This window comes from Cibotium barometz, chromosome 3, assembly GCF_041138505.1.
Source record: "Cibotium barometz isolate CiBa-2024 chromosome 3, ASM4113850v1, whole genome shotgun sequence".
Classification (NCBI taxonomy): Eukaryota; Viridiplantae; Streptophyta; class Polypodiopsida; order Cyatheales; family Cibotiaceae; genus Cibotium; species Cibotium barometz.
Window position 1 is genome coordinate 26880287 of NC_141048.1, and position 144179 is coordinate 27024465.

The following is a 144179-nucleotide window of genomic DNA, read 5'->3' on the forward strand; positions in this document are numbered from 1 at the left end:
GGTATCTAAATCCCCCTTCTTCTTTCCAATAAACTTTGGATGCTTTGAGAAAAACCCGCCGATAAGAGCGGGTTGTTGGGGTAGTGCTACAATATTGAGGCCAAGAGGAACTCAAGGTCTAACATTCATACTAAGGCTGGCAAAAAGAAGGCCAAAAATCAATAAATTTTGCACCCGTGCAACCTAAGATTGACTACTAGAATCCTCCTCAGTGAAGGTCTCCTCCCACATGTCCTCTGTATCCCCCTGTCGCTTACTTTTATCTTCGGCTTGCTTGCTTGAGGATGCATAGTTTTACTATTACAACTTCCCACTTTTGATGTCACTCTAATTTTTACAGGAACCATTTTCTATATGAAGTGGTTTACCATAATAATAGCACTCTATGCTATATCTCTTTGATTTATTTGCCATTCACCTCGGCCTCTCTGGCTCCCCTGCATCTAGAGTGGCCTCTTCCACCTATTCATGCATTAGATTCCTCTTGTTTATTGACTAAAGTTTGGGAATTTTTCTTGAGTTTAGATAGATGTCTAAAACTGATCATACTCTTTGCTAAGTCTATTCAATGTGATTGACACCAAGTCTACTATTGACATAAGTAACCTACTTTGTTTACAGAAAGAAGAAGATATCGAGATAAGAAAAGCACACAATATTCCAAATGGTAAGGTAGTATGGATGCAAGTGAGATTGACAAGATGTTGAGTTTTATTATATTTTTAGTTTTCCCTGAAACCTTTGCTCTTTGTTGAAACACATGTATGCATTACTTCGGAAATTCTTGAAGGAGGAATTATGATGTCCAGATATTGAGCATGGTACCACATTAATCAAGTTTTAGAAGCAAACATTGAGGTTTCCCCCACTACCACGTTTTTAATAGTGACTCTTAAAGCACTTTGCAAGTTGGTAGGGGCCAAGTATGCACTCCATTTGGACAAATAGGTTGGTTAAAGCAAGCAGCAAAGCGTTTTATTTACAAGTGGTTAACAACCACTAGTGGTTTATTTTACATAGCTTTCACTAGTGGTTTATTTTACATAGCTTTCGCTATACTAAAGGTGGTATTTTATTTCTCAATAAATGGTTTCTCTCATTCATGGAGAGAAACAAATTAGAGGTAATGCCACCGCAAGTTGAGCAATGGATAGACCGTAACTTCGAGGACACAATTTACACACCAAGTTTTAGGCTGGAGATTTTGGGACTTTGAAGTATTTAAAATGTGCCCTTGGTGGCATTGGATTTTCCACGTGATAAATATCTAGTAGAGGAGAAGAAGGAGTTCATAGAGCATGCAAAGAAAAGGCAGGCTAACAAGGCGAGAAAGGTATTTTAAATACTTAGGTATATCTCCACTTACATAATTTGCTTTTAGGGTAAGAAGCTCTAAAGTCAAAAGCTTGAGAGAGTGGTTGAAGACAGCAAGTGGAAGCAGAGGAGAGACTTGGTGCAGCCACCAGCAATGGTCCAACACTTGAGAGAGTGGTTGAAGACAGCAAGTGGAAGCAGAGGAGAGACTTGGTGCAGCCACCAGCAATGGTCCAACACTTGAGCAAAAATGATGTATGAATTAAATGGCAAAAAACCCGTTCTTATATACAACATGGAGTGCCAAGTGTGGAGAACTAATGATGGCCACAATACCTTTCTGTGAACAAGAGTTGTGGAACGCTTTGGAGATGAATTCTCCTCCATTGTTGGAATGAACTTGTCGAACCTTCTATGTGGTTGCATTCTTGACCAAAGCCACACACTCTTACAAGCAGGAGAAAGCTTGAGATTTTTCTACCAAGAAATACACCCAAACTTTATGTGAGAAATCATCAATAATAAGCATGAATTACTTGGTAGGTAACAAGGGTAATTTCTCATGTCTAATTGCAAAGGATCAAGCCCTCCTAGTTTCTTGGTGGGAGAAATTTGGAGATTTTAATCCCACTCTCCAGGCTTTGGCTATGCAAGTTCTCTCATAAGAGGTAAGCTCCTTTTGTAAAGAGATTGTGGAGTATTATGGGTGACATACATACAAAGGATCACAATAGGTAAGTTTTATGATTTACTTGTTCGTGAGTGAGGAGTCTTTTGAAAGATTTCATGATGAGTGAGTGGTGGGCGACGACTAATAAAGCTTGTTGTTTTAAATGTTTTTAGGCTCAAAAACTCCTAGCTAGACAAGTTGGCATATGTCAATGCCAACCTTCAAGTCTTGGAGAAGGTTGGAGGATTGGATGGTGCAGGCATAGTGAGCTGGACAGTGAAGCAAGTAGATCATAAAAATATTGTTGTTAAACCTGTAGACATCTCAAAGCTTCAACCACGCACAGTAGAGGATGATGTATATGATTTTATTCAAGAGGACATGATGAGGTTCACATGCTATACTCGCTCTACTACATGACATCATTATGTTGAGACATCTTCTGTTTTGCTGATAGAGACATGTACTGCTAGAGGTTGTGAATCACAAGGCCACTCTAGATAGAGAGTTGTGGAGTCTTCTTCTAGATTTAATCCCACTCCCTCAAAGTGTGAGAGTGATTTAGAGTGTAGTGATTTTGCTGACTTCACTGATTTGCAGGCTTGTAGTGATTTTGCTGACTTCACTGATTTGCATGCTTGTAGTCATGGCTGCAACCTGTAGTAGCAGCTATAGTAGCCAACCACATGATTTATCATTTTGGATTTTGCCATTTTGATGACTAATGAGACTATAGTAGCCGAGCACATGAGTTATCATTTTGGATTTTGTCATTTTGATGACTAGTGAGACTAGTCACCAATCTTGACTCTTGACTATTCTACATAGATGATACCACGATAGTACACTATAGTTTGATATTCCGTATTTACAATTTATGTAAACAGTTTGTCATGTTCATGAGTCATGACATATTATGAGTTAATGACAAATTCTCTATGACATATGCTAAATCCTAATGGAATATGGAATCTAGATTATGGAGCTCGAATGCCATTTTTTATTTTCTTATCATCAACTCCAAGTCTTGACTCTTGACTCCATGCCAAAATTGCAAGTTGAAACTTTGAGGTTTGAAGTTTAGAGATGTCTTTTGTACTTATTTTCTGGACCCTAGTCTTTGTTTATAAATTATGATGTGAATCGCTGTAAGAATGTAATGTGAGTCATTTTGACATTTGTATACTTATTACTAACAAATAGTAGACCTAGCTAGTGCCTATCTCTCTTATTGATATATATATATATATATATATATATATATATATATATATATATATATATATATATATATATATATATATATAGGCATTTCGGTTTGGCGTTTCAATCCGTACTTATCTTGAGGTAAAATGTCTCGAATTGAAAATCTATGTTCTAGGTGAAACATTTCGAGGCTGAAATGTTTCGGGGTGATGCTAGACTCATTCAAAAAGCTACCACAGTCCTTCGACCTATAAAGATCACCTTCTTGCACACCTTTGGCAACAATTTGCAAGGTGTTAGTCAATGATCTCAGGAAACTGAAGTGTCAAAGTAGACACCATAGCCTTTCTTTGCAATCTGAAACATTGAGATCAGATTGCTAGAGAGCTTAGGAACATAAAACACATCCCAAATAGTAAAAGGCTAGCTAGGAGAAGAGTTAAGTTGCATGTTACCCACCCACACAAGAGGCCTCAAGGTTGGAAGCATCACCAATGGACACTTTAGAAGAGCTACACCGAATATCATGGAGGATGGACCTATCATGAGTCATGTGAGTAGTGCACCCACTATCAACCACCTAATCCGTAAGACGTGAGGTGGCATGAACATGTGAGTCCGTGGGAAGCTCCTCAATGTCGATCAAGACAGTCTCCTTGGTGGAAGAGGAACTCTGGGATTGATTGGTAGACGGAGAGGTTTGATTGGTGGGCTTGTTTGCAAAACCATCTTCTCTCTTCTTATTGGGAGATAGTCAGGTTGAATGTGACCTTTGTGTGACCTTACAGTAAACTTTATTGCTGGTGGAACCCTTAGACTGCCATTTACCTTTGCCCTTGACCTGAAGAAAGGTCTTGAAATCACTTAGCTTGTTTTCTTCCTTGTAGCTCTATTCTGAAGCATGCCAACAACAATATGCAAATTGGGAGTAGAGGGAAGAAGTGAAATAGTATCATAGAAAGATGAGAAAGTTTTGGGCAACTTGGTGAGGAGCTGAACAAAGTCTTCATCAGTAGCCTTGCTCCCCAAAGAGACCAACTATTTTTGGACGGTAACAAACTCCATGATGGAATCCATGATGTTGGTAGTATCAGAGATCTTTAGGTTGGCAAACTGATTCTCCAAGGTAATCTTCTGAGTAGAGTTCTCTCTATGATACCTCCTATGGATGGCATCCCACAATTCTTTTGTGATCTCATTATTGTTGCCATCAAATTGACAAGCAACAATTGGTTTTATGTTAACGATGATGAACGTATGTGCCTGAGCATCTTTATTAAGCAAGGCAGCAATCTCAGCTTGAGGAGAAGTTGCAGGTGGCTAGGAGTTGACCTCGGTAACAATACCCCATAGCCGATGATACCAGAGTAAAGCCTTCATCTGTAAAGACCAATTAAGGTAGTTGGTCCTATCTAGAATAGATGCCTTGGGAAGTTGGGGAATAGATGAAGAGATAAGAGTCAGTGTAGAAACCATGGAGCACTCCTCTTAAATGTACAATGGAAAGGCTGCGGGGGTTGCCCATTCCTCCCTAGACACTAGGTGAGCTTACAACTGTACTCCTTCCAGAGATCAAGCTGACCTAATGTGCGATGAAGTAAGGGAGGGAGAGGCTAATGGAGCAAGTGCACGGTGCTACCACTAGTCCAAGGTAGGACAAAATACAAAAATTAGGAATGTTGCAAAAACTTTGCATTAAACCACAGGGAGGGCTAGGAAAAAATAAAAATAAAACGCTGTCTAATAGTCTTTCTGTAGAGTGTAGAAGCAAGAGCCTGAGAACGTCAACGCTCTGATACCATGAGAGAATGGTTGAAGGCAGCAAGCAGAAGCAGAGGAGAGTCTTGGAGCAGCAAGCAATGATCCAACAACACTTGAGCAAAAATGATGAATGAATTAAATAACAAAAGGCATGTTCTTATATACATCATGAAGGGGGTGGTCGGCCAACATAAAAACCCATGAGATGACTGAGGACAAAGTCTACAAATAGGAAAAATGCCTGGTGGGAAAAATACCTAAAAATATCAAATAAATATGTTGAATAAAAGGGGGCATAAAAGGGATCAAACGGTGCTGGAGATGATCATTCCAACAAAGCCATCTTGTTCACCTTCGTGAGACAACAAAAGATAATGTGGAAGACTTTGAAGGAGAGGAGCTTGAAAATATATATTGACGAGACGATGGATTTGATGATACGTTGCATGGTGATCGATCATCCATGTCAAACATCAATGAGCCCCTCCCACAAATCACCCAACAATCTAAAGTGTGGTAGTGTATGGTAGTAGTGATATTTAGTTGTAATAATCTACATGCAAACTCTAAATTTATATATAACATTGGGAAGAAGCAACAACTCGAAGAAAGTCAGGCTCCTCCTAAGCAATGGTGGGGGAAAACTCAAGCTACACCTAAGCAACAAGTAGAATCTCAAGATCCACCAATGAAATAAGGAGAAATTTGGGCTCTAGCAAGGAAAAACTTGCCCTCCACCTAATCAACAAGCAGGATCTCATGCTCCACTTGCTGAGCAACAAGCAGAAACTCATGCTTCACTTGAGTAACAAGCAGAAACTCAGGCTCTCCCATCCAAAAGTTAGGATTCATCGAAGTAGAGGCATGCAAAAGCTCCAAGTTAAGCTCGTAATAAAAGGCAAGAGAAAGAATTTAACGACTAGAATAAGTAATGAATTTTGTTTCCTATCTTATGAAAGTTGTAGTTTGGGAAAGATTGAGGTTGTGGTTGGCGATCCTTTAGAAATTGGCTTGTGCTGAGGGGAGGGGAGACACCCAAGCTTTTGGTTACTTACACAATGCTTTAGGGAGGTTGATTCCTTTGGGTTGGTCGTATGGAGAGAGAGCAGGTCGCTTAGCTCAAGTGGTTAAGCCATACCCTAATGTATACCAGGGATATGCTATATTATTTATTTGGAGCCCATTAGTTTTAGTTACATTATGGATTAATTAGATGTATATTCGTAACTTTTTGTAGGTGTATTAATTATTGACGTGGTATGGCATTTAATTAATACAACCTTAGTACATGAGTCCCCCCCCTCCCTCTCCTCCTCTCCCGCACTGTACTTGAATGAGCCCTTTGAGGCCTTTTATAGAGAATTGAGAGACCTTAAATAGAAAGGATATGGATGAATGCATTTCATTTACTTTTTCAAGCATTAATCATTACATACTAAAATGAAACCTTAGAAAAACACTCTTATTCTTGAAAAACTCACAGAATATGGGTGCCAAATTTTCCTTCGCATTAATTAATTACTTGAGAGAAGAGAACCTTAGAAAAACTACGTGAATATGAGAGCCAAAACCTTGGAAATTAGAGTGAATATGGGTTTGACGTGCGGAAGTGAGGGGACCCTTGAATTTTCTAGAATGGGTGCCGTGCAAAACGTGTAAGAGGGAGAAAGCGCGACGAAAGAGAGATGCCGGCCGACCTTCAGAGAGCAGAGATGAGCACGCGGAGGGAGAGATGGTGTGTGAGCATGAGAGAGAGCTCAATGGAGAGATGCTGGGAGAGATGCTGGGAGAGAGCACGCAAACGAAGAGATACTGCGCGAACTTGAGAGAGGGGTAGTCGCGAGAGAGAGAGAGAGAGAGAGAGAGAGAGAGAGAGAGAGAGAGAGAGAGAGAGAGAGAGAGAGAGAGAGAGAGAGAGAGAGAGAGAGAGAGAGAGGTATTAATGTCGATAGAATGCAACACGAGGGCATATACGACCAACGATGATGGGACTTGAACTCGGGTGGATCATGGCCTTTATAAGGGCCCTCGCACTAGCCAATCTGCCCCACTTGTGGGTGACAGAAAGGTAGTACGAGGGTCCTCTTTTATTACACACACACACACACTATAGGAGAGAGCGGTTTTAACGTCGGTAGAATGCAACATGAGGGCATATACGACCAACGATGGGACTTGAACTCGGGTGGATCATGGCTTAAATTTATAAGGGCCCTTGGACTAGCCAATCTGCCCCACTTGTGGGTGAGTACGAGAGCGAGAGAGAGCATGGAGAGAGGGCAGACGGGTGCGCCTGAGAGAGAGGGGGAGAGACGGTGGCTGTAGAGAGAGAAGAGAGAGAAGAGAAGCTTTTGACCTTCCCTTGATTAATTAATCAGGCCCGATAATTAATAGATGTATAGACTGAATATATTTTATTGTATATAGATCTCTGAATACAACGACATTTTGGTGCCCTATTTTGAGGTGCCCGATTATTTATTAAAAGGCCAAACCGTTGTGAGTAGCCTGAGAGTTCGAGCAGGAACAATGGGGAAGAGCAAGACGACTGGCAAGCACCGGCTGGATCGCTTCTACCATCTCGCCAAGGAGCAGGGCTACCGGTCGCGGGCGGCCTTTAAGCTGGTGCAGCTGGACTCCAAGTACCGCTTTCTGTCTTCTTCCCGCGCGCTGCTGGACCTGTGCGCGGCCCCGGGCGGATGGATGCAGGTGGCCTATAAGCACATGCCCGTGGGAAGCCTCATCGCGGGCGTGGACCTGGTGCCCATCCGCCCCATCCGAGGGGCTCTCACCCTCCAGGAGGACATCACCACCCCCAAATGCAAGGCCGCCGTCCGCAAGCTTCTCAAGGAGCGTGGCCACACCATGTTCGATGTCATCCTGCACGATGGTTCCCCCAACGTTGGGGGCGCCTGGTCTAAAGAGGCCACCTCTCAGGCCGCCCTTGTGCTAGACTCTCTCAAGCTTGCCACAGAGTTCCTGGCCCCTAAAGGCACCTTTGTCACCAAGGTCAGTGCCTCTTTACCTTTCACACCTTCAAAGGTTGCCATTCTTAATGTGCATTTTTGAGACTTTGGTTTGAGGGGCATTTTTGTATGGTGAGCAATTTGTACAGGGTAGTCCCAAAACAGGAGAGGCCATGCATGATGTATGAAAAATGAGTCAAGAAAGAGGCCAAAATGGCCTATGAGATTGAAATGGTATGGAGTGTGTACAATTTGTAAAAAATCAAAGATGCATTTGGCATCCAGTACAGCCATCATGAGTCATGACAAAACATGAACAGCACGGATCTTTTAAGAAGATGTCAACCTTAATGTACGAACGGCAGCTGCAAGTCCTTTTTTTTTGGGGTAAAACTTTTTAAAGGGCATAAATGATAGAGAAAAGTGTCATGAATAAGGGAAACTAGAGAGGGTAGCTTAACCTTTACCAAGCGTATTTGAAGAGCCCATGAGAGTCAATACCAAGGACCATGACGAGATTCGTAGTGCTCACCGTAGCTCCATGAAGAACACCTCCAAGCCCAAGGCTAGATCATCACCGAGCGTGCCGTTTGGCATCCCATACAACCAGATATCACCATCCAATTGTTAGGAGTTGCTAGCATAAGGCTTGACGGTTCTTAGCAAAAGAAGGTTAGAGTTTGTCTTGGTGGTTCTTCTTGTGTTCTCTTTGTGAAGCTAATGCAATCAACTCACTCATGTAGATCTTACACTACTCATTAAAGAATCGTCTTAATTGTAAGCCTTGAAAGGCTAGATGTCTAAGTCCTTGTGAGGTTCCTCACCTATGGTACACGTGGACAGCCTGTAGGAGTCATACAGTAGGTGCTGGAGACATCAGATGTGTGCGTAGTAGACAGTTGGGCAGGCTCCTCGGCAAGGCAGCTGCCACATGGCATTCGGCCAGAGGACAGCCAGTCAGCCAAGGCCGTACAGCTTGTGGGCAGTCCTCTGAACAGGCCAATGGTATATCAGCAGGCTAACCTGCTCCTGTTGGTGCTATATATGTGCATATTGGAAAATTGCCATTGTCATCTGCAAACTCCAGCGAGTAGAGCCTACAGAGCGTCTCTCTGCGGCAGCAGAGGCTGGTCAAGGAGATTCATGGATGTCTGGACTGAGAACTGTTGGAATATATCATCTCCAGAGGCTCTACATGTACCATTTCATGCTTGTACTGGTCATTTTCATGAGGCCCTGCATTGGCATATTTAACAGATATTATTTAGGATTTTTCTACCATTTTTAACACTTTTTATAGCATTTTTATGCTACATGACAGCTGTCGGCTTGCTATAGCTGGCCAACCAGCTCAAAGGAGGGATATATAAGGGTCCAACTCCACACCCTATCAGAATATGCAGCGGAGATGATGACCAAATCTGGGAACACAAGAGCAAAAACGCAGGCAGAAAAAAACAGCACAAAAAGAGAGAGATGTAGGCGTGTAACTCTGCTCTGATATACACAAGAAGATCCCGAACATGATACAATCAGTGGTATGGGTGTGGGGGCCTATTTATATGCCCCCACAAGTGCAGTCGGCCTGCTGAAAAAAGGGCTCCACGACTGCATATGCAGTCGGCCAGCAGCATGCACCCAGTCGGCCAGCTCTGAGGAGTCCACGACTGATCAAATACAGTCGGCCAGCTCCAATACACATCAGATGTAGTCGGCCAGCATATAGATCCTCCTGCCAACTCAGGGATGCATCCCAAGCCACAGAAAAATGGGAAAAAATGGGGGAAAAATACGGAGAGTGGGGAAAAATGGGAAAACACCTCATAAGGGCGGGCACACCCACAACAAAGGCCCTGGTGTATAAAACTGGACAGGAGATGACTTTTAACACCCCCTCTCAGCTCCTGGCTGTGTGACCAACCACTGGGAGCTGGGGTGCCGCCTGAGCAAATCCTGAGAGCGACTTCGTGAAGAGGTCCACCGTACTGTCCTCCGTCGAACAGAACTCCAGCAAGATGTCATCAGCAACAATCTGTTCACGAACAAAGTGCCTCTGGATGACCATGGGTTCCTCCAGTGGAAGCCCAAACCTGCAATGTAACCTCCTCCTGCTCCGTAAAACTGCTCCTGGGGCATAAGTAGATCTCCTCGTGTCCGGATCTCCTCCCCAAACCGAGTCACTCCAACCGTGGAGTCGGACTCCATCCAACAATCCCCCTCCTGTGTACAAGAGTCCATGATCCTTCGCATGCCGCAGAAACCACAGGAAACGCAATCCTGCCTCACAAAGAGACATTTGCAACCAAGAGCTCAACCGCCTCATCAGGAAGCTCCCGTCCAATCCGGTGTCCATCAACCAGATCAATGAACCATACAGCTTCTGAGTCACCGAGACATCACACTGCTCACAAGGATCAACACCTGTTACGGTGCACAAACAAGTCCTGGAAGCCTGATGAAACCTGTCAACCACCCCCTCTGAATCCAGAACCACAAAGCCTGGAGAAACCACCTCCTTCTGCAAGTAATCACCTGTCACCTGCCTGGCTTTCCGAAAGGTCCCCGTGGAAAGAACATCCTCAACTACTGGAAGTTCTATGTCTCGAACACTACGAGACATCAGAGCATAAGTGACCTGTTCAGCTTCCTCTGACTCACGAGCACAAGAACTACCAACCTCAGTACTGGAAAGTTCCTGCCAACTGCTGCCATCTACTGGCAAGCTATCCACCATCTGGTCCCGGAAAGCCCGCACCTGCAGCGTATCCACACCTGAGTAGCTATTACCATACTGCCACTCATCACAATCTTGAGGACCTGGGAGAGAGAGTGCTGAAAGCCTGTAGACTCCATTCTCCACTCCACCTTCCCAAACCACTTGGCCTGTTACTTTGTCCCGGAGAGCAACAAAATGCTCATCAAACTCCACCCGTACGCCAGTCTTGCAAATCTGATGCACTGACAACAGATGAAAAACTAGTGCCGGAACATACAACACCTGGGAGGAATGCTTCCCCCCTCTGCCATCGGGAACTATCTCTATCCTGTCCTCACTGTGAACTGGGATAGTGGACGTATCCCCAGTAAGAATCTGACCAGAACACCTGCAGAGATCCTGTAAACCGGAACGGGAAGGAGTCATGTGCCTGGAAGCACCACTATCGAGAATCCACTCCCGAGTATCCGCTGCGGAGAGTCCTCCAATCTCCTCCCTGCCTGAAGAAAATAAAGCAACGGTGTCCATCACCTCCAGGTGCACAAAAGCCGGAGTCTTCATGATTGCTGAGGAGTCTTCACCCTTCTTGGTCTTCCGCTTGGGACACTGCCTCCAGTAGTGGCCTTTCTCGCCACAATCATTACAGGTCCTCTCTGCCTTTAGTTTCTCGTGGTCAGCGTCGGACATCTTCTCAGAAGACTTCTCCGATGAAGCCTTCCCCTTGCCCGAGTTACGGCCTTTCGACCGTTGGCCAGTAAAGGCCTCCGAACCTCCGCCCTGAGGAGGGTTCGTGAATCGTTCCTCCTGGTCCAAGACCATTGGCACAAGCTCCTCCCAAGTAATGGTGCTGAGCCTGCCACTGGTAATCAACGACGAGTAGAATGCTGAGTACGAAGAGGGCAAATGTGACAGCAACGTTATGGCCATGTCCTCTGATGATATCTCCTTCCCAGCCTGGAGAACTTCCTGCTGAAGAGCCTGCAGCTTGTTAATATGCTCCCGCATTGTCGACGACTTTGCAGGGCTCATAACCCGCATCTGTACTTCCAAGGAAATCCTCTTCATGGGCGATACCCTGTTGTAAAGTGAGGCCAAATGCTGCCATATACCTGTGGCCAGCGTCATGTGCTTGACATGATTGATTACCTGCGGTGTGCAGTTGAGGAAAATAAACGAACGGACCCTGGCGTTGACGCGATCCCACATCTGCGTCTGGGCCTCCCGGTCCTTTCGGGTTGACGGTAACTCCCCTTCCTCTACTTCCGGCCGTGGAACACCAACAACGACGAAATCGGCGAGATCGTAGGACTCTAGAACGGATTCCATCATCACCTTCCATATGCCGTAGTTGCTCCCGTCCAACTGACGGTCCACCGGGAACGTGGGGAGTGTCGGGATCTTCACATGTCTCTCGGCCATCTCAAACAGATCTGCCATAGCGGGGATGTACTCTGAAAAGGGTGGGTGGGTGGGAACAAAGAAGAACTGATACCTGCAAGTGGCTGTCCAGCAAATCAGCCCGCCTTCCTCTTGCTTCTCCTCTTCCCGAACAGTCCAAAACAGTCCACCAATCAGCCACAAAACAGCCCCCTCTTGCTCACACAAATCCCAAGACCTATCTAGAGCCTAGGCTCTGATACCATGTCAGAATATGCAGCGGAGATGATGACCAAATCTGGGAACACAAGAGCAAAAACGCAGGCAGAAAAAAACAGCACAAAAAGAGAGAGATGTAGGCGTGTAACTCTGCTCTGATATACACAAGAAGATCCCGAATATGATACAATCAGTGGTATGGGGGTGGGGGCCTATTTATATGCCCCCACAAGTGCAGTCGGCCTGCTGAAAAAAGGGCTCCACGACTGCATATGCAGTCGGCCAGCAGCATGCACCCAGTCGGCCAGCTCTGAGGAGTCCACGACTGATCAAATACAGTCGGCCAGCTCCAATACACATATCAGATGTAGTCGGCCAGCATATAGATCCTCCTGCCAACTCAGGGATGCATCCCAAGACACAGAAAAATGGGAAAAAATGGGGGAAAAATACGGAGAGTGGGGAAAAATGGGAAAACACCTCATAAGGGCGGGCACACCCACAACAAAGGCCCTAGTGTATAAAACTGGACAGGAGATGACTTCTAACACACCCTTCCCCTCATATTCTATCTCATTCTTGCATATTTGCTGGAGGTCATTGGCTGTAGCAACAGTCTCTTATGCTTTTGTAAGCACCTATGGGCTTCCCTCGTGCTCATTTTTCAGCAATAATCAACTGTTCACAGCCTTCTACAGATTGTGGTTTGGGCCTACAACCTGTATTTGCTCTTTCTTTCATGGTATAAGAGCCAAACGCTGATCTACAGGCAAGAAACTACTGATTGGAGTAGAGGCTTCATCAATTTGTTGTGTTTTCTGCATCTGTACTGTTGGATTGCTGCGTTTTTGTTGTTGGAGGCTGAAGCTCTCTTCTAGGTGTTGAGGACAGGTTCTTGAGAGATTTGCTTTCTCTATTGCTCTTTTCCCACCCTCCCTCCCTTTCTTCTTTCTCTCCTCTTGCTGTGCATAGCTTGAGAGGAGACTATTTGCTGTTTTTTTTTACAGCCCTCTTGCTTCAGAGAAGGTTTCTTGTCAGAGGACATGGCTTAAAGAGATTTCTCTAATGCTGCTCCTTCTCCAGATGATACTCCAGCACCATCATAGCCTGGATCCCTTGCTCCCGCTCCACAAGTGGTTCCTCTTCCTAATCTTTCTTCTCTGAGTTTATCTCATCCAAGTCTTGCTCCGAGCCCTACCCATATACCATCCTACAAACCTCCCCAAGTCAGTGAGTCCATGAAGCTTACAGCAACCAACTATCAAACATGGTCTTTCTACACTCAGTTATTGCTGGAAGGAGCCGGTGTGGATGGCTATCTCCACACCTCACTTGGTGGACCTTGCTTTGAGAAGCATATTGGATGCTCGGGCTCGTCTTATCATCATCCATTGCATGACTCCATCTATACAGGCACAACTTGTCTCTACCTAGAGTAATGCTCATCAGATGTGGATGGAGATCCAGAGGAGGTATGGGAGAGTTTCAACAGTGAAGATTGCCAAATTGGAGTCAGATCTGGAGACGCTTACAATCAATCAGTCAGATAACTTGATTGAGAAGATTTGAGAGTTCACCCATATCAAGCTGCAGCTTGAGGAGTACGGGAGCACCATCAACAATCCCATCCATAAACTTCTTGGTAAATTGCTTGCTTCCTTTGATTCTTTTAGGGATAATATTTATTTATGTGATCCTCTCCCCCCTTTTGAGGCCAAAGAAACATTACCAACACCGGTGACAGGAAGTGAGGAGTTGTTGCCGATACAAACTGAAGAAGAGAGAGTCTGGTAGTCCTCCAAGATATGGGCTTGATTGGTCATGTGGGTAGAAGCACCACTATCACTAACCCATTCCACTGCTTAAGGTGTGTCACTGACCTCTTCTGGAGAAGTCATTTCTGTGATCACGAGGAGTGAATCTTGTGAAGAAGTGGATGAATCTCGGACTGCCATGTATGCAACTTTGGCAGATCCCTCCTTTGAAACTTTGTCCTTACCCTTATCTTTGGTGTTGTCCTTGTCTGATGCTTTAAAAGCATCCTGGGCTTTATACTTGGCTTTGGTTGCTCGAGAGTTATCATGATGAGCAAAGCAGCGAGCCTTAGTATGACCTGTCTTGCCACAATAATCACTTTCAGTGTTTTTGTCCTTGAACTCCTTTGAATCTTGTTTACCCTTGCCTTTGTTTTTGTTTTTGTTGTTGTTGTTGTTCCCTTTTCTGCCTTCGCCTTTGCCCTTGTCAGAGGCAACAAAAGCAAACTCCGACTTGCCTTTTCCGCGAAGCATGCACTTGTCGTGGAGATAACTCACGATTTGTTCCTCTGCCACTTTACATGATGTTTTACATGTACCACGGATTTCCAAAAATCTATTTTCAGTGTACAAAGCTTCTCAGAAGGGACTTGGTGTGTACTTTGATGATGAGGTCATTGAAGTGATCGACAAGAAGACTCTCTCGGTTGTTGTCAATGGGGTCCATGATGGAGGTCTCTACAAGATCACCAACTTTTCTTCCCAGATCCCTCACATTGCCTCACATATTTATCAGCTTTTCTCCCCCTTGATGGCTTTGGTTTTTGAGGCAGATACTTCTCTGTGGCATTCAGGCTTCGGTCATGTTCCCTCTTGCTGCCTTATAGAAGTTCTATTCTCAGCAAGTTGTCAGCGGACTACCTCAGCTCAGGTCTCTTTTACACAGCTGCTCATCTTGCATGATGGACAAGCATCATCGAGATGCATTTCCAAAGGAGGCCACTCATCGAGCAATCCGAAGACTAGAGCTTATACATGGAGATCTTGCTGGACCCATGGAGGTTGAGTCTCTTGGAGGGGCTTGATATTTTTTTCTTCTTGTGGATGATTTCACTCGCAAAGCATGGGTATGTTTTCAGGCTCACAGGTTAGATGCTTTTGCTAGTTTCAGGACTTGGATCGTGATGGTGGAAAATCAATCTAGGGATACAGTTTCATTTCTTCAGACTGATAATAGTAGCGAGTTTGTACCGTTTGATGACTTCCTTGCGTCGAAGGGCATTCACTCGATTCCTTACACTCCTCAGCAGAATGGAGTTGTGGAATGGAAGAACCGGACCGTAAAAGAGATGGCTCATTCTTTGTTGCATCATGCGGGTCTCCCTCTTGCTTTCTGGGGTGAAGCTGTGGCTACCTCAGTTTATCTCATTAACCGCCGCTCTCTCACAAAAGCGATTGAGGGGATGACTTCGGAGGAGGCTTGTACAGGACACAAGCCTTTTGTTTCTCATCTACGTAATTTCAGTTGTGTTGCTTATGTGCATGTCCCAAATCAGAAGAGGACCACACTTGCACCGAAGTCAAAGATGATGATCTTCACAGGCTACAATCTGAGATCCAAAGGGTACCGCTTTTGGGATCCGGAGGTTGATGACATCATCATTTCTCGTGATGCTCAGTTTGATGAGAGCTTGTTCGGCATCGACTCCTCTCCACTTGATGCATCTTTCGACTTTATGGATGATCCATTCTCGGCCGATGTTAGTGATCTTATACCTCTTCCACGTCTAGCTCCTCCTCCTCCCCCTCCTACTGCAACTCTGGTGCCAGCTGCTACTTTACAGCCACCCATTCTTGTTGCACCAGCTTCTGCAGCTCCTAGTTCCTCTACGAGTCTTGCTTTGACTTTGGGATTACACCCACGAGTGCTTACTTCATCACCTCTCCGAGTAGCATCGGGCGAGTCCTCTACTGCGGTTGGATCTTCTTCTTCACGCTTTGAGAGGAAGGTTGGCCTACCTCGGTGGGTTCAACAACTCTTTAGAGATTTTGGTCTCACTGATGCACAACTCCATAACCAGATCTCTACCACCACCCCTAGACCTCGCCGTGCATCTTGGACTTCCTCATCTCAACACAGTGAACTATGCTCTCATGTGTTCTCTCCAAGAGATCCATGAGCCCGAGAGTCCAAAGGAGGCTCTTTCACAGCCGCAATGGCAGCAAGCCATGGAAGTAGAGATGTCCTCTATTCCTTGGTGCCACGGCCTTTACATCGTCGTGTGATTGGTGTGAAGTGGATTTTCAAAGTCAAGTTTCATGCAGATGGTACTTTGGACAAGTACAAAGCCAGCCTTGTTGCTTGAGGATATGCTCAGAAGGCAGGTGAAGACTTTGATGAGACATTTGTTCCTATAGCCATGTATACCACCATTAGGATTGTTTTGGCTCTAGCTGCACACTTCATATGGCCCATGTTCTAAATGGATGTCAAATCCGCTTTCCTGAATGGAGATTTGGAGGAGGAAGTTTAGGTTGAGTAGCCTCCTGGTTTTGTGATTTAGGGATAGGACACCCATGTGTATCTTTTGAAGAAGGCTCTTTATGGTCTCAAACAGGCACCCCGTGCGTGGTACTAGAAATTGATGTCTTCTTGTTATCTCTTATTGTTACGACCCCGTGTTTTTTTTCCCTCTGGACAACAAGCAGGTCGGCACGGGCACGGGCACGGGCACGGGATGGACAGTGTGGACAGGCATCAGTTTGGATGTGAAAAGGAAACTCATAAGTGTGGCCAGCCCAAATGTGAAAGGGGAAGTGGCTAAAACAACCAGCTCCCCAGGTCATTTCTCCCAAGGTCTACTTTTGGACAATAACTAGCTAAGAATTAGTGTACTTGGACAAATCTCTAACATAGCATAAGTGTTAACCATGTTGGAAGTGGCTAAAACAGTCACCTCAATAGCCTTACTAGTGCATTAGGAGGTGCTAAACCATGTTGGAAATGGCTAAAACAACCACCTCAACAACCTTACTAGTGTTGGCTAGCCGCCGTTAGGAGTTGCCACATGTGCACAAGTGCGAGAAAGCTATCTCTGCTATTAGCTTCCCCTCCCCCTTAAAGCCATGCCTCAAGGAGAGTGAAGATATGGGGTACCCTTTCATGGTACCCCTACCATATGACCTCCCCGTTCACATGGCTTTTCTTGCATGTGGGATGATAACTTAAGGGCTATCCAAGCCGACCCACAACAAAAGAGATTTTTAAGTTTATAAGGTTTAATAACCTTTGATGCTTAAAATATTATTATTATTTTGAGCATGCGTTTTTAACCTTTGCTTTTGGCGTTTTTGAGAAAAAGCGCATCGCCTCTTTATAAGGTGAAGGGTGGCGAGTAGGAGTACGACGCAGGCGCATCCCCTAGAGCACTGCTGCGCCTACGTTTGGAAGGCCAGGGGGGTGCTGCTGCTGGGCGCTGCTCCGCATGGGCGGGTGCTGCTGCTGCTGCTGCGGCTGCCGCCGGGTGCTGGTAGGGTGCTACTGTGCATGGTCTACAGGCAGGTGCTGCTGCGCCAGGCATGTGCTGTTGTGCATGGGCTTCAGGCAAGTGCTGCTGCGCGTAGGCTACAACCGGGTATGGCTACGCATACAGACTGCATCCAGTCGGGCAGCTAGGCAGGTGTCCAGGTGGCTGAGCATGGGCTACTGCCAGTAAAAGCGACCAGGCGACTACATCTATGGGCTACTGTTAGTCGGGCAGCCAGGCAGGTTTCAGGTAGAGGCTGCACGTGTGGAAGACCAAGTGGCTGCGCATATGGGTAGTAGCTACTAGCAATAGGAGCCAGGCGGATGCAGGTAGGCTGCATGTGTGGAAGTAGCCAGCAGAGACATCTCAAGGCGACTGTTGGATTGGACAGCACGACTCTATCTGTGAGGATTATGTTTTTTTTTTTTTTCCGAGAAAAGATCCTTTCATTAGTTATAAAAAAACAAAAAACTCTCCTGCTCATAAGAAGGCAGAGCAGAGATCCAATCAAGGCAGCTAGGGAGACTCTCCCTAGGTGCAAAAAGGTACAAATATCAGTACAAATAACTAAGAGCTATATCATACAATAGGAGGGGAAAAAAGCCAAACAGGTGGCTTGTAATGCCAGCGGGGGGTACCCTCGTGTAGTGTATAGAAGGGGCCGCTGCGCCAAGTGGTGTGGAAGGCCTGGCGCCGCAAGATTGCCGCATCCGAGTCGCCCCGGATGCGGTCATATGTCCTCGCAGGGTGTGGATCAGCTCCTGCCAAATCCCCCGAACAGTCTCTGCTGGTGGCTCCAGTCTCCCCTCAAAGGCCCTGAAACACCGAGCTCTACAGGTGAACTAGATGGTGAGGCTGCTGAGGAGCTCCCATCGTAGATCCCTCTCCTGTGTCCAGTCGGCGGACGAGAAATCCGGTGAAGGAACAAGGCAAGGCTGGCCCCTAATGAATCTGATGGCCTGGCTGTCCTGCTCCGTCTCGTATCCCAGAGCAGGCCTTGACGAAGTCGACCAAGCAGCGGCACCCCATGTATACATGTCCTCTGGAGAGAGGGGGGCCAAAATGCGCAGCATCCTCAGCCAAATCTGTTGCGCCTGTGGACAGTCCCATAGGCAGTGTCTCTGTGTCTCCAATGGGTGGCCGCATCGGACGCAGGCCGCCGGAAGACCACTGTTGACAAGCCAGGTGCCAACTGCAGAGCCCCTGTGGGCAACCAGCCACTGGAAAGTCGAGATCCTGCGTGCCTGTCGACTAGCCCAGAGCCTGGCCCAAAAATCCTCCAGGAACTCCTGTGAGAGTCCCTGTAGCCAATTACTGAATGATGGGAGTTATTATAAGCAAATTCCACGAGTGGCAAATAATCTTCCCATGATGCCAACAAGATTGAATATAATGTCGAATCATGTCTTTCAAAATCTGATTGACTCTTTCAGTCTGTCCATCTGTTTGAGGATGATAGGCTGAACTGAATAACAAATTCGTACCAAGAGATTTGAACAAAGACGTCCAAAAATGTCCAGTGAACTTTGGATCTCTGTCAGAGATGATGGTCTTCGGCAAACCATGCAATTTGAAGACATGTTGCACGAACAATGACGCCACATCTAGGGCTGAAGCAGCTTTCTTGCAGGGAATGAAATGCGCCATTTTGGAAAATCGATCAACCATAACAAGAATCTGAGCATTGCCTTTGGATGAACGAGGCAAAGTGGTTGTCACGTGCATCCCGCACTTGGATGCCACGTAGACATTTCTGTACATAAGGTGCAGGACCTGGGATGGTGAACTGGTCCCATGTGAGCCCAGTCCGGGACAAGTCAGCCAGGGATCCATCTCAGTCGTCCGAGGTCAGGTGTGCATTGTCCTGCACATGAGTCCAAGGTCAGGTGTGCACTGTCCTGCACATGAAGCAGTGCCAGTCCGCGCTGTGAGTCTCCCTCTGGAATGATGTCAGATGTGCTGTGTATCTGGTTTGCAACTGGATGCCAGGCCTCTGTAGGCATGTAGGTTTGCATGTAGAGATGGGGCCAGCCCATAGGGCTACCCCAGTGCGAAGATTTGCACTTGCACTCTTAGTGTGGGCATGGGGGAGGTGTAGAACCACCCCCAAGGGGCCAGGAGGGCCCCAGCTTTGCCCACCAGCCAAGGCATGGGCTGGAAGGGCTGTCGGCCAGCCCTAGGGCTGCTGGACAGGCAGCCGACAGGGTTTGAAACCCTACCCAGCAGGTCAGGCCAGGTGTAGGGGCAGTCCCACACCTCTGCGCAGCATGGCCAGCAGCCAGGAGCTGTCCCAGAAAGCATGCGCAGGCTGGACAGTATTTAATAAAGTGTGAAATCACTTTATTGGAAAATACCCAGTCGTGGAGCTTTCTGAAGCTGGCCGACTGGATGCAAGAGGGAGTATAAATACTCCAGCCCATAATCCATGAATCCATCTCATAATTCACCAAGTGCATCAAGCATTCAAGGGCCAGGACAGCCAAGAGATTGCTAACGCAAAGGGGTGAAGGACTGAAGGTCAAGGGCTGGTTTTCCAGCCAAGAAAAGGTCAAGTACTTTGTATTTGTTTTCAGATTTACATCATTCTAATAAAGCAAATACACCATCCGTGGTGGGGGCCCTACAGAGGCTAATTGGGACCCAATACTGTGTCCTCTCCATCTCCCTCTTCTCTCTCTATTTTTCTGCACATCGTCTTTCAGTTTTGTGCGTTAATTCCGTCGCGAAAAGAGTGCTGATTTCTGAGTTTTGAAGTACCGATCCTTCTCCGAAGCTTCCGCATATTACAGTGGTATCAGAGCTCACTTCAAGGACAAAGATTCAGCAAAGAAAACCAGAAATTTTTTTCGCTCGTGTGGTTGGTTTTTAGGCGCCGGTGGACTACCCCTTTCGGAGTGACTCCTGTCCCTCGAAGGACGGTTGGTTTTTAGCCTCCGGAAGCCTCCGGAAGTCTCCCACACAGATAGTGGATGGTCAGATTGCGTTCCGGAAAGGAATTGCATTTTCCCGCTATGGCGAGTTTTGGCGACGAGAGAGAACCAGAACCATGGGACCAGAGTGCACCAGGCAGCCCAGCTAGGGCACCCGGCTTGAGTGTCACAGACATGTTGCAGCAGATGATGCGAGCAATCGCAGACCAGACAACCAAGTTGGATGAGCAGAAGGCGCGGATTCTGGCTCTGGAGGAGCGTTCTCGCTCTCTAGCGTCGCGTTTTCCATCCCCTCCTCCCTCTCCTTCCATATCCCAGATACCAGATCCTCGTCACAGGGACCCTCTCGCGGGGTCACAGCCGCAGCCAAGCTCCTTGCTTGAGATGCAGATGCGTGGATTGGAGATTCGACAACGAGAAGACGATGCCATGCGACGAGTGGAACACGAGCGTTACCTCCGAGCTTTGGATGCCAGATTGACAGCAGCGGCGCCCCCGAATCATTTTCCTGAGAAAATGAATTTCAGTAAGTATAATGGTAAACTCGATCCCACTACTCTGTATTCATGGTTACATCAATTTGAAGCTTACTTTGCCGCAGTTAGGAAAACAGATATTGACAAAGTGATCTTAGCTAGTTGGTACTTGGAAGGTGAGGCCATTCGTTGGTGGACTCAGTGGGCTCATGCCCACACCAGAGCAGGTATGGTAGCTTATGTGTGGGACGAGTTCGTCCGCGACCTTAAGCAGCGGTTTCTACCGCCCCACTACCTTGAGCGACTCGAAGACGAGTTCAGGGGAGCGCGTCAGAACGCGCAACCAGTCCTTCAGTTTGCCAATAAAATTTCGACCTTGTGTCTGCAATTAGGCTTATCTGATACGGACAAGAAAGGGCAGTTTTTGTATGGCCTGGACACGCAAATCCAATGGGAGGTGCGTATGTTTAGGCCAGCCACCTTTGAGGACGCACTCTCGCTTGCGTAGAGTGCAGAAATGAAACACAATGGTGGCAAGCCCAAGACTTCCCAGCCGGCGTCTCCCAAGGCTAACGCCTCGGGGGGCAAAAGCCAGAACCAGACGGGGTCTTCCCCAGGACAGAGCCCGGGAGCCTCTGGCTCCAAGAACTCGAACAATGCGTCTAAGCTTACTCCAGACCAGAAAGCGGAGGCAGGCAAGATAGGTGGCAAGTTGAGTGCTGAGGAGCTTTCTCAGTACAGGAAGGAGGGTAGATGTTACTTTTGTCACACAAAAGGACATACTTCTCGGGATTGTCCGAAGAAGCCTCCAAAGGCTGCCGCCGCCTCCACAGCTTCCGTGGTGAGCACAGCTCCCACACAGACCCCAGCGGCTACCCTTAGTTCTTCAACCCCCGGTGCTTCAGTAGGAGCAATTATTAGCCGGGAGCTCGAAGATAAGCAGAAGGGCGTCCATGACCAGGAGTACGAGGGCAACGAATTGCTCAAGTCCTTTGGCTACATAGGTGGCCAGAGAGGAGTTGTCTTGTTTGACAGCGGCAGCACGGAGGATGTGATCACGGAAGAGGCCGCTAGGCGTGCCCGTTTCGAGCTAACTCCGGTGGACAAACAAGTTGAGGGTTTTAGCACAGGTATGACAACGAGCGTCAAGTATGAAGCTCTAGGTGCTAAGTTAGTAATTCAGGGCATAGAGTTTGTGCGTGACTTTATGGTTGCCCCTCTTGTAGGAGCAGACATAATTTTGGGTATCCAGTGGTTTCACAAGTTTCTTCCTGATGTCAAGTGGGACAAGCACACGTTCCAGATTGATCGGAATGTGTCAAACACCCCGGTGACCATTAAGTGTGAGCCAGGTATTCCAAACTTTCCGCTCATAAGCCACTTGCAGGCTAAGCGAGCAGTTAGGAAAGGCGCACAGTGTGCGATGATTTACATCCAGACAGCCCAGACGGTGGCCAGTGCTTCCGAGAAGTACTCGGTTCTCCATGAAAAGTTCCAGAAGATTTTTCTTCGGGACAGTCTCCCTCCCGAGCTTCCCCCGTCCAGACCGGAGGATCACAAGATTGACCTCCTCCCAGGCTCGGAACCCCCGAGCAAGTTTCCGTATCGCCTTTCTAAGGCAATGGAATCGGAGTTGGACCGCCAACTCCAAGAACTGTTGCAAGCTGGCTTCATCCGCCCCCCAGCGTGTCGCCATTTGCAGCACCGATCTTGTTTGTCAAGAAGAAAGATGGGTCTTCTTGGTTGTGTGTCGATTATCGTGCACTCAACAAGCTGACTATCAAGAGCAGATTCCCGATGCCTCGAATTGACTATATTCTCGAGAGGCTGAATGGAGCTAAGGTGTTCTCTAAACTGGATTTAAAGAGTGGGTACCACCAGGTACGGATTGTTGAGGGGGACATCCCCAAGACAGCTTTTCGTACAGAACGGGCCCACTTCGAGTTTGTGGTTATGCCATTTGGATTGACGGACGCCCCAGCTACATTTAACCGCATGATGATGCGTATTTTCCGGGAGTTGATTGGAGTGTGTGTGTTCATATTTCTGGACGACATACTCATATTTTCAGCTACAGTTGAGCAGCATGACATTGATGTGGAGAAAGTCCTTAAGTTGCTGGAAAGCAACGAGCTCTATGTCAATGAAAAGAGGTCAGAATTTTATCTGTTCAGGTACATTACTTGGGATATATAATCAGTGCCGAAGGCATTCGACTTGATCCGGCTAAAGTGGCCGAGATTGTTAACTGGGAAGTACCTCAGACTGCTTATGACATTAGATCATTTGTGGGTATATGCCAGGCATATTTCACCCACATTGACAAGTTTTCTGATCTCTCGGCCGACCTCACCGATCTGCTAAAGGGAGTGAAAACAAGGAGGCAAAAGATTCGAATGACTCCACGAGCGTTGGAGGCATTCCAGAACCTCAAGGTGGCTCTGTCAGAAGCGCCTTGTTTAGCCCTTGCCTCGTGGGACGAACCATTTCAGGTGATCACCGATGCGAGTAACATCGCAATTGGAGGTGTATTGCAACAGAATGGTCATCCAGTAGCTTACATGTCTCGTAAGTTACTGCCCGCCGAAAAGAACTACTCAGTCTATGATCGTGAACTCCTAGCAGTTATACAGGCCTTGAAACATTGGAAACATTTCCTGTATGGCCGTGATTTCGAGGTTCGCACTGACCATCAGGCATTGCGCTGGATTCAGACGATGCCAAGTGCATAGTGGAGTGATCGACAACACCACTGGAGTCAGATATTCCAGCAGTTCGGTAGTATGATTGAGTACCTTCCAGGAAAGGCCAATCCAGTGGCCGATGCTTTGAGCAGGAAGGGACAAGTATCTGCGATTCAGACCACTAGACTTGACCTTGTTGGTACAGGACTAGAAGACATGAAGCACACGTACGCGGATTCCGAGGAATTCGGTACACAGTGGGAACAGGCATTGGATGCCACAGGACCATGCCATTTTCTGATACACGATGGTTGGCTTTTCTACAAAGGCCGACTATGTGTCATGAAATCATTCCGGGCAGCTCTTCTCCATGATGCCCATGACGCCATTACAGGAGGTCATAGGGGCATGAATTCGACTCTGGAGAAATTAGAACGGCAATACTATTGGCCAAAGATGAGGCGTGATGTGTTTACATATGTACAACGCTGTGACATTTGTCAAAAGGTGAAAGCTCCTCGTGGAAAGAAGATAGGGTTGTTACAGCCTTTGCCAATTCCTGAGGGTCCTTTCCAAGACATTTCAATGGACTTTGTCACAAATCTGCCTCCCAGTCGGAGTAAGCGTAATACACAGTGTTTAACTATTGTTGATAGGTTCAGCAAATTTGTTATGCTTATTCCTTGCAGGGCCAATGTGACCGCCGAGGATGTTGCCCAGCTATTCATTCGGCATTGGTACCCGATTGGTGGGATTCCTAGGACCATAGTGTCAGACCGAGATGCCAAGTTTACCAGTCATTTTTGGAGGGCATTGTTTGATAATTTTGGTACTAAGTTGAATTTTTCCAGTGCATTCCACCCACAGACAGATGGCCAGACAGAGATATACAACCAGTTGGCCTTTGATGTGCTGAAGTGTTATGTCCACGATCATCAAGGTAAGTGGGAATTGTTTTTGCCTTTAGTTCAAGCTGTTTTGAATGACTCTTTTTCTTCAGCTATTGGCAGGACTCCATATGAGGCAGCGTTTGGAAGGCCTTTCCAGTCGTTGTTAACCAGGACTTCGTCTTCAGTACCGGAGGCGAACAGAGTGACGGAGTCTTACCAGGAGATCCTAGAGTCCGTTAAAGACAGATTGGCTAAAGCGCAAGAGGCCTACACTCGACAGGCCAATAAAGACCGAAGGGACATGAAGTTTTCGGAAGGGGATTGGGTGTATCTTCGGATTATGAAGCAAAGATTGAAGCAGGTGGGCAAGCGATGCCCAAAGTTGTCTTTCAGGAGCTTCGGACCATTTCCCATCCGGAAAAAGATTAATGAGGTGTCTATGCAGTTAAAGCTACCTCCGAGTTGGACTATGCACGATGTATTTCATGTCAGTTGGTTAAAGCCATATGCAGGTCCACCCCCTTCAGAGGTCAAAGACGAAGCGGAACCAGACATCATTGATGAAGCAGAAGTCATGGTTCCAGAACAGATCCTTCTGCACCGTTTCAAGCATGGCTCAGGCCGAAGACTACGACAGTTTCTCACGAAGTTTCAGGACCGAGGAACTCATGAAGCGGTATGGCTCGACAAAGAATTTTTCGAAGACTATCCGGCATTATTGACGGATTATTTGGAGGCTATGCAGCTTCCGTCAAGTTAAGCAGAAGGGAATGTCACGTGCATCCCGCACTTGGATGCCACGTAGACATTTCTGTACAGAAGGTGCAGGACCTGGGATGGTGAACTGGTCCCATGTGAGCCCAGTCCGGGACAAGTCAGCCAGGGATCCATCTCAGTCGTCCGAGGTCAGGTGTGCATTGTCCTGCACATGAGTCCAAGGTCAGGTGTGCACTGTCCTGCACATGAAGCAGTGCCAGTCCGCGCTGTGAGTCTCCCTCTGGAATGATGTCAGATGTGCTGTGTATCTGGTTTGCAACTGGATGCCAGGCCTCTGTAGGCATGTAGGTTTGCATGTAGAGATGGGGCCAGCCCATAGGGCTACCCCAGTGCGAAGATTTGCACTTGCACTCTTAGTGTGGGCATGGGGGAGGTGTAGAACCACCCCCAAGGGGCCAGGAGGGCCCCAGCTTTGCCCACCAGCCAAGGCATGGGCTGGAAGGGCTGTCGGCCAGCCCTAGGGCTGCTGGACAGGCAGCCGACAGGGTTTGAAACCCTACCCAGCAGGTCAGGCCAGGTGTAGGGGCAGTCCCACACCTCTGCGCAGCGTGGCCAGCAGCCAGGAGCTGTCCCAGAAAGCATGCGCAGGCTGGACAGTATTTAATAAAGTGTGAAATCACTTTATTGGAAAATACCCAGTCGTGGAGCTTTCTGAAGCTGGCCGACTGGATGCAAGAGGGAGTATAAATACTCCAGCCCATAATCCATGAATCCATCTCATAATTCACCAAGTGCATCAAGCATTCAAGGGCCAGGACAGCCAAGAGATTGCTAACGCAAAGGGGTGAAGGACTGAAGGTCAAGGGCAGGTTTTCCAGCCAAGAAAAGGTCAAGTACTTTGTATTTGTTTTCAGATTTACATCATTCTAATAAAGCAAATACACCATCCGTGGTGGGGGCCCTACAGAGGGTAATTGGGACCCAATACTGTGTCCTCTCCATCTCCCCCTTCTCTCTCTATTTTTTAGCACATCGTCTTTCAGTTTTGTGCGTTAATTCCATCGCGAAAAGAGTGCTTATTTCTGAGTTTTGAAGTACCGATCCTTCTCCGAAGCTTCCGCATATTACAGTGGTAATAAAATCCATACTGATACTTTCCCATCTCTCATTGGGAACTGGCAATGGTTGAAGTAACCCTTGAGGAAGTTGTCGAGATGCTTTCATTATCTGACATGAATGACAAGCTTTGACAAATTTGATAACATCTTGCTGCATCTGAGGCCAGAAGTATGTAGTAGACAAAAGCCGATATGTCTTGTTGATACCAAGATGAGCAGCATAAGGAACTTCATGATGCTCTTGAATGAGAATCTTCCGCAATGAAGTATTGTGAGGCACACAAATACGATCAGAAAAGAACAGCAACTCATCTATGATGGTGTTGGCTGCAAACATGTTCATTCCTGCAGGACTGGGATTAGAAGATTTGAGAGCACGGAACGCATCTCCAAAATCTCTATTAGTCAAATACTCATTTTTGAAACAAGCAGGGATTTCCATTTGTACATCTGTGATGGCAAAATTAGTGGCTCAAGGCATGTAGCTCAAAGCATCTGCAACCACATTCTGAAGACCAGGAACATACTGGATAATCATGTGGAAATTAGCCAAGAATTCAACCCATCGGCCTTGTCGAGAGTTCATAACAGGTTGAGTGAAAATGTACGTCAGAGATTGATGATCTGTATGTACAACTGAATCTGCTCCAAGAAGATAATGTCTCCAAGTCCGATAAGCATGCACGATTGCCAAAAACTCCTTATCATACACAGGATACCTGCTTTGAATGGCTGAAAATTTCCTGCTGTCAAAAGCAATGACACGATCATTCTGCATCAAAACTCCACTAGAAGCACGATCTGAGGCATCTGTCATTATATCATAGGGTTGGGTGGGATCTGCAATGGCCATGACTGGGGTTGTCGTCAAGGCATGCTTGAGATCATTGAAGGATTGTTCAGCTTCAGAAGACCACTGAAGTTTGTCCAGCTTTGTCAATTCTGTCAAAGGGGCAGCAATCTCTGAAAACCTATACACCTTGCTTTGATAAAAGTTAGCAAGTCCCAAGAAAGATCGAACATCTGAAATGGTGAGAGGCAAAGGCCAATCCACAATCGCCTGAATCTTCTTAGGATCTACTGCAATCCCATTAGCAGAAATGATATGACCAAGATATTCCACATGGTTCTTGAAAAAGTCGCTCTTCTTCTTGTTGATGTACAACATATTGGTGCGTAGTACTTAAAAGACAATCTGTAAATGCTCTTTGTGATCGACCATAGATCGGCTAAAAACCAGAATATCATCGAGATAAATGATCACAAACTTGTCCAAGTATGGCCCAAAAATTTCATTCATCAGGGTCATGAAAGTGGCCGGGGCATTGGTTAACCCAAAAGGTATGACCAAGAATTCATAATGGCCATATTTTGTCCGAAAGGCTGTCTTGTATTCATCACCATTACGGATACGAATTTGATGATAGCCGGACTTTAAATCAATCTTGGAAAATACCTTTGCACCCAGCAGTTGGTCGAACAACTCATCGATGCGAGGCAAAGGGAATTTGTTCTTGATTGTCAGCTTGTTGAGAGCACGGTAATCAATGCAAAGCCGCATTGATCCATCCTTCTTTTTGACAAGCAAAACCGGGGCTCCGAAGGGACTTTTGCTGGGACGGATGTGACCTTTGTTCAGCAACTCTTGTAATTGCTTTTGTATCTCCTGAGATTCAGAGTAAGAAACACGGTATGGAGCTCGAGCTGGAGGAGGTTGACCTGGGATAAGATCAATCGGGTGATCCACAGGACGACGAGGAGGCAATGTCGTCGGAAGATCATTCGGAAACAGATCCTGAAAAGGCCTGAAGAAGGGTTATTCCAAGTAAGCAGTTGTTGATGACGAGGCTTGAGATTGCGCACTAGTTTCTGCTTCAATCTCCCGTAACATGACCAAGGATGTTGTACAGTCACGTTTGCGGACGAGGCGTTTGACTTGCAGGGCAGAAACAACAGTGATGGGTTTGGCACTGAAAAGGCCACGAAGTTCTAGCTCTCGACCATCATGGTATAACTGGATTGAATGAGAACGAAAGCTGATCACTGGATCATATCGATACAGCCAAGATTGTCCCAGTATCATGTCATAATGTGACAACGACATCACTGAAAAATTAAGGTGATCTTGGTAATCTTGAATCTGGAACTGAAGCTGTTGCACCTTTTTGTTACAATTAAGGAAGGAACCATCAGCAAGCTCTACTTGAAAAGCATCCACAAAATGTCGGGTCTGTAGGTGAAGCTTGTGAACCAAAGAAGTGCCCACAAAATTAGTGGAACAGCCACTGTCCACCAGCACATTGATGGGATGGTCGCCAATGAAACCCAGAAGACTAAGGACGTGCTTGGAAAGATTCACCGGAACAAGGTTGGTACTTTGGCCATTAAGCATCACGGTACTGATAACTTCAGAAACGCGAACATAACAGGCTATTTGTTTGTTTTTGTCTTTCACAGGAGGCGGGTCATGATCAGCATGGTGGCAACTGTCCACCTGAGAATTGCGTCGAGTGTTGGAGGGTTTAGGGCGCTGAGGACATTCAGAGGTTTGCTGTCATGAAGAGGTTTCTCGCTTGAAGTTGCGCCGATCATTGCTATGACGGTCCTGTCGGGACCGATCTCGGTTTCTGCTGCCAGAGGATTCGGTTCGAGAGGATCCTGCGTTTGACGCGGGAGCTTGCCCGGAGAAGCGCGACCGGAAGGACTGTTGTTCAGAATATGGTCGCCGAGAGTTGGGTTGTCCAAGATTGGGACGCTGGGGTTTGTGAGAAAGAAGAGATGAGAGAAGAGACAATGTACTCAAGAACTCATCAATGAACCACTAGCCAACTTCATTAGAAATGAACTACAATGCCTCATATATATAGGAAAGTTCCTCCACCCAAAAATGTGGTAAATAGGAAAAAATGGAAATGAATGCTATAAATCCCAAAAATGCCTAGAGGCTAAGGAGTGTGCCACTAGCGTGACACCATCTGGAGATGACACCTATCCAACACCTCCTCTTCAGGTCCAGATGGGAGGACCAACGCCAACGCGTTGAAGAAGATAATCCAAGGTAGGTCGAGGAAGAGGCTTAGTAAACAAATCAACAACATTATCTTTGGTAGGACAATACTCAAGCTGAATGCAACCTTCAGAAATCCAATCACGAACAAAATGAAAATGAACATCAATGTGTTTGGATGGTCCTCGAATAACTGGATTTTTGGTTAAAGCAATAGCACTCTGTGAATCTGAGTAGATGAGTGTTGGAGTAGATGAACATCCAAGGTGATTCAGAATTTGAGAAAGAGCATCAGACTTCTTAGGTAAGAAATAAACCCATGATTTGCGAGAGAAGTCATCCACAAGAAGCATATAATACTTGGATCCACCAAGCAATTGTACTTCCATAGGTCCTGCAAGATCAGCATGAATAAGCTCAAGTATGCGTGTGGCCCTATGAGTAGCCTCCTCTGGAAAAGAAGCCCGAAGTTGCTTTCCTTGAGCACAAGAAGAACAAATGTGATGGTGGCGAGGTTTCTGAAGCTTTGGTAGACCTGTAACCATGTCATGTGAGACAAGATGTTGCAAAGTAGCAAGAGGAACATGGCCAACGCGGAATTGCCATAGATCACTATCTTCATTAGAAACAAGTGCTTTAGGAGAAGCAAATAATTGATGAAGATGAGACTCATGTGGTGGCAACTGTGCTGTAAAAGAGCTTATATGATAAAGCCCAGTATTTTGATAACCATGTGCCACACAAAAAAGTGACTGTCTATCAATGATTTCAATCACTTCATCATCAAAGTAAACCCCAAGACCTTTAGAAGTAGCCTTAGAGATAGAAAATAAGTTGGCAGACATCTTAGGCACATGCAAAACATCATGTAAGATAGCATCTCCAAAAGAAACATCACCAATACCAATCACAGGGAGAGACGAAGCATCACCAATGTGTACTGATGAAGAGACTTATAGTTTTCCAATAAGGAAGAACTATTCGTCATGTGAGAGGTAGCACCACTGTCGCCAATCCACTCATCCGCAGTATGCGTATCAAGATCTTTGATTACCACAAGTGATGTGTCACATGAAGAAGTAGAAGACATAGCAACATATGCAATCTTGGCGTTACCGTCTTTCTTCTTGTCTTTGTTTTTGTCGTGAGAAGATGTTGATGTAGAAGAACCCTTAGATTTGGATTCAAGTTCAGCTTTTATCTTCTTGGATGCCGCCTTCTTAGCAAAACAACGATCCTCCGTATGGCCACTACGACCACAGAAAGTGCACTCCTTGGAAGAATCCTTTGATTTGTCCTTGTCGCCTTTGGTTGAAGAATCTTTAGCATTGGAATTAGAGCCTTTGCGTTGATCATTCCCCTTTTCTTTGCCTTTGCCCTTGCCTTGGCTTACAAAAGCCGAGTCCTTTTTGTTTTGCTTGCGAGTAAGGCACTTATCATGAAGAAGACCCATAGTCTCTTCAAAGGAAGGGAAAGGAACTCGAAGAAGGATGTTATCTTTGAACGATTCAAAAGAAGAAGGCAATTTACCAAGTAGCTTGTGGACCGGATTGCTTACCAATGTACCAAACTCTTCAAGTTGCCGCTTGATTCGATTGAATTCTCCAAGCTTCTCCACTATGTTGTCGGATTCGGAGATAGAAAGCTTATCCAAATCTTCTTCCAACTTAGCCATCTTAACTGTTGAAAGTCTTCCATATTTCATTTGTATAGCGTGCCATAATTGTTGAGCCGTACTCCTTGTAGAGAGAAATTGAGACACAATCGATGTAAACATGCCATGCACAAGTAAAGCTTTGGCCCGTGCATCCATATAGGTTTGATATTGAGAAGGCACCATATGAGGAGAAGTGATTATAGACCACACCCCGGCACTTTCCAAAAGAAGTTGCATAAACAAGGACCAAGTGTGGTAGTTGTTTGGGGTAAGCTTTTGTGAATCGGAAAGACTTGGAAGGCTCAAAGATTGAGTGAATGGGTTAAAGGGCTGATATGATTGAGTGGGGAGAGGAGTAGTAGTGGAAGTAGTAGAAGAAGGAATCATAGTAGATGAAGTTGCCATAAAAGGCATAGATGATGTAGGGGGATATACCATAGAGAGCATAGAAGTATGTGGATAGGAAGGCATAAAGGACAAAGAAGAAAGAGTGAAAGGATCCGTAGAAGGTAATGGATATGACGGAAAAGAGAAAGTAGAAGCACCTACCGAAGAAGGAATTGCACCAACTTCCGTTGTAGTAGTTGCCGGTCCAACCGTCGTAGGAGATGTAGGATCCATAGTATCTTCAAGTTTGCCTTTGTCTTTTGGAGTAGAGGACTTCCGAGATCCCATAGGGAGAGGAGGGTGGGAAAACACAAGGGAAGAAGTGTCGTACCTCCAAAAACGTAGCCAATAGATGGGCTGTCCACCAAGGAAGTATCTCCAAAATATGCACAAAGATAGTACAAAAACACAGCCACAAAACACAGCCGATGTATGAACCAATAGACTCCGTAGAAACCACCAAAAGAGGGCTGAGAATGTAGCCTTAGGTAGGAGTATGGAGGAGTTGATTGTCCACAAAAACGCAAACACAAAGTGTATAGCAAAGTGGAATTTTCAGCCGGTAGAAAGGTGTAGAAAAGAGGATGAATATGTACCTCAAAACACCATGAAGAGGGCTGAAGTTGATGATGAAAATGCAGCCAAGAAATCTCTCCACAAGAAGCCTAAAAAAAAAAAAACGCTACCGCATGTAGGGAAAACTAGTTGGCAATGTTTTCACCGCAAGTAGAGTTGTAGGACTCGGATTGAAGTGCTTTAAAAACACACTTGTAGAGGATGGTAAGGGGCTGGTTTGAAGCCTCTTGCATCATTGAATGAGTGCAAGGATGATGAGTAAGGGCTTCTGCAAAAAACGCAAGCAGAAATTCTGCATGCAGGCAGTCTGCGAAGAATAACTCAAAAACGGTGAGGAATTTGCGAAAACTTTCTTCTGCAAAGTTGTAGACCACGATGATTCCAGTAGGTCCCGCGGGCACAATTCTCAAAAACGCATTCGTTTAGCAGATAATCAAAGAATGAAAAAACGCAATTGAAAGCGGGGTTGTTGAAGAGGACTAGAGGTAGAGAGGAAGAAGGATAAGGAGGCTCTATGTGCGCCACCACCTTGCTCTGATACCATGTGAGAAAGAAGAGATGAGAGAAGAGACAAAATGTACTCAAGAACTCATCAATGAACCACTAGCCAATTTCATTAGAAATGAACTACAATGCCTCATATATATAGGAAAGTTCCTCCACCCTTTCCTCCACCCAAAAATGTGTTTAAATAGAAAAAAATGGAAATGAATGCTATAAATCCCAAAAATGCCTAGAGGCTAAGGAGTGTGCCACTAGCGTGACACCATCTGGAGATGACACCTATCCAACAGGGTTGGCTAGTCCCATTGGGTCGATTCCGCTGGTAAGAACGGGCGCCGGAGGAAAAGTTCCTGGGAGGACGCTTGTAATCACTAATGCGCTCGACATACGAGATTGCTTCATCCAGGGTGGCAGGATTGTACTTATGGACTTCGTCTTGGATCGTGGGTTCAAGCCCGTCAATGAAGTTGTGAAGCTGGTCAGAGGGGTTGAGTGTCTCTATCTCGAGAGCCAGTTTTTGAAACTCTGAGATGTACGCGGCCATGGAGCCAGTTTGACTCAGGCAGCGGAGAGAAGACTTGGCATAAAAGTTCGCATTGGGAGGCTCAAAAGCCTTGCGATGAGCACGCCGAAATTTATCCCACGTCGGAGTAGACTTGCCATCTGAAATCTTGCGTCGCCACCAAAGGAAGGCGGTATCTTTCAAGAGGGTACTGGCCAATGCCACCTTTTTATTTTTGGGTAATTCGGTATTTGAGAAATAAACCTCCATCTTGTAGAGCCAGTGATCGATTAACCGCTTATCGCGGCGGCCATTGTAGGGCTCAGGTAACTTGATATCCATCTTTCTTGTCAGTGCTGTGGTCATTAATGAAGGCTGGCAACTGTTAGGGTTAGGGTTTGGAGGTACAGCAAACACAAGCGTGGAAGCAGAGAGAGAGAACACGACTCTTTGTGTATTCAGATAGGTAATGTGAAGTACAATAGCCACATAATAAAGTGACCTAAAAAGATGTGTTCACATGTCCGACCATAAAATGTGCCGGGTGGACCAAAACACTTATAAACTGTTTATAAGTGTAACTAAACTAAACTAAACTGGGGAAAAAACCTCCACTAACTGAAGTAAAAAGTGCCCGAGTAATCTACTGATGATCACTAGCACTCCTCTGGGTGCATACACAGCATAAAACCCAACAAACCCCCCTGGAGTGATATGTGATCACTGTACATCATCCACCAAAAGGAAACAAATTCAAAGCAGTGCGGAATGCTTCGAATTTCGGACGTGGTAATGCCTTGGTGAAGATGTCTGCCACATTCTGATCTGTAGGACAGTAGATCAGACTGATATCTCTTGCATGGAGTCTCTCCCGAACAAAATGATAGTGAATCTCAATGTGTTTCGTGCGAGCATGAAACACAGGATTCCTGGCCACAGCAATGGCACTCTGACTATCAGTATAGATAGGTGTAGGCTCCTCCACTGAAATATCCATATCAGTCATGAGACGACGCAGCCAAACACACTCAACGGTAGTAGTGTAGGCTGCTCTGTACTCTGCCTCACAAGACGAAGTGGCCACTGTGGTCTGTTTCTTGCTTAGCCAAGAAATGCATGAAGAGCCAGGAAAGAAACAATTTCCACTAGTGGAATGTCTGGTATCAAAATCACCAGCCCAATCTGAATCACTGTAAGCGTATAACTGCATGTCATCCCCCTCAGGATAAAGCAATCCAAGAGACAAGGTACCTTGCAAATACCGGAATACACGCTTCACAGCTTGCCAATGTGACAGTCACGGGCTGTGCATGAATCTGCTTAACTAAGAGACTGCATACTGAATGTCTGGCCGTGTAGTACACAAGTAAATAAGACACCCAACAGCCTGAGCATATGTAGTGGCATCAAAGGAAATACTGTCATCTTGTAGTGACAGTTTCATCCCAGGCTCCATAGGAGTGCTAATAGGCTTGCAATCCTGAAATTTAAACTTCTCCAGAAGTTTAGCAACATACCGAGATTGCAACAACCCAATGCCTCTGTTATCCTGCACAAACTGTATGCCCCAAATCAGACATGTCAAATGTCTGTTGCAGTATCTCTTTAAAAGCTGCAATTTTGTCATCATTAGATCCCATGAGCAAGAGATCATCTACATAAAGACTGATGACCAGCAGATCTGTCTCTTCTTTCTTTACATACAAGGTGGCTTCTGATGGACTGTTCACAAATCCTTGAGTGAGTAGGAAAGCATCTATCTTTGCATACCAAGCTCGTGGAGCTTGTTTCAAACCATTCAAGGCCCTTTTCAGCCTGCATACTTTCCCTTCATGACCATGTTCTGCAAAACCTATGGGCTGATATACATAAACTTCCTCCTCGAGGTCCCCATGTAGGAAAGCAGTCTTTATGTCCAACTGGTGAACAACCCAACCACGATGTGCAGCCAATGCAATGACACACCTAAGTGTCGACATACGGGATGTAGGAGCAAATGTCTCCTCATATTCAATGCCCTTCTTCTGTGCATAGCCCTTTGCAACTAGACGGGCTTTGTACCTGTCAATGGATCCATCTGCATGTCTTTTCAACTTATAGACCCACTTAGTACCAATTGCTTTCTTGCCTTTGGGCAGATCAACCAAATCCCATGTTTGATTCCTTTTAATAGAATCAAGTTCATCCTGCATGGCTTTGTTCCAATGCACATTATCTCGTGCATCCACAAATGAATCAGGCTCATCATCATCCTGTAAACTGGCTGCCATAACCAGATTCGAATCCATGATGTGTGCATGCTCATTGGTTCGTGTCTCCCTACGAGTACGACCAGCAAGAGGACCCTCTAAATGGCTGTCCTGTAATGTCCTCAAATACCATCTAGGTATGTGTCTAACCTGTGGTGCCTGCTGCCCCATATTTGGTTCAGCTTCTGGCTCAATTTGCTGCTGAATTTCTGCACCACCTTCATCATTTGCTGGCGGTCCTATACCCTCATGAGTTGGATCACCAACTGTGGAATGAAACTCCATAGGTCTTAGACCTTCAAATACATCATTTTCAGCCTGATTTGCATCATAACCAGCCATGGATATTTCTGATTTTTCATCAAAAATCACATCCCGACTAGTGAATATCTTCCTGGATAGTGGGTCATATAACCGGTAGCCCTTGCTCTCACGGCTATACCCAACAAAAATGCATTTTGTGGCTTTATCATCCAACTTCCTCCTCAACTCTTTGGGTATGTGTGCATATGCAAGACACCCAAAGATACGAAAATGTGATACCGAAGGCTTGCGGCCATGCCAAGCCTCAAAAGGCGTAATGGAAACCAATGCCTTTGTGGGACATCGATTCAAAATATGACAAGCACACATGACAGCTTCCACCCAAAAGATATGTGGTAGCCTCTTTGCCTTTAGCATAGATCTGGCCATCTCCATGAGTGACCGATTCTTCCTTTCTGCAACCCCATTCTGCTGTGGAGTATAAGGAGTAGTATACTGATGTTTTATACCTCTACTCTCAAGAAAGGAATTCAACATGTGTGACATATATTCCCCCCCTCGGTCAGAACGGAGAGTCTTAACCTTGCATCTTGACTCTGTTTCAGCAAGTGCTACAAAGGCCAAAAATGCATCATATACCTGTGATTTCTGTGTCAAAGGATAGACCCAGCATATACGAGAGAAGTCATCAATAAATGTTGCAAAATAGAAGCAACCTCCCAATGACTTCGTCTACATGGGACCACAAAGATCACTGTGTATAAGCTGCAACTTTGCAGTTGCTCGTAGAGCTTGATCACGTGGGAAGGAAAACCTATGCATTTTTCCCAAAATACATCCTTCACAAATGTGATCTGGAGGCTTCTCCATGAGAGGTAGGTCTGTAAACATGTTATGTCGCTGCATAAGCATAAGACTACCAAAATTTACATGCCCCATGTGAGCATGCCATAACTCCGCATCAACCATAGCTGGAGTAAGAGTGAATGCATTATAAGCAGACTGATCCACTGGCTGAAATGCATCCAACTGATAAAGTCCATGACATAATGTACCAGTAAGCATCAAGGTCAAAGCATTAGCTTTGTCTCTGACCATGCATTTATCATCATCAAAGTGGACTTGCATACCACAATGTGCTAAAGAAGAAATGGACAACAAATTCTTCTTTATCCCTGGTACATATAAGGCATCTGTAAGGCGAAGAATAGAGCCATCAATGGCTGTGAGCTGAATCTCCCCAATGCCACGAACTGGATATGAAGCATTGTTGGCACATTGAACAGTTTTGCCAACAGGGGCAGGGCCTACATGACAAAACAAATCCCTGCGAGATGTGATATGCTTTGAGGCACCACTATCAAAATACCAAGTACATGCATGCTTTGTCATACTGAGTGCTTGTGAAGACCAAGAGGCATCATAGCTGCATGTATAGAAACAGTAATCCCTGTCCTCAACAAAAGAAGCAGTCTCTGGAGGAGCTTTAGAGGCATCATTTACAGACATACCAGATTCTTTTGCCTTCTCTTTGGCAATCCTCTTTCTACACTCTGTGATGTAGTGACCTGGTTTCTTACAGTAATGGCATTTGCCCTTTTTCTTGGGCTGTCCATCACCTTTCTTGGTATCCTGAGATGAACCACCATCACCTGAATTCTGATTTGAACTCTTTGGCTGAGATTTTCCTTTCCCCTTTTGACCTGTAGTAAATGCTTGTTCAGCACTTGTGTTCATATTCATATTCTTCCTCATTTGCTCTTCTTGTAGCAAGAGAGCAACAAGTTCCTGATACTTAAGGGGTTCAGCAGCATTCCTCATGCTGAGGTTCAAAGAGGTATGAAAAGCCAAGTAAGATCTTGGCAAAGAGTGTAAGATGGTGGACACAAGCTGTGTCTCAGGAATAATCTGATCCACATTGATGAGTTGCTCTCTCAAATCCTGCAGCTTGTTTAAGTGGCTAGACATATCATCTCCTTCATGCATTTTCTGATTTTCCAGCTCTCTTTTCAAAAATGAGATCCGAGCCTCATTACGAGCAGCATACATCTGCTCCAAAGTCACCCATGCATTCTGTGAAGAGCCAGTTGAACGAATATGAGGTATAATAGACCTCTATACTGACAATGCAATGAGTAACAAGGCTTGTGCATCTCTGGCATCCCATGTCTTATGAGCATTTGTTCTTTGAACAGGCAATGGCTGACCTGGAGCCTGTACCTGTTGTCCTCGTCCACGAGCACCCCCTTGGGGAGGAGTCTCTGGAGCCAATGGACCTGGACGTGGTTCATCACCACTAACAAAATCCCAAAGACCTTTTGCCACAAGCACATTTTTTAGCATAAAACTCCACAAGGAGTAATTCGTGCCGTCCAATTTGTCTTCCTTAGACAAATACGTGAATACATCACTCTGCTGTTGATTTGCCATTATGCCTATGCACAATGTTGTACCTTTGTATCAAAAAACCCAATAGCAAGAACCCTGAAATCAACTGTACTCCACTGAATACAGTTCACCCAAATATGCCTGCACTCTCAATCCTCTGAATGTGCAACTCAATGCACCACTGACTGAGTAGAGCAGCTAAAATGGCTTACACAGTGCCAAGATGCCCAAAAATTGCCCAAAGTTACTGCACCCAAAACCTTGCAAGAAACCTGTAGAGTTTTCTTTGCAAGAAAGTCTGCCTGTATGTGCCTGTAGATTTTCACAAAGAAAATAAAAATGCCCAATATTCAAAACTTGTAATGCTTACCACAGTTGTACTGAGTAGGTTGTGGTAGTTTTAATGAACAAGTAGAGTTGACTGTACTGTGCAGATACAGTCGATTGGTACTGTACGGAAGCAGGTACGGAAGCAGTACGGAAGGTGGGCGTGCAGGTACAGTACGGATGCAGGAGGCGAAACTGCAGTCGAATGCACAGCAGGTACAGTCGAAGCAGTACTGTACGGAAGCTTCAGTCGAGTGTACAACAGGTACAGTCGATTGGTACAGAAGTAGGTACGCAGCACTGAATGATGTACGGCTGTCTACGCAGGTTTGTACGGAGGATTGTACGGAGCAGGTCGACCAGGTACACAGTAGGTACACGTTGTAGGTAGCTGCAGGTACTCGTAGCAAGTACAGTATTGAAACAGTCGACTAGTGCTGTGTCGACTGTATGCAGGTACACTACGGTACTGAAGGCGGCGCTGACTTGTACGGAAGCACAGGTGTACGAAACAGTACTGTAGCTGCTGTCGGCGAACTGGTACGGAAGGCTGCAGTGTACGGGCTGTTGCAGGCGAGATTGTACGGTCAGTGCAGTACGGAAGGCTGCAGTGTACGGGCAGGGCAAGGGCAAGGGCAGGCTGACCTGGAAGCTCTGATACCAAATGAAGGCTAGCAACTGTTAGGGTTAGGGTTTGGAGGTACAGCAAACACAAGCGTGGAAGCAGAGAGAGAGAACACGACTCTTTGTGTATTCAGATAGATAATGTGAAGTACAATAGCCACATAATAAAGTGACCTAAAAAGATGTGTTCACATGTCCGGCCATAAAATGTGCCGGGTGGACCAAAACACTTATAAACTGTTTATAAGTGTAACTAAACTAAACTGGGGGAAAAAACCTCCACTAACTGAAGTAAAAAGTGCCCCAGTAATCTACTGATGATCACTAGCACTCCTCTGGGTGCATACACAGCATAAAACCCAATAATTAATTTATACAAAAGTTTGAGTTCAACATTGTCTACCTCAGCGGTCGGATCAGGAGGAGTTGAAGGATCGTCCTGCTGGCCCACCGAGGATGATGATGATGATGTTGGAGAATGCGAACGACGCGCTCGCTGTGACTTCCTGGATCCCTCGCGCTGGTGTTGGTGCCGTTGTTGCATGTCTTCCATTGCATTGATGCCATCCCGTCGAAAAGGCCCGTTGCAAGTCCTCCATCTGTTGTTGAAGAGTGGTCATCTGCAAGGCCTCCATCTGAGGATTGGCGGGTGGCACGTTGTCGTGCGAAGTCGACATTTGGAGAACTCAGAGAGAGTACTGAGGTGAAGCAGGAAAGGTCCACCCGAAATGTAGGATGGAAGGAACAGCTGCTGGAGAGGCAGTAATGGGATCCTCGTACTCGAAGTCGGGATCCTCCACTTTCTCGGGATCGTCCTCGGAGCGAGAGCGCACAGACGGTGTGGCGTGGGCACGGCCGGGAGAACCCACTGACAGCCGGAAGGAGGATGGTCGCCGAATCGCCGGGAGAGGGGGGCGAACGTGGAGTTGGCGGCATCCTGACAGCCGCGCGGGGGCGGGGGGGGGGGGGGGGGGGGTTGCCGAATCGCCAATGGAAAGGGGGGGTTCGGTTCACACTAGCGCACGCCCCTTTAAAAAAAAAAAAACTTAGAGACCCAAGTGCCAATGTTATTTATGTTTTTTTTTTGGGTTTTTTTAATGGTGTAAAGGTGACGGCCCTGGATCACGTAGCCGACGGGAGGAAGGGTGCGCCGCGTCGAAAAAGGCGCCGCCACTTGTGCGCATGATATAATGGAGACTGGGCAGCCTGTATGGGCTGCCCCACACTTACCCTACAGTCCCTTAGGGCTGGATAACCAGTGGGCTACCCTTGCAAGAGCCCTAGGGCTGTCCTACAGCCTTCTTATGGCCCTCCCATGGCTGGTGGGTACAGCCAGGGCCTTCCTGGCCCTTATGGGGGTGATCTTACAATTTCCCCACAAGAGTCCTTGGGGTAGCCCTATGGGCTGGCCCCTTTCCTATATGCAAACCCTAACTGTCTACATAGTGATCTGGCATCCAGTATCATACCAGATACACAGAATCACTGACATCATTCCAGAGGGAGACTCACATCGCGGACTGGCACTGTTTCATGTGTAGGACAATGCACACCTGACCTTGGACTTATGTGTAGGACAATGCACACCTGACCTTGGACGATTGGAATGGAACCCTGGCTGACTTGTCCCGGATTGGGCTGGCATGGGACTGATTTTCCATCCCCGGTCCTTCACCTTCTATACAGATATGTCTACGTGGCATCCAAGTGCGGGATGCACGTGACATCCCCTTCTGCTTAACTTGACGGAAGCTGCATAGCCTCCAAATAATCCGTCAATAATGTCGGATAGTTGTCGAAAAACTCTTTGTCAAGCCATACCGCTTCGTGGGTCCCTCGGTCCTGAAACTTCGTGAGGAACTCTCTTTGCCTTCGGCCTGAGCCATGCTTGAAACGGTGCAAAAGGATCTGTTATGGAACCATAACTTCTGCTTCATCAATAATATTTGGTTCCATCTCGTCTTTAACTTCTGAAGGGATCGGACCTGCATATGGCTTTAACCAACTGACGTGAAACACAACGTGCATAGTCCAACTCAGAGGTAGCTTCAACTTCATTGAAACCTCGTTAATCTCTCTCTGGATGGGAAAAGGTCCGAAGCTCCTGAAAGACAACTTTGGGCATCGCTTGCCCACCTGCTTCAGAATCCGAAGATAAACCCAATCCCCTTCCGAAAACTTCATATCCCTTCGGTGTTTATTAGCCTGTCGAGTGTAGGTCTCTTGCGTTTTAGCCAACCTGTGTTTACTGACTCTAAAATCTCCTAGTAAGACTCCGGCACTCTGTTCGCTTTAGGTATTGAAGACGAGGTCCTGGTCAATAGCGACTAGAATGGTCTTTCAAACGCTGCCTCATATGGAGTCCTGCCAATAGCTGAAGAAAAAGAATCATTTAAAACAGCTTGAACTAAAGGCGAAAATAATTCCCACTTACCTTGTTAATCGTGGACCTAACACTTCAGCACATCAAAGGCCAACTGGTTGTAGATCTCTGTCTGGCCGTCCGTTTGTGGGTGAAATGCACTGGAAAAATTCAATTTAGTACCAAAGTTATCAAACAATGCCCTCCAAAAATGACTGGTAAATTTGGCATCTCGGTCTGACACTATGGTCCTAGGAATCCCGCCAATCGGGTACCAATGCCGAATGAACAATTGGGCAACATCCTTGGCGGTCACATTGGCCCTGCATGGAATAAACATAACAAATTTGCTAAATCTATCAACTATAGTTAAGCACTGAGTATTACGCTTACTCGGACTGGGAGGCAATTTCGTGACAAAGTCCATTGAAATATCTTGGAAAGGTCCCTCATGAATTGGCAAGGGTTGTAACAACCCTATCTTCTTTCCACAAGGAGCTTTCATCTTTTGATAAATATCACAGCATTGTACATATGAAAACACATCTCGCCTTATCTTTGGCCAATAATATTGCCGTTCTAGTTTCTCCAAAGTCGAATTCATGCCTCTATGACCACCAATAATGGCGTCATGGACGTCATGGAGAAGAGCTGCCTTGAACGACTTCATGACACACATTCGTCCTTTGTAGAAAAGCCAACCATTGCGTATTAGAAAGTGGCATGGTCCTGTGGCATCCAATGCCTGTTCCCACTGTGTGCCGAATTCCTCGGAATCCGTGTACGTGTGCTTCATGTCGTCTAGTCCCGTACCAACAAGGTCGAGTCTAGTGGTCTGAATCAAAGTCACTTGTCCCTTCTTGCTCAAAGCATCAGCCACTGGATTGGCCTTTCCTGGAAGGTACTCAATTATACCACCAAATTGCTGGAATATCTGGCTCTAGCGGTGTTGTCGGTCACTCCATTGTGCACTTGGCATTGTCTGAATCCAGCGTAATGCCTGATGGTCAGTGCGAACCTCAAAGTCACGGTCATAAAGAAAATGTTTCCAATGTTTCAAGGCCTGTATAATTGCAAGGACTCACGATCGTAGATTGAGTAATTCTTCTCTGCGAGCAGTAACGAGACATGTAAGCTACTGGATGACCATTCTGTTGTAATACACTGCCAATTGCGATGTTACTCGCATCGGTGATCACCTAAAATGGCTCGTCCCACGAGGCAAGGGCTAAACAAGGCGCTTTTGATAAAGCCACCTTGAGGTTCTTGAATGCCTCCAACGCTCGTGGAGTCATTCGAATCCGTTGCCTTCTTGTCTTGACACCCTTTAGGAGATCAGTGAGATCCGCCGAGAGGTCAAAAAACTTGTCTATGTGGGTGGAGTATACCTGGCATATATCCACAAAGGATCTGATGTCATAAGCTGTCTGAGGTATTCCAGTTGACAATCTCGGCCACCTTAGCCGGATCAAGTCGAATGCCTTCTGCACTAATTATGTATCCAAGGTAATGAATCTGGAACAAATAAAATTCCGATTCTTCTCATTGACGTAGAGCTCGTTGCTTTCTAGCAACTTAAGGACTTTCTCCACATCAATGCCATGCTGCTCAATTGTAGCTGAAAATACCAGTATGTCGTCCAAAAATATGAACACACACTTTCCAATTAATTCTCGGAAAACACGCATCATCATGCGGTTGAATGTAGCTGGGACATTCGTCAAGCCAAAAGGCATTACCACAATTTCAAAGTGGGTCCGTTTCGTACGGAAGGCTGTCTTGGGGATGTCCCGATCCACAATCCTCACCTAGTGGTACCCACTCTTTAAATCGAGTTTCGAGAACACCTTAGCTCCATTCAGCCTCTAGAGAATATAATCTATTCGAGGCATCGGGAATCTACTCTTGATAGTCAGCTTATTGAGTGCACGATAATCGACACACAAACGAGAAGACCCATCTTTTTTCTTGACAAACAAGATCGGTGCTGCAAATGGCGACACGCTGGGACGGATGAAGTCAGATTGCAACAATTCTTGGAGTTGGCGGTCCAACTCCGATTCCATTGCCTTGGAAAGGCGATATGGAAACTTGCTCGGGGGTTCCGAGCCTGGGAGGTGGTCAATCTTATGGTCCTTCGGTTTGGACGGGGGGAGCTGGGGAGGGAGATTGTCCTGAAGAAAAATCTTTTGGAACTTTTCATGGAGAGCCAAATGCTTCTCGGAAGCACTGGCCACCGTCTGGGCAGTCTGGATATATATCATCGCACAATGTGCGCCTTTCCTGATTGCTCGCTTAGCCACTTATGAGCGGAAAGTTCGGAATTCCTGGCTCACACTTAATGGTCACTGGGACGTTTGACACATTCCGATTAATCTGTCAAGTGTGTTTGTCCCACTTGACATCAGGAAGAAACTTGTGAAACCATTGAATGCCCAATATTATGTCTACTCCTACAAGAGGGGCAACCATAAAATCACGCACAAACTCTCTGCCCTGAATAACTAATTTAGCACCTAAAGCTTCATACTTGACGCTCGTTGTCATGCCTGTGCTAAAACCCTCAATTTGCTTGTCCATCGAAGTCAAGACGAAACGGACATGCCGAGTGGCCTGTTCCGTGACCACGTCCTTCGTGTTGCCGCTGTCAAACAAGACAAAGACTTTCTGGCCACCTATGTAGCCAAAGGTCTTGAGCAATTTATTGCGCTCATACTCCTTGTCATGTGCACAGTGTGTATCTATCGTGTGCTACACGCACGCAAGACTAGTTTCAAGGCTTGGGGAAGCTTGGAGCTAGGCAGGCTGATTGGTGAGCTGAGTTAGGGATAGACTAACGGGCGGGCGCCCAAGTGTGGACACCCGATGACCAGCCAAGAGCCTATAAAAGGGTGGCCAAGGTTAGTCATTAGTCATATAGAGAGTCTCGCGAGTTTGTGAGAGCTCTATGGTCTTGGAGCCTGGATCTAGTGCAGATGTGCACCTGCTTTACGCAGTCGAGGCCGGCAGCAATCTCGAGGGAGGAGATTGGTCGGTACGTCATCCTAGTTAGCTCAGCTTGTGGCTCGGTGGGGACAGCCAAGACTGTGGGCTCGCCCACGGCTGTCATGGTTGGGAGGTGAGTCAGGCCTGCACCCCCTTGTTTGTTTATTCGTTTGTTTGCAGGATTCAAGTTTTGAACCAAGAACGATCACGAGGTGATCCATGGGGATTTGACAGTGGTATCAGAGCATACCTTGTGAACGAGCAAGTCGATAGGTAGAGAAGATGAGGTCGAAGAAAGGTATGTGTTAAAAAGCTCGCTGTTTTTTCTGTGCATACTGCTGTTTTCAGAAATAGTATGTGTTTTTCTTCATCAAAGAAACCCATGTTGATGAGGATGGTAGATGGTAGGGTCGTTTGCGTTACAAAGAAGAGGAGAGATTTGTTGTGCAGTCGCATGAACTGCAGAGAGAGAAAACAAGCAAAAGCACGTTTGCTTTTCATTGAACGAGTGAGAGTGAGAGAGCACGTGTGAGAAGGTGTGCGCTGGCGGGTGTTGACGGTTGGCTATCGAAGGCTGGCAGCCGACCAGGTCTCTGTAGGCGACCCTGCAGGCGGGCGCATGGGCTTGCGTAGCCAGGCGGCTTGGCAGGCCTGCGTAGCCAGGCCAGGTAGCGCCCAGGCTAGGCCAAGCGGGCGCCCAGGCCCAGCGAGGCAGGCACCTAGGCCTTCGCCGCCATGTGGCGAGGCTGGCGCATTCGCAGCCTGCCGTGAAGGCACCGGCAGAAGCAAAGGTGAAGCCGGCGGCATTTTTTCCGATGGGACAGCGAAAAAAAAAAAGCAAAAACAGCAAACGCATGCGCTAGCCTGATTCGGCGCCTTGCTTTTTTGTTTTTTATTAAACTTTGTTTTTTTCAAAAGTTTACGGGTCCCTAAGGTTCAACGTGTGTTCTTTTTCTTTTTTTGTCACGTGCACACCAGTCAGGTGTACAGTGACATGGCATCATTCTAGCATCATTAGCATCATCAGGAATCATCAAGCATTTAATCATGATTTATTCAGGCATTTTATGGGCATTTTACATCAGCCGACCAGTATTTATGCTATTATTGGCATTATTTATACAGCCGTGGACATTCAGTAGCTGGCCGACTGCATTAATGCTGGCCGACCAGCAGCCCTCACTCATATAAATAGAAGAGCCTCTCCATTCAGCAGAGCAAGCTCATCAGTCAAGCATTCAGCAGTGTGTTCTCCAACACATCTCCTCCAGGAAGCATTGGGAGCAGCAGAACCAGCCAACGCATCAAGTATTCAGCAAACGCATCATCATCAGCATTCATCTTCAGCAAACGCAGCAACATTCAGCTCAGTTCAGCCCATCAGTTCTGCATTTCATCATCAGGTCAGCATTCAGCATCTGTTCCAAAGCCTCCCTTCAGCGTTTCCTTCCCAGGAGACAAGGGAAAGATAGTGGACAGCAGTTCATTCAGCATATTCAGCATATAGGCAGCATATTCAGCAGTATAGATCCATTTGGATCTCATTGTAACCGCATTCTTCATATAATATAGCTGCATTGCATTGACACATATCTGTCTATCTCTGAACATCATTAAGTGCAGTTTAGTCAGACTAAGGTTGTGATTACTACGGTCATAAGCTCCCACATGTCACATTGGTATCAGAGCGTTACAGGGTAACCAGCCTTAGAGCATGTTCAGTTCATCAGTCATTCAGTCAGTCATCATTTTTATCGCTTCCGCACAGTTAAACCCAGTTCTCAAAATTTTGCAAGCCACCCTTAGGGATTTTCCCTTAGGTCTGCATCAGTAACCCATCCATCTGCATTCTTGCACAGCATATAGGGTTTCACATGGCTTGCATAGCAGACATCTTAGCAGTCATCTTAGCAGTCAGTCTTGCATACATGTTGCCCATGAACTCTCAGGAAAGAATGACATCCATCATCAAAGGAGGACATAAGTTTTGGACTTCAACTGGCAGCAGACAGCAGGGGGTTTCTCTTCCACAGAAGACGGAAGTTTGCTCCAACATCGCCTCAGGAGGTTCAGAGCTTCAGGTACGACGGAGATGGTAGGTGAAAGGTTTCCAGAGGCAGGTCAGGGGTGACTCAGGTATTTGCCATTCAGTTCTCGCAGTACATGGAGTCTTGGCTCAAAGGATTTCACTCCTGCAGACGGCCTCAGTCCCAGCAGAAGACAGAAGGGGGCAGTGGTTCGGAGGAGAAGGATCACAGAGGAGTCGAAGGTTGCCAGGTTTATCACCCAGCAACAGTTTAGCAGCGGGGAATGTCACGTGCACACCAGTCAGGTGTACAGTGACATGGCATCATTCTAGCATCATTAGCATCATCAGGAATCATCAGGCATTTAATCATGATTTATTCAAGCATTTTATGGGCATTTTACATCAGCCGACCAGTATTTATGCTATTATTGGCATTATTTATGCAGTCGTGGACATTCAGTAGCTGGCCGACTAGCAGCCCTCACTCATATAAATAGAAGAGCCTCTCCATTCAGCAGAGCAAGCTCATCATTCAAGCATTCAGCAGTGTGTTCTCCAACGCATCTCCTCCAGGAAGCATTGGGAGCAACAGAACCAGCCAACGCATCAAGTATTCAGCAAACGCATCATCATCAGCATTCATCTTCAGCAAACGCAGCAACATTCAAGCTCAGTTCAGCCCATCAGTTCTGCGTTTCATCATCAGGTCAGCATTCAGCATCTGTTCCAAAGCCTCCCTTCAGCGTTTCCTTCCCAAGAGACAAGGGAAAGATAGTGGACAGCAGTTCATTCAGTTCATTCAGCATATTCAGCATATAGGCAGCATATTCAGCAGTATAGATCCATTTGGATCTTATTGTAACCGCATTCTTCATATATAGCTGCATTGCATTGACACATATCTGTCTATCTCTGAACATCATTAAGTGCAGTTTAGTCAGACTAAGGTTGTGATTACTACGGTCGTAAGCTCCCACATGTCACATTTTTCTTTTTTTTAAAAGAAAAAAATAAAATTATATATATATATATATATATATATATATATATATATATATATATATATATATATATATATATATATATTGCAAAAAAAAAAAACACACACAAAAGCAAAAGCCAAAGATAGCTTTTGGGGGCTTTTAGTTTTTTTGGAAACCTTTATAAACTCCCTTAAGTGGGCTTCTTGCCACACATCTCTCAAGTTTTCAAGCTCTCAAGCTCTCAAGTTCACTCGCACTTTTGCTGTGCAAAGATCAAATTTTCTCTCCACTTACCCTCTTCACGATGTCGACCCAAGAATCGGAGTTGGAGCCCCTTGTGGAACGCGAAGGCTTGTCGGCTATGGAAGGTACCGATGCTGATCTTTTTGACGATTTTGTGTCAAAATCAGATTTCCAAGAGTTCAAAGTAGCTCTCGAAGCTTCTTCAACGGAACGTTAGGCACAAATCGCAACCCAGATGCAAGCTTTGCAGAATTCCATCTCTCTATTGACCACTACCCTCTCTACTTTCTCGGGTATGGATACCTTGGTCTCTGCTTTAGGCCCCAACATTACTTCGGAACCGTTCGGGGGCGAGCAAAAGCAGCGCACTAAGGAGATCGTGGACACTTGGCTACATAAGTGGCAAGTTCACTTTCAGTTTCATCCATATGATGATGGAAAGAAGATCCAGTTAGCAGCAAGTTTCCTGTCCGGCAAAGCTTTGCTTTGGTGGAAGGAACTCAACCCTAAGCCAACAACTTGGGCACAATTCGAAGACGTCTTCAAGAAAGAATTCCTCAAGAAAGAGGATGATTATGATGTTGTTGCACGGTTTTCAGCTTTGACCATGACCTCGCAGCACCTCACTTATGAGGTCTACCTCCAGAAGTTAAAAAGCTAGACGACACTCAATCTCGTTGGCCAACCCTTGAGAAGGAGCTTGATGCTGTGATTCATGCTCAAGGTTTGGAGACATTATTTATATGGCTCCAAGTTTGTGGTATTGACTGATCATCAGTCAATCAAGTATGTGTGTGATGCGAATGATTTGAGAGGAAGGAAAGCTCGTTGGGCGGAGTTAATGCAAGATTTTGATTTTGAGATCCGTTATCGGAAAGGGTCCATGAATAGTGTTGTAGATGCGCTTAGTCGAATTAGAGAGGTGAATTCTTTGTCGTTCACTGAGATTTCTACTGACTTATTTCAGTCATTGAGAGGGCTTTGCAGGACTGATAGTTATTTTGGTCCATTTTGGCAGAAGATCCAGGACGGGAGCTCATTGATTGACCAAGACTCGATGACTGAGCAGTCTACCATTCAGGCTGTAGGAGGCCAGTGGATGATTCGGAATGGTTTACTATTCCGTAATGACAAAATTTGTGTACCACAGATCTCGGACATTAGGTTCAAGATTCTTAAGGAGTGTCACGACGCCCCTTCTGCTGGACACCCTGGGGTACACAGGACGTTATCGTTAGTGAAACACACTTTTTATTAGCCAAAGATGAAAGGGTATGTAGAAGATTATGTTCTCAAGTGTCAAATTTGTCAGGCAAATAAAGCTGAACGCTTTAGACAGGCTGGGTTGTTGCATCCTTTGCAAATCCCAGGTAATAAATGGGAAAGTATTTCCATGGATTTTATTACTGGATTACCAAGAACACATCAAGGCCACAATTCTATTTGGGTTGTGGTAGATCGCTTGACAAAAATGGCTAGATTTTTACCGATCCGGAAGACTATTACAGCTACGCAATTAGTACGGCAGTTTATCGAGCAATTGTTTAGACTGTACGGGTTACCGCAGGACACAGTCAGTGATAGGGACGTTTACAAGTGATTTTTGGAAACTTGTTTTTGAGAAGTTGGAAACAACTTTGAATTTGAGTTCCTCTGATCATCCTCAATCTGATGGCCAGACTGAAAGAGTGAATCAGATTTTGGAGGATATGCTTCGAGCATATGTATCCAAAAGACAGAGTTCATGGGAGGATTATCTTCCTATGTTAGAATTTGCATATAACAGTACTAAGCATACGCGTACAGGTTTTAGTCCTTTCATGCTTATGTATGGTTTTTAACCTCGATCACCTGTTACAGTAGGATTCTCAAGACTTCAGCATGATGCAGCACGTAATTTTTTGCAAGATATGCAGGAAATGTTACAAGTTGCGAAGGAATCTATTAGAAGTGCTCAAGACCGAGACAGGTTTTATTCTAATAGACATCGTCCACCCAGAGAGTTCTCTGAAGGAACGATGGTGTATATGCGAGTTCCGAAAGATTCCGAGACTTCACGGACAGGTAGATCTCCGAAATTATCCCCTAGATAATGTGGACCATTTCGTGTTACACGACAGATTGGTTCAGTTGCATATGAATTAGATTTGGCTTCTCATGTGAAAGTTCATCCTGTATTTCATGTCCTTAGACTTAAGGAAGTACTGGGTGGAGCAGATCAGTTAGTTACTCCTTAAGAAATTATAGATGTCGAGAACATGACATTTGTTCCGCACGAACCTGAAAAGATTCTTGGATATGTGAAAGAAGATTGCGTAATACGCTTATCACGGAATACAAGATCAAGTGGACGGATCGTGTTGAGGAGGACGCTACATGGGAGACATTGACTACTCTTCAGAGAGATTACCTTGGCTTTTTAGTGAGCTCAGGAGTAAGCTCTTAGAGGAAGGGGAGTATGTCATGTGCACAGTGTGTATCTATCGTGTGCTACACGCACGCAAGACTAGTTTCGAGGCTTGGGGAAGCTTGGAGCTAGGCAGGCTGATTGGCGAGCTGAGTTAGGGATAGACTAACGGGCGGGCACCCAAGTATGGACGGGTGGGCGTCCAAGTGTGGACGCCCGATGACCGGCCAAGAGCCTATAAAAGGTTGGCCAAGGTTAGTTATTAGTCATATAGAGAGTCTCGCAAGTTTGTGAGAGCTCTATGGTCTTGGAGCCTAGATCTAGTGCAGATGTGCACCTGCTTTACGCAGCCGAGGCCGGCAACAATCTCGAGGCCCGCGAGGGCAGCTTCGTGGCGGTATGGGACGTCGCGAGGAGGAGATTGGTCGGTACGTCATCCTAGTTAGCTCAGCTCGTGGCTCGGTGGGGACAGCCAAGACTGTGGGCTCGCCCACGGCTAGAGTTCTTGGAGCCAGAGGCTTCCGTGCTCTGTCCTAGGGAAGACCCCGTCTGGTTCTGGTCTTCCCCCCCCCAAGGCGGTAGCCTTGGGAGTAGCCGGCTGGGAAGTCTTGGGCTTGCCATCATTATGCTTCATTTTAGCACTCTGTGCAAGCGAGAGTGCGTCTTCGAAGGTGGCTGGCCTAAACATACGCACCTCCCACTGGATTTGTGCGTCAAGGCCATACAAAAATTGCCCTTTCTTGTCCAAATCAGATAAGCCTAATTGCAAACATAAAGTCGAAATTCTATTGGTAATTGAAGGATTGGTTGCGTGTTCTGACGCGCTCCCCTGAACTCGTCTTCAAGTCGCTCAAGGTAATGGGACAGTAGAAACAGCTGCGTAAGGTTGCGGACAAACTCGTCCCACACATAAGCTGCCATACCTAATTTGGTGTGGGCATGAGCCCATTGGGTCCACCAAGGAATGGCCTCACCTTCCAAGTACCAACTGGCTAAGATCACTCTTATCAATATCTGTCTTTCTAACTGCGGCAAAGTAAGCTTCAAACTGATGCAACCATGAATAAAGAGTTGTGGGCTCGAGTTTACCATTATACTTTTTGAAGTTCATTTTCTCGGGAAAATGATTTGAGGGCGCCGTTGGTGTTAATCTGGCGTCCAAAGCTACAAGGTAATGCTCATGTTCCACGCGTCGCATGGCTTCGTCTTCGCGTTGTCGGATCTCCAATGCACGCATCTGCAACTCAAGCATAGAACTCGGCTGCGGTTGTGACCCTTCGAGAGGGTCCCTGTGTAGAGGATCTGGAATCTGGGATATGGAAGGAGAGGGATGAGGAGATGGAAATCGCGGCGCTGGAGAACGAGTGCGCTGTTCCAGAGCTAGTATCTGCGCCTTCTACTCTTCCAACTTGCTACTCTGGTCTGCGATTGCTCGCATCATTTGTTGGAACATCTCTGTAACACTCATGCCTGATGCCCTAGCTAGGCTGCCTGGTGCACTTTGGTCCCAAGGTTCTTGGTCTCTCTCGTCGTCGAAACTCGCCATAGCAGGAAAACGCACTTCATTTCCGGAGCGCAATATGACCATCCACTATGTGCGCGGGAGACTTCTGGAGGCTTCCGGAGGCTGAAAACCAATCATCCTTCGAGGGATAGGAGTCACTCCGAAAGGGGCAGTCCACCGGAGTCTGAAAACCAACCACACGAGCGAGAAAAAATTTCTGGATTCTTGTTGAATCTTTACACTGGCTCTGATACCACTGTAACATGTGGAAGCTTCGGGGGAGATCAGTAACTTCAATGCTCAGAAAACAGCACACTTGTCGTGACGAAAATTAACGCACAAAGCTGAATATAGATGTGCAGAAAATAGAGAGAGAGAGAGAGAGAGAGGGAGAAGAGGACACAGTATTGGGTCCCGAATACCCTCTGTAGGGCCCCCACCACGAATGGTGTATTTGCTTTTATTAGAATGATGTAAAACAGTCCCTTAGGGCTGGATAACCAGTCGACTACCCTTGCAAGAGCCCTAGGGCTGTCCTACAGCCTTCTTATGGCCCTCCCATGGCTGGTGGGTACAGCCAAGGCCTTCCTTGCTCTTATGGGGGTGGTCTTACACTTTCCCCATGCCCACAAGAGTCCCTGGGGTAGCCCTATGGGCTGGACCCTTTCCTATATGCAAACCCTAACTGTCTACACAGTAATCTGGCCTCCAGTATCATACCAGATACACAGAATCATTGACATCATTCTAGAGGGAGACTCACAGCGCGGACTAGGACTGTTTCATGTGCAGGACAATGCACACTTGACCTTGGACTCATGTGCAGGACAATGCACACCTAACCTCGGACAACCAGAATGGAACCCTGGCTGATTCGTCTCGGACTGGGCTCACATGGGACGAGTTTTCCATCCTAGGTCGTGCACCTTCTGTACAGATATGTCTACGTGGTATCCAAGTGCGGGATGCACGTGACAGGTTGAAAGAAGACGTAGAGCTTTCGTGCATGTGGTGTTACTCTCTTTTGCTACTGACCAGCCCAATAGCACTTCGCGTACCTTGTTGACCTGTTCCTCCCCCCATAGGATGCCTTCTGGGTTCCTCTTGTGCCTTGCTCATGCCCTCAATCTACTGTTAATCTGCCACAAATCAGGGATTAGCCTTGGGATTAGCATGTCCATGTGCATGCACATGACATCCCCTTTTGCTAAACTCTATGACGGGATTCCAACTTGTGACCCTGGATGATTGTTATCATCCCCTATCTCCACATATGGTCTCCCATGTTCGTCATCCTTCCCTTCTTGGCAACCTTTTCACTGAAAGACTTCCCTTAGGTCTTTGATTCCACTCCAAATCTGATGTAGATGTGTGCATCTGTTCCACTTGTCCCTTGGCCCTTCGTGCCTTGTCCCTGAACTCTTTCTTTGGTCTTCTTTTCTTGAGTATTGAGTCTGGCGTCCTCACTCCGCCCCTTGGATAATCATCATCCCTTGGAATCGTTTTCTTGAAAGCCGTTCTTGGTATGCCCCAAGGGGCATCCGACTCACAGGGCTGCCATTCCCGTTGGATCTTGTGGAACACATGACTTCTGGATCCTGTTGCCTCTACACATGCGTATATCTGCCACCACTTCTCTTGCTTATGAGTGGTGCAGTTACAGAGCTATGCTTTGCTCTCTTGTTGTCATTGATATGGATTACATGCAATTCAGCTTAGCATTTGGATGCTTGCCTTCAAGGGGGTATTATGCGATGCCTCTTGATTTGATGTAGTTGATGTCCACATGATCTTTGATATGCATTTCAGGTGATGCGTTTATGTGACATTGGGGATTCTCTTTTCCCCCCATCATATAGTGCTTGCTTTGCCCATTGGCACTGCAGTTCATCTTTGCTATCGTGATCTCCCTTGATCACTCTTACTGTGGAGCATAGTGCAGGGCAACATTCACAGCTTTATCACCCTGCTGCTACCCGTTCACACCATTCACTTGACGGGGTTTGTTGGTCATGTCCACTCTCGGCTAGTTCAGGTGTGAACCCAGCTTACTCACGAGCACTTTTTCCCTATGATTGGACACAGGTTTTTTCCCCCGTGTGAACACACTTATGTGTGTTGGGCACTTAGCCCTAGGCTTTTTAGTACCCACTTGTACTTTCATTTCATATCATTATTGAGTAAATCTTTTCCAGCACTCTCACGTTTTCTCTGTGCTTGAGGTTGTGTGTGTGTGTGTGTGTGTGTGCAGGCTAGTTGCCCTCCTACCCAACAAACACCAGCACCTTGCAAATTGTTGCCACAGGTATCCAAGAAGGTGGCCTTTATCAGTTGGAGGACTTTGGTGGCTCTTTGACTGAGTCCCAATCGCATCTGCTGCAACTTCTTCAGAGCTATCATGCCTTGGTTGATCATGTGGATACGGATTTGTGGCATGCTCGCTTTGGGCATCTGAATTATACTTCTCTGCAGTTGCTAGTTGGTGTCTTCTCCACAGAGGGTCAAGGGTCTTCCACCACTGAAACCCCACTCCACTTGTGTGACTTGTCTTCATGGTAAGCAACACCGAGATGCCTTTCCTCATGAGGCTACTCATTGAGCTTCTCATATTCTGGAGCTCATTCATATGGACGTGTTTGGCCCCATGCGGACTACAACCCAAGGAGGAACTAGGTATTTTATGCTTCTCACACAAAGTTTGGGTTTATCTCTTGGTAGAAAAACCTCAACCTTTCTTCAGCTTCCAAGAGTGGGTGTCTTTGGTCGAGACTATGACCACACAGAAGGTTCGACAAGTCTGTTTCAACAATATAGGAGAATTCATCTTGAAAGCCTTTCATAATTTTTGCAACGCAAGAACAAGACTCTGCAGGAGATGGCCTGCACCATGCTTTCTTCTTTTGATCTTCCTTCCTCTTTTTGGGGAGAAGCTGTGAGCATTGCTGTTTACATCATCTGACATCTACCATTCTCCTACAAAGGCAGTTTCTCATATGACTCTAGAGGAGGCTTTTACTGGATAGAAACCTTCCGTCCCTCATTTTAGGGTTTTCACTTGTGATGACTAATTTCAATTCCTGATTTTGATAGATCCAAATTTGATCCCAAGTCCAGGAAGTGCAAATGCCTTGGATATAGCTCTCATTCCAAAGCTTACAAACTATGGGATCCGGAGTTGCGATCCTTGGTGATTTCTCGTGATGTTCACTTTGTTGAACCCTTATTAGATGATTCTCGCTCTCATCCCGAGCTTACCATCGAGGTGCCTCCTTCTTCCTCGGCCACCCCAACTCCACCACCAGCTTCTCCACCATCAATTTCTTTACCACCTACCTCTCCACCCCCACTTCCTCCTACCTTGACTTCTCCTCCTCCTCTTGCTCATGTGCAACGGAGGATTGCCCCCAAGATTTCATGATGGCTGGAAACGACGGTTTGTGATTCTCGTCTCTCTGATATGGAACTTCATTAGCTTGCTGATTCTTCAGCACAATCTTTGACACGGGCACTGTTACATGCGCTGAGGTTGATCGTGATAACTTACAACAGGGCCTTCTTTATACCTTTATGTGGTGAGATCTTTAGCATCCAATTCACAGAGTAGAGAGAGAGAGAAGAGAATAGAAGTGAAGTAGATGACACAGTATTGGGTCCCAATTTACCGACTAAAGGCTGCCCCCCGCTCCCCCTCTCGCAAGCATGAGTATTTGCCTTTGGAGAATGCTGTACAATGCTTGAGAACAAGTGATATGACTGCCCAACGCAAGGACGAGGAAGACCATACGTCGGTTGAGTATCCACCAATCTGAGGCACTGCAGAAGACTCTTCGGGCCACTTATGCAAGTCTAGATAGCTGTAGGACTGCACATATGCTGGCTGAATGCAGAAGAGGAACTTCACTGAAAGCCTGGAGATGATAGGATGACTGATTGCTGACTTTGCTGCTTGAGACTTTTCTGAATACTGAATGATGAATGCTGATTTGATGCGCCTGCTTTTATATGGCTTTAGGCTGCTGGTCGGTCTAGATAAAGGCTGTTGGCCAGTTCATCTTGGACAAATAATGCCAAAACTAGCATTAAATGCCAGTGCTAACATAAAACATTGCGCATCACATTTAATGCTGGCCGACTGATTTCATATTACACAACGTGCTGCCTGCTGTGCTGGCCGACTGCTGCATATGTTCACATATGCTGTCTGCCTGTTGTGAATGCTGGCCGACAGGAGCCTAGTGGCCCCAGATGCCTGTTGGCTGGCCCTGTCTGCTATCCAGGCTGTGAACAGCCCTTGGACAGGCTCATGACACCATGGGCTGGCCCATATGCAAACCTACAATGTTCTACAAACTTGCTAATGACACTTCATGCTATGGCTGACTGCTACATGCTCTATCTGATGAATTCTCCAAGTGGGTTAAGAGGACGACCTTGGCTCACAATGGGGTCATGGCGTACGACAAATATTTCTAGAAAAGGTATTACTTTCGTACAGTTGTTGCACTGATGATCATGCCAGTGTGTCTGCTATCCAGGCTGTGAACAGCCCTTGGACAGGCTGATGACACCATGGGCTGGCCCATATGCAAACCTACAATGTTCTACAAACTTGCTAATGACACTTCATGCTATGGTTGACTGCTACATGCTCTATCTGATGAATTCTCCAAGTGGGTTAAGAGGATGACCTACGTAGCTTGTGCCTGACTGTCCCTGGAATGAGGGCTCACAATGGGTCACGACGTACGACAAATATTTCTAGAAAAGGTATTACTTTTGTATAGTTGTTGCACTGATGATCATGCCAGTGTGTCACTGTGTCATAGTCCTGACTGTTGGGAAAACTTAGTGTTATTAGAGGATGAGTGGTCAAGCTGGAGTGAAGAAATAAAAAAAGTATTTTCAGCTATTGAAAAGCTTGGGTGCAATCAAATCTGGGGCAAACCCTGTATGTAAAAATTGCTTTGGTACAGTGTGGAAATATTTCTGCTGTTGTTTGCTATATCTTGTGATTCTACCATTCTCATTGGTGGATGGTCCTACTGCTCTTTGCAGGTCTTTCGCTCACAAGATTACAATTCTTTGCTGTATGCTTTCAAGCAGGTTAATCACTGTAAATCTGCTCCTTTTTTTCTTGTAGAAAGTGCACTTGTGCTGCTAAATAGGTGTTTCATCAATCATACTTATTTCATGGTGGTACATTGGTCAGCTCTTTGATAAAGTAGAGGTGACCAAACCTGTAGCCAGTCGATCTACTTCAGCTGAAATTTATGTCATCTGCATGCGATATCGTGCTCCTGCAAAAATTGATCCTCGTCTCTTGGATGTAAAACATCTATTTCAAGATATTGCTGAACCACCCAAGGTAATTGTGTCAACACTGTTTGTCTGAATGCTTTTTTTTTTCTGAAGGTTGTTATCTCAGTCATGTTGGGTTTCAAAAGTTGTTGTCTATCCAGTTGGGTTTCAAAAAATGTCTGAAGGCCGTTCTATCAATCATGTTGGTTTCAAAAAGGTTTCAAAAAGTGTTCTCTCTTTGTTGTAGGTTGTTGATGTACTAAGAGGTACTAAGCAGAAGCGGCATCGTGAGGGGTTTGTTGCTTTGGCTCATAGTTTCTCCTGCTGTTTATAGAAGTGCAACTTTACATGGATTGAGCTTTTCTTCTAGATGTTCATTTACCTTTATAAAACTGCAGCTATGAAGAGGGAAACACCACACTTCGAAAGGACTGCTTGGCATCAGATTTCATTTGGGCTGAGAAGCCCTTGGAATTGCTAGGATCCATCACTTCAATATCATTCAAAGATCCTGCTTGCACCCTTATTAAAGATCATCAGCTTACTACAGATGAGGCATGCTCATATTTTGACTGTCCATTTTAATTGTATATTTCTTCCCGTTGGCAGTTTTCAGATTCTCTTGTTTTTGATGTGTCTACAGGTAAAATTGCTGTGTGAAGATCTTCGTGTGTTGGGCAAGCAGGAGTTCAAACAACTTCTCAAGTAGGCTTTTGTCAGAATTTTTAGGAAGAATGTTTTTAGTTTAACATCTGGCAGCCTGAATCTCTATTTTGGATTAAAGAAATGCTGGTTAGTTTTGATGCAATTATGAGTGTACGTGTACGATTCTTTAGGCAAAGAACTAGAAGTAACCGTTCTTTAAGCAGGTTATTTTCTGCTGTTTTAGTCATCAGAAGCAGTAGTCACACATGCTTTTTATTTTGTAGATGGCGATTGAATGTTCAAAAGGCTCTATCTGAAGTAGATTGCACGTCACCTGCGGAAGGTGAAACTGCTGAGGCTATGACAAAGAGGGATGAAGACAAGGACATTTTGAATGAGATGGAGGAGCTGAAGGCACTTATGGAGGCAAAAAAGAAGAGAGAGAAGAAAACTCTTGCAAAACGTCGTGCAAAGGTTTATTTTTGCTGCTTTGCTTATAGAGATAATTTTTTAAAACATATTTTATTCTTTTGCTTTCTTTGTCTTCAGCTAGTTCCAGCCTCCAGGTAATCTTTAGGTTAAGTTTGTTTTTAGTCTCATGCAGTTTTATTTGCTTCAAAAGACATCAAAGCAAACAATAGTAACTTCCAAAAACTTTTGGAGACTAAAAACAAACTTATACCTAAAGATAACTTGGAACTAGATGAAGACAAAGAAAACACAAGAATAAAAGTTGTTTTTGCACGGGTTTCTTTTTCAAATTTAGCTCTGTTTCAAACACACACACACACACACACTCTCTCTCTCTCTCTCATTTATTGGCTTATAATTAGTCTTTAGTTTGTAAAACTTAGCCCTACTCCAGTCACTGTTACTTTTTATTGCAGGTGAAAGTTCGCACTGCGACAGGCACACAAGTTGATGTCATGGAGGACGGCTATTCCGAGGGGGGATTGTTTTCTTTGGCATCTATCAAGGTATACTTTTGTTGAAGCTCTTTTTTTTGTCTGAGACTTTGCGCATGCACATTTTTTTAATTTTGAATATGGCAAAATGATGGTGATTTTTGAGTATATCCATAGTATGTATATGTCTGATATTTTAAAATTGCTGAAGAAGATGTGAAGTGAAGATTGCACTGATGAGTTTTGCTTATGAGTGTTGGCACGTATATTGTTTCTGAGCCTACCTAAGGAGTCAGTATTTTGCATCTTGTTTAGTGTACAAGAACTCCACTAATGGAGGATCTGGTGATTTCGTGTGCACACAGGTGGACATGACTAGGCTCATGGGTGGCTAATCCCTGAGTTGCCATTAAGGTTAGGTTTGATTTAGGTTACTAGCAGGTGCTGACCAGTGACAGGTAAAGAAGAAACCCATGTTTTGTATGTTCAATTGGCCAGGTCATAGGCCACCATACAGACAAAGTCGGTTGCCTGCAATCCCTGTTCCTGAACACAGAAATGGTCTTCTTTCAGAGGATGATCCTGCCTTTGCTCGGCCCTTGGAAGTGTTCCTGAGAGACTCTGGTATGCCCTACAACTCCCAGGGCTGCTTTCCTGTGGTTTTGCCTGCTGCCAACCAGCTCCATGACTGCTACCCTGGCTGCGTTTCTTGCTATGAATTCTGTGCACTTTCTTGGGACTTCTAGTGCTTAGCTTGGCTGAGCCTGATGCTTTGATATCAATGTGATATGCATAAGCCTTGATTCCTGGCTTGATAAGGATTCTCGGGCACATGCGTTCATCATCTTCAACGTTAAACCATCTGTTACTCGTCAATTTGATGACAATGATGATGAGACTGCAGAAGAATTGTGGCATGCCATTCAGAGGAGGTATCATAGAGAGAACTCTACTCAGAAGATTGCCTTGGAGAATCAGCTTGCCAACCTGAAGATCTCCAATATTGCCAACATCATGGATTCCATCACGGAGTTTGTTACCATCCAGAAGCAGTTGGTCTCTTTGGGAGCAAGGCTACCGATGAAGACTTTGTTCATCGGCTCTTCGTCAAATTGCTTGAAACTCTCATCTTTCTGTGATGCTATTTCACTTCTTCTATTCCCAATTTGCATACTGTTGTTGGCATGCTTCAAGATAGAGCTACAAGGAACAAAACATGCCAGGGTGCTTCCGAGACCCTTCTTCAAGCTAAGCGCAAAGGCAAATGGCAGTCTAAGGGTTCCACCAACAAAGTTGACTCTAAACCTGCTAACAATCTTGCCCATAAGAATCTTACTTGCCATTATTGTGGTCACAAAGGTCACATTCAGCTTGATTATTGCAAGAAGAAGAGAGAAGGTGGTTCTGCGAAGAAGCCTACCACTCAAACCTCTCCGTCTACAACCAATCCCAGAGTGTTAGAATTTATGTATCTCATGTGCGGGAACAAAGCCCAAGTCTTTTTTTATTAAAGCCTTTTTCACTCTTATGTGAGTTGGGCAGGTTCCTTGATTGGGTATATATTAAACCCTTTGTCCACCATTGTATTTCACTCATTGATTGCTAATGAAGTCAACGTCTATTCGTCAACTGTCTCTCTCTCTTGTCTCTCTCCTACACTGTTGTCCTTTGCTTCTGCGGTTTCATTCTTGACATGGTATCAGAGCTTGAGGCTCTTTGGTCTCGGCGTGGCGAAGGAGAAGACAAGAGTGCTGCCTGCGAATTGAAGGTTCTGCTGTGCGGGCTGTGGTGCGCCTTTTGTGTGTTGCTGCGTTTCCACCTCTTGCTGCCCTTGTGCGCTGTTGTCTGTTGCTGGTGCTCGCAGTGATGGTTGCTGTGATGGTGCTGCTCTTCATGGTGATGACCATGGTCTTGTGGTGCAGGCATGAGAGTTGGTGATGGTGATCGTGTCAGTGTGTGCAGCAGAGAGAGCAGAGAGAGAAAAACGCGATGCGTTTTCTTTTGCAGACTTGCGTTATTCTTCTTCAAGATTTTTAAGGTTTAAAGCCTTAGTTAAAACTCTGTTAAGCTCTTGTTCCCCGCCCAATCTTCTTGGCTCCAGTATTGCTCTCTTTCCCTCCAAGTGATCGTATCTGGGCATGGCGAGGATCTCAGCTATTGGCAACGTTAATTTCTTGAAAATAAAGTTTTTAAAAGCTTTGTTTCCTATGGGTTTATTGGAATGTGTTCCTGCGCGCTTTGAAATTCAAGTTCATTCAAACATTTTTTCAAAGACCTTTGGGGACTTTGAGATGATGGCTTTCGGCAAGGTTGGAAGTTTTTGGAAAGGGGCATGATTGGTTGATCTAGTGGACGAGGCTTCATCGTTGTTGTCATGGATTTCTGGTCCTTGTTCTCGAGGGTCAAGATTATGATACACTTCTAGGTTGCGGTTCATGGAGGACAACTTACCAGGGTTTCAATTGGTCGTCTCCGGAGGTACGGATGAGTTTTGTGCAGTGGACATTCGATAGACCATATGGATCAGGTTTCCCGTCATACCGGTGTGATGACACTTGGTTCCCGTCATGCTAGCGGAGCAGAGGGGGATTGAGAGTTGTTAATTGCAGCATAATTATACGGAGTCCCGTCACATGCTTCAGCGAGAGAGAGAGGCACGAGAGCGGGAGAGGAGGGCTACCCGAAGTTCCCGACAGGTGCATTGGATCCTTGTGTCGGAGTTCAAGGCACATGCATCTGGCACGGAACAGCTTGACAACATTATGGACGTGATTTGTTCGCAGTTCATCGTTAGCAGACTACGAACGGGATGTGTTCCGAGCATAGTCACGAGAAACGAGAAACGGGAACGGAAACGTTTGAGGAATGGAAACGGGGAACGAGTTTTTAAGGCTGGAAACGACTGTTTCTTGTGACAACATCACTTGGGAAACGAGAAACGGCCCTGGAAACGGATGGGGTCCTGAAACGGAGAAACACGTTTCTAGGTGCTGAAACGGTCGTTTCCTGTGACTATGGTTCCAAGTTCATTGTTAGAGGATTTTGGACGGGATGTGTTCCTAATCCAATGTTCGGAGATTTTTGGACGGGATGTGTTCACAATTCAACGATTGGGGAATCATGGTCGTGGAGATGTCTACCATTCATTGTTCTATGTGGCAACTAAAGCTCAAGATGGCATTTTCTTGTGGAGACAGGTGGAGTGGCGCATTTCCTGAGGTGTACCGAGTAGTGGCCATACTGGGGTGTCCATGGTTGCATCTTCATCGACTTGTCTTGATCATCTATGCCCACTATGAGTTATAGAGGGGGTGTTAGAATTTATGCATCTCATGTGTGGGAACAAAGCCCAAGTCCTTTTTTTTATTAAAGCCTTTTTCACTCTTATGTGAGTCGGGCAGGTTCCTTGATTGGGTATATATTAAACCCTTTGTCCACCATTGTATTTCACTCATTGATTGCGAATAAAGTCAACGACTGTTCGTCATCTCTCTCTCGTCTCTCTTGTCTCTCTCCTACGCTGTTGTCTTTTGCTTCCGCGGTGTCATTCGACACAGAGTTCCTCTTCCACCAAGGAGAGTGTCTTCATTGGCATTAAGGAGCTTCCTCACCTGTTCCTGCCACCTCATGTCTTACGGATTGGGTGGTTGATACCGGGTGCACTACTCACATGACTCATGATAGGTCCATTCTGCATGATATTGAGCCTAGCTCTTTGAAGGTGTCCATTGGCGATGCTTCCAACCTTGAGGACTCTTGTGTGGGTTACGTGCGACTTAACTCTTCTCTTGGCCAGCTTTCTATCATCCGAGATGTGCTTATGTTCCCAAGTTCTCTAGCAATCTACTCATAGTGTTTCAGATTGTAGAGAAAGGCTATGGCATGTACTTTGACAGTTCAGTTCTTGAGGTCATTGACACCCGCACCTTACAGATTGTTGCTATAGGTGTACATGAAGGCGGTCTTTACAAGTTGAAGGACTTTGGTGGCTCTTTGAATGAGTCATAGTCTCATTTGCTACAACTTCTTCAAAGCTATCATGGCTTGGTAGCTTAGGAGGATACAATGTTGTGGCATGCTCGCTATGGGCACTTGAACTATGCTTCTCTTCAGCAGCTGTCTTCTCAGCAGACGGTCGAGGGTCTTCCGTAGTTGAAACCCTCCCACTCCACTTGTGTGGCTTGTTTGCATGGCAAGCAACATAGAGAGTGGCACATAGCTTGTAACCAGCTACGTAGGGCTCGACTGGACATGGAGCTTGATCGTCGGAGTGCAATTGGTGAGGGTGTCTGGGGTTCAGGGGTGAGGCGGCCCGGGCTCAAGGACCGTGGGCAACAGAACAACATGCTACTACCATAAGTCTAGTAATGTGGATGCTTATCCACACTCCTCAAAGGTTGGGTGGTGAGCAAGAGCCCTCCTCTCCTCCCTCATCTTGGTAGCTATGGTGGCTTCCTACCGGAGTCGTCACATTGGTATTAGAGCATTGGAGCTGATGATCTCTCTCTCTCCTTGTCTTTTACTCTCGTAGGCATGAAGCACCTCTGGAGGAGGATAAGGTTGCTAGCAGTCATCTCCTGTCCCTACCATATTACTCAGTAGGGAGTGAGGGCCTCTGTTGTGGATGTGCCCGCTCGAGTTAGGAGTAGTCTCCATTTTTCCGTTGTTTTCCTAGTTTTTGCTAGTCGTGGGGGACTGTTGCTGTAGGCCGACTGTCTCTGTGCTGGTCGATTGTGTTTTCTCCTAGCCAATTGGAGTGTTTGCTGGCCGACTAGTTTTATTCCAGTCGTGGACCTCTTCAGTGGCTGTCAGTTGTTTTTGGCTTGGCCGACCAGCAGCATAGGATGGTATAAATACCACCCTTGCCTCCCACTTGTCATTGTATCGGATCTTGTTGTATATAGCAGAGTTTATACAGCTTCTCTCTGTCTATACTTCTGTGTTTTCTTTCTCACAACAATTGTCTCATTTTCCGTTGTGCATTCCGACATGGTATCAGAGCCCTAGGTGGCTTGAAGCTTGGAGACAGTGAGAGCTTGAGGGTTTATTGTTTTTTGGTGCTGATTGGAGAATTCTTAGGCTGTTTGGGACTTGGAGAACAGGTAGAAGGCGGCCATCACTGTTGGACAGCCACCTTGCATAGTGTTTGGAGCCTCTTCTTCAAATTTTTTTCCCACCCACCCTCCCTTCACAAGACCTTGTGAACCCTTGAGATGGTTGAGAAGCATGTGAAGATCCCCACTCTCCCCACATTCTCGGTGGATCGACAGTTGGATGGGACCAACTATGGCATTTGGAAGGTAATGATGGAGTCTGTCTTGGAGTCTTATGACTTGGCTGATTTCATTGTGGTTGGTGTTCCACGGCCATAGTTGGAGGATGGGGAGCTTTTACCTTCTACTAGGAAAGATTGGGAGGCTCAGGCACAGTTATGGGATTGTGTCGATGCTTGTGCATTCTTTCATCGTCCTTAATTGCACACCCTAGGTGATTAATCATATTAAACACATGACGCTGGCTCGAGGGATTTGGCAGCACTTGGCTTCTTTATATAACAGGGTATCACCCATGAAGCACATAGTTGTGACGAAGGTTGCCTTGTCAAAGGAGTTTGAGATGACCGACTTAGCTTCCATTTCTTTTTGGGATCGGAGATTTGGTAAACCCAGAGGGGGTTCTTTGTTTCACAGTAGCGGTATGTTCATGAGTTGCTGGAGACCTTTGGGATGTAGAACTGCAAGCGTATTTCTTCACCGATGGACCCGAATACCAAACTTAAAGTTAATGATCCTTGTGAGCAAGTTGATGCCTCCTTGTATCGGAAGCTTGTTGGTTCATTGATTTGGTTGCTGAACACCAGATTGGACTTGAGCTTTCCAGTGGGGCTGCTGAGCTCATTCATGGAGGCACCTTTGACGACTCATTGGGACGCAGGATTGCGGATCTTTCTGTTTTTGCAAGGTACAAAGGATCTTGGACTCTTCTATGACACTAGAGGGGGAACGACGGAACTAGTCAGACTCTTAGATTGGGGAGGAGATCCAGGCACGAGGAGATCTACTGTCTACATCAGGCTACGGATTTACCCTTGGCTAGGAGGCAGCCAACTATTGCCTTGTCTTCTACAAAGGCAGAGTACCGGGCTGCTTGTGGTGCTGCTTGCGAGGTGGTGTGGTTGCGGAGTTTTCTCGGCGATATTGTATTTTCACAGGAGGAACCCACGGTCATCCAGAGTCACTTTGTTCATGAGAAGATTTTTGCTGATGACATCTTGCTAGAGTTTTGTTCGGCAGAGGACAATGCGGCGGACCTCTTCACGAAGTCTCTACCTCAAGTGATACTCCGTTAGCACTCTAGCTCACTGGGGTTGGTTCCACATCCAGGAGCTGAGAGGGGGTGTTAGCAGTCGTCCCTTGTTTGTTATTACTTGGTAGGGAGTGAGGCCTTTGTTGTGGGTGTGCCCGCCCGAGTTAGGAGTAGTCACCATTTTTCCTCATTTTTTCATTGTTTTCCCAGGTTTTGCTAGTCGTGGGGGACCGTTGTTGGTTGACTGTCTCTGTGTTGGCCGACTGTGTTTTCTCCTGGTCGATTGGTTTTATTCTAGTGGTTGTCGATTGTTTTTGGGCTGGCCGACCAGCAGCATAGGGTACCCTTGTCCCCCCACTTGTCATTGTACCGGATCGTGTTGTATATAGCAGAGTTTATACAGCTTCTCTCTCTCTATACTTTTGCGTTTTCTTTCTCACAGCAGTTGTCTCATTTTCCGTTGTGCATTCCACAAAGGCTTATATCTTTGAAATTTTCCATCGATATTTTTTTCTTCTCAGAGAAAAACGACTGTGTGGATAAGGTTTACACAGAGTGAGAAGAAGGAAGCATGTTTCTCTCTCTCGAATTCGAAGCAAGAGGGGAAATTTCTCTCCTTCTTGTTGGTTGTGCAACACACGCAAGGTGTACGTGTGGGTGCACACATTATCAAGCTAGAGGGGGGCAGCCAAGCTTGAACACGCGAAAGTCTCTCTCTCTCTCTCAAGCAAGCCAGCGGGGCTAGCCTGACCAGCACTAAGGCCGGCCGGGACCGTCGCCAAGCGAGTGGGGACAGCTGCGAGGCCACTCTCTCTCTCTCTCTCTCTCTCTCTCTCTCTCTCTCTCTCTCTCTCTCACCTAGAGAGGAGTCTATCTCTCTCTTCGTTTGCATCGCAGCCTAGCCACATCTCTCCCGCAAAGACCACACCGTTGTGCGCATCGAATCCGTGAGGCGAGAAAGTACACACAATGTGTCTGTGCGTGCACACGCAAGCGAACCTTGTTTTGCCTACATGTGAGCAAAACTTGGAAAAATCCAAGGTTGAAAACGAGACAATAAAAATGGTAAGTACGCAGATACTTTAAATTCTTTATTACGAGAGTATTAGGATGTTTTTCCCGAAGATTTGTTGGATGGTGTCCCACCATCTACAGCGGCAAGACCATTCCATGGATGTCCTACTAGGTTCCAAGCCTATAAGCAAGTTTTCTCATAGACTTATAAGCACACGAGGTCGAGCGGCGATTGTCCGATTATGTGAGAAAAGGTTTCATAAAACCTTGTTCTTCACCATGGGCTTCACCTATTCTTTTGGTTTAAAAAAAGGAAGGTTCTATGTGTATGTGTATAGATTACCATGCTCTTAATCAGATTACGATTAAAAACAAGTATCCAATGTTCTGCATCGACAAGTTGTTTGACCAACTCAGTGATGCATGTTATTTTTCTAAAATTGACCTTATGTCGGGCTACCATTAAGTCAGGATCATGAAACAAGATGTTCCCAAGACCGCGTTTAGAATTCAATTTGGGCATTATGAGTTTTTGGTCCTGCCATTTGGTTTGACTAACATGCCAGTGACATTTATGACGTTGATGGACAACGTTTTATGTCCATACAATTCGTAGTAGTTTTCCTAGACGACATACTTGTTTACAATAAGTTGAGAAAGGACACGCAGAACATTTATGCTTAGTGTTCGAATCACTTACAAGGAATGGGTTATTTATGAAGGAAAGCAAATGCAAATTCTTTGCTAAGGAAATTCATTATCTAGGCCATATTATATCCGCCAAGAGAATGTAGATGGATTCTATGCTATTCTCAAATGTCTTGAGCCAAAAAACTTAGAAGGTTTGTCGGGGTTTTATCGACATTATGTAAAGGACTACCAGTAGATCAACTGAGAACTAAAGGCAAAACTATCTGTTGGGAGGATCCACAAAGAAGTAGTTTTGAGAAACTCTTACAATTGCAGCGTTGCACCTACCTTGAGTATCGTAGACCCTAAGGAGCCGTTTGTCGTAGAAACAGACGCTTGTGGGAAAGCCATTGGGGCGGTTTTAATGCAAGGGGGACGCCCAGTTGCATTTGAAAGCAAGAAGCTTGACCGTGCCTAGTGTAACCACTCAGCCTATGAGAGTTACTTGCAGTAGTTCATGCCCTTAGAGGGAGTTCTAGTCCGTTATAATCCCATCGGTCGGTATAATTCCACCGATCGGTGTGGATAGCTTGATCGAACACAATGCTACTCAATACACTTACATATAGTGAGATTTTTATGGACAACAAGCACAATACAAGATGTAATTTGCTAAATTGACAAGAGATGCACAATGAGCCGGAATGGCCGGCCACTCGCTTAAATAGTGTATATTAATCTTGGGAGAATTAAGTATATAGTGTCACGGGAATTTTTCAGGAGATTTCCATACCAATGCATATGAATACAATATTGTAAACAAAATGTTTGTTGGTGAAGATCTTTAACTCACACTACCCTCTCAAGTGCCCATGTTCTCTACCATCTGCTGTCAATTGTTCCATCCACACGGTAGAAACAATCTGCAAGAGCACGTAGGACAAGAGGACACTACATGTGATCATGGAGTCCTGCACCTTCTTCCTGCTACTTGCTTCAATAATTGAGCATTAAAGCTTACCAATTGCAAGTAGAGTCGATGTCAGCAAAAGTCTTCACGATGGAAGCGTTTGGAGTGTTGAAACCTTCAATCTGTCGCGATCCTTCATGACAAAAGTCTTCAAGTGGATGCAAGGAACCCTAGGAAAGCTTCCCCTATGGTTCAACTTGAGAAAGGAAGGCTGAAATTAGGGTTTTCAGCCAAAAGACCAGAAATCACAGCAAATATAAGGATGTCTTGCTGAATTTCAGTCATTGGGAGTGTGTAGGAGAGTGAATACGACTTGGAAACACTCTTGGAAGCTTTGAAAACACATTAGCAAGCTTGGATATGTTGTAGGAAGAAGAAAGTGCAGAAAATAAAGCCAAAAGGCCGCATGAAGGGAGGCGCCAAGAGAGAGAGAGAGAGAGAGAGAGAGAGAGAGAGAGAGAGGTATTAACGTCGGTAGAATGCAACACGAGGGCATATACGACCAACGGTGGGACTTGAACTCGGGTGGATCATGGCCTTTTATAGAGAGAGGAAGAAGAGAGATGAGATGTCCACCTTGGGTGTCAGGCATAGAGAGAAAGCTAGTTGGGGTTTAGGCTGGGATGGACACATGACTGGTTGCTCTCTTTGAACAAAGGGGATAAGGTCTAGGCGGTGGACATTGAGCTTTGTTCTCCTTAGGATATCCGTGTGTGTGAACAAAGGACTGGTTGTAATTTACAAGTGAGTTTTGGTAGCCCAAAACTTAATAAAGTGTGTACACATTCACTTATAAATTAATGCGAGTGTTGGGGTAAAGGCACTATGCCCACCCTTATAGTGTGTACAAGCCCATAAGTTATAGTACATAGTACACTTAGTACTTTTAATGTACTAAGTGCACTATGTGTACTAGTGCAATATACATGTGTGATAGGGGAGTCACACACTCATGCCTTTCATGAGTTGACTTATCCCCACATCTCTCTCTCTCTCTCCCTTGCTTCTCTGTGTATGTCTCCCATGAATGAACTCTAACCTAACCCTAATTTCAGGTTTCTCCCCATCAACTGGTATCAGAGCTAGGCTGGCCCTTTGAATCTCTCTGCTGCATAGCTCTCATTTCACACAGCCATCAAAGAGGAAAGCGTGGCTCAACTTCTGCTATGCAGGCTGTGTAGCTCCATGGAACCTGGAGGGCTGAAGTAGCTTGTCGGTTGTGACCCAGTCAGTGTGAGCAGGCAAGCGAGTGAATGAAGGCAGCAGCAAAGCGAAGTGAACGAAGGCAGCAGCAAAGCGAAGTACAAGGTGGCGGGCGTTGCATCACACGCAGGCGAAGGCTAGCGTGGCGTCAAGCGTGGAGGCGATCGAGTGATGAAAGGCGTGTTAACCACTGAAGCGAGCGTAGATGCGCTAGGCGAAGCTAGGCGAAAGCAACAGTAGGCGTCAAAGGCAGGCGTTGGCGCTCAGTAGCGAGTGAACCAAGCGAAGCGGGTGGCCCTTCAGCGTGAGCAGCGAGCGAAGTCGCCGGAAGCGTAGCCCCCTCCTTAGGCCCTTCGCCCTTGACCTTGGCTGCCCAGGACAACCCACGCAGCCAGCCTACGTGGCTGCCCAGGCTGCCCAACCAGCACAACTGGTTGCTGGTGATGGACAGAGGAGCCTCCGATAATTGTTGGCGGTGGTCATGCAGCAAGCCTGGCCGTTCGTGCAGTCAGAAAAGACTTGATCAAGGCTCGAGCAGTTGCAGCTGTGTCTCCTACCTGGGATGGGCCAGTGCCTAGAGTCTTCCGTCGAGCGACTGACATAGAAACAAGGGCATCAACACTCTGACTGTCCCTACCTGCACAACTGCAAAAGCATCAGCATCAGCATCAAGCATCAGCACCAAATTCGCCTGCAAATCAGAGAAAATCAGAAATTACAAGGTATTTGCCTCAATTTTTTTTTGGGATTTGCAAATTGAGCAAGTACAATCAACAATTGAGCAGGTACAGGTGCCCAATTGCTCAATTTTTGAGCAAAATTGGCAAAATTGGGTGACATTGGTCACAATCAGGATAAATTTGCAGGAAATTGGTCAAATCAGGATCAATTTGCAGGAAATTGGATGTCGAAATTTGGGGCTTTTGATGTAATTGTGCAATTAAGCACTCATACATGCTGCATGATGTGAAAAATCGCACATTTGGGCAAAACTGCAGCAAATTGCAGCAAATTGCAGTGCAAATCAAGGGGCTTTTGTGCCGATTTGGTTGATTTGCATGCAGGCAATCGCATTTGATGCTGTGGATAATGTGCTGATGCCTTACAAGCACTCAATGTGCCTGTAAATCAAGGGGCTTTCATGTATTGGATGTATATGTGGCCAGGGGGAAGCATCGTGAACACTCTGGATGCCTTCATGTGCGCCAATGTACCATGCATGATCAGAAATTGATCTCAAATCAAGGGGCTTTTCAAGTTCGTATGCTTGTTGAGCTTGGCAAAGCAGCAGGCAAGACATTTATGCCTTGAATCCTCAAAAATCAGCTTGCAGTCAAGGGGCTTTTGCCCAATTTCTGTTCGGGACTGTTGTATGCAGTGTACAGGACTGTAAAAGTCTGATTTTCACTCATTTGGACAGCCAGGAGAGCATTTATTGCTATTGTACCTGCTGGTACAGATTTGGCACAGCTTTGTGCATGTTTTGGCATGGCTGTACACTGTTTTGAGTGACCAAAAGGTTCAATTTCAGCTGCTGAACTTGCCGGTACAGGTTTGGTACATCATTGGTGAGCACTTAGTACTGCTGTACAGTACTTTGGAAGGGCAAAAGAGCACATTTAAGGTGCTGTCCAAAATCTGCAGCAACCAGATTTTGGTGTTTTCATCACAAAAAGTGGGAGAAAAGTTGCATTCTTGCTTCCGCAGTGGGAGATAAAGCTTGGGAGAACATTTGTGAGCACTTTGTGTGCTCTGGGTGCAGTGTTTGCACATCTTAAGTGCAGTGTTTGCACATTTGCAGGGAGTCAGGCATTGACAGGTTGCATTTTGCTATGGCAACCACAGGTGAGAGCTCTTCATTGCTTCACATCAAGAAGCTTGAAGGCTCGCAGAATTATGATATTTGGCAAACCCAGTGCTACAATGTGTTGCTTCAGAAAAAGCAGCACAAGCCTATCAAAGAAAGGGGTGTGATGCCCGCTTCTCTTACAGCTGAAGAGTGGGAAGATATGGATGAGCTGGCAAGATCTACTATCATGTTGTCTGTGTCAGACTCATTACTTTTCAGCATTCGTGAAGAGAAGACAGCTTGGGGAATGTGGCAGAGATTGCAGGACTTGTATGCCCAACAAAGTGCCTCAAGCAAAGTGTATTGGTTGAAGAAACTCATAGGTCTTCAGATGAAGGAAGGGGCGTCTATGACAGCCCATTTAAATGAGTTTAATGGTATTGTCAGCCAGGTTATCAATCAAAAGTTGGCAATGGACGATGAGTTCAAAGCCACTTTTCTGTTATGCACTTTGCCAGAGAGTTGGGACACATTCAGGACAGCCACTAGCAATTCGAATGCTATGCTGTCATATGCAGATGTTGAGGGTGCTCTTCTTCAAGAAGAGATGAACAGGAAGAACAACTCTGTTGGAAAGTCCAATGCAATGAATGCACGTGGGAGATCCCAGCAAAGGGGGAAAAGCCAAGAAAGGGGAAGGAGCAAGTCTCGCTCCAAAAAGGATTTGGAATGCCATTATTGTGGCAAGAAGGGACACATCAAAAAGCAATGCTACAAATGGAAAAATGATCAAAAAGAAAAGGGAAAAGGCAAAGACAAAGACAAGGATGAAGCCAAAGATGTAAAGCCAAAGGGCAAAAGTGGAGTCAAGATTGAAGAAATCAATGTGTCACATGCAGGTGGCAGTGAGGATGAGGTCCTCTTTACGTCTTCACTTGATGCCCATTCACTTCTTACAGGTGGTCATGGTATGCACTCATGGATCATTGATTCAGGTGCCTCCTTTCATGTCACAGATTGCAGAGACTTGTTTGTCAGGTATACTGCTGGCAATGAAGGAGTGGTTTATTTGGGTGATAACCATGCATGCAAGATTCTTGGCAGAGGTGATGTAAGGCTTGTATTTTCAGATGGCTCACAGCTTATGCTCCATGATGTCAGGCATGTGCCTGAGATCAAGAAGAATCTGCTTTCTACTGGACAGCTTGATGATGCTGATTATGTTACCACATTTGGTAGTGGAAAGTGGAAAATTAGTAAGGGCTCACTGGTTGTTGCCAGAGGCTCTAAGGTGGACACTCTTTACTTTATGCATGTAGGTGTTTGTCACCATGCTAATGTAAATGCAACCGAGCTGCCGGAAATCTCTATGTGGCATAGCCGGTTGGGACACATGAGTGTCAAAGGAATGGAGCAATTGTCTCGTTTGGGTTACTTGCCTTCTCTAAAATTTTCAAGTTTTCAGTTTTGTGAGCATTGTATATATGGTAGGCAACTACAGTGCCCCCACAAGAAAGCTCTTGGACAGAAAGATGCTCAGTTAGAGCTTGTGCATACAGATGTATGTGAGATGCCTCAGCTTTCTTTGGGAGGGGCAAAATATTTTGTGTCTTTTATTGATGATGCCACACGCAAGGTGTGGGTTTATCCTCTTCGTTTGAAGAGTGATACATTCTCAGTGTTTCAGAAGTTTGTTGCTCTTGTTGAGAATCAAACTGGCAAAACACTGAAGGCTTTGCGTTCCGACAATGGTGGAGAGTACATGTCCAAACAGTTTCAGGACTTTTGTGATGCTAAAGGCATCAAGAGGGAGCTCTCTACTCCTTATGATCCTCCACAAAACGGGACAGCAGAGAGGATGAACAGGACCATACAGGAGAAGGTCCGTTCTATGTTGTCACATGCTGCATTACCTCATGGTTTTTGGGCTGAAGATGTTATGACAGCCGTTCACCTTATAAACAGGTCACCTAACACGAGGCTTGGTGAGAAAGTGCCAGAAGAAGTATGGACAGGGAAGCCTCCGTCATACAAGCACTTGAGAGTGTTTGGTTGCGTTGCGTACGTGCACATACGCAGGGAAATGCGCACCAAACTTGATCCTAAGTCTCACAAATGCATATTCCTAGGATATGGTGACAGAGGTGAAATGGGGTATAGACTTTGGGATCCCATGAATAGAAAGATCATACGCAGCAATGATGTCATTTTTGATGAAACATGCATGTATAAGGAGCCTGCAAGGCAACAGGAGCCTAGCAGAGTCATCTTTGATGATGATGGACATCATGGACAACAACAAAGGGCTGTAAATCAGCCATTACAGCAGGAAAACCAGCCCTTAAATGGTGCTGAAAATGGTCCAAATGGACAGCCAGATATGGCAGAAGATATCCCTATGGATATACCACAGTTAGAGGAGATACCGGGCATTATATTTCAGCCTTATGGCATGGAAGAGGAGCCACCAATGGGTGATATGCAGGCTGGACAGCAACCTGCAAATGATGGTCATTGGGTACGGAGGTCCACTAGACCCTCCAGAGCCCCTGACAGGTTTGTTCCAGGGGTTGACTACTTGATGCTCACTGACTGTGGGGAGCCCTCATGTTACAAAGAGGCTTTACAGAGGGCAGACAAGGCTCTATGGGAGCGTGCCATGAAGTCAGAGATGGATTCTCTGCATAAAAATGAAACATGGAAGTTGGTGCATTTGCCTGCAGGCAAGAAGGTTTTGCCATGCAAGTGGGTTTACAGGCTCAAAGTTGCACCAGATGCAAAGCCAAGATACAAATCCAGGTTAGTGGCTAAGGGCTTCAAGCAGGAATATGGTGTGGACTTCGATGAGATCTTCTCTCCGGTGGTCAAAATGACCACACTTAGAGCTGTGTTGGCTTTGGTTGCGCATGATGATCTGGACTTGATTCAGATGGATGTGAAGACTGCTTTTCTTCACGGTGATCTCCATGAGGAGATATATATGCAGCAGCCAGAGGGTTATGCAGTAAGTGGAAAGGAGAAGCTTGTATGCAAGCTGAAAAAGAGTCTTTATGGGCTCAAACAGGCACCAAGAGAATGGTATCATAAATTTGATACATTCATGAAATCACAGAAATTCAGGAGAAGTGACATAGATCACTGCTTGTACACCAAGAAAGCTTTGGATGGCAGTCTCTTGATTCTCATTTTGTATGTTGATGATATGTTGATTGCCGGGAAATCTCGTAAAGAGATGGATGCATTGAAGAAGAGGCTGCATGAAACCTTTGATATGAAGGATTTGGGTGATGCAAATCACATTCTGGGTATGCGGATACTTCGGGACAGAAATCAGCATGTGTTGTATTTGTCTCAGAAGGAATATATTGGCAAAGTTTTGCAGAGGTTCAATATGGACGGGGGGAAGAAGGCTAGTACTCCTTTGCCTCCATATGTGAAACTCAGTGCTATGGACAGCCCACAGTCAGATAGAGACAGGGCTGATATGGCCAAGATTTCGTATGCTTCAGCTTGTGGCAGTCTCATGTATGCCATGGTTGCTACTAGGCCGGACATTGCATTTGCAGTGGGAGTGGTTTCTAGATACATGGCCAACCCTGGCAAGAAGCATTGGGAAGCAGTGAAAGGTGTCATGAGATACCTGAAGGGCACACAGGATATGTGCATTTGCTTTGGCAAACAGGATGCATTAGTGCATGGTTACACGGATTCGGATTATGCCGGTCATCCAGATAACCGGAAGTCTACTACCGGTTATGTATTTACATTCACAGGAGGTGCTGTGTCATGGATATCCAGGATGCAGAAGTGCACTGCCTTATCTACTACAGAGGCCGAGTATATTGCAGCCACAGAGGCTTGCAAGGAGGCATTATGGCTATCTCGGTTAGTGGTTGATTTGGGCTATACAGGGGATATTCCATTGTTGCATTGTGACAGTCAGAGTGCCATTCAGTTGGCAAAGAACCCTGTTTTTCATGCAAAGACGAAGCATGTGGATGTGAAGTATCACTTCATTAGAGAGGTGATAGAGAACAAGCAAATTCAGCTTGTTGAGATTCATACGGATGACAACCCGGCTGATCTGTTGACGAAGAGTTTGCCTCCGGAGCGGTTTGCTCATTGCAGACACTTGATGGGCATTGGATGAGGCCAGTTTCAGCCTTGATATGGCCTTGTATATTATCATGTACATGCTGATTTTTTCTTTTCCTTTACTTAAGGGCACTTTGCCTTTAAGTGGGAGGTTGTTGGGGTAAAGGCACTATGCCCACCCTTATAGTGTGTACAAGCCCATAAGTTATAGTACATAGTACACTTAGTACTTTTAATGTACTAAGTGCACTATGTGTACTAGTGCAATATACATGTGTGATAGGGGAGTCACACACTCATGCCTTTCATGAGTTGACTTATCCCCACATCTCTCTCTCTCTCTCCCCCTTGCTTCTCTGTGTATGTCTCCCATGAATGAACTCTAACCTAACCCTAATTTCAGGTTTCTCCCCATCAGCGAGTTTCTAAGGCTCAGTTATGATCAATATTTACCACCTGTCACATGCCACATAACCATCCATGTCAGCAGACAATTTCACACGCACGGCTCACGGGCGGGTGTCCCCTTACTTGAAACTACACATTGGTCAAGTAAGTTTGAAAACAACATGCAAGTTCAATTTGGAGGCAAGCACATAAAGATGCTATGCAATGCAACATTGGTATGGACAATCCCCGTTTATGAGACTATACCAAAATAGACGTGTTCCAAGCAAGTACACGAGATACCAGGCCCATTGGAAAACCAAATATCCAGGCATTTTCGGGCATGTATACAAATTGGCATATACACAATGCTTTTCATGTGAGTCGCTTTCGCAAGTATGTAGGGCCAGAGCCCAATTAGCTGGTCATTGAGGATCCACCACAAGTGAAAGAGCTTGAGGAGATTTTGCAACCAGAACAGATTGTGTATCACAAGGAACCCAAGCTTACTGCAGGCAAAGTTGTCGAGCGTTACTTTGTGAAGTTCAAGAACTATCTTCTCATCGATGCTAAATGGGTAGATGAAGAGTTCTTTAGAGATTGCCCGCACTTGCTTTAGACGTATTTGGATGCTTTTCAATTGCGCACAACTATTTAGAAGCGAGGGTAGATATCTCCATTTGGCCACCCAACTGGTCCACCCGTGCTTTCTCATTATATATATACATTGGTAGTTGCATATGCCGAGGATTGATGCCACTCATGTGATACTGTGGATTTGGCTTCTTTTGGGACTTGTGCGCAATGCCAATCTGAAAGCCACTTCATTGATCTTCTTGATCACTTGAAAAGGCCCATAGTACTTGGTTGCAAGTTTAGGGTATGCACCCTCTTTCGTGGGCCAAATTTGATCCCAAATCGAGTTTGTGCAAATTCCTTGGTTATAGCTCTCAATCCAAAGCTTACGGATTATGGGATCTGGAGACGAAGTCCTTAGTGATTTCCTATGATGTTCACTTTGTTGAACCTTCATGCGATGATTCCCGGTCTCACCCCGACCTTACCATAGAGGCTCCTCATGCTCATCCTCCTACTTCTTCCTCTTCTTCCTTGGCATCCCCACCCCCCTTAGCTTCTCCACCCCAAGTGTCTCCGCCCTCAGCTTCTCCTACTACTCCTGTGTCTGTGACGGAGGATTGTCCCTAGGCTTCCGTGGTGGCTGGAAGCCACTGTTTGTGACTCTCATCTCTCAGATGTTGATCTTCATTAGCTTACAGCTTCATCATTCCTATAACCTCACCTTGATGAGTAAAGTGATGCAATCATATGGGCCTCCTATAGCTAAAGAGGCTCTTGCTCTTCCTGCGTGGCGGGCAGTCATGGAGGTCAATATTGATTCCATTGAAAGGAATCATACATGGGAGCTTTTGGACCAAGTTTCATGCCAATGGTTCTCTGGACAAACACACAGCCAGATTGGTTGCAAAGGGGTGTTCTAAAATTGAGGGTATCGACTATGAGGAAACTTTTGCCCCTACAGCCAGATACACCACTATCCGGATAGTTCTTGCTCTCTTCACTCATCCTCATTGGTTGGTTTATCAGATGGATGTCAAGTCTACCTTTCTCAATGGCGACTTGCATGAGGAGGTCTATCAGAATCTTGATGGCGTTTTCCTAGCCAATACAGATATCTACAACAGCTCGTGGAGACATTTGGGATGACAGAGTGCTGTCCTCTTTCATGTTCGATGGATCCTACCTCCAAGCTTTCCCAAGAAGATTCTACTGGAGGCTTCTGGATTCTCTTATTCACTCGAGTTATACCAAGCTCGACATTTCTTAGTGTCAGTGTTTTTAGTCAGTTCTCTCCCACTCCTCAACCTTCTCATTGGCAGGCGGCTCTCAAGGTTCTTCGATACTTATGTGGTACCTTGGACTATGGTCTCTCTTTCAGAGGAGGCATTGAGCTTGTTGGATACTCTGATGCTGATTGGGCATGTGATTAGAATACCAAGCGGTCCACTTCTTGTCATTGCTTCACTTTAGGTTCTGGCCTCATTTCTTGGCAATCCAACTAGTAGTATACAGTCTCAATTTCTTCTACTGAGGCCGAGTACCTGGCCTATTTGGATACTTACTGTGAGTTGTTATGGTTGATGTAGATACGGAGTAATCTTGATGTTCTTTCGGACCCGTTTGTTTGCATTCTCACACACAGCCAGAGTGCCTTGACGTTGGCTCAAACTTCATCTTTTCATGGTAGGACCAAACACATTGAGGTGCATTTTCACTTTGTTCGTGAGTTGGTAGTTGATGGGCATCATTTCTCTGGAGTATTGTCCCTCTCAAGACAACTGTAACGTGCAACGGAATTATGCGTAGATAAAGGATCGTGTCACACAAAGTCTCACATCCACTGAAGGGCCCCCTCCTATTGTTAGGAGTATTTGCTTTTATTACTTTGAAGAGAATGACTGTATGACTGGCTTGGGACTGTAGATAACTTGAAAGACCAAGAGTCGGGTTGAACTGAACACGGCTGTAGAAGCACCGATGTGTCCAATCTCAATGCCAATGCACTCTTCCAAGGGAATGTAGTGTCATGTGCACAGTGTGTATCTACCGTGTGCTACACGCACACAAGACTAGCTTCGAGGTTTGGGGAAGCTTGGAGCTAGGTAGGTTGATTGGCGAGTTGAGTTAGGGATAGACTAACGGGCGGGCACCCAAGTATGGACGGGCGGGCGTCCAAGTGTGGACGCCCGATGACCGGCCAAGAGCCTTTAAAAGGGTAGCCAAGGTTAGTCATTAGTTCATAGAGTCTCGCGTGTCTTTGTGAGAGCTCTATGGTCAGGAGCTTGGAACTAGTGCAGACGTGCACCTGCTTTATGCAATCGAGGCCGGCAGCAGTCTTGAGGCCCGCGAGGTAGCTTCGTGGCGGTATGGGACGTCACGAGGTAGAGATTGGTTGGTACGTCCATCTAGTTAGCTCAGCTCCTGGCTCGGTGGAGACAACCAAGACTCGTGGGCTTGGCCACAGCTGTCAAGGTTGGGAGGTGAGTTAGGCCTGCACCTCCTTCACGTTTGCTTGGTTTGTTTGCAGGTTTCGAGTCTTGTACCAGGAGCGTTCTACGAGGTGATCCTATGGGGATTTGACAGTGGTATCAGAGCAAGCCTCGAGAACGAGCAAGTCGGTAGGTAGAGAAGAAGAGGTCAAAGAAAAGTATGAGTTCGAGAAGATTGCTGTTTTTCTGTGCAGACTGCTGTTTTTTCAAATGCAGCATGTTTCTTTGCATCGTAAGAACCTGTGATGGGGATTTTGGTCTTGTAAGGGTTGTTTTGCTTTGCAAGAAGAAGGGATGTGTTTTTTTTTTCCAACTGTGTGAACAGTTTGAGAAAGAGAGAGAAGTAGTGAAAAGCATGTCGGCTGTATATATGTAAGCGAGAGAGAGAGAGAGAAGTTGCGATGGTTGTTGATGACTGTGTGGCGCCTGAGTGACTGCGCAGTCCACGTAAGCGAAGAAGGCAGGCGAACAAGCAGGACTGTCGCACGCTGGCGGGCTGGCTCAGGCAGGCAGGGCGCACAGGTGGCCCTCCTGTCCGTGCACGCAGGTGGTTGGTACACGCAGCCAGACATGCAGGCCGGCGGGTGGTAGGCAGGCGGCGCTAAGGATGCTGCAGAAAAACGCGAAAAGGACAGTTGTTGGGTGGAGTTTTTTTGATAAGTTTAGCTTTCGTAAAAAAAAAAAAAACCTCTAAGCCTTGCTTTCTTTTTTTTTTTGGAACCTTAGCTAAAGGGTTTAAAAAACCCACGCCTTGCTTTATGGGTGTTTTTGTTTTAAAGAATATATATATATATATATATATATATATATATATATATATATAAAACACAAAAGCAAAAGCTAAGTAAGCTTTTGGGGAAGCCTATAAATTCTCCTCCACACATCTCTCAAGCTCTAAAGCTCTCTAGCACTCTTCTTTGTGCAAGATCAAACTTTTCTCTCATCTTATTCTCTTCGAGATGTCAACCCAAGAATCCAAGTTGGAGCCCATTCTCGAACGTGAAGACCTACCGGCTATGGAAGCCACCGATGGCGATCTTTTCGACGATTTTGTTTCAAAATCTGATTTCCAAGAGTTTAAAGTTGCTTTCGAAGCTTCTGTCTCAGAACGTCAAGCACAAGTCGCCGCGCAGATGCAGGCTTTACAGAACTCTATCTCTTTGTTGACTACTACCCTACCTACTCTTTCGGGTATGGATACTTTGGCATCTGCTTTAGGCCCCAATATTACTTCGGAACAGTTTGGGGGCGAGAAAAAGCACCGTACCAAGGAGATACTGGACACTTGGCTACATAAGTGGTAGGTCCATTTTCAGTTTCATCCATATGACGATGGTAAAAAGATCCAATTAGCAGCAGGTTTCCTCTCAGACAAAGCTTGGCTTTGGTGGAAAGAACTCAAACCTAAACCAACGACTTGAACACAGTTTGAAGAAGTCTTCAAGAAAGAATTTCTCAAGAAAGAGGATGACTATGATATTGTCGCCCAATTTGCTAGTTTGACCATGATCTCGCAGAATCTCACTTATGAGGTCCGTCTCTAGAAATTTAGGGACTTGCAGATGAAAGCTACGAAGATGAATTCCACCACTCTTTTGGGTTTCTTCGTAGCTGATTTACCCGACTTGTACCTTTTACAGGTTAAAAACAACAAATGCAAAACTTTGGACGAGGCCATTCATTCCGCTCGTATCTATGATGATACAATAGTTTCTTCTAAATCTAAACCCGTGACTGAGCAAGGGAACAAGCACAAAAGAAAGTTCTCCGCACCGATGGCTAGTACGACAGAAGGAAAGTCTTCGGACCAACCTTCGAAGAATTCTACTTTGATCCTAGCAAAGAAAAAACGTCTACTCAAGGCTTTGAAGCTCAAGAAGGAGGGACGTTGCTTCATCTACGAAGAAAAAGGACATAAGCGTAACGAGTGTCCGAAGCAGAAGGGTGCAAAGACCAATGCAGGACCCAAGCCAAAGGTAGCTAACCAGTCGTCTTTGACAGGTACGTCAGGTACTGTACTTTCTCACCCTAGTTCATGTTGTGAGTGTATATTCAACTCTAAAGTTTTTAGATTGCATGATCTTCGCTGAGTTTATGGCGAAGTGAATGGCTATAGAATACATATTCTTTTGGATCCTGGCAGCTCACACAACTTTGTTAATTACAAACTTGTGCAAAAATTGGGTCTTGACACAGCACCTAGCGATCATATCTATGAGGTACGCCTACCTGCGGGTCGGCAGGTATGGGTTCAAAAGGTGGAGACGCTACCGATCCGGATTCAGGACTACGAAGATCCTCTGGAATGCTATATTATGCATCTAGAGCATGTAGACTTGTTATTAGGGATTGAGTGGTTTAAGACTCTTCAAGTCTAGATAGATTGGTCTAGTCATACTTTTTCTTTTGAACATAGGAACACCCGGTATTGTATCTTAGGTGATTGTATACAACCCTCTCAGGGATCTCTTGTAAATACAGTTGATTTTGGAAATATAATGGATTCTTCTTTGTATAATGCTTTCCATTGTGTCTTGATTCCACTTTCTTCATTTCTCATACCTACTATGGATGTTAATGAATTAAGTTTGTTTGAAAGTAAAGAATTAAAGAAGATATTTGATTTGTTTCAAGATGTATTTCCTAAGGAACTGCCATCAGGCTTACCACCTGAAAGGGCGATAGATCATCATATTGACCTGGTCCCTGGTGCTCACCCTGTTAGTATTCCACCTTACAGGATGAGCCAAGCTGAGGAAGATGAGTTGGCCAAACAACTTGAAGATTATTTGAGGATGGACTAGATCCGTCCAAGTAAATCACCTTAGGGTGCACCTGTGTTACTCGGGAGAAAGAAGGACAACACGTGGAGAATGTGTATAGATTACAAGAGATAGATCAAGCTGACAATTAAGAACCGTTATCCTCTCCCTAGATCAGATGACCTGATTGACCGGTTAGACGGAAGCGAAGTATTTCACAAAGATAGATTTACGTACTAGCTATCACCAGATACGTATTCATGAAAAACATGTCGAAAGAACTGCCTTTTGGACTAGGTATGGCCATTACGAGTTTCTCGTATTACCTTTTGGGTTAACCAATACTCTAGTCACTTTCCATCAAATGATGAACAATCTTTCTCGTGAATATTTGAAAAAATTTGTGGTTGTGTTCCTGGATGATATTTGGATATATAGTCGTACTCTTGAGGATCACGTTAGACACCTCACGATTGTCTTAACTATTTTAAGACAGAATCGACTATATGCTAAATTAAGTAAATGTGAGTTTTTCATGACAGACATCATTTACTAGAGACACAAGATCACTAGAGAGGGGTTCAGCATTGACTATGACCGAGTTCAGAAGGTTCTGGGCTTGGCCTATACCACAGATAGTGAAACAACTTCATTCTTTTCTCGGTTTTATTGTTTTTCTTCGGAAATTTGTGCGGGAGTACTCTCAGGTCACACTACCGATGACCGACTTGTTGAAAGGTCGTGGACGTAAGTCGAATCAGCCTATCACTTGGAATAACGATCTGGATATGGCCTTCAGACTTTTGAAAGATAAAGTCAAGGAAGCACCTATCTTAGCATTACCCGATTCTAGTCGGCCTTATGTTCTTGAAACTGTTGCCAGTGACTATGCAATCGGGGCTGCTCTATTTCAAGATGATAGACCTATTGCTTTCGAGAGTAAGAAGCTAGACAACACCCAATTTCGTTGGCCAACCCTTGAGAAGGAGCTTTATGCTGTCATTCACGCTCTCAAGGTTTGGAGACATTATTTATATGGCTCTAAGTTTGTGGTATTGACTGACCATCAGTCAATCAAATACGTGTGTGATGCAAATGATTTGAGAGGAAGGAAAGCTCGATGGGCTGAGTTAATGTAAGTCGTTATCGAAAGGGATCCATGAATAGTATCGCAGATGTGCTTAGTTGAATTAGAGAGGTGAATACTTTGTCGTTCACCGAAATTTCTACTGACTTATTTCAGTCATTGAGAGGGCTTTGCAGGATTGATAGTTATTTTAGTCCATTTTGGCAGAAGATCCAGGACGGGAGCTCATTGATTGACCAAGACTCAATAACTGAGCAGCCTACCATTCAGGCTGCAGGAGGCCAATGGATGATTCGGAATGGTTTACTATTTCGTAATGACAAAATTTGTGTACAACAGATCTCGGACATTAGGTCCAAGATTCATAAGGAGTGTCACGAGACGACGCTCCTTCTGTTGGACACCCTGGGGTACACAGGACATTATCGTTAGTAAAATACACTTTTCATTGGCCAAAGATGAAAGGGTATGTAGAAGATTATGTTCTCAAGTGTCAAGTTTGTCAAGCAAATAAAGCTGAACGCTTTAGACAGGCTGGGTTGTTGCATCCTTTGCAAATCCTAGGTAATAAATGGGAAAGTATTTCCATGGATTTTATTATTGGATTGCCACGAACATGTCAAGGCCACGATTCTATTCGGGTTGTGGTGGATCGCTTGAGAAAAATGGCTAGATTTTCATCGACACGGAAGACCATTACAACTATGCAATTAGCAAGGCAGTTTATCGAGCAATTGTTTAGACTGTATGGGTTACTGCAGCACATAGTGAGTGATAGGGACTCTAAGTTTACAAGTGACTTTTGGAGGCTTGTTTTTGAGAAGTTGGAAACAACTTTGAATTTGAGTTCCTCATATCATCCTCAATCTGATGGCCAGACGGAAAGAGTTAATCAGATTTTGGAGAATATGCTTTGTGCATATGTCTCCAAAAGACAGAGTTCATGGGAGGATTATCTTCCTATGTTAGAATTTGCATATAATAGTACTAAGCATACGAGTACAAGTTTTAGTCCTTTCATGCTTATGTATGGTTTTCAACCTAGATCACCTGTTACAGTTGGATTTTTAGGACTTCAGCATGATGCAGCACGTAATTTTTTGCAAGATATGGAAGAAATGTTACAAGTTGCGAAGGAATCTATTAGAAGTGCTGAAGACAGAGAGACAGATTTTATTCTAATAGACATCGTTCACCCAGAGAGTTCTCTGAAGGAACGATGGTGTATTTGCGAGCTCCGAAAGATTCCGAGACTTTACGGACAGGTCGATCTCCGAAATTATCCCCTAGATACTGTGGACCATTTCGTATTACACGATGGATTGGTTCAGTCGTATATGAATTTGATTTGCCTTCTCATGTGAAAGTTCATCCTGTATTTCATGTCAGTAGTTTTAAGGAAGTACTGGGTGGAACAGACCAGTTAGTTACTCCTCAAGAAATTATAGATGTCGAGGGCATGACATTTGTTCCACACGAACCTGAAAAGATTCTTGGATTTCGTGAAAGACGATTGCGTAATACACTTATAAGGGAATACAAGATCAAGTTGAAGGATCGTGTTGAGGAGGACGCTACATGCGAGACATTGACTACCCTTAAGAGGGATTACCCTGGCTTTCTAGTGAGCTCAGGAGTGAGCTCTTAGAGGAAGGGGAGTATGTCATGTGCAGAGTGTGTATCTACCTTGTGCTACACGCACACAAGACTAGCTTCGAGGTTTGGGGAAGCTTGGAGCTAGGCAGGCTGATTGGCGAGCTGAGTTAGGGATAGACTAACGGGCGGGCATCTAAGTATGGACGGGCAGGCGCCCAAGTGTGGACGCCCGATGACCGGCCAAGAGCCTATAAAAGGGTAGCCAAGGTTAGTCATTAGTTCATAGAGTCTCGCGTGTCTTTGTGAGAGCTCTATGGTCAAGAGCTTGGTTCTAGTGCAGACGTACACTTGCTTTATGCAGCTGAGGCCGGCAGTAGCCTTGAGGCCCGCGAGGGCAGCTTCGTGGCGGTGTGGGGCGTCACGAGGTAGAGATTGGTCGGTACGTCCATCTAGTTAGCTCAACTCGTGGCTCGGTGGGGACAACCAAGACTTGTGGGCTTGCCCACGGCTGTCAAGGTTGGGAGGTGAGTTAGGCTTGCACCCCCTTCACATTTGCTTGGTTTGTTTGCAAATTGCAGGTTTCGAGTCTTTTACCAGGAGCGTTCTACGAGGTGATCCTATGGGGTTTTGACATGTAGGAAGTTTGCAAACTGTGGCTGAGAGATGGGCTGCTTTGGGACTGTTCTAGGTTGTGAATATGCACTATGAATGAATGAACAAGCTGCGTTTACCTTCACCTGATGGCTGGAGCAAACGATGCAGTGAATGTATGCTGAATTCTGCTTTAGGCTCAAAACGCAAGGGGCTGAAGCGTTATCTCCTTGGCTGAATGCTGGATGATGCGTTTGTTGATGATGAATGCCTATATGCTCAAGCGATGATGCTCCCAAGTGATGAGGACTGAATCGGTTATCTTTGATTGATGAGACATGATGGAATGAAGCAAAGCGATGCTATTTATATGAGTTTGATGTTCGGTCGGCTGGCTACAGAGCTGGCCGACTGCATGCCTAAAGCTACATGACTAGATATCATGTGATAAATGCTGAATATAATGATAATAATGCTGAAATAATGCTCATAAATATGGTAAAAATGTGGAATAATGCTGAATAATATTCTAAGGCTTCAGCAATGGTGTATATGCATATGGGATGAATGCTATGCAAATGCAGAATGCTTTCTAATGCAAACCCTAAGGTTTCTACTGACTCTACATGCATGAATGATTCTCTCCAAGTGGGTTAAGGGACTTGACTGATTGACTGACACTCTTAAGGCCTCATGAGGAATGACCTATGTAGCTCGTGCCTGACATATCCTGGATTGAGGATTACAATGGGGCCCCGGCATACGACATTTTCATGTCCTAAAGGGTCCTATTGTTGAACAATGAAGCACTGATGATGAGCCATCTTGTCACCATGCACTACAGTGCAGAGTGCATGTGACAACAACCTAGCTGACCTCCTCACTAAACCTCTTCCTCCAGATTCTATTGATTAGCTCTTGACCCGTAGTCGGTCCACGTGGAGTTGAGAGGAGATGTTGGACTCTGTTCATCTCCAGCATTTATCCCATTTATTGCAGCATATTTATTTGATGTATTTTACTTAGTCATGGGTATTTTTCCCACATTCTTAGGCATTTTTTTCAGTTGTAGGTATTTTCACAAGTCGTGGATTTCTTCTACTGGCCGACTTGGCTATTTGTGTTATATATAAGAACATGATTTTTGCCATTTAATTCATTCATCATTTTGCTCTAAGTGTTGGATCATTGTTGGCGGCTCCAAGTCTCTCCTTTGCTTCTGCTTGCTACCTTCAATTCTGTCACTATCTACTGATGCATAAAAATGACTTGCTGATTCGCTTCTTCTGTGTTGATCCAGATGCCTTGGTTGCTGTTGCCCTTGGTCTTGGTTCCCTAGTCCTTGGTCTTGGCTTGGAAACCTCTATATGTGAATGCTTATGAATGACCGTTGAACTGCCTTTATATAGGAAAGCGATAGCAAGTTGTATTCAGGTCAGCCAGTGCACCTGAATACAACTATTGGTCCATGTCTTGGGCACCTCCAGACACCTATTGGGCTCCCAAAACTGCCCAAATCAGGCCATACTCTGCCTAGAAAGCTGCTGCAAATAGGAAGCATGTCCACATGGCACTCACATGGGTGATGCACGTGACAATTAGCGTGTTTTTGTGTTTGCTTGTCTTCCGCCACTCATATCTTTTTTAATGTAGTCGTAGCACTAGTAGCGCTACACATCCAGTCAGGCCATTTAGGTAGCTGGTTAAGGCACATTCAAAACGGTTTGAATCTTTAAATTAAGAGGAGACCTCTATTCCAATGGCTAGAATGATTATGGTAGTGCACATTCCTGGCTCTTCCAGCCATGGGAAGATGGCTTGTGAACTTCAGATCAACAAGGACTTAAAAGGAGGTTTACATGGAGCAGCTTGAAGGGTTTGCATAGCTTGGTTTGTAGTCAAGGTATGTGAGTTGTGTGAAAGGAATACAACACGTTGGAGCTTTGTACTACTGAATCGATGTTTATTGTGTGAATGTGTGTGTTGTGTTTGCACAGGACCTATGTGGGTGGGTGATTGTGTGCATGTGGGACCTTGATGTGTGCAGGCATTTCTCACTTCAGTATTGCTGAACAAATAAAATTTAGAGGATTTGGGGATGTCTGTGTGAGTGAGTGTGTGTGTGTAGAGAGAGAGAGAGAGAGAGAGAGAGAGAGAGAGAGAGAGAGAGAGAGAGAGAAAGAAAACAGCCTCAATGTTCCAGGGCAAGAAGGATTTAGAAGCAGTGGAGTCTGCAGGATCTTCGGATGAAGAGGACAGCGAAACTGAATTTCTGAATGGTACTTCTTCAGTAAAGGAATCAAAGCCTGATGACAGTGACCTTGATTCTGATACAGAAAAACAGAGATATGATGCAGAACTTGAAGAATACTTGGAGCGTGCATATCAACGGTACAGAAAAGCAACAGATGGGAGTACCAAGCGTAGAAAGAGGGCGAAACTGACTAATGCTGGCAAGGAACTGTGGCAGGTAAGTTGCTGTGGTCTGCCTGTGGCCCTGTTTGTGTCAACCATAATGATGTTTTCATGCTCGTCTGCTGTGCTTTTCTGCAAGATATTGTGACTTACTGTGCACACTGTTTGTCACAGGAAGATGAGGTTCCAGAAACAATTTCAAGGGCAGGAGAGGATTTGTCTAGTGATGAAGCTGCTGAAATTGATAATGTGTCTAACCCTTTGGTTATGCCTCTAGCTGTTGATGATAAACCCTCAAGGGAGCAGCTTGCAAGGCAATGGTTCAGTCAGGATGTTTTTGCAGGATTTGAGGCAGCAAATGTTGAGAATGGCGATGATCTTGGAAAATCTAAATCAAAAAAGAGTTTTTCCAGTAAAAAATTAGGAAATGAATCAGTGCAGGCACCCATAGCCACAAAAACTGCTGCTCAGGAAGACTTTGAAGTGGTTCCTGTGGAGGCGAGTGGATCTGATTCATCTTCAGATGATGAAGTTTATGACACGGATTCAAAGGCTGAGATCTTAGCATATGCCAAGAAGATGCTTCGCAAGAAGAGCAGGGAGGATATACTGGATGATGGATATAACAGATACACATTCAATGATGAAGGGCTACCTGATTGGTTTGTTGATGATGAGAAGAGACACTCCCAACTGATCAAGCCTGTCACAAAGGATGAGGTTGAAGCCATGAAAGCTCAGTTCCGTGCCATCAATACACGGCCTGTCAAGAAAGTTGCCGAAGCGAAGGCTCGGAAAAAACGAAGGGCTTTAAAGAAGCTGGAGGGTATTAAGCCAAAGGTGAGTGCAATAGCGGACCAACCAGATATATCTGCTCATTCTAAAAAGAAAATGATGGAGAGGTTGTATAAGAAAGCTACCTCCACCAATAGACCGAAGAAGGAGCTGGTAGTGGCAAAAAAAGGTATGGGGACTAATGTTCGGAAAGGTAAAACCATAGTAGATCGCAGGATGAAAAAGGACAAAAGATCACATGGTGCAGGTAAGCCTGGTAGAAAGGGTATCCCTGCTCTAGCAAAGAAACAAAAGAAGGGGAAGACCTTCAATCAAGGTAAGCAAAGAGGCGGCAAGGCTGGCAAGGGCAAGGCGGGCAAGGGCAAGGCAGGCAAGGGCAAAGTATTCTAGGGTCATATGACCAACCTGGCATTGTTAATGAGAAACATTGGGACATTTTGAGCATGTTAAGCCATGTCAATTTCTATCATAAGGTTTCCTTTGCGGGTATAAAATTAGGTCTCATTGTGTATGCTTGGCATAAGGTTGCATATTGAGTGTTAAATGTCTGGCTAAAGCATAGTCCCATGTTTTTTGAAAAGTGTGACCTACCTTGTGAACTACTGAAATATTAGGGATAATATTATTTTCAGGACTGTAAGCTTGGCATAAGGTTGCATGTTGAGTGTTAAATGTCTGGCTAAAGCATAGTCCCATGTTTTTTGAAAAGTGTGACCTACCTTGTGAACTACTGAAATATTAGGGATAATATTGTTTTCAGGACTGTAAGCTTTACTAGTGAAGCCAAGCTAAGGCATCTCTTGGTTTTCATACAAAAGTTGGGAGTGAAAATTCTGCTTTCGGAAATGTCTCTCCCCTCAATTCAATGTTCACATAATGGGCTACTTTAATGATACCAAATTCGCCCAATGGAAGCAGCTGTACAAAGAACCCTTTTGCATGAGTTTGAAAATGATCGATTGGGATTTTAATTCGTTGCCCGAAAATCATAGTATACAACGGGAACTAAAGGTTCCACAACACCCCAAATTCTCCTTCAGGTGCTTCAAGTGAGGTACTGGGCAAAAAGTGGTGCAAAAAATCCACTTGCACGAGTTTTAAAATGTTGAATCTCCTTCAATTGTTCAATGAATTAAAGGTTTGTAATAATGCACAGTATCCTCTTTGAAGTAACGAAAGCCACCAATATAGAGCAACATGATATGAATTCATTGAGATCTTTTGTTTTCTTTTGCATATTTCAATGTTCATAGATAGACGTTGGTTGACTATGCGCCCTGTCCAGTCATGATGGCTAGGATTTAGTAGTCTCAACATTTCAGGAGAACGTGATACAGAATCCATGACTTGTAAATTTTGAAGTTGCTCTCATTGATTGTAAGACTATCTGTAAGCATGCATGCATGCATGCATGCAGCAGTGGGTACATGTATGCTTCCTCTCAGTTTACAGGAAGTATAGATGAAATGTATTCAGTGAAATGACCATCTATATTGCGTTGCAAATGCATCACACGTGTGATTAGTTGTGTTCCCTGTTCGATAAAATAGACAACTAAGCTTCTGCATATTTTTTCTTATGGCAAACTTTTGTTTTGCCTCGTTTGATTGGCATGGTTGCTCCGTGTGGAGGGAGAGGAGGTGCTCGGTTCAGTCTTGCGTTTTTGTCTGCTTCGGTTTTTCTTTATCGGCTCTTCTTCTTGTTTAGGTTCTCTTCTTGGGGGAGGTTTTTGTGCGTCCTCTCATGCCCTCTTTCTCTTTCTCGATACTTCTATTCTTTTCTCTCTTTCTTTCTTGCTCTCTTCTTGCCTTTTTTTCTCTTTCTCTTTTTTACTCTCTCTCTCTTTCTTTATCCTCTTTTGATATACATACATATACATTGAAATAAATAATAATAATAATAAAGAAATAAGATTTTTTTTAAATGACACATGACACCTTGTAGAAGCTCCTTCCCATCCATGGACATTGGGCAAAAGGTGGGTCCTTGTGGAAGCTCCTTCCGATGAAAACTTTAACATTGCTTTGTTGGACACTTATTTGTTAGCTTTCTTCGACTCTTACACATGGTTTGAGATAGAGAATTGAGTGTTGATGTGTAAAGTGGATGGTTTGTAAGGTGGCCATAAATGAGATTTAGGACACCTAGTAAATTGTGAGTGATGGGTGGCTTGTCGGGACAATGTTGATCGTGGAAGGCGGCTTTGGAGTGACTTGTGTATCTCTACTTGGCATGGTTTTGGGCATGTTTTGCACCGTGTGGAGGGAGTGGCAACATCCGATTGAGTCGTTGGCTTTTGTCAGCGTGGGTTGCATTGTTGGACAATGCCGACTATGGGATTCGCCTTTTTAGTGACATGGGCTTCTCTACCTCGTTTGATTAACATGGTTTTGGATGTGTTTAGCATTGTGTGGAGGGAGAGGCAGCACCAAGTTGAGCCTTGGGCTTTTGTCAGCTTTGGTTGCGTTGTCGGCTTTTCTCCTTGTTTAGGTTCTCTTCTTGGGGAAGGTTTTCATGTGTCCTCTCATGTCCTCTCTCTCTCTCTCTCTCTCTCTCTCTCTCTCTCTCTCTCTCTCGACGCTTCTTTTCTTCTCTCTCTGTTTCTTTCACTCTTTCCCTCTTCTTGCCTTCTTTTCACTTTCTCACTTTCTCTCCCTTTCTCTCTCTCTCTCTCTCTCTCTCTCTCTCCTCTTTATACATATGTAAAATATGTATATATGTATATATATGTGTAGATATATAATAATAATAATAATAATAATAAAGAAATAAGTTTTTTATGACACATGGCACATGAGCCTACGTTATCACTTGGCACCAAAAAAATATATTTATAAAGTCTTGTTTTGGGATGATGACATGACACTGTGAGCCTATGTTACTGCCATGTGAGTTGTTTTTGGAAGATGTGAGCCTAAGTTGCCATATGGCACACATAAGCCTACGTCACCACACGGCACTAAAAAAAAAATACTTTTGCAATTTTTTTGGGAGACTATGTGGCACTATGAGCCTACATTGCCATGTGGTACACACGTGAGGCTACGTTGCTACATGGCACATGTTAGGCTACATCGCCATGTGACATGTGAGCCTACATTGTTCTTAGCACGTGAGCCTACGTTGCCATGTAACGGTTTTTTTTAACTTTTTTTTGTTGTAAGTTTTTTTGATGACATGGCACTCTTGAACCTACATTGCCACATGGGCACATGTGCCTATGTCACCATGTGGCACCCTTTTAATTTTTCAAATTTTTTGTTGTATTTTTTAATTTTTTGTTGCAAGTTTTTTTTGATGACATGCCACTCCCGAACCTACATTGCCACATGAGCACATGTGGCTCTGACACCATGTGGCACCCTTTTGAATTTTTTTCCCAAGTTTTTAAGGCACCCGTGAGCCTATGTCGCCATGTGGCACACATGAGCCTACGTCACCAAGTGGCACCTCTTTTTTTTTGAATTTTTTGTAAGGCTTTTATGGGGTCTTTTTTACAAGTTTTTAGTGTGTGTGTGTGCATGCATGTGGACATTTTCTCCAAGGGAAAGGGTCTTTCAAAAATTTAGCGAAAGGGATTTTTTTAGAGAGGAGAAGCGGGGGGCTATGTGGGCATGTGCTTGCTTTTAATTTTTTTTGGTTATTTTTAGTTTTATTTTAGCTTTCAAGTTTTTTTTATCAATCCTCAGTATTACGTGCATGTACAATCAATAGTAGGAAGTGCTACGTTACATATGTACAAGTAGGCTTTAACGTATTAGCCTACAAGGTGACCTCATTGACTGAGGGTGGAAAGTTACTTGCCTATCCATGATGAAAGCCTTCACGTCACTACCATCGGTTGTGCTGGCACGCTGGATTGAGCTTTATCTTTCCAGTTCCAACTGACGACACATGGGTGTTGTTGTGGGGTTGCAATGATCTTTCTGAGCCTGTGGTTGCCTAGTGGTGCTATGGAAGTGTGTGCATGGCTCTATTTGGGGTTTTACACCATGGGTAGCTCTCCTTTGAGATGAGAACATAGATGGGTAAGGAAACTACGTATGGGAAAGGTACTACTTTGTTGCTTGTTGTCCATGGACTACTGTGACTTCTCTAAAGGTGGTGTTGACACATAAGTCAAGGTGGAACCCATTGCTCTCCATTCATGCTTAAGATTTGGGACTAGCGTCGCGAAGGCATGGCTTTTGGTCTCTCTACTCCATGTTTGGTCTGGCATTTGATGGCTTGGGTTGCACATGGGCAAGAAGGTGTTTCCTCTTGCTACTTGGTGTCTACGAACTCCTCTGACTTCTTTTAAAGGTGGTGTTGGCACATAACTCAAGGTGGAATCCATTGCTCTCCATTCTTAAATCACTGTTTTAACTTAATCACTGTCATTAGTGAAAGAGTAGCAAAAATCAAATTTCTCAGAGCTAAAAGTTAAAAATTCAGGTTGTTTCTAAGATAGGGGAGTGGTTACCTCATCCTTCATGCATTTTTTAAATTTCTCTCTCTTGCATTAGACACAATTCCAACAAACTACAAGAGAATTGTACTGGGACTAGACATTGGCTGTGAATCATTATCACGTTTAAAGACCTTCCTGACTTTCTCATTGCATATCAAACTTGCAAAAGTTTGCATCAAATAATTGTAAGAAAATCAAAGGTTTTTTACTACAAATCTTGTACGAGATTAGCCACCGCTAAATAAAGCAAAACAAAAGCTTGTTAGTAAGACCTTCTCATTATGGAGTATGTAGAAGTTGTTTCAAGATTTAATGGTGATGGGTTCTACATTCTACACATGGCAAAGCAAGACCATGTACTTGCTTATGCAAAAGGGAATTTGGCACCTAATCGAAGATGAATAAGTGGAGGTTGAGCCACTTCAAAACAACAAAGCATTGGGCCTTATCACTCAAAATCTCAATGATGATGTGATTATTCACATTGCTGGCATCAAGGATGCCAAGTTGGCATGGCAGGAACTCAACAAAATTTTTGGCACTGACTCAAAGAGCTCAAATATCAACCTTCTCATGCAGTTTTACAAGCTCGACAAGAAAGACACAGAGACCATGGCACAACACATCAGCAAATTCAAAGGTATCAAGCAACAACTTAGTGTATTAAAGAAAGTCATCGAGGAAGATGATTCTATTGCTGCATTTTAAAAAAATGTTGATAAAGTGCCTTATGAATCAATTGGTGCTACACTTAAAAATGTACCCAACACTAAAATTCAAGATGTAAAGTCATCTCTACTTGAACATGAATCAAAATTCAAGGATAAAGCACCATTCAAATCGCATTCAAGTGAGCAAGCACTGTATACAAAGGGTAGGAGATTTCAAAGGACAAATCAATCAAGCTACTGTAAAAAATAGTTACCATTGTTTGACATCTTAGTGTCAGATCATCATGCCCACATGACTGTAAGGCAGACAAGCATAAAGAAGGCTGAATATTTCACTTCCTGCTAATGCCAAGTACTGGGCAATGTTGAAGTATGTTCAACTGACTCTACATCCTGGGGAATTCACTTTCCATAGAAAGGGGACGTCACCTGCATGCACGAAACTCATAAAAACTCAACTTCCAAGATGTAATCACTGTGGCAAGCTTGGTCACATCTTTACAAAATTTTGTTTAAAAAAAACCAAAAAGAATTTGTAGTGCTTGTGGAAGGATTGGGCACTTGGAAGAACATTGCTACTCCAAATAGAATCAAGAAAACAACTATGTGGAAGGTGGTCACTTTATGGCAGAAAATGATGCCTCTAGCGTCCATCTTTTCTAAAAACTTTGTATGTCCTATCTCTGGCACCAATGATGTAGACAAGGTAGAAAAAATATCCAAAATTTGTAACCCTACTCTTAGAAGAGACCTCTAGAACTCAAAGATAGGTGACATCTCTATCAAGGGGGGGGGGGGGGGGACCTCACTTTTAGAGATGACCTCTAGGCCTCAAAGATAGGTAAAGTCATTATCAAGGGGGGGGGGGTATTGAGATTTGAGGTTGTTTAGCATTGGGATTTGGTGGATAGCAGTAGCATGTGGACACCAGTCTAACAGAGTGTGTGTGGACAATAATGGATGCGTCCCTAGCTGGCCAAGTGTGTGGACATTAGACTTAAGTTATTTCAGTGTGAACTTATCACTAGTGTAGTGTGCCGTGTTTTGTGGTGTGCAATGAAGGAAAGCTATGGAGAGCCTATATTATGTAAATGTTGATGGTTTGAGATAATGAGAGCTAATTAGGGTTTTCCTCTCTACCCTTGTGTCTATCTCCTCTCTCTTTTCATGGTATCAAAGCTTGGTGCTCTCTATTAGGGTTTTGTGAGTGAGTGAAGAAGAGGGAAAATTCTGGTTTTTGGAGCTTTCCATTGAAGCCCTGGGAGAGAAGAGAAGATTTGGGGCACACACATCGGCATCAAATCTGAGGGCTTGGCCTACCGGGTAAGAAGATCTAGCCTCCCTCTACGGATTGCAGGTGTTTTTCAGTGAGATTGGAGCCAAGAAGTGGCTGTCCCAAGCAAAGGAAAAATCTATTTTTGAAGCTCCCCATTGAAGTTGGATGCAAGCACATGTACATGTTTGGCTGCTTGGTCATATGTACTTGATTTATGAGCATTGGGAGTGAAACTGACAAGCAAATACTTGATTTGGCATGCATTGAACACTTGGAAGTTGGAAAAAAAATAGAATTTATAGGCTTGTGAAAGGATGTTTTGAGTTGAATGGTTTGGGAAAGGATTACAAAGCATTCTACACTCATAGAGGTGCTAGAGGTAGGGGGAGATCTAGTCCAAGAGGATGTACAGGTGGACGTGGTTGGCATGATAGGTCACCACAACAACAACAGGATTCACAACCATCATTTGGTGCACGTGGTGGTAGAGGCTTTTACCCTCATGCTAGAGGGAGATTTGGATCTCGTGGGGGGAGAGATCGATGGCAGCCATACAACAACAAAGTATGCATGGCATTGAGTGCCATTATTGTGGCAAACTTGGACACATGGCTAGAGATTGCTACAAAAAGCAAAATGATGCTCGTGGTGGTAGAGCACATCATGGAAATTATGCATCATCTAGCAATGAAGGACACATAGATCATTTGTTTGCCATGAAGCATGTGATGGGTACTATGACATCCCACAAAGAGAGTGATGACACGTGGTACATGGATTCAGGAGCATCAAACCACATGACTTGTCATGGAGAGTGATTTGATAATATGATGCCAACACAAAATTAGGGTTATGTTGCTACAGATGATTATACTCAGTATCCTATTACACATGTTGGTAGTGTGCCATTGAGGATGCATGATGGGAGGGTAAAAACTATGCCTGAGGTGTTGTATGTGCCATCAATTTAGAGAGAGTTTGGCATCACTGGGACAAATGGTTAAACAAGGATTGCAAGTGAGATTTAATGAACATGTCTTTTTTGTGGAGGATTTTAAGCATGCCTGCAAAATTAATTGCTAAAGGTCAAAAAGAAGGAAGATTGTTTGACAAGCTAGATGCAAGCATACCAGAATTGAAGTCAGCCATGTTTTCTCATAGTCGTGGGATAGTGCCAGTAATTGACATTTGGCACAAAAGGATTGGTCATGTAAACAATCAAAAGATGAAATCTATGCAAACAAAAGGCATTGTTGGTGGTCTACCTAGATTCAAATATGATGGGGGTACACATGTTTGTGATGCATTCCAATTTGGGAAACAAGCAAGGTTGCCATTTCCCAGGGATAATCAAATGAGTAGAAGACCACTTGAGGTTGTGCATAGTGATATATGGGGTCCCACGCAAACCCAATCAATAAATGAGAGCAGGTATTATATCACATTTATTGATGATTTCAGTAGGATGACATGGATCTATTTTCTGAAAGAGAAGAGTGAAGTCTTGGGCAAGTTCAAAGAGTTCAAAGAACTTGTGGAGAAGCAATATGGTCATTGGATTAAGTGTTTGAGGATAGATGGAGTACATCTCACATGCATTTGATCATTATTGAGAGACCATGGCATTAGAAGGCAGTTTACATATGTAGGTACACTCCTTAGCAAAATGGAGTCATTGAGAGAAAGAATTGTGTGATAGGTGAAGTGGCAAGAGCACTCATGAATGAGAAGAGTATGCCTTTGTATTTTTGGGTAGAAGCATGTTCCACAACGGTGTACATTTTGAATAAGACACCTACAGTTGTCATACATGAGAGTACTCCTGAGATGAGGATGATAGGTTTTAGGCCAGATGTTGGACATCTCAAAGTCTTTGGATGTATTGCCTATGTACATGTGCCGGATGAGAAGAGAAGGAAATTGGACCCAAAGGCTAAGAAGTGCATATTCATTGGTTATGCACAAGATAGAAAGTCTTACAAATGTTACAATCCAGAAACTAAACAGGTGCCCGTTTCTAGAGATGTGGTGTTTGATGAGTTGGCAAGTTGGTACAAATACAAAGATGATGTTATGGTGGATGACATAGATGCAAATGTGTATGTGAACTTACCAAAAGAGAGTCCTACTTTTCATTATTTGGCCCAGGTGAAACATCAAGTGGAAGTGATAATGTAAGTCCATGGTCATGAAGGTTGAGACATGGTAGTGTGAGCACAAGTGAAAGTGTTGTTGACAAAGGCAAAAATAAGGTTGAAGGAATTGGTATAACAGATTAAGAGTCATCTAGCTCGGAAAGCTCGTTACGGAATCTTTTGAGAGCATAAAAGCATCTTGTGGGAATCTTAGCCCGTCCAATCTCGATACCCAAGCATGCCATATATCATCGGAAAGCTCTTGATGAGTAGGTTCTAAAAATGCAAGGTCCGACAAATTTTGAGATCATTTGTAAAAAATTTACTGTGTGCCCAATTTTTGCGAGAATATTCTGGTCAAACTTCCTTACAGGAGGGCAAAAAAATGACCTCAAAATTCCCCTAATGCAATCCCAACCACATAGTATAAATCTGGTCTAGTAATAGTCATGTATATCAAACTACCATCTTTCTATACATTGTCACATTCTCAATATCTTCACCACAATCAGCCCTTAGCATCACATTTTGCTCCAATGGTGTTCTCATTGTCTTACAACCTATCATGCCATACTTTGCTAGCATGTTCAATGCATAATGTCTTTGAACCAACCAAATGCCTTTCATTGTTTTCACCACTTCAATGCCAAGAAAGTATCTCAATTCTCCCAAGTATTTCATATCAACTTCACCACATAATGAAGCTTTTACATTAGCAAATGATCCTTGCTTGAATCACATGTCACAATCAAGTCATCTACATAGATGACAATCACCACAATACTATGTGCTATCTTCTTTGCATATAGTGATGAATCTAATGTTCCCACATGAAAACCAATGCTAATGAGATACTTGCTTATCTTGTGCATCCAAGCACGTGGTGCTTGCTTCAATCCATATAGGGCCTTCTTCAACTTACATACATGTGTAGGATATTTGGGGTGCACATAACCTTGTGGCTGCTTCATGAACACTTCTTCTTGCAATTCACCATTTAGAAATGAATTCTTTACATCCATTTGATGCATTTCCCAACCATTTGATGCAGCCAATGCAACCACAGATCTCACTCTGTTCCCATCTTAGCCACGGGGCTAAATGTTTCATCATAATCCAAACCATGTGTCTGTGCATATCCCTTTGCAACTAGCCTTGATTTATGCCTTTCCATTGATCCATCCAACTTACAATTCACTTTATACACCCATTTGCAACCAATGACATTCTTTCCACTTAGTAATGCAACCAAATTCCATGTATCATTATGAACAAATGCATCCTTTATCATTGATATCATGTATGCATAATGCATTGCATACCCATCATATGTCAATCTCTCCACTGGATACCTAGTACCTTTTTACCTTCTCAAAACCTATGGATCACTTTGTACACCCTATGCTCTACCATGTGGAGGAACATATCTCTCTTGCCTTACACTTTTGTAGTATGTAAGGCTGGGATGCATGCTTGGGTATCGAGATTGGACGGGCTAAGATTCCCACAAGATGCTTTTATGCTCTCCAAAGATTCCATAACACGGAATCTTTGGAGAGCATAAAAGCATCTTGTGGGAATCTTAGCCCGTCCAATCTCGATACCCAAGCATGCCATTGTTACGGAATCTTTGGAGAGCATAAAAGCATCTTGTGGGAATCTTAGCCCGTCCAATCTCGATACCCAAGCATGCCATATATCATCGGAAAGCTCTGTATAACAGAATCTTTGGAGAGCATAAAAGCATCTTGTGGGAATCTTAGTCCGTCCAATCTCGATACCCAAGCATGCCATATATCATCGGAAAGCTCTTGATGAGTAGGTTCTAAAAATGCAAGGTCCGACAAATTTTGAGATCATTTGTAAAAATTTTACCATGTGCCCAATTTTTGCGAGAATATTCTGGTCAAACTTCCTTACAGGGCAGAAAAATGACCTCAAAATTCCCCTAATGTGAGTCAGTTTATGCAAAGCCCAAGGAAACCACATTTGGATGCAGTGAGAAGAATCTTAAGATATGTGAAAGCTATAGCACATTATGGACTCCTTTATGAGTATGACAAAGCTATGAATGCTCATGGATATATAGATGTAGATTGGGCAGGTAGTTCTTATGACAGAAGGTCTACTAGTGGCTATGTTTTGGGAAGTGAAATGGTGAGTTGGAGTAGCAAAAAGAAACCCACAGTTGTTTTATCTAGCACAGAGTCAAAATATAGAGGAGCAGCTATGGTTGCATGTGAGGTGGTATGGCTGAAAAAGCTACTCGTAGATTTGGGACAACAATGTGATGGGAAAGTTGTCATACATTGTGACAACATGAGCAACATACAATTGGCAAGCAATCCGGTCTATCATGCATGGACCAAACACATAGAGGTCCATTATCACTTCATCACGAAGAAAGTGTTGGATGGAGAGGTAGAGTTGACATATGTGAAGACTGAAGAGTAGGCCGCAATATCTTTACCAAACCACTTGGTAAAGAGAAGTTGAAGTACTTCAAAGACAGACTTGGAGTGCATAAGATGGATATGGTGTGCTTGAGGGGGGGAGTGTTGAGAATGCAAGCTCATCGGGATCTGGTGGATAGCAGTAGCATGTGGACACTAGTCTAGCAGTGTGTGTGTGTGGACAATAATGGCCGTGTCCCCAGATTGCCAAATGTGTGGACATTAGACTTAGGTTATTTCAGTGTGAACTTATCACTAGTGCAATGTGCTGTGTTTTGTGGTGTGCAATGAAGGAAAGCTATGGAGCTTCTCTATTATGTAGATGTTGATAGTTTGAGATAATGAGATCTAATTAGGGTTTTCCTCTCTACCCTTGTGTCTATCTCCTCTCTTTTTAGAGGTGACATGTGAGCTAGAGAAAAGAGTGGAGACTTATCCCATATTGATGTATAAGGCCAAGAGTGTACCTCCTTATATAAAAGGGGACCATTTCAAGAAATGAAATACAAAGCAAGCTCTCAAGCCTCTTTATGAGTACAAGTCTCAAGCTTGTAACCTAATTGTGCTTGAGTCTAAAGGTTAATTAGTTTAGCTCATTTATCATGATTAGTCTTAGGCATCACCCATTCTAGCTTATCTTAGCACTAATCACATGTAATTAGTATAGGATTAGTACATCTTCATGATCACCATCTCCATGGGAGATTGGATCCTCAAGTTCTAACATTCTACATATTTCATGTGGTGGTGAAATGGAAGGGAGTGGTGGTTGTATACACACGCGCACACACACACACACACACACACACACACACACACACAGTGAAGAAACTCAAGGGAGCACACAATGAGATGATAGAGAGATAATGAATGTGTACTGTACAAAGATGATAAGTATACCACAAGATGGGTGTATACTATCATGGGAAAAAACCTCCTAAAGTATGATTGCTCCACCATTTGCAGTAGTGAGAACAATTTTACCAACTCCTTTTGCATGATATAAGGAGTTGTTTGAACATGTTATAGTGTTTCCTTGTGGAGCAGATTCAAATGATGAGAACAAACTGTGATGAGAAGTAATGTGCTTACTAGCACCATTGTCAAAGTACCAGGCATGTACATCTATAATAGCCATGCATACATCCTTATGTGAAGGGTCAAAACTACAGTACACAATGAAAGCCCAATCATCATGTACATGGTTTGCAGATTCTTTGTTTCTAACATGCTAGCACATAGTGCAACTAGCTGACATCAAGCTTGAATCTCAACAGCCCCTCTCAAGCTCATGATGTAGGCGCCAATGAACTATCAGGATATACTTTATCAACACTAGCCAACTTCTCCTTAAAATCCTTGATTTTTTAAGTCGATGGAGTCTCCCTCATCCTTTGTGTGTGTGTGTGCATTCTTGCAACTCTACTTCCAGCATTTGGTATCAGAGCATACTCTCCTCGTCCCTATGTTGCTAGTAACCTGCCCTTCACCCCGAGTCACCTATCTTCCTGAATCGGATCAAGGAGCCCTTTTGAGAGAAGAAAGATGAATGTGAAATATGCGGTACTTTGTACTATAGTTTTTCAATTAGATTTTTGCTCCAGGCACATTTTGGGGGCTATTTGCATGGTTTTCGATTTTTCTATAGACATCTTCGGGGACTGAATTTGTACTATTCTTCATTAGGTTCTGGAGTAGTATTATCAGATCTACTACAAATGGGTGTGTAGATACACGAGAAAGCATCAACAAATAATCAACACGTTGGATCTTGTCTACAAGCTACACTTCAACGACATCGATCTCTACATCTTACGAGTAAAATTTCTACTCTCTGCATTTCTTTCATACATCTTGCAAGTCTCCATTTCACGGGCCTTATTAGTAGTCACCTTGGTTGCATCAAAGGAGAACTTAGCACTTATAGGTTGCGTGATTAATTTCTTAGGTATTATCAGAAACGGCAGACAATGATGTATTTTAGATGTTATCTGCTGAGGATAAGCTTGATGGGACTAACTACTCGTTTATGGTCGTATATAATGCAACGTGTATTGGTAGATAAATGCCTATGGAATATTGTGGTTGGTTCTGAGAAACATCCTGGTTCCTCTGATGAACATGATGCAGAAGGCACATCTGCAAACATAGACTCACTTTCACATGGTGCATTACCACAGGATAGCATGCCTCCTACGTAGGAACAAACAAAGTGGAATGGAAGAGATACATAGGCACATATGTTGCTTGCTTTGTCAGTTAAGAGGAGTATCATTCCTCATATTTGGTCATGTAGAACTACTAAACATGCTTGGGATGCACTTGCATCATTGTACTAGGTACATAATGAAGCACGTGTTGCTTATATATGCAAGCAATTAGAGTCAGAGCATACACACAGAGTAGAGAAGCTCAAGGGAGCACACAATGTGATGATAGATAGATAATCAAATATGATAAGTATATCCCAATATGGGTGTATACTAACACGTGAGAAAAAACCTCATAAAGAGCAAAAAGTATCCCGGCTAATCCTAGTGTGTTCACACACATCAATACCAAATATGGCTATAATGAGGACACTATGGACCAAATATGGCTATATAGTCCCGGACATTAGCTCTTCACCCTTCCCCATGTTCCATCATGTTCCTCGTCCAAGTGTAGAAGAACTAGAACTTCATTTCGTGAAAACACTTCTATCATGAGCTCTTGTGGAAAGTGAGACTCTTACTTGCACTGTTTTGCGTGCTTGCTATTGTGTGTTTTGAGGGACATTTATCCCTAATGGTACATCAAAAGAGGCATGTCTCATTGCCACAATTATTGGGCTGCTTGTCGGTCTTGGTCGGGGCTTGGGATAATTTCAGCTCAGGATTGATTACAAATGTTTGAAACATTGTGGTATCCACCAACATGATTCGACCACTTCTCAAGGAAGCAAACTTTCACATTCTCGATCTTGATCCCACTTCCTCACTAGAGCTTCACCCAATGATAAGACAATTTAGTGCCCTTTTCATGAAGTTTATGATGCTACTTACGGAGCGAGTTGGTGAATCTAGGGCTCAAAGAACTGTGGCGGCTCTTATTTCTAGGTGTTTCACTTTTTCTCCACTCACATATGCATTTCGTTGGCTTTGGTTTTTCCAGGTGTTTTGCTGTTTCTCTGCTTACACATGCATTTTATTGACTCATTTCTTTCCAAAGATACTTGCTGAAGGTGTATTCGAAGGAGTTTTGCCTTCTTAACGGCAGGGAAGTGCTTTGTTGAGTGTCGGTGTGTTGGGATTGAGGGCTGGGTGGGTTTGAGGAAGTGTGGTTTGAGACACTATAGTCAATTATATATTGTCGTTTCCATTTAGTCTAGATTGGATTCGCATCAAGGGTTTCACTTTGGTAGAACGAGCTTTAGAGCTTCCTGAAGCAAATGTGAAATTGTATTCAGACACGTTTTGTCACGTGCATCCCGCACTTGGATGCCACGTAGACATATTTGTACAAAAGGTGCAGCACCTGGGATGGTGAACTGGTCCCATGTGAGCCCAGTCCGGGACGAGTTAGCCAGGGATCCATCTCAGTTGTCCGAGGTCAGGCGTGCATTGTCTTGCACAGGAGTCTGTCAGGTGTGCACTGTCTTGCAATGAAACAGTGCCAGTCCGCGCTGTGAGTCTCCTTTTGGAATGATGTCAGTGAATCTGTGTATCTGGTATGGTATCGGATGTCAGATCACTTGAGTAGTTAGTTAGGGTTTGTGTTTAGAACAAGGGGCTAGCCCATAGGGCTACTTGATAAAAAACAGAAGCAGGGAGGAGCACACACAAGAGAAGCAAACCCTAATCCATATCCATCAATCATAAAGAAGGAGAGAAGCCATAGTCATCATCTCTCTCACACACACAAAGGAGAACACACATAGTGTTATGTCCACACTACAAAGTAAACCTAATGTAATGTCCACACCACACATGACTAGCTGGATGCGGTCATAAACACACCACACGATATCTATCTACCATACTGTCACTCTGTCAGCACCCATGTGCTATCCTCCAGTTATATACGAGCTTGACATTTCAACACTCCCCCTCAAGCTCGACATGTCCATCTCTAGGACTCCCAATCTAGTACGGAAATACTCGAACTTATCCTTACCAAGTGCTTTGGTAAACATATCTGCAACCTGCTCATCTGTCTGCACATATGTCAAATCAACATGCCCATCTAGCACTTTCTCTCTGATAAAGTGATAGTGGACCTCAATATGTTTGGTCCTGGCATGATAAACTGGGTTGCTAGCAAGCTGAATACTACTCATGTTGTCACAACAATGAATGACAACTCGCATATCACTCTGTAACCTGACATCATCTAGCAACTTCTTCAACCACATAGCCTCACATGCAGCTATGGCTGCTCCACGATACTCTGCCTCTGTGGTAGATAAAGCAACTGTAGGTTGCTTTTTACTGCTCCAACTCACAGCTCCACTACCAAGGCTGAAAACATAGCCACTGGTAGACCTCCTGTCATATGCACTACCGGCCCAATCTGCATCTGTATATCCATAGACATGCATGTTATTTCCTGCCTTGTAGAAAAGACCATAATGCACGGTAGTTTTGACGTATCTCAGAATACGTCTCACAGCATCCAAGTGAGGTTTACGAGGACTCTGCATAAACTGACTCACCAAACCAACTGCATAACTGAGATCTGGCCTCGTAATGGTCATGTAGATAAGGCTACCAACCATTTTCCTGTACATGGTGATATCATCAAGCTCATCACCCAAATCAGCCCTAAGCTTCATGTTTTGCTCTAATGGTGTCAACATTGGTTTGCATGCTGTCATACCATACTTTGCCAGCATGTCAAGTGCATATTGCCTTTGCACCAGCCATATACCCTTGCTTGTTCTAATCACCTCAATGCCAAGAAAGAACCTTAAATCACCAAGGTCTTTCATATCAAACTGTCTGCATAAAGAGGCCTTAACCTCATCAATGCCTTTCCCACAATCACCTGTGATAATCAAATCATCAACATAAATGACTATCATCACGATACCATTATGTGTCTTCTTCACATAAAGTGAAGAGTCTACATTTCCAACCACAAATCCAATACTGACAAGATATCTGCTGATCTTGTCACTCCAAGCACGAGGTGCTTGCTTCAAACCATAGATTGCTTTCTTTAACCTGCAAACAAAGTTCGGCTATTTTGGATGTACATATCCTTCTGGCTGTTCCATGTACACCTCTTCTTGTAGTTCACCATTCAAGAAAGCATTTTTTACATCCATTTGATGTAAAGCCCAACCTTTTTGTGCTGCTAGTGCAATGATAGACCTCACTGTAGCCATCTTAGCCACTGGGCTGAAAGTTTCATCATAATCAAGACCATAAGTTTGTGCATATCCTTTAGCGACCAGTCTTGCCTTATGTCTCTCTAGGCTGCCATCTGACTTGCACTTTACCTTATACACCCATTTGCAACCAATTGCATTCTTTCCTTGAGGTAACTCAGCCAATTCCCATGTATCATTTTTGTCCAAAGCATCCATCTCTTCATCCATGGCTTTCTCCCATACATGCTCTCCAATAGCCTCTGTATAGCATGTAGGTTCCACATGCTTTACCATAGATGTCATGTATGCATAGTGCATAGCAAAATCTCGATATGTCAATCTTTCAACTGGATATCTGACTCTCTGGGATCTCCGCAATGCATGCGGGTCACTCTGTACACCTGTAACTCTAGCATGTGGGGGCACATATCTGTCCTGCCTAGCACCAGGTGTGCGTAAAACAGGTATGCCGAGCTCCTCATCCAAACTCTCAGAACTAGATGACTCATAACCTGTGATTCCAATTCCTTCGACTTTCTTCTTGCCTTTATCCATAGCACTACTCCCAGTGCTCACACTCTCATACCTCAAACGTCCTGACCATGGACGTACACTGCTACTCTCAGCTTCTGCTGTGCTGGCCCAGACATAGTAGTAGAACTAGAACTTGCTTGTGATGGCAAGTTCACAGGCACATTAGCCTCAAGTGAGTCAATAACTCCCTCATCTTTTGCTTTGTACCAACTAGCAAGCTCATCAAACACCACATCTCGTGAGATGACTACTTGTCTAGTTTGAGGGTTATAACATTTGTAGGCCTTTCGATCCTGTGCATATCCAACAAATACACATTTCTCTGCCTTAGGATCCAACTTCCGTCTTCTTTCGTCAGGCACATGGACATAAGCTACGCATCCAAAGACTTTGAGATGTCTAATGTCTGGCCTGTAACCTGTAAGCCGCATCTCTGGCGTGCTTCCATGAATGGCTGTTGTAGGTGTTTTGTTCAGGATATACACTGCAGTAGCACATGCTTCTGCCCAATAGTAGTCTGGCATGCTCTTTTCATTGAGCATTGCCCTTGCCACTTCACATATGACTCGATTCTTTCTCTCAGCCACACCATTCTGCTGAGGTGTATACCTGCATGTCAACTGTCTTCTTATCCCATGCTTCCGCAAGAAATGCTCAAAAGCTTTTGAGGTGTATTCACCACCTCCATCTGTTCTCAAACATTTAATCCAACAGCCATATTGCTTTTCTACAAGAGCCTTGAAATCCATGAATTTTTCCAACACTTCACTCTTCTCTCTCAGAAAGTATATCCATGTCATCCTGCTGAAATCGTCTATAAATGTCACATAGTATAGACTGCCTTTGATAGATGGATTTTGTGCAGGCCCCCATACATCACTGTGTACTATCTCAAGTGGCCTGTTACTCATATTTCCTTCTCTAGGAAATCTCAACCTTGCCTGCTTTCCAAACTGACAGGCTTCACAAACATGCATATGTCCATCATATTTGAATCTAGGCAATCCACTGACAATGCCTCTTGTTTGCATGTTCTTTAATCTCTGTATATTGACATGTCCAATCCTCTTGTGCCACATGTCAATGTCCTGCACAATCCCATTGCTCTTTGAAAACATGGCTGAGCTCAATTCTGGTATGCCTGCATCCAATTTGAACAACCTTCCTTCCTTCTTGCCCTTGGCAATCAATCTACAGCCATGCTTAAAGTCTTCCACAAAACAGCCATTCTCATTGAATCTTACTTGTAGTCCCTGCTCAACCATTTGGCCTACTGATGCCAAATTCTTTGTAATGGATGGTACATATAGTACCTCTGACATATTTTTCACATTTCCATCATGCATCCTCAAAGGCACACTGCCAACATGTGTTATAAGATGCTGAGTATCATCTCCTGTGACCACATAACCATTTGTATCCAATGGTTGCATCTTCTCAAACCACTCACCATGACATGTCATGTGGTTTGAGGCACCTGAATCCATATACCATGACTCATCTCCAGCATTCTGAGAATCCATTGTCCCCATAATGTGCTTCATCGCAAAAAGATGATTTGAACTCCCATCATTGTTACTGGTAGATGCATAATTTCCATGTTGTGGTCTTCCATTCCTCACATCATTCTGCTTTTTGTAACAATCTTTTGCCATATGTCCAAGTTTGCCACAATAGTGACATTCAATCCCATTCAAATTTTGTTGAGGACCTTGCCATCGTCCTCTACCACGAGCACCTGTTCCAACTCTCCCCCTATGGGATTGAAATCCACGACCTCCACGTGATCCAAATGATGACTGTGAATTCTAAAAATTCTGATTTGATTGCCTGTCATTCCAACCACGTCCTCCACGGCCTCAAGGGGTAAATCTCCCCCTGCCTCGAAAGCCTCTAGATGAGTAAAAAGCCTGATTACTTGCATGCTCATCATTTCTCGACGAGGATGCACCACCTGTAAGACTCATACCACCAAGTCCAAGCTTCAATTCTTCCACAATGAGCAATGACACAAGCTCATTAAAGTCTGGCATTCCTCCCAACCTTACTGAGATGGAAGTGTCAAAAGATTTGTATTCTTTGCCTAAACCACGCAATGTGAGAGCAACCAAATCATCATCATCCATTGGGGCATGGATCGATGACAAGGAATCTGCATAACCCTTGATTTCCTGAACATACTCATGTATACTCCTATTCCTTCGTGTGACACTGTGAATCTGTTGCTTTAGTTGAATCTTCCTTGCACCAGTGTCTGTCTCATACATTCGGCACAATATACCCCATGCTTCTTTCGGTGTATCTGCATCTTGGATGTGAATAAGCAAGGCATCTGTTACACATATGGAAAAATAATGCAACACTTTCGAAGACCGCTCTACCCATTGCTTGTGAGCCACCAACTGAGCATTATTTGGTTGAGGAGGTAGGTATGGCTCTGGGTCTTCATCCGATACAAGGCTCCACAATCCTTTGCCTTTCAAAAAACTCTTCATTCGAAACTTCCACACTTGGAAGTTAGTTCTGTCAAGCTTCTCTCCAACAATTTGTATTGGGCCATCTCCCATTTTGAATACCTGTGATGTACCCTGATGTAACACTCTTCCCGATGCTTTCCAAAGCTCCAAATGATTATGAACCAAGCTCAATATGTGCTATACATATGCATTCACACCACAAATGACTTCATGTTGCATAAGAACTTCATTTGTATCATCAAAATTGAAAAAGGGTAAAGTTGAATTTTCTGGTTTTTTCTCGCTAGTAATTTCTCGCCAGTAAAACCAGTCAAGATTATGCTCTAAATCCTTCAAATCTTGTCCAAATTCAATGATTCAACTTGCATTGGCTTCCCAACACATTTCTCCAACATATCCTAGAAGGGTTTGATCAAATTCTTCAAGGTGAATGAGAACCACCAATTTTTGTAGCTCCCTGGTTTGCCTTTTTCTGCATCTGTCAGGTACCACCTCTCACTAAAAGTGCTCTATCTCCTTCAAATCTTATCCAAATTCAAAACTTTTTGAATCAAAAGTTTAGCAACACCTTGCTCCTTGCTTGTACCAAAGGAATTAGTCCAATTCTCAACAGGTAGAGATTAATGCTTGCATTAGTGAAGCTCTGTTTCTGTAACACATTTCTATAATTTTGCTAATGACTGGTTATTGAGTTGAATGAGCTCCAAATCCTTCAAGTAAGCTTCCCAAATGTTAATGTCAGCTCCAAACAAGTATTTTCTAAGCTCCAAGTGACTTCAACCTCATGAAAAGACCTTGTAATGATCAAATAGGATTGAATATGATGAAAACTGTCCAGAATGTGCTCTAGAATGCGCCGCCTGCTCTCCTGGGGCCTGTAGAGAAGGGGTTTTTCACAATTGAGTTGATAAGCTTCTTAGAAATGACCTAATGCATCATGGGTATGAGGGGTTTGGCTCAATTTTGCTTCAATCTTCCGCATTCGATCCTCCACTAGGCATATGTTCTCTGTTTTTGTAGAGTCCAAAAAACCAGAATTTTTTTCTTCACAAATTGCTTGTAATGCATCAATTTTCCATGCAATGACTTGCCCCAAAGTTGCTAATACATGTGTTCATTCACAATACATGAGAGCCTCAGTGTTTGCTATGCATTTGATCCAATACATTTGCCAAGACACACTCCTTCATAAGCTTTCCATTAAAGCTTCAAAACACAGAAATTTTCTGCTTGCTTTTGCACCTTTAATCTTCTCTTACACTTGCTCTTGATACCTGCAATCCGCAGAGGGGGTCTTGCTACACTTACCAATGGTCCTTAGCTCTCAGATCTGATGCCGATGTGTGCTCCACAGCTTCTCCTTTGCTCCAAGCTCCAATGGCTTCCTTCACAGCTTTTTCTTCTTCTTCCCTCTTCACTCACTCACTCTCACAACACAACTAATGAGCTCTTGGCTCTGATACCATGATAAAAAACAGAAGCAGGGAGGAGCACACACAAGAGAAGCAAACCCTAATCCATATCCATCAATCATAAAGAAGGAGAGAAGCCATAGTCATCATCTCTCTCACACACACAAAGGAGAACACACATAGTGTTATGTCCACACTACAAAGTAAACCTAATGTAATGTCCACACCACACATGACCAGCTGGACGCGGTCATAAACACACCACACGATATCTATCTACCATAATGTCACTCTGTCAGCACCCATGTGCTATCCTCCAGCTGTATACGAGCTTGACATTTTAACACTACCCTGGGTCTTTGTGTGGGCATGGGGATAGTGTGGAACCACCCCCATGAGGGCCAGGAAGGCCCTGGCTGAACCCACCAGTCATGGAGGGGCTGTAGGACAGCCCTAGGGGCAAGCTAAAGGCAGATTTCAGGAGATACAGCCTGTGTGGCTGTAGGGAAGGTATGGGGCAGCCCATACAGGCTGCCTAGCCCTCAAGAGGTTTGCAAAAGCACTATCCAACCATCCAGAAGCAGGCGCATGATGCCCAGTCAGTCAGGAAAAAAACGCAGCATTTTATGTGATTTATTTCAGCATTAAATGCTGAAAACTCAATGGGAGTATTTTATGCTGGCCGCCTGGGTTAGAACTAGCCGACTGCTCTAGATGGAGTAGTATAAATAGGAGAGTCCATAATCCCAATTGTTCATTTCATTTCTCACCAAGAGCTCAAGCATAAAGGGGCTAGACAAGCCACGAAGGTGCTAAGCAAAGGGGTGAAGGACTGCAGGAGGTTAAGGGCAACGAATTCCCAACCAAGAAAGATCAGGGATTTCTGTATTTTCTTTCAGATTCACATCATTCTAACAAAGCAAATACACCATCCGTGATGGGGGCCCTACAGAGGGTATTTGGGACCCAATACTGTGTCCTCTCCATCTCTCTCTCTCTCTCTCTCTCTCTCTCTCTCTCTCTCTATTTTTTGCACATCTTCATTTAGTTTGTGTGTTAATTCTATCATGAAAAGAGTGCTGATTTCTGAGTATTGAAGTTACCGATTCTTCTCTGAAACTTTTGCATGTTACAATGGTATCAGAGCCTACATCAAGTGCAAAGATTTAGCAGAGAAACCAAAATTTTTTCTCGCTCGTGTGGTTGGTTTTCAGACGCAGGTGGAATACCCCTTTCGACGTGAGTCCTGTCCCTCAAAAAGGAGGGTTGGTTTTCAGCCTCCAGAAGCCTCGGACGTCTCCCACACACAGATAGTGGATGGTCAGATTGGGTTCCGGAAAGGAAGTGCATTTTCCAGCTATGGCGAGCTTCGACGACGAGAGAGACCAAGAACCATGGGACCAGCAGGTAGCCCAGCTAGGGCACCAGGCAGGCTTGAGTGTTACAGACATGTTCCAGCAGATGATGCGAGCAATCGCTGAACAGACAACCAAGTTAGATGAGCAGAAGGCGCAGATCTTGGCTTTGAAAGAGCGTACCCGTTCTCTAGTGTCACGTTTTCCATCACCTCTCCCTCTCCTTCCATATCCTAGATTCTAGATCCTCGACATAGGGACCCTCTCGCGGGGTCATAGCCGTAGAGCCGCGCTCTTTGCTTGAGTCGCAGATGCGTGCATTGGAGATCCGACAACGAGAAGACGAAGCCATGTGACACGTGGAACACGAGCGTTACCTTAAAGCTTTGGACGCTAGATTGACACCGGCGGCGCCCTCGAATCATTTTCCCAAGAAAATGAACTTTAGTAAGTATAATGGTAAACTCGACCCCACAACTCTTTATTCATGGTTGCATCAGTTTGAAGCTTACTTTGCCGCAGTTAGGAAAATAGATACTGATAGAGTGATCTTAGCCAGTTGTTGGTACTTGGAAGGTGAGGCCATTCCTTGGTGGACTCAGTGGGCTCATGCCCACACCAGATTAGGTATGGCAGCTTATGTGTGGGATGAGTTTGTCCGCGACCTTAAGTAGCGGTTTCTATTGCCCCACTACCTTGAGCGACTCACTACCCCTAGTTCTTCAAACCCCGATGCTTCAGTTGGAGCAATTATTAGCCGCCACCCAGGAGCTCGAAGATAAGCAGAAGGGCACCTATGACTAGGAGTATGAGTGCAACGAATTGCTCAAGTCCTTTGGCTACATAGGTGGCCAGAGAGTCGTTGTCTTGTTTGATAGTGCAGTACGGAGGATGTGGTCATGGATTAGGCCGCTAGGCATGCCCATTTTGACCTGACTTCGGTGGACAAACAGGTTGAGGGTTTTAGCACAGGCATGACAATGAGCGTCAAGTATGAAGCTCTAGGTGCTAAGTTAGTTATTCAGGGCATAGAATTTGTGCGTGATTTTATGGTTCCCCCTCTTGTAGGAGCAGACATAATTTTGGGCATTCAGTGGTTTCACAAGTTTCTTCTTGATGTCGTGGGACAAGCACACGTTCCAGATCAATCGAAATGTGTCAAACACCTCGGTGACCATTAAGTGTTAGCCAAGAATTCTGAACTTTCCGCTCATAAGCTGCAGGCTAAGCGAGCAGTTTTAGGAAAGGCGCACAGTGTGCGATGATTTACATCCAGACAGCCCAGACAGTGTGCGATGATTTACATCCAGACAGCCCAGACAGTGGCCAGTGCTTCCGAGAAGTAATCGATTCTCCATGAAAAGTTCTACAAGATTTTTCTTCAGGACAGCCTTCCTCCCTAGCTCCCCCTGTCTAGACTAGAAGACCACAAGATTGACCTCCTCCCAGGCTCGGAACCCCCGAGCAAGTTTTCATATCGCCTTTCCAAGGCAATGGAATCGGAGTTGGACTGCCAACTCCAAGAATTGTTGCAATCTGGCTTCATCCGCCCCAGCGTGTCACCATTTGTAGTACTGATCTTATTTGTCAAGAAGAAAGATGGGTCTTCCCGTTTGTGTGTCGATTATCGTGCACTCAACAAGCTAACTATCAAGAGCAGATTCCCGATGCCTCGAATAGATTATATTCTCGAGAGGCTGAATGGAGCAAAGTTGTTATCGAAACTTGATTTAAAGAGTGGGTACCACCAGGTGCGGATTGTGGAGGGGGACATCCCTAAGACAGCCTTCCGTATATGGAAAGGGCCCACTATGAATTTGTGGTCATGGCATTTGGCTTGTCGAACACCCCAGCTACCTTTAACCGCATGATAATGCATGTTTTCTGGGATTTGATTGGAAAGTGTGTGTTCATTTTTCTGGATGACATACTGGTATTTTCAGCTACAGTTGAGCAGCATGACATTGATGTGGAGAAAGTCCTTAAGTTGCTGGAAAAAAGCAACTTAAGCTCTACGTCAATGGAAAAAAGTCAGAATTTTATCTGTTCCAGGTGCATTACTTGGGATATATAATTAGTGCTGAAGGCATTCGATTTGATCCGGCTAAAGTGGCCGAGATTGTCAACTGGGAAGTTCCTTAGACAGCCTATGACATCAGATTATTTGTGGGTATATGCCACGCATTTTCCACCCACATCGACAAGTTTTCTGACCTCTCGGCAAATCTCACCGATCTGCTAAAGGGAGTGAAGACAAGAAGGCAAAAGATTCGAATGACTCCACGAGCGTTGGAGGCATTCAAGAACCTCAAGGTGGCTTTATTAGAAGTGCCTTGTTTAGCACTTGCCTCGTGGGACGGACCATTTCAGGTGATCATCTATGCGAGTAACATCGCAATTGGAGGTGTATTGCAACAGAATGGTCATCCAGTAGCTTACATGTCTCGTAAGTTACTGCCCGTAGAGAGAAACTACTCAGTCTATGATCATGAACTCCTAGCAGTTATACAAGCCTTGAAACGTTGGAAACATTTTCTATATGGCCGTGACTTTGAGGTACGCACTGACCATTAGGCATTACGCTCGATTCAGACAATGCCAAGTGCACAATGGAGTGATTGACAACACCGCTGGGATTAAATATTCTAGAAATTCGGTGGTATGATTGAGTACCTTTCTTCCAGGAAAGGCCAATCCGGTGGCCGATGCGTTGAGCAGGAAGAAGGGACAGGTGACTACGATTCAAACCACTAGACTCGATCTTGTTGGTACTACACGGATTTTGAGGAATTGGGTACACAGTGGGAACAGGCATTGGATGCCACAGGACTATGCCACTTTCTGATACGTGATGGTTGGCTTTTCTACAAAGGCGGACTGTGTGTCATGAAGTCGTTCAGGGGAGCTCTTCTCCCTGATGCCCATGACGCCATTACAGGTGGTCATAGGGGCATGAATTCGACTCTGGAGAAATTGGAACAACACTACTATTGGCCAAAGATGAGGCGAGATGTGTTTACATATGTACAACACTGTGATATTTGTCAAAAGGTGAAAGGTCCTCGTGGAAAGAAGATAGGGTTGTTATAGCCCTTTGCCAATTCTTCGTGAGGGTCCTTTCCAAGACATTTCCATGGACTTTGTCACGAATCTGCCTCCCAGTCCGAGTAAGGGTAATATAATACGCAGTGCTTAACTATTGTTGATAGATTTAGCAAATTTGTTATGCTTATTCCTTGCAGGGCCAATGTGACCGCCGAGGATGTTGCCCAGTTGTTCATTCAGCATTGGTACCCGATTGGCGGGATTCCTAGGACCATAGTGTCAGACCGAGATGCCAAGTTTACCAGTCAGTGCATTCCACCCACAGACGAACGGCCAGACAGAGATATACAACCAGTTGGCCTTTGATGTGCTGAAGTGTTATGTCCACGATCAGCAAGGTACATGGAAATCATATTTGCCTTTAGTTCAAGCTGTTTTGAATGATTCTTTTTCTTTAGCTATTGATAGGACTCCATATGAGGTAGCATTTGGTGGAAGACCTTTCCAGTCATTGTTGACCAGGACCTCGTCTTCAGTACCTGAAGCGAACAGAGTGACGGAGTCTTACCAGGAGATTTTAGAGTCAATAAAATACAGATTGGCTAAAGCGCTAGAGGCCTACACTCGAGAGGCCAATAAAGACCGAAGGGATATGAAGTTTTCAGAAGGGGATTGGGTTTATCTTCGGATTATGATGCAAAGATTGAAACAGGTGGGCAAGAGATGCCCAAAGTTGTCTTTCAGGAGCTTCGGACCTTTTCCCATCAGGAAAAAGATTAATGAGGTGTCTATGCAGTGGACTACGCATGATGTGTTTCTTCACGTCAGTTGGTTAAAGCCATATGCAGGTCCAATCCCTTCAAAAGTCAAAGACGAAGCAAAACTAGATATTGTTGATGAAGCAGAAGTTATGGTTCCAGAACAGATCCTTCTGCACCGTTTCAAGCATGGCTGAGGTGTCGAAGACTACGACAGTTCCTCACGAAGTTTCAGGAGACCGAGGGACACATGAAGCGGTATGGCTCGACAAAGAATTTTTCGAAGACTATCCGGTGTTATTGACGGATTATTTGGAGGCTATGCAGCTTTCGTCAAGTTAAGCAGAAGGGGATGTCACGTGCATCCCGCACTTGGATGCCACGTAGACATATCTGTACAGAAGGTGCAAGACCTGGGATGGTGAACTGGTCCCATGTGAGCCCGACTCAACCAGGGATCCATCTCAGTTGTTCGAGGTCAGGTGTGTATTGTCCTGCTGCACAGAAGTCTAAGGTCAGGTGTGCACTGTCCTGCACATGAAACAGTGCCAGTCCGCACTGTGAGTCTCCCTCTGGAATGATGCCAGTGATTCTGTGTATCTAGTATGGTACCGGATGCCAGATCACTGAGTAGTTAGTTAGGGTTTGCGTTTAGAACAAGGGGCCAGCCCATAGGGCTACCTCGGGTCTTTGTGTGGGCATGGGGATAGTGTGGAACCACCCCCATGAGGAAGGCCCTGGCTATGGAACCCACCAGTCATGGAGGGGCTGTAGGATAGCCCTAGGGGCAAGCTAAAAGACAGATTTCAGGAGATACAGCCTTTGTGTGGCTGTAGGGTAGGTATGGGGCAGCCCATACAGGCTGCCCAGCCCTCAAGAGGTTTGCAAAAGCATTGTCCAGCCATCCAGAAGCAGGCGCATGATGCCCAGCCAGTTAGGAAAAAAACGTAGCATTTTATGTGATTTATTTCAGCATTAAATGCTGAAAACTTAGTCGTGGGAGTATTTTATGCTAGCCGCCTGGGTTAGAACTAGCCGACTGCTCTAGATGGAGTAGTATACATAGGAGAGTCCATAATCCCAATTGTTCATCTCATTTCTCACCAAGAGCTCAAGCATAAAGGGGCTAGACAAGCTAAGAAGGTGCTAAGCAAAGGGGCTAGACAAGCTAAGAAGGTGCTAAGCAAAGGGGTGAAGGACTGCAGGTCAAGGGCAAGGAATTCCCAGCCAAGAAAGGTCAAGGATTTCTGTATTTTCTTTCAGATTCACATCATTCTAATAAAACAAATACACCATCCGTGGTGGGGGCCCTACAGAGGGTATTTGGGACCCAATACTGTGTCCTCTCCATCTCTCTCTCTCTCTCTCTCTCTCTCTCTCTCTCTCTCTCTCTCTCTCTCTCTCTCTCTCTCTCTCTCTCTCTATTTTTTGCACATCTTCAAATATGCTCTTTTTAAATAAATTTTTTTAAAAGTTGAGTTTTTTTATTTTTTAAAATGTTATGATTTTTTAAGGATCATGTCTCTTGGTTCACGTGTGTTAGTTCATGCCTCCAGACTCACACTCTAGGCTCACGTGTGTTGACTTATGCATGTTGATCCACATCTGTAGGCTCACATATTTTGTATATGAATTAGGCCCACATTCTTTACTTTGGCCTACTAACTGGGACACACAATTTCATGCACTAGGCCTATGATAAGGTTGGTTTATAATTATTAGGCAATCATTGTACTTTAATGCCCCAATAATTACAAAGGACAAAGACTTTCCTTGGAAATTGTAGTTGGTACATGTTGAATGACAAGAAAATCCTTAGGTATGTCCTTACAAGTTTTTAAGGCAATCATAGTTGGTTGGTATACTATTTAAATATACCTACCTCTAGGGTCACATCTAGTTGACTCATGTCTCCAGACTCGTGGCTCACCTGTGAAGACTCATGATTTATGTCTCCAAGATCATGGTTCATGTGCCAAGATTCATGTCTGGTTGACTCATGTCTGTTGACTCATGTCTCCAGCTCATGGCTCACGCCTTACGTCTCCGTGCTACTGGCTCACATGTGTTGACTCACATGTTTGAATCATGTCTTTTTTCGAGACTATGGATTCATGTCTCTTAATCCAAGAGCTTGTTTGGTCTAGTTTTGTGGAGTTTTTTGGGGTTTTTTAGACTTAATGAAAAGTGATTAAGGATATTAATCTTAGTTAATGGTTGTTATGCAAGCATTTAAGTATTTTTTCAATTGTTTTTTTGTTGGTGTTGCATGCTTCTAAGGTACCAATTCCAACAATGCGTGAAAAATTATTAAATGCATTAACAAAAATTATGAAGGCATGAAAATGCATGAATAAATATTAACTATCCCACTCTAAATGCTTTTTTTTTTGGAGTGAATTTCACTTCGAATCCCAATATGCTTCTAAGCTACTAATTCCAATAATGCATGAAAATTTATAAAATGCATGAAAAAAAATTACGAGATCCATGAACAAAAATTATAAAATCCCAGCACTCTAAGAGTTCTAGAACCACCATGGAATGATTGGTATGGGTAGAGGGTGGTCCATATCTTCTTGGCATGTGACATGATATTATGCTCCAATCTCATGCCACCATGGAATGATTTGTATGGATAGAGGGTGGTCCATATCTTCTTGTCATACGACATGATATTATGCTCCAATCTCATAGTGTGATGCTTAGAGATTGGGTTTCTTCATGGGGGTGAATATGTTGGCCAAGGTGAGATTGGGTGTGTGGGAATGAAGTTGAAGCAAAGGTTATACGCATGCAAGCTCTTTGGAGGTACCTGCAAGGTCAAGAATGTTAGAATTCGTGGTGCTCATGCTAGATCAACTATGTGGAGGAGAGAGACTCACAAAATACAAGAAAATATCTTGTTATTAAGTTGCTCAAATATAACTAGGCTTCTTGCTCCATACAAAATGCCTTCTAGCTCCACCTTTAAATAGGTGAGTTAGTGGACCATAAGTCCATTCACACACATAGAATTCGTGGTGCTCATGCTAGATCAACTATGTGGAGGAGAGAGACTCACAAAATACAAGAAAATATCTTGCTTGTTAAGTTGCTCAAATACAACTAGGCTTCTTGCTCCATACAAAATGCCTTCTAGCTCCACCTTTAAATAGGTGAGCTAGTGGACCATAAGTCCATTCACACACACACCCTTCTCTTCCCCTTTTACATAACCTTAGTCTCTTAATACCCCCCCTCAATACCAACTATGAAAGAAAATTGGAATAGGTGGTATTGGACATAGGTTGCCTTTATAACATTAGGCATACAAGGTTAGGAATATAGGTGTGGTTACATTGAGATTTAAAGCAATTTCTCAGTGGAGTTAGAGGCTGATTACAAAGTTAGCCTCTGACTCTTTATTAGGACATTTAGTAGTGATATGTCCCGTTTGTTTACACTTGTTATATTTCATTTTGTTGGGATATTTGATCCAATAATTATTTGCCAAATGACCCACCTTTTTGCAATGGGCACATCTTACTTTGATCACTTGATTGTGACAAAGCTTGTTCAATATTCGATGAAGTGGTTGCATTTGAAGATTCATCTCCTCCCTTTGGCCTCTTTTCTTCATCAAGACAAGATTGAATGACTCCTTCAAGGGTGGGATACACCTTCTTGACTGCTTTTAGCAAAACAGCCACTGCATCATCTTCATCCATTCTCGCATTCACTGATGCAAGTTGAGCCATAAGGCCCTTCAAGTGAGAGATGAAGGCTCCAATGCTGTCTCCCTCTTTGAGTTCCAAGTTGAAAAATTAAATTTTAAGTGAGATCTTGGAATTCTTACCACGAGCTCCATAGAGCTTATCAAGCTCATCCCATTTCTCCTTTGTAGTCGGAAGCTGGTCCACATGGTGAATGAGAGCCTCATCAAGATGAAGCATGATGATGGCTTGTGCCCTCTCATCATCTTCAATATCTTCAGCCTTAGTTCGATCAATAACCTTAGTGCCGGAGATGAATGGCCAAAAACCTTTGGACATCATCTTGTACTTGACAAGGACTTGCCAAGTGTGGAAGCCCTCTCCTGAGAACTTCTTAATTTGGGTGTTGTCCTTTGACATTGGTTATTGAAGGAGATTACTAGAGTAATGGGTTGATTTATGAAGAAGAAAAACCAAAATTTTTTGATGTTTTGGCTTAAGTAGAAAGAGAAAGGCTTATGAGAGTGCAACAACCCTTAATCAAGCCAAGGATGTTGCGTAAAAAAGGAGATTAAGATGGTTAAGCTTATGGTTTAGCACTTAGGGTTTGTGCTCAACCACTTATTCTGATGATGGGGAGAGCTTTATTAGTGTCAATGAACACTTTGTTTGGTGATTAAGATCACCATTAGTGTTTAGAAATACGATTAGTGCTTAAGAGCACATTTGTAGTATCTAATGACACTTGCATTGGTGATTAGATTCACCATTAGTGTTTAAGAACACTCTTAGTGTTTAAAAACACTTTGGAATGACTCCCCTTTGCTGGATTAGAAGCCTCATTAGTGTTAATCAATATTATTAGTGTTAATGAACACTATTACTAAAAAGCTTGAGCAAGCTTCCATGGAAAAAACCAGTAGGCGCCTGGACTTTTGCTTCCCACGAGAGTTTTACGCTGCCATGTCAGCTGAGATTTGAGCTGTGGATAGTGGAGACTATGGGCTTCAAAATCCCTCAACTCTCATAGCTTATAATCATCTGCAGACGGTGAATTTGCGTACGGCATTAGCTGCGCAGGAAAAAAGACGTCGGTCTGCTCAGGCGACAATGCCGCGGCTAGGAGAGAAGACAACTGGTTTTTCTTTCTTAGATGTCTTGGAGAAGAAAACCCTCTCTTGTGGAGAGGCTAGGGTCCTCAACCAATGGTGTCACCCCAATGTGGAGTTCTTGCAAAATGGGTAGTGATCAACGTGGAGAGAGCTACGAAAAAGCTCAACCTCTACTCAATGCCATTGATACTTGTAAAAGGGTGAAAGAGATAGAGTCCTTGCAAAATGGAGAGTGGGCAAGGAGGAGAGAGATAATGCAACTGACTAAGAGGGAGAGAGACATGGCATACAACACATGCAACTGACTAAGAGGGAGAGAGACATGGCATACAACACATGCAAATCCTAATGCAAACACATAGCCATCACAACAAGCATGCATCAATAAGAGGGAAGAAAGCATGCAAGCTACCCAAATAGGAGCTCCAAGCTAGAAAAAACAAGCTCAATTGTGATCGATGGGATAAGCCCCTTTTTCATTTGTTAAAAATGCCTTATATACATGGCCTTATATTTACATGTGCTCGTCCTCCATGGTATTGGGGGGGGGGGATCTACAAAGCTTATATCTAGGCTATGCATGTATAAATTTCATCTTATCTAGCAACACACGTCATAGAGCTGGCTAGATTCCATAATCAGTTATTGTTAATAAGCATAATCAGTTATCGTTTTAATAAGCATATGGTGTGATTACAAATAGTGGAAAGAAGTGACCATGCATAATCAGTTATCGTTAATACGCATAATCAGTTATCGTTAATAAGCATATGGCGCGATTACAAATAGTGGAAAGAAGTGACCATGCAAATGTAATGTGGTTAACAAACCCCTCCCAAATGTTGAAAATGTCTTATATACATGGCCTCATATTTACACGTGCCGCCCGACCATCCATTGTATGTCATATACATGGCCTCATATTTACATGTGCTTGACCATCCATGTATGTCATATACATGGCCTCATATTTACATGTGCTTGACCATCCATGGTATATCCAAGGGGCCTTAAGCTTTTATATCTAGGCTATGTATATGTAAATTTTATCCTATTTGCTAGCAATACACATGTCATAGACTTTACTAGGCTCAATAATCAGGTCTCATTAATAAGCACATGGTGCGATTATAAACAATGGAAAGAAGTGACCATGCAAAGAAAATGTGGTTAACATACCCCCTCCTTAATTGGTGGAGATGCAACACTTGCTGTCTTACTTTGGCTTCTTGTTGCTGAACTTTCAGTTTCCTCTTAACTTCTCTTTTTTTATCTTATTTCTCTTGGTGAATGGCCTTAGGGTATTTTTAGTCAAGGGCCCATAATAGCGTTTGAGTTTGGTGGAATGAGTTTCTACCATTAAAGAATTCTTTCATCTCCACACCATTAAGTGATGTGTGCTAAACATTGTGGAGTCATCTCATAGATAAGGAATGGTCCCATTTCTTTGTACTTAAGCTTGTACTTTGGTTTTTCATGGTGTACATGAGGACCCATGACCATGTCACCCATCTTGATATCTTTTTCTTTGATTTTGTCATAAAACCACTACTTATGTTGCAATTTTTCATCATAGCTTTTCAACAATCATTCTATTAATTGCTCTCGTAGCCTAGTCTCTCGTAATCTTTGAAGATCAAAGGAGACGGTCAATGAGAATGTCACCACATAACCTTTCCTCAAATGACAATTCTTAGGTTTGTACCAAGAATTCCATTGGTATTTCTTCCATAGATTAGGTTGAAGGGTGTGGTGTTGCCACTTTGTATGTAGTTCTATATGGCCATAATACTGTAGGGTAACTTCTATTTCCGGTCGTTACACTCAACCTCTACAATCCTGCTCAAGATATGCATTAGTTCCATAGATTACGTTGAAGGGCATGGTGTCACCACTTTTTATAGACAGTTCTATATGCCCATAATGCTGCACAATAACCTTTGTTCCCAGTATTTGCATTCAACCTCTATGATCTTGGTCAAGATAGCACAAATGATCTTATTAGTGCTCTTGATCTAGCTATTTGCATAGGAATAGGATGGCGTGATGATTGAAGGTGAAGCTCCTTTAGTAGGAAACTGCTTAGGAATACTATGGCGAGGACTTGCATTGAAATACTTTAGTAAGAAACTCATATCTTATGCACTTTGCTTAGGGATAACAACAGGGACTTACGACGGTCTACAACCATAAACTCCTTTAAGGATAATATGGTGAGGACTTATGGTACACAACAATAAACTCCTTCAGTAGGAAACTCATAAATTCATTGATGAAAACAAGTTTGAGTGGACACATGAATCTAGAAATTTTATGTTTAGATCTTGCATCAACCTTCTAAGTTACACAAGCTTCAACCCATTTGGTACATAATAGTATGTGACCTCTATGGTGTAACAAGCTTGTGTTCTTGTTGCGTTGGACTAATTAGTCTAAATAAAATTGATGCCTCATTTCTTAAAAGGTTTTCTTAAAAGGCTATAGGAAAACAATGAGCATCATATCCTTGTCATCATACATGATGGTGTGACCATTGACACTCATCTCACAACCTCTTACAAAGTCAATTGCATTTCTAAATATTGTAGGCTACCATAATCCTGCTAGAATGACTTTCTTTGTGGCGGTGTCCATCGAAAAATATCCTCAACATGTTTCACCCTCCTTACCTAATGTAAGGCACTTTAAATCTTACCCACTCAAATGGACACTTATCTTTTGTCAGATGGTGCTATAACATTTTAAGCAGCCTTATCCTGACCTTAATGTCAAATAAGAAAACTCTAAGAAACTTCATGTACATACTTGCTTAAGACTAGCAGTAATAGCTAGGATCATTTTTTAGTTTGACCAGCCTAGTGTGAAAACTAGTTACTTGTATATAAGTCATTTTTGCCATTAAGCAATATAAAATCATTTCCTTGCAATACAATACTTGTAAGCTCTTCTTCTTCTCTATTCTTGCTTACATTTGCTCGACTTGAATATATTTTGCGACACCGTCAAGAACTATCCTAGGACTTAGCTCTGCTCATCCATCCATTCCAAGCTATTGGGATTACTCAATAATTTCCAATATTGATTAGAAAGTCACACTCCAAAAATATATGTTTTGGAGTCTTTGATATGCTTAGTTTGTTGTTTTTTATTTTGTTTTAAATCTTGTTGCATTAGGATATTCTAGGTTCACACCTTAAGAGGACAAAATCCTAGTTCTTATGATTTTAAAGCTTATATTAAAGCCTATAAGACTTATATTTTATTGTATTGAATTAAGAAACAACTTAGAAATTGTGACTATCTCAAAAACATAAGAAATAGCTTAGTAAGTGTGATGGTGAGGAGTGAAATTCACTGTAAAAACATAAGCATTAAGCTTTATTGGATATGGATTGGAGTGAGATATTTAATTTTTATTCAAACATTTTATATTTTTATGCATTATGTAAATTGGTAGCTTAGAAGCATGCAAAATCAACCAAAAACAAATAAAAACACATAATTACTTACAATCACTATTAAATAGGATTAAAATCCTTGATCATCTACATCAAGCCCAAAAAAATTTAAATTCCAAAAACCAAGCTAATCGTTGTTAGGTTGGGAGATGTGAGCCCACAGTCCCGCAAAAAAAGACGTAAGTCAAACATTTGAGCTTGGAGATGTGAGTCGTGAGTCTAGATAGATGAGTCGTGAGCGTGGAAATGTAACCTATGAGTCTAGATACATTAGCTGTGAGTTTAGAGATGTGAATCTAGAGATAGGTATACCTAATATTGTACCACCCCATTATTATAGCCGTGAGTCTAGAGGTAGGTATACCTAATATTATACCAATCAAGTATTACTACCTTAAAGACTTGTAAGGACATAACTACTTATATCCTTTTAAGGATTTTCCTATTATAAAATCTGTACGAGCTATAATTTCTAAGAAAAATTCTTGTTTTTTACAAGATATTGGACATTAAAGTACAATATTAGTCTATGCTGATGTAAACCAAATCCACATCACCTACATAGACTAATATTATACTTAGAAATTTGCTGATGTGTTTGTACCAAGATTATCATGCCATTATTATTGCTGATGTATACTTAGAAAACATTATAGCTCATCTAAATCTTTCATTTTAAACTTCTCCTTTAAGAACATCTTCTCCTCATGAATGTCAACTTCATCGTCCCTTGTGACAATTAAGTCATCAATATAAATGACTACTAGCATAATTTACTTGTCAGCATTTTTCACATAAAGTAAAAAATCTACTATACATATCTGAAATCCAATAGTGACAAGATACTCTCCTATCTTATCTGACCATGAACCAAGTGCTTACTTTTAAGCCATATAAGGATTTCACAACCTGCAAACAAAGTCTAGGTGTACATAGTCCTTATATCCTAATTGCTACAGCTTCTATTATAAATTACCATGTAAAAATGTATTCTTTACATCCATTTGATATAAAGACCATCCCTTAGCTGCAACCATAACAATGACTTGCAATCCTAACAACTGGTTTGAAATTCCCCTCATAGTTAATGCCATAGATCTGTGCATATCCCTTGGCTATCAATCTTGTCTTGTACTCGCTCTCACGTCTATCTAAATTATACTTTACTTCGAAGACCCACTTGTATCTAATTGCCTTCTTTTCTTAAGGTAAAGGTATCAAATTCCATGTCTCCTTTACATCAAATGCAACCATCTCTTCATCCATGGCATCTTCCCAATAGTGTCTCCTCAAAAGTGTTCTCCATATAGTTTTGGCTCTTTGTACACCAAGTGTATCAATAGCCGGATCCCAAAATCCTCATCAAGACTCTATTCCAAGATACTATTTGCTGAATAAAGGAATGACCTATTGAAACATCAGGCATTATGAAAGACTGATTCTTTTCTCGTACATGATACGTGTGAACTTGCTAAATTTTCAGCACCTGTAGTACCACCAAATGATGTGTCGAAATTCTTAGCATTTTACGTCTAAACCTTTCCGACCAAGGTGTAACAACAGACCCACTACTAGAGGACTTCTAAGTACATGTGATTCCTGCTCTCATTTACTGTAGTCTTATTGTTGTTTAAATCAACCTATACGGAATCCTTCAATGGTGTATACTAGTTACTCATCTTATCAAACACAATATCCCTACTCACTCACATCTCATGCACAATGGGGTTCTAGCATCTATAATCTTTCTCCTCAAGATAATATCCACCACACACCCCCTATATACTTAGTCTCATATTTTTTCCCTCCCAAAGCACATACATCTACCTCGCAGTAACCCTAGAAAGCATACATTGGACGAGTCAAAATCGACTATGGTGCTTAGAGAAATACCTAGGAATTCCGTGCAAGATAACCATGAAAGACATGCAAACCAGCCTGTCTAACCAAGGTCTCCTAAACACAATCCAACACAAAATTAGAGAAAACCAAGTAGCCAACCGTAGGATTAGTACTTTGATCCACCCCCGAGCTAGGAGCTAAGGTTCCACTCCACATATAAATGTCAATTAGCACTGGTGTACCATAGAGGCCCTCGGCAAGACTATCTGCGATCTGCCATGTTCATGGCAGGAGTAGAAACTATGGTTCAGGCATAGACCCATCAGAAGTGCATCGCACAACTGACTACCCAAGGCATCACTTATATAGTGATGATTGCCACTATAAATAGCTGACCTCCTATAGATAGCTAGTAGCCTAGTTTATTAATTCTGAACCTTGGTCCTTTGTATCTGCCTGCTATCTCCTAATCCCAAGGCTCCCTAACGATGCGGGATTAGGCCCGCTAACCCGAGGATTAGCTTTGGGTACATGACAATACGTCAGCAAAAGCACGTCCTTTGTCGATAAGAAAGGACAGACATGTTTCTGCTCTTGAAGCATTCATGCCAAAACTATCGGTAATGAAGGCTGAATACCTACTAATGGGTGAAAGTGATGGTATCTCTTGGACAAATATGGCTATCCAGAGAGTAAACAAGACAACATCCTTGCCATCAACTCCCACCTCACATAGCACTATTTTTTCCCATTTCTAGACTTGCAGAAACTTTGGGAGTCCAAATTGTCGTTTGCTTGTAAGAGATTCAAAGCCTGCAGATTCTCAGGGCAACCTGTGTATAAAATGTAGGCAAAGGTTTGCAAAAATGTTGCTCACTTGGCTTGCACTGGTTTCATCAGGGCCGATATAGATTCTCTGAGATCTTGATGGATATCACCCATCGAGTAGCTTAGCTTCTAGTACCCACTTGTGCAGATTTCCATAGCTTTTCTCACTGTTAAGGCCTCCTCCCACCTGCCGGCTGAGGCATATAAATTTGATAACACCACATATGCTGCCTCATTTTTTGGATCCAATTCAAGAATGCGGTCTGCAGCATGCTGCCCTCCATCCACAGTGCCATGCACTCGGCAGGCACCAAGTAGCGTATTCCACAAGATGGCATCGGGTTGCAGTGGCATTTTGTTGAGGAACTGCTCTGCCTCATGTAAGCATCCTGCCCGGCCCATGAGGTCAATCATGCACATGTAGTGCTCCGAGGTTGGTGTAATGCCATGACCTGGAGTCATCGAGGCAAAGTATTCATGACCTTCATTAATAAGACCTGCATGGCTGCATGCAGACAGTACACTAATAAATGTTATTTTAGTTGGCTTCAATCCTTGCTGCTGCATTCCTTGGAATAGTTTGAGAGCCTCTTGGCAGTAACCATGATTAGCATAAGCACCTATAATAGCACTCCATGAAACCCCATCTTTTTCCTGAAGCTTTAAGAAAACACTGTATGCATCCTCCACTATCCCACACTCTCCATACATACTGACAAGAGAGTTTCCGACAACATAGTCCCACTCAACTCCATTCTCAATGACTAAAGAGTATAAAAGTCTGCCCTCGGCAAGGGCTGCTATGCTAGCACATGCATCGAGGATGCTGCTAAAAGTGAACCTGTCCGGATTCACGCCTACCTGGCCCATCTTTTCAAATAAATAGAGTGCCTCATGGCCACGACCTTGCTCAGCATATGCTGCAATCATAGCAGTACATGAAACAACATCCTTTCTTTGCATGCTTAAAAACAATTGTTCCGCATCTCCAAAACTCCCACACTTTTGATACATGGTAATGAGGGCATTGCTCAGGATGATGTCAGACTTGATGTATTTGTCCGGAATGCAATCTCGAATCATTCTGCCGTCCATAAGGGCAGCTGGACTGGCACATGCATTGAGAACAGTGACAAACGTGATTTTATTTGGTTTAACACCTTCATGTTGCATTTTTCGGTAGAGTTGAAGGGCCTCCTTGTTGTGGCCCTGTTGGATGTATGCTGCTATCATAGTAGTCCACAAGACCACATCTGGCTTAGGCATCATGCTTTCAAATGTGCTGCAGGCATCCACCAAGCTACTGCACTTGCCATACATTTTGACCAATGCCGTCCCAACCAGAAGGTCGGAATTTAAACCATTTTGGACAATTTCGAAGTGAATCATTTTACCCTGCACAAGAGTATTCCGATTTGCACAAGCATTCAAAATACTAATGAAAGTAGCCTTATTCCTTGCTATGTCTTGAAAATGCATCTTCTGAAATAATTGGAGGGCAGTATTCTCATACCCTAACACAGCATAAGCTGCAATCAATGTGTTCCATGTGATGATATTTCGGGCAGGCATCCTGTCAAAAATGCCAAATGCATCCTCCAAACTCCCGGATTGTCTGTACATGTTTATGAGCACATTTCCCACAGTGATATCTGCCTCAATTGCAATCTCCACAATGAGCCCATACAGCAGCTTAATATCTGTAGAGGCTGATGGGCTGTCACATACACTGAGGACGGTAATGAAAGTGACTTTGTCTGGCTTCACACGGTCCTGATGAAGCATTTCACACAGTGCATGAAAAGCCTCCTTTCGATGACCACAGCTCGAATATGCACTGATGATCATGTTCCATGACACAATGTTTCTAAGATGCATGCTATCAAACAAGCTTCTTGCATCTTGTAGGCTGCCACACTTATCATACATTCTCATGACCATGTTTGCTAGAAATGTGTCTTCGTCAAGTCCGCCGCTGATGATGTGATAATGAAGGTACTTGGCCTCATGTAGGGCCTTCATGGCACTGCAACTCTGCAGGAGGCATGCAAAGGCGGAGTGGTCTGCCCTACCATGTTGTTCGTTCAGGAGAAGAAGAGCTTCCTTCAATTGCCCTTGGGTACACAGGGCTATTATGTGCGCGTTAACAGTCTCTCTGTGCACTTGCCGTTGTGCAGTGGCTGTGGAGACCATGGCATGAGGGGCATGCCTATATGGTCTGTGTGCTGAGTCCAGCAATGCTAAAAAAAGGAGTGAAGAGTTTCAGTGAACAGAAGAAAAAGACATGTTTTTGTTGGTCTGGGCAAGAAGCAAACCTGATGATGACGCTCGCAGGCGGCGGCCCTCCTGAAGAGCCGCCAGCCGGACCACCATCGCTCTGTCTCTGCTTCGACTGGCCGTTTTGATGCCTTGATCGAGCCCACCATGGCGGCAGTAGCAAATGCTACGCCGCAGAGAACTTCTCAGTCAAGCTCTAAATAAACCAATTATTGAATCAAAATTACGAGCTCGGTTTTCCTCGTCAAATTTTTGGAGCAGTATAATTTTTTTCCAAGAAAAGTACTTCCATTTTTCAAGTACGATTTCTAGAAGAGTTGCTAATGAGAGATGAAGGTATTAAGCTATTTTCATGAAAGAGGGATATTTTTCTCTGAACAATAAGTTATTCTATGATGTAGTTTCTAGAGAAATAGGTGGGACATCTTCCACAAGCTATCCATGTAAGACCTCAAGTCAAACAGGCCTCTTAGAAATCCTAGTTTTTAAAAATAAGTCTAAAACTTAGAAATCCTAGTTTTTAAAAATAAGTCTAAAACTGGCGACGAGTAGTTGAAATCGTAACACATGGGCACTATCTTTTAGAGCCATATCTTGTTCCCTACTCTCTCTCTCTCTCTCTCTCTCTCTCTCTCTCTCTCTCTCTCTCGATATTGACGCATTTACACACCAACACATTTCACACATTTGCAAGATATTTCACATGTAACATATAGGACATTTCTCTCTCTCTCTCTCTCTCTCTCTCTCTCTCTCTCTCGATATTGATGCATTTGCACACCAGCACATTTCACACATTTGCAAGATATTTCACATTTAACATATATGACATTTCTTCTCTTTCTCTCTCTCTCTCTCTCTCTCTCTCTCTCTCTCTCTCTCTCTCTCTCTGTGTGTGTGTGTGGATATTGACACATTTCAAACTTTTGCAAGATATTGATAAATGTCACTTCCATATATAAGACGTGAATACAAAATCCATGGAAAACAACAATAAATATTTTTGGAAACCAATGACATGGTCATCTCTATGACTCATATTCCATGTGAGGCACCAGCACTACTTGAAGTTGTATGATCTTGCTGGTTTATGCTGGGTCGTGGAGGCCCCCCCAATGCGGACACACTGATATGAGTTGGTTATGTTAGGCTGTGATATACCATAAGTGTATGGCATCATTTGTACTCCTGGTGGTGGTGGATAGTAAGAAAGTTGCCGAGATGTAGAAGCAACACCACGTGGTACATATGAAGCATGCCTTGGCAACCATTGGGGTTGTCCACGCTAAGGTTCCTCCAACGAAATTTGAGGTTGCATTCTTGCTTGAATAATTTTCTTGGATTCTTTACCTTGAAACCAAGTGGAACCCAGGTCTATGGGCACATCTTGTAAAGGAGACAATTCCTGATTATAGCCAATCATTTTTTATGCTTATACAATGTCGGCAAAGCTCCTTGCATGCCTTAGCCATGACACCAGTCCCTGCAAAGCAATCCAATACTAATTCCCCTTCCATTGTGAAAGCACCAAGGAGCCACCTGTCGAAATGAAGAAAAACTTAAGATCAATGTCTTACATTGTATTGAATAATTATAAAAAACAAGTAGTGTTTATTCTATATCTTTTAGTCTCAAGGGGTCGCTAAGCTGCACCCTGTAGTAGTGGTTGATTATCTAGCCCCCTAACATGAGTGGCACATCTTCCTTTTAGGCGGAGTGACTTACTCAGGAGGTCAGTGTAGTGTGTAAACCCAGAGGTTGTAGCAGATGCATCCTTACCGTTCACTCTCATATATGTTGGAGGTCAAATGCTTGGTGGGTGGTGTCGAACAAATACCCCAACAATCAACATTACTACCTACATAGTCATGACATACACCTCGTTTGTTTGAATAATAATTTAGAGTTTTCTTTTAATTTCCCAATACTAGAAGAAAAGAAAGTTGTGTTTTATACCTCTTCAAAATCTATCTCATTAGTGTGTTGTAGAGCAAGATCATGGGCTCTGGTTGTCTCCACCACATCACCAAAATGGTCACCGATGCAAGTGCTTACAAAGGTTCCATCCTGTCTTAAGAACTCATTGCCAAGAACACATGCAACCTCAACAAGCTCTTTATCCCAAATGTTCCAGTGAGGGACTAGCGGAGTGTCCTTGTCTATAGGCAACCTTGTGGGAAAATCTACCCACACCATTGAACATCCTCCCAAAGATGAGGGCTGGGTTCCTATATTTCTAAACTCGTTCAAGCCCCCAACAAACTTTGCTAGCCCATTGTAATGCCTGGGAGCCAAGTTTATATTAGAACCCTGTTGGAACTACAAATACTTATGTTCAAAATACAAGTTGGGGTTTTCATGCACTTACTATGAGATGTTTCTCCCAATTATATTGTCGGCTATTTTAGTGATGTTTCCCAAAATAGCCATGTGCTTCGGTGATACATTTCGGAACACTTGTATATAAAAAACCAAACATGGCTACACAATTAAACACATGCTTTAAAGGAAATGATTGAACAGCTATAAAATAAGGTTAGTGTCCATTACTCATTGGAGGACTGTCTGAAGTATGCATGTCATTGTCTTCGTCATCCCCCATCACCTCATCATCTTCTATGTGATCGTCCTCCTCTGAATCGTCATCATCCTCCTCATCTTCGCTTACAACTTGTCTTTTGTTTGTGACTTTCTTCCTTTTTTGGGGACCAATTCTTTCCACATTTGACTTGCCACCCTTTTTTTTGGTGCCAACATTAGTGACGCCTTTACCTCGCCCACTTGCATCTTTTTTGACATTTGTAGGCAATGCTTCCCCACTACCTGCCCTGGTTACGCCTTTCTTGCCATAGCCTGTAGGTTGCTTGGATCCCTCAGCTCGAGATTGCTTAGGCTAATGTAGATCTACTTCATAAAATTACGTCAAACAAATGGTTAACATAGAGCAAGGCATGGAATATATCACATGGCACTGGGCATGGATAATACCTTTCCACAAGGCCTCCTCTCAGGGGGTTATATCCCAGTGGGATAATCTAACCACCATGGGCACAAAATCCAGACCTCTTTTTCGGCAAGTTCTTCTATCTAGATTTCTGGATATATGCCATTTTCCTCAACCTCACTCAATACTTACTCATCTGCGGGATGATGAAGCTCGGGGAAAGAAACTATGTTTCTCATCAAAACCCACCACCTAGTAATAAATAGGATAATAACGAAGTTATCTTATCAGCATACCTATACCTAGTGTACAAGCAAATTGGAATGAAATATTCTATTCTAAGCATATCTGTATATGGCGCGTCTTGCTATACATATGAGATGTGGCTGAGCCGATGTTATGACCGAAGACCGCATTACTTTTTGCCATGATACAATTGTGGTGTCGAAATATTTTGCTTTGCAATCGACCAAATAATCTTTCAGGGACATTATTCCCTTTGATTCTCCTTTCGCAACAAGAACATCCCGTAAGATTGGCTTCTCTTCCTCTATTTTGCACTTCATATCAAGTGATGTGGTTATTAAGTGATGCCAATACACGTACTTGTTAAAGAACGTGCGGAATGCAAGTTCTCCGCATGGTACCCGTGCAGACTTCATAGCATTCTCTCCTTTATTCTCTCCTTTGGTAATGGTTTGAACCAACTTGCCCTTTCTATAAAAACAGAGTAGCCATGCATTACACTCTAAAACTTTACTAAAACCAACTTGCGCTTTTTGTACAACGGATGAAACTTACTCATTTGGAGGGAAGTTGAAGCGGGCAATGAGTTGCAGCTTCTTGATTATGAGTTGTTATTGCTTCTCATGCTTATCCTAGTACTTAAATACCACATCAAAGAAATCCTTTCCATTTGTAGGATTTGTAATGGCTGTGAATGTGTACCCCTTTTTCGTGAAAACCATCTTTGTTTCCTTCAAGTAATTTTGGTACACCTCCTCCTCATCTTCCATGCATTCCCCCCCCTTAAGCAATCCTCTCGTTTTTGTTTGAATCATCTTCTTGAAGTCATCCCGTTCTTACAAATCAAGATGGAAAACTTTAAGAAAACTTGAGCTAAAGAAGTTACGTCTTTGAATTAAATGTTAGAGGCATGCACAAATATTACCTGAAAAACAAATTGGGAGAACAGTGCCATTTGGACACTGTACCAACTTGGTTTGCCCACTTTTTTTATTATTGCGAGCAACTATTATGGTTTCCCACTTCCATTCATCGTTTGTTAGCACCTTGGACAACATTTGACACAATTTTGTTTGGCCTTGCATTTTCAGTGCTCTTGGACAATGTTGGTTGAGAAATGTTAATGATGTCTGGCTGAGCATTTTGAGATCAGGTTGATGAGGCCATTCTACAACATACAACATTGCAAAGTGAGTGTATTTGTATATGACTGTGTTTTAGTATGTGTGCGTATACCAAAGTGTATGGGGGAGAGGAGAGAGAGAGAGATGCATAGAGAGAGAACGTCACCTCCTTGCTCCTTATGGTGGGCAATACAAGAAAAAGACATCAGGAAGCCCTTTTGTATAAAAACATACACTAACCATGGTTAAATCTAACCCAACCCGAAACCTAACCTAACCACTCCAGTTATTCATCTACACCATAGTTGGCTGAGAAAATTGGTAGGTGTTGCATACTTATCATGGACCCAAATTCCTGGATAGACTTGATCCAACATCATCAACAGAGTAACATGGGCATCCTAATCTCTCTCTAGAGTCTTTATAAGCTAATTTTCATAAGGCAATGTGCAACATTTTTGAGTGCTATCTCTATGATACAAGCTTCTACACACACACACACACACACACACACAATGATTCCTCCTTAAAAAAATCAAGGCATATCGGAGCATAGAATAGAATTATTTTGTTTATCCTTTTAGTGGAAGCCATGTTTATAGAGTGAATCAGGTGAGGTGTCCACTTTCCCTTCTACCCCCACATACCTACTATTCCCTGAAAACACAAATGCGAGGGAGAGAGATAGCCAGTAGTAGGTGCCTCCTTCTAGGCACATTTGGGAGCTCTATTGCCTCTTCTCGACCCTAGAAAGTTGTCAAAATCTCCAAGTAAACCTAGTCTATGCTTTGGACTTCTGCTTTGTGCATTAATTAGTGATACACAGGGCTAATTTGTGTGTTGATTAGTGCCCCAAATCCATGCATTATTATAATCAGGGATGGTATGGAGAGTAGTAGGACAAGCTGAAGGAGGCCTTATTATATCAATGGCTTGGCTTACAATTTGATGGTGTACTGTAGGACGTATGGAAGTGGTATGATAAGTGGCTTGGCTTACAATTTGAAGGTGTACTATAGTACGTATGGGAGTGGTATGATAAGTTGCTTTAAATGGATGTAAGAGGATATGAAAACTCCACAAATGATAACACATTCAATTGTAAGCCAAGTGAAGAATATGATGCTTGGCTAAGCCAACCATTGATAGCTCATTCAAATCTGAGCCAAGGGATTCGAAAAAGGAGAAACAAACATGTTCAAACAAAAAGGAGAAACATATGTCGGATAAATGAACACTGATTTGAACGCTTGAAATATGCCAAAAAAACGAATCATGCGCCGGATAAACAAACGCTTGAATCACGCCTGATAAACAAACAAACACCGTTGCTTGAAACACGAACGCTGGAATACTAGAAACAGATATTGGAACACCATTGCTTGACGAACATTAGAAAATCTCGCCACTTATAGTGGATGAAGATAATGACATGGCATCTGCCTACCATGTCATATTGCCAAACTTGAAGATGATGACATGGCATCTGCCTGTCACGTCATATTGTCAAACTTTGGCAATATGATGTGGCAGGCAGATGCCACATCATATTTGTTTCGTCACCGCAATCCAAAAGCCAAAATACCAGAGAGCACAATTGGTCGATAAGCTGGATAAAAAAATAGACGCCATTGCCACATCACGTCACGCCACTTGTTGAAGAACGTGCCACTCTGGGTCGCCGCCGCCACGTTAAATGTACGTGTGTTGACTTGGCCTTGTGTGCCACGCCATATTGTCGAGGCTCGACAATATGACATGGCACACAGGGCCACGTCACACAAGGCATTCATGCTCCAACTCTCGACCAGCACTTCGTGGATGTTCATCTGAGTAAGCAGCTACTTAGCAACACAAAGCTCGGCACGGGTTCTACTACTGCCGATCATCATCACATAACGATGACACTGTTGCACCACCCATATTGCGGGAGCAGGTGTGCAGGTGGCTTGCCATGACTTGCGGGAGGAACTTCAAAAGCATCGACCGTTTACACTAGTACTAGTGGGACTAGGCTAAGCACACACGTGTATCAAGGATACATATGGATAATTACGGCTCCGAGGTGAGGGAATGCTTGTGGTGCCCTACAAAATTCAGCACAAGCAACAATCTGGAGAAACACTTCACGGATTTCCACCCATGTGAGAGGCATTACTACTACATATTTGCTGTTTATCTAACCATTAATATAATTATGCCTTTCCTAAGCTATAATGGATCACTGAGGTTATGTTTCCTCGCTATAAGCACCACTAAGGTGACATTTATAAGCCATAATAAGCATTGCTATAAGCAGTGCAGGGAGGAAAATAGAATACTCCAAGTGAAGTCCACAAAGATATCTAGTAAGAATTTATCACATAAATCTGGCAAATTCTTACTCCACCATAGGTGAAGGATTTAAGGAAAGAAGTAATGCAAGTTCTTACTCCACCATAGGTATAGGATCCAAGGAAACATATGCTCTCTCTTTTGTTTCATTATGTTTACTCTACAACATTAGTTACCATGATCACGGGCGAAGTGAAACAAAAGAATAATAAAAAATGTAGAAACATTTTTTTATGAAAATTTAAATTTTTACTTTTTTTAACACTGAAGTTAAAATGATTAACATTAACACTAACCCTAACTCTAATACTAACCTTAATAAAAACGGTAGTGTATATGATATTTGGTAATTATTTATTTTGAACCTCCTAACTAGTGCCTCTCTCTCTCTCTATTTCTCTCTCACACACATGCACACACCCCTCACTATCTCTCTCACACACACATCTCTCTCTCTATCTCTATTATGGAGGCTATGCTTATTTGGTAATTATTTATTTAGGACCTCCTAAAACTAGTGCTTCTCTCTCTCTCTCTCTCTCTCTCTCTCTCTCTCTCTCTCTCACACACACACACACACACACACACACACACATGCACACACCCCTCACTATCTCTCTCTCTCACACACATCTCTCTCTCTATCTCTATTATGGAGGCTTTGCTTATTTTCCCCAACAATGGTACATGTGAGATGAGGGTGCCTTTGAGCAATGGCAAAGGCTTTGTGAACAAAGAATTTCTTATTCGAAAATGTTTACCTTCATAGTTCAAGGGTTTAGAGGCGATCATAATCATAGAAGATAAAGAGACACGTGCTACCCTTGTTCCACTTCAAGATATAGAAGGCATGGAGCTCTACCTCCTTGATGACTTGATATCTCTTACATATGAGGTATGTGTAAGCTCAAAAGCCAATATATCAATTGGTACCTCTAATTATGTGAATATTGAAAGTTCAACAAATTCTGATGATAGTGTGCTATAGAAGACAACTATATTAGATGCAATGCCTCTATACACCCAGTTACCCAACCATGAAGTAATTTCACCCTTGAAATCCAAATGCACTGTAGAATTCTTATTGAACATGAGGAAAGAGAACACTTTGACAAAGTTGGTGAGGCATATAACACGGGTGTTTAAGGTGAATGAGCTTTCTAGGCTCTATGATGGGGATGTAATATTTGAGTTTCCTGCCACCATGGGTTCTGCACAGCAGGCATGGATGGTATGGATCATAAGTACGATGGCCACATGTAGACAAAGGCAGCTACATCAAATGTCAACTTTCCAAGGGTGTGTAGGATAAGCCATTGCATTGGTGAAATGCATTGTTTGCACACCACATGCCCTTGGTATTCGAACAATGGCTTCCCTAATGACATTAGTTTCAAAGGGTGCGTAAAGAAAACTTGTGCAGCTGGTGCCCTAGCCATTAATGATTGAAAGCTCAATTGTCACTATTGCAAAAAGGCAGCAACTTGCAAGGAATCTTGTGAGTGCTATGTGTATTATGTCATGCCTAGTGATGATAGCCTAACACAGCTTCTAATACACATCAAAACTCATTCACATGGTGTCCAGGCCGGAACATCAAAGGCATTTCTTGATAAGACTAAAGGAATGGTTCAAAGAGTAATTATATTAGATGCAGGTGTTGTTCCAAGGAAGGTGCAGATGTGTGTTGCCAAGGAGTTGGTGTTAACTTCATCAGTCCAAGAAGGAGATCAAGGACATGTGCTTGGCGATAAAGAATTCAATAATGTGCTAGAAGAACTTGGCTCGCTAGTTGAGAACAAGTGGTGAGTTAAATTAGAGAAGCATTTGTTAAGGCCATATATACAAAATGGTTAAAATTTGCTTTCTTTTAGGTTTCGAAGGTCAGTAGCTCATGCATGCCAAGGACCACCTAAGTCATCATTTGGCTATGATGGCTTGCTACGTTTGAAGAGGGATTGCAATTATGACTTCTTCCATCAGAGCCGATTTCCAAGTCAAGGGAATGAAATTGAACGTTGTTTTGTTTTCAAGATGTCTACTAAGGGACCAGCCTCAGGTGTTGAACTTGTCCATAGAATAAGGCATTTAGGGAATGGTGATCTAAGAAGAGCTTGGATCCAATTTGACCACACTAGATGCATCATGGATTGGGTAACAATGGCTTGTCACGTTTATGATCCAAGGTAGTAACAATGGCTTGTCACTATTTTGGAAAAAAATAACTTTTTGTTATTACCTCTTTTAGCATATTGACTTTTAGTTGTAGCTTGCAGAGCTTCTAACTATTGAAACTTGTGAGATGAAAGAGGAGGACAAGACTGCATAAGTAATGTCATGGTGGCACATGGATTTGAAAGGGCAGACTTCTTTGGTTTCATAACAGATGAAGCCTAAGCAAATTGGAATGCCATTAGAGAAGTCTACAATAAAGGATAAGAAATGAAAGGTCAGAAACGCTCATGTTTATTTCATTGGGCATAAAGCCTAAATATACATATCCCAAAGTATGTTATAAAGGCCTTCCAAGGCGTGCATAAGAGCATGTGCGAGAAGTGGCACACCGAGTCAACAAAAAAGGTTGCACTAGCTTAAGGGCAATTAATCCAACAATGGTGGGAAATGTAAAAGATTCAGATATACTTGCCATGGATCTTTGGCTGAGCTGGTGGGAAGTGCACATTGCACATTGGGAAGATGTAATGATTTCGGTATGTATAAGAACCATTGTCTTTAAAACTAGTGTCTTTATTAATGTTTCTAATATGTCTCTAACTATTGCATAGGTGGAGAAGAGTAGTGATCAGTTATGTACACCACGAACAAATTTGTCAGAGTCTAAACATGGAAGCTGGTTAGCTGGGGAGGGTTTCAAACAGAAAATAACACTCTACAATGCATCAGACATGGCTAATGCTTTATTACAGAGTGCAAAGCAAAATTCATACATGATGGGCAAGCATATCAGAGCAGGTCCAAGTCTTGAAAAGCTCATTGAGAGGGAAAATGCGCATACTCCAAGCCTAGCACAAGTTGTAAGGACAGTAAAGAGTAACATTGCATGCACACCTATGTATAAGGCCCCTACACCTTTGGCAGGTGATTGGGAATCATCCCGACACAAGAGACAACTATGTAATGTAATTGATGTGGATGATGATTCTAGTCACAAACCTGAGTACAGCATGCATGTGAGAGATAGGAAGTCTGCAGGACGTTGCAGGAAAATAGCCTTCATAGATGAAGGTGTGGATACAAGAAATGAATCGAGTGACAAAAACATAAAGGAAGCACCCATACACAAGACATTTTGGGCAATTAGGAGAACTCCAAAGGGCAGCAGAGTAAAGTGTTTGGGTTATATAGGTAGTAGTAAGTGTGGTCGCATGATTGTAGGATGTGCAAAAGGAGTACCTGCACCAACTTTTTTTTCAACAAGGTCCCATGATGCTGCTCGGAAAACTAGTCAAATGATGTGGTTTTGCAATAATGACATCATGCATACACGGGCTGTGGACAAGAACATTTACCATCCCCCACATAATATGGCCAGTGGGGTGGCTGAAGGCATAAATTTGACAGTTGAGGAGGTAAATGCATTGGTGCTTGTTGCAGGGTATAACTTACAGAAGAGTAAGCCATTGGGAAGGGAGCAACAAACTCCATTGAGCTCAAGTCAACCAAAAGTGCCTAGAGGAGAGACAGACACATTAAAAAATAATATGTCACGAGATGGTCGTCGCATAAGATACAGAGAACAGGCATTTCAGAAGAAGTTGCAAAGGATCAAGAAAGCACTAGACATAAATGCACAAGTTACACAAGTGCAGGTGTTTCAATCTTCCAAACATGAGGCTTTCACCATTGAGACTTTTGGAGAAGGGTCTCATGTGGGAAGTTATGATGTGCATATCAAAATGCATCCATCATGCTCATGTCCAAATTTTTTGGGAAGGGTCAACCAACAAAAACCCTACTTGGCATGCAAGCACTTGTACTTTGTGTACATGAGAGTCATGGGAGTGAGCCAAAATGAAAATATGTTTATTCACCAACCAATTTTGACAGAAAGGGAGGTATTCAAATGTCTATGCAGAGAACGAACCTACCTTGAATTGGTTTAGTGGACAACTCATGTTCCTAATTTATCTTCAAATATGTATGGGATGTGCAAAAATGTTTTGGGGTTTCATTTTATTGGATCAATTTCAATGGAGTAATGCTTATTTGAGTTTCTCTCATTTAATCAAGATGTATCATTTTATTGAAGTAAATTTATTTTGCTATTGACAAAATTAGAGAGAGAGAGGCAGAAAGAGAAAGAGAGACTAAGAGATAAAAGAGAGAGAGAGAGAGAGAGAGAGAGAGAGAGAGAGAGAGAGAGATAGACAAAGAGAGAGAGAGAGAGAGAGAGAGAGAGAGAGAGAGAGAGAGAGAGAGGCACACAACTAGATCCCTAGTTGAGCATGAACGAGTTAGCAGAGAATCCGCTAAACCGTCTAGGCCAGCAGTGAGACACGGATAGCCCAAGGGTAACCTTAAGGCAAGCCCTAGCCAGTACCTCGAGCTAGACACCCAAATCTATTCTCACAAAGAAATATGGTTTGGTGCATAATTTGTCTTAAAAATCATACATGTTTCCATGGATCCATCCTTGGTGAGGACCAGCCTTAGTGACAAAGAGAGAAGGAGACAAGTGTGCAAGAGAGAGAGAGAGAGAGAGAGAGAGAGAGAGAGAGAGAGAGAGAGAGAGAGAGAGAGAGAGAGAATAGACCGAGAGCCCCCCATTATTAAAAATTGCTCACCATATTTGGGTTTAGCTCGCCCATAATTGCTTGCCAAAAAAAATCCCCCCCCCCCAACTTGTACCCAAGACATGACTTGGTATGGAGCACAATATGTTGACAAAATTATACAAGTGTGGATGTCATTGAGGCCATGGCTTTAATCAAATCGTGCACACATTACTAATGTTGCAAAAATCATGGTACATCTTGGTGCTACAGCGAGTGAAACCCCTTCCTCTCCTTCATTGTATGGATTGGGTTTTTTTCTCTTTTTCTAACAAGATAGTTTAAAGGTCATCAAGATTTGGTTTCTCCCTTCGGACTACTATGCGTTGAACATTGTTCTCATAAGTTTCTCCTAACCTCACCTCTTTCGAAACATGTACATAACAAACACAGCCGGATATCTTCATGTTGCTCACATCCGGCTTTACTCCCTATAACACTCTTCGAAGGTGAGGATGATCTGGTTCAGCCATGTAGATGCATGCAAAAATGGTTCAAATGATTCTTCATATGATGTGGGGAGATATGGTGGAAGATATGGTTTGAATGGTATGTTAAAACAAGGGAAATAACTCTTTGTTTTACCTTCAAAACATGACAATTTTGAGAGGTTGTTTATAACTGCTCCCAAAGGTGTTTTACTTCAAGGCATCAAGGGACATTCATATAATGGAAAAGAGGCCCATAAGATTTAGTCATGGAGATCAACTTCAAGTTGTGCACAATGATATGGGCATAAATTGATGCTTCCTACAACCCCAACTTTTTCATAGATTAGTTTCGAATGATATTAGATATGTGAGACTGATGTACATGTGATATTGAGTCCAAATAGAGTTAAAAACATGCCAAATGACCCTCAGTATGTGCCTTCAAATTTGCATGGGTCATATGGGAAGATGAAGGGTTCATCATCAAAGCCCTCACAACAAAGTACTTGAGACAATTTTGCAGAAACTTTCCCTTCTAAACGTGGTTTATTTGAGACATATGGACATAATGAGAGTGTTCAAAATTCAGCTCTACGTCACAAAGGAATTAGAGGAATCAAGTGGACAAACATCATTGAAAAGAAGCAAACGGGTGAAGTACTCGGTGGGCTCACTTATGGCACTCACTTATGACAACTATGTAAAACATCATTATGTTTTCATGGCAAGGGTAAATGAATATATTGAACCAAAGTGTTTTGATGAGATGAAAACAAAAGAAAAAAGTGGAAAGCAGCAACAAATGAGGAGATAGATGCATTGCATAAGAATCATACATGGATGATGAAAACAAAAGCAAAAAGTGGATAGCAGCAACGAATGAGGAGATAGATGCATTGCATAAGAATCATACATGGATGCTTGTTTTGCCTTCTCTAATGAACAAGCCAATCATAGGTTACAAGTGAATATAACACATCAAGCATAACACGGATGGTAGAATTAGCCGATTCAAATCTAGATTGGTTACAAAACATTATGCACAAACTTGTGGGCTACATATGATGAGACCTTTCCTCAGATATTGTAAAGATGGCTATCATCATATGGAGTGTTGTTGCAATAGCATCAAGTCACCAAATGGATGTCAAGAATTCTTTCTTGAATGGATATGTGCATTAGGAGGTTTACATGTTTCATCCAAAAGGGTTTGATAGAACAAGTGGGTTGTTACAAGATCACGGTTTGTTTTTGTTCAGTTTCTGTTGGAATGGGACAATCCTTGGTGTGGAGGGTAAATTTGGGGGGGCAAGGTACTGCAAAAGAGATCAAACTACTAATAGAAAATACACATGCACTCAAATTAACCCACCATAACTTAAATTAATATAAACAAAATTAATAAAAAATATGATGAAGTGAGAACATCATTACCAAATTTGAAAATGAGAATCAATACATAGGACTAATGGCTACCTTCAATAGTGAAGGTGTTTTGGTCCACTTTCAATATCAAAAGTGCTATTTGGGAAACGGGGGAAGGGCATGTTCTCCTATGTTTATTAAATTTAAGGGAGGACTGTGCCAACTCCCTACCACACTTTATGTGTGGTTTTTTTTTAAAATTCACTTACACAAAAATCCTATGACTTGATGAATGACATGTAACTCAGATTCAAATGTGGTAATAATGAATTTGAAATTATCTACCTTGTGATGTAATCTGAGATCTCTGTTGATGTCCATCGATTCCTCACGTCAAACATAAGCATAGGCTTGATGTTCATGCTTGTACAAGTGCAAGCAATAAAGAGGATAAGGGTACCCAAGAATTCTCATTTCATATATATAAGCATGTATATATATAGGTGTATAGGGTGAGTTATATCTAGTGTCCTTCCAAAGTAAGGGGATTCCCAAATTTAAATGCTCTTTGACTCTTTGTGTTATATCTATATAACCACACTCACACATACATATATGCATGTGCACTTATATAAATGCATTTATATGTACATGAAGAATCATCATGTTGGCAAATAAGATCTTTGTATGCATGCACATATGTGCTTTGCATGTGGTAATGCTCAAAGTGCCATTCACACATAGATATGCTAAGAGCAACCTTATTATCATGCAATACATAGATATGTATATATATGAGCTATGATGCATACTTCTTCTATGAATAAACCTTCTAAGCATCCATCCATGCATACACGCATGCATGAAAGGATGTTGTACTCCAGTGATGGTAAGGGTCATGATGAATAACCAACATCCAAGAGCAAAAAGCAAGAGAAGCAACACCACAACAACAAAACTCAAGTCTCTTTCATGTGGGAGCTCTTGGTAGTAAAGATGGCATGATATCCTCACATCGACTTTTCCCCTCTTTTGAGCCTTATAAATCCACCAGTGTAAATTACATGTTCGGCCAAAAAAACATGCCAATGGCATCACCTTTGTAGAGTACATTTCACTCCTTCTCTTTGGCTTTGTCTTCACTACCCTTGGCCCATCATGAGGGCCTAGGGACAAATTCTTGTAATCATACTAAAGTCTACCTCTATGCCCCCCCCCATCTTAACTCCCCAACCAGGGTTAGGGCCTCAACCCAAGCTCTAACCAATGGATCCATAGAACTATAAATACCCGCCCCCTCTTTCCTCTTCTAGGAACCTTAAGAGAGCTTAAGTTTTGTTTCTAGGAGAGAGCATGCATAAGCCATAACCTCAAGTTCAAGCATGATCACACCTCAACATGCACCATAATCACACCTTAATGCTCAAGCATATCCCTTCATCCCTTAGGCACCCCTAGTGACAAAACCAAGAATCCAAAACTCTTGTGTACCTTGTATCTCATGGAGAATTTTCTTAAAAATTCACTCCCACATCATGTAAGCACTCCAATTTAATCCCACCCTCATTTGTACTCATGGATTCATAAGATGATTTAGTAGGATGAGAATAAATACCATGGCAATCCTGCACTTAGCATCATTATTTTTAAATCATTCCATGCACTTTCACCCTCTCTCTCCCCATCCTCTCCCCACCATGAAAACCTTTTTACATGAGGTTCTCTTTTAATAGATCAATCCTTTCCTCTTCATGGCTCTCATGTGTTCATATATGGGATATGATGCATACTTCTTCTATGCATAAACCTTCTTCTATGCATAAATCTTCTAACCATCCATCCATGCATACATGCATGCATGAAAGGATGACATACTCCAGTGATGGTAAGCGTTATGATGAATGAATAACATCCAAGAGAAAAAAGCAAGAGAAGAAGAACCACAACAACAAAACTCAAGTCTCTTCCATGTGGGAGCTCTTGTGGTAGTAAATATGGCATGATATCCTCCTATCGACTTTTTTCCTCTTTTGAGCCTTATAAATCCACCCGTGTAAATTACATGTTCAGCCAAAAAAACATGCCAATGGTATCACCCTTGTAAAGAAAATTTCACTCCTTCTCTTTGGCTTTGTCTTCACTACCCTTGGCCCATCATGAGGGCCTAGGGAGGGAATCTTGTAATCATACTAAAGTCTACCTCTATGCCCCCCCTCCCATCTTAACTCCCCAACCATGGTTAGGGCCTCAACCCAAGCTCTAACCCATGGATCCATAGAACTATAAATACCCCACCCCACCCCCCCCTCTTTCCTCTTTTAGGAACCTTAAGAGCTTAAGTTTTGTTTCTAGGAGAGAGCATGCATAAGCCATAACCTCAAGTTCAAGCATAATCACACCTCAAGCATGCACCATAATCACACCTTAATGCTCAAGCATATCTCTTCATCCCTTAGGCACCCCTAGTGACAAAACCAAGAATCCAAAACTCTTGTGTACCTTGCATCTCATGGAGAATCCACTCAAAAATCACTCCCACATAATGTAAGCACTCCAATTTAATCCCACCCTCATTTTTACTCATGGATTCATAAGATGATTTAGTAGGATGAGAATAAATACCATGGCAATCCTGCACTTAGCATCATTATTTTTAAATCATTCCATGCACTTTCACCCTCTCTCTCCCCATCCTCTCCCCACCATGAAAACCTTTTTACATGAGGTTCTCTTTTAATAGATCAATCCTTTCCTCTTCATGGCTCTCATATGTTCATATATGGGCTATGATGCTTACTTCTTCTATGCATAAACCTTCTAAGCATCCATCCATGGATACACGCATGCATGAAAGGATGATGTACTCCAGTGATGGGTAAGGGTCATGTGATGAATGAACAACATCCAAGAGCAAAAAGAAAGAGAAGCAGAACCACAACAACAAAACTCAAGTCTCTTCCATGTGGGAGCTCTTAGTAGTAAAGATGGCATGATATCCTCACATCAACTTTTCCCCTCTTTTTAGCATTATAAATCCACCAATGTAAATTACATGTTCAGCCAAAAAAACATGCCAGTGGCATCACCATTGTAAAGAACATTTCACTCCTTCTCTTTGGCTTTGTCTTCACTACCCTTGGCCCATCATGAGGCAATCTTGTAATCATACTAAAGTCTACCTCTATGCCCCCCCCATCTTAACTCCCTAACCATGGTTAGGGCCTCAACCCAAGCCCTAACCCATGGCTCCATAGAACTATAAATATACCTTCCCTCCCCCCCCTCTCTTTCATCTTCTAGGAACCTTAAGAGCTTACGTTTTGTTTCTAGGAGAGAGCATGCATAAGCCATAACCTCAAGTTCAAGTATAATTACACCTCAAGCATGCACCATAATCACACCTTAATGCTCAAGCATATCCCTTCATCCCTTAGGCACCCCTAGTGACAAAACCAAGAATCCAAAACTCTTGTGTACCTTGCATCTCATGGAGAATCCACTAAAAAATCACTCCCACATAATGTATTTAATCCCACCCTCATTTGTACTCATGGATTCATAAGATGATTTAGTAGGATGAGAATAAATACCATGGCAATCATGCACTTAGCATCATTATTTTTAAATAATTCCATGCACTTTCACCCTCTCTCTCCCCATCCTCTCCCCATGACAACCTTTTTACATGAGGTTCTCTTTTAATAGATCACTCCTTTCCTCTTCATGGCTCTATGTGTTCCTAGCACTTTTTTTGAGAGGGTTTTGGTTTGTGTATTTGAGTTGATGTTTATTTGTTCATGATCAAATCTATTGTTCATTGGTTTTTATTATGAAGGATCACATCTTTGTCAGGGTGTCCTAGCCCACCCTCGTTTGGCTAGGTGGTCCCCCACCCCCCTTCTCCTTTTGATTGCTAGGGAGGCCCTTCCCCTTAGTAGCCCTTAGTGAGTCAAGAAGGTGGTTGGGGTGTAGAGGCCATCCTGTCCATTTTCCCCCCTTCATTAAATGGTGGCTCCACTGAGGACCTAACTTCGAACCTTCAGTTTACAAGACTCATGCATGTAGTTTGTTGACATGAGTGATCTCTCACTTTCTGGAGGAGCAGATATCTACTTTCTTGATTTCATTCACTGCACAACTGGGGCATGTACAAAGAGGAAATAAGGTCATCATTTATCCCTTTGAGCCATGAAGCATCTTGCAAAGCCCAAAAGACACAATAATCCGAGTCTTCAATAAACCAACCAAACTCTAAAGTAGAAAGTGGGGAAGTTCAATCTAAGTTCACATCATTACAAGAAGTCATTAAATCATGTGCAACTAGTGGAGGAAGGAAACTTCACACCATTTTATAAGCTTGTCAACAACAACACTCTAACAACCTTGGAAGACTATGAGAAATCCATATTGGAGGCTTTTAAGCACGGTGAAGACACTGAACTAGCATGGCCAGCCAACTACAATCTCAGGAGAAACCGCTGCCCACCCTTGTCACTCGATTCAACTGGAAGCCAATCCTAGGCTACAACCCTTTGGATGGAGATTCAGATTCTTGTGGTAACATTAAGTGAAGGGACATCTCTTTATGAATTTCCTTTTTGCATTTGTTCTTTTACTAGCATCGTTTTGAATGGACATTTAGGCAGGCCCCAGCCCTTTAGGCAGGGAGAGCCTTATGCTCCTACCCCTAGGCAACCTACGGCCTTAATCATTAGCTCAAAGATGAATTTCCAGGAAAGAATAGCTTTTCTATTCAGTCCCGAAAGATTAGCACAAGTTAATGCATCACCCGATCCCTTTATCCTTCCGTTGATCAATTACAATCATTCATTTAATATAATCATCTTCATTTTGTTGTAACTTTCTTTTCCAGCCCTTGTAATCCAAAAAAAACAAAGAAAAGAAAAGTGTTTTATCCTGTAACCACTTTGC

At 43.7% G+C, this 144179-nt stretch overlaps 2 protein-coding genes across 2 annotated transcripts; one reads left to right on the top strand and one right to left on the bottom strand.

The window, feature by feature from the left end:
• Positions 1–7405: 7405 nt before the first annotated feature.
• On the top strand, positions 7406–87373 carry LOC147639889 (FtsJ-like methyltransferase family protein). The gene is made up of 10 exons (XM_086775048.1): positions 7406–7960; positions 56379–56426; positions 56533–56688; positions 56869–56915; positions 57020–57176; positions 57265–57326; positions 57551–57740; positions 58154–58243; positions 85873–86139; positions 86259–87373. Exons 1-10 carry the CDS (start codon positions 7481–7483, stop codon positions 87267–87269), a joined length of 2508 nt encoding a protein of 835 aa, XP_086631174.1. The 5' UTR covers positions 7406–7480; the 3' UTR covers positions 87270–87373.
• A 35668-nt stretch (positions 87374–123041) lies between these two features.
• Positions 123042–126264, bottom strand: LOC147639890 (pentatricopeptide repeat-containing protein At5g27110-like). Its single transcript, XM_086775055.1, has 2 exons — positions 126049–126264; positions 123042–125973 (listed from the first exon to the last, which is right to left on the bottom strand). Exons 1-2 carry the CDS (start codon positions 126104–126106, stop codon positions 123863–123865), a joined length of 2169 nt encoding a protein of 722 aa, XP_086631181.1. The 5' UTR covers positions 126107–126264; the 3' UTR covers positions 123042–123862.
• Between the last annotated feature and the right edge of the window lie 17915 nt (positions 126265–144179).

Excerpts from the sequence above, each read along its gene's own strand:
- LOC147639890 (XM_086775055.1), bottom strand. The coding sequence starts at position 126,106 with ATGGTGGTCCGGCTGGCGGCTCTTCAGGAGGGCCGCCGCCTGCGAGCG. Across the intron at positions 125,974-126,048 it reads CCTGCGAGCGTCATCATCAG|CATTGCTGGACTCAGCACAC; the intron begins GTTTGCTTCTTG and ends TCCTTTTTTTAG.
- LOC147639889 (XM_086775048.1), top strand. The coding sequence starts at position 7,481 with ATGGGGAAGAGCAAGACGACTGGCAAGCACCGGCTGGATCGCTTCTAC. Across the intron at positions 7,961-56,378 it reads AAGGCACCTTTGTCACCAAG|GTCTTTCGCTCACAAGATTA; the intron begins GTCAGTGCCTCT and ends TGCTCTTTGCAG. Across the intron at positions 58,244-85,872 it reads TTTCTTTGGCATCTATCAAG|GGCAAGAAGGATTTAGAAGC; the intron begins GTATACTTTTGT and ends TCAATGTTCCAG.